At 42.1% G+C, this 144,179-nt stretch overlaps 1 protein-coding gene across 4 annotated transcripts; it reads right to left on the reverse strand.

The window, feature by feature from the left end:
• Positions 1-12,017: 12,017 nt before the first annotated feature.
• On the reverse strand, positions 12,018-111,290 carry RNF130 (ring finger protein 130). Of its 4 annotated transcripts, none has more exons than XM_058548135.1 (9): positions 110,694-111,288; positions 79,974-80,168; positions 60,736-60,986; positions 35,283-35,354; positions 33,037-33,119; positions 24,785-24,881; positions 22,139-22,343; positions 18,777-18,870; positions 12,018-12,202 (listed from the first exon to the last, which is right to left on the reverse strand). In XM_058548135.1, the coding sequence occupies exons 1-9, from the start codon at positions 110,935-110,937 to the stop codon at positions 12,187-12,189; spliced, it is 1,257 nt and encodes a 418-aa protein (XP_058404118.1). In that variant the 5' UTR covers positions 110,938-111,288; the 3' UTR covers positions 12,018-12,186. The 4 variants fall into 4 exon arrangements, with proteins under 4 accessions (XP_058404118.1, XP_058404144.1, XP_058404138.1 ...); XM_058548161.1 differs by lacking the exon at positions 110,694-111,288 and adding an exon at positions 110,349-110,549; XM_058548155.1 differs by lacking the exon at positions 79,974-80,168 and having other exon boundaries at positions 110,694-111,290.
• Between the last annotated feature and the right edge of the window lie 32,889 nt (positions 111,291-144,179).

The following is a 144,179-nucleotide window of genomic DNA, read 5'->3' on the forward strand; positions in this document are numbered from 1 at the left end:
TCTGGCCTACCTGCAGGCCCCATCTCCAGATCAGGCACATATGTTTATTTGCTCACAAGTGGCAAAGCTGTTTTATCACTGTGCCTTAGGCCCAATGGTGGCTGCACCTGTTGCAAGTGACAAATGCCTAGAATTTCCACATAAAGCTTTCCTCACATCAAACAGAAATCATCACTGGAGCTGAGACAGCCTTTCCAAGAGTCCTTCCAAAAGGCTGCACGAGTTCTTACCTGGACTTGGGACGCTGTTCCCTCACGAACATGAGCATGTGCTGGGAGAACGTGGTACCTGAGGGACCCAAGCATGGAACAGAAGACCAGTTGCAAAACCTCAGCGGTGTGGGGCCCTTCCTGGGCTGAAGGCCACCTGAGCAAGGCTTTCCCAACCTCAAAGCTAGGGACTTTTATAGGTCAGTTCATCTTTTTATACAAGGAAGGAAGAAATAAATATTACCGGGCAATACTATATGCCAGGCACTTTCACAAACATCATCATTCTAATGCTCACGGCTCTATGTGGCTGTTATTGCAACTTTCATTCCACTGGTGAGAAACCAAGGCTGGGTGAGACTAAGCAACCGGCCCAGTTAGGAAGGGGCTGGCCTGGGATTCACATCCAGTCGCCTGCTTGCACATTCAAATGTGTGGCTCACGCCAGTGTAAAGGGAAGCTGTGTGGCGGGTTTCAGTCAGTTCAGCTGGCTTTAGGGGTGAAGACTCAGACGGACAATGGAAATTCCATTTGTTTTGCCCAAAGCCTGGCAGCACTGGGCCTCCACAAGAACCTAAATACTACGTTCTGCTGCCGTGAACTTCTTCATCTGTCCCGGGCTGCTCATGCATACCTCCAACTGAAGAGGATTTCAGCCGGAAGCCCAGGTCAGAGCGTGGGAGCCTGAGTTCCAACATGCATTGGTACCCACTGAATGGCAAATGCCAGGAGGGGGCAGGAAGCGGAGGGAAGAGAGAACATTTAAACAGTGGGATGTTCTGCCTGTCGCTCCACGCCAGGAGTGTCTGCCCTGTCGTGAGAGTGACAGGAGGAGCGTTAAACTGGGATGTTCCTGCAGTCAGTCACAGTCCCCTGTACTTCTCATCAGCACTTCACAGGGATCTGAGGGACTCTTCAAATGTCATTTGCCCTTATAAACTACCCCAAACCCCTCAGATGTAACCTCCTGTACTATAGGTATGATAAGCATGTGACCAAAAGCTAGCTGCTGGAAACCCATTTCTCTGGGTCTGAAGAGCAATCATTTGTGCCGTTGAATTCTGAATGATTCTTCACTGTCCATGTGTCTAGCCCGTTCTTTTGGTCATGTGTGATGTGTGGCGGGGGTCATGAGAAAAGCAGCCTCTGGGAGGGAGGGGTCAGGTCAGGTCCACCTCCGGCCGAGCACCCCACTCCTGCCTCTGGACCCTGAGTTTGTGGGGCAGCCTGAGCAGGAGCAGGTGCCCCCTTGAGGCAGAAGGCAGCGATGCCTCAACTTCGTGACCCAGGGTGAAAAACCCTTTTTCCCCTTGGTTAGACAAGACCAACTGACGTTTTCCTCAAAACAAACTTTTATGAAAAACTTTAAGGTAAAGAAAACAAGAGTAAAGGAACTGTATAATTTTTACAGATTTACTAGATTCCTTCTCAGTTTCTTGAAGCCTCAACAGAGGCTGGCCAGGCTATTGCTGCCAATATAGCACACCTGTCCTGGGCAGCTTCTCATCACCCGGGTTTGCCAGTACCCTATCTTATCCTCAGGCCGAAAGTGGGTTCAGCTGCTGCCCTGGCGCCTGTTATGTCAACTCCTCATTGAAGAAAGTATTTTCCCAACACGACCTCAAAGCTTCTCTCTCTCCGAGCCGCACTGCTGAGAGGGCATACAGGCACCGATGCGCCTCTGCTGCACTGATGCTCTGCTGCACAGTGAATTCTTCCTGGAGGGCTCCTTACCTGTGGGTTTCTACAATCTTCCCCTTGTCACTGACACAACTGGTTTAATCCTATTTCTTGCCTGCCGGCTTGTTTGTTCAGGCAGCTTCTAAGCCATAATGTTCTAAACCAGCACCTCTACCTGCTTTCTTTAGTGGCTCCACTATTTTAATTTCAGGAGCCAGTCTGCATTTAATTCACATCTTCAAAAATGCACAAGCCTCCTCATGGCTCCCCACTGGAAAGGCCATGCTCTCTGACACAGCATTGCCATCCAGCCCTAGGACACCTCTCTCACTGGCTCGTGTCCTAAATCCAAGCCCATCACACCTCCCGGCCTTTCCTACTGTCATGCCCTGCACACACAGGTCCAGTGGTCAGCATGCCCCACAACCTGCCCTTCCACTTGGTGAGCTTCTCTAAGAGGCAAAATGGATTGGGGTTAGAACACAGACCCAAGCCAGGCCGCACCTACTTCCTAGCACTGTAACCCTGGCAGGCTACTGGATTTCTCTAAACCTGTTTCCTCAACTGTAAAATGTGGCTACTAACAGGGCTGTCGCAAGGATTAAATGAGTTAATATATGCAAAATGCTTACAAGAGTGCCTGTCACATAGTAAGCCCTGTATGTTAGCTATTATTACTGTGATTATGCATTAACTTTAAAAAAACATTGTGTGTGTGTGTTCATATAGAGAGAGCTCAGCTCTCAAACAGTTCCCTCTGTTCATTTTCCTGTTGGACAGATACACTACATATATAAAACATAAACACACACACTACACATGTATATATTTATATACATATAAAACGTGTATGTATATATAAAGCTCAGCCCTCAAACAGTTCCCTCTGTTCATTTTCCTGTGTTTCCCGGAGACTCTGAATTCATTAAGGGCGAGAGCTGTGCACAACTTAGCAGATGCTGGCCGCACCATCTCAGGGCTGGACGGCAGCCCGAGGTTAGGAACACTGACCTGGGCTGCCTGGGTCTTATTTCTGACTTTGCCACTTAAAAGGTGCATCATCTTGGACAAGTTACTTGACCTTCTCTAAATCTCAGTTTCTTCATTTGTAAAAGAGAAAAATAACTATACCTTCTCTCATTGGGATGCTGCCAAGATTAACATTATGATGTATGTAAACCACTCAGCATGGTGTCTGGCACACCCTATGTGATCTGAACTGCTAGCTATTAACACTTCTCTCCTGCCAGGCTTCACAGCAGAGATCTAGAATAGCAGTTTCTATTTCAACTGGATTCTTTGTTCTATTTGTTGCCATTAAGTTCTATTCTTAAACTGTCTTGATAAGGAATTTAGCATAACCAAATAATTTGGTAGATAAAAAGTCAAGGAACCTTCCAGATCTTTTCTCAACTATTTAAAAAGTCTAAAGTTATAACCTAGCTGGCCAAAGAGAAACCAGATTTAATTCCTTCAGGCCTGAAGCCACCAGGTAGGATCAGGTGAGCTGCATTCCTGTCAGAGGCTCTGTGGACTCAATTTTTAAACAATAATAAAATACTTTTTTTATTTTTAATTTTTTGTTTATTGCAGTAACATTGGTTTATAACATTGTATAAATTTCAGGTGTACATCATTATACTTCTATTTCTGCATAGATTACATCACGTTCACCACCCAAATACTAATTACAAACCATCACCACACACATGTGCCTAATTATCCCTTTCGCCCTCCTCCCTCCCCCCTTCCCCTCTGGTAACCACCAATACAATCTCTGTCTCTATGTGTTTGTTTGTTGTTGTTATTATCTACTACTTAATGAGGGAAATCATACAGTATTTGACCTTCTCCCTCTGACTTATTTCACTTTGCATAATACCCATAATGGCCATCCATGTTGTCACAAATGGCTGAATTTCATCGTTTCTTATGGCTGAGTAGTATTCCATTGTGTATATATACCACATCTTCTTCATCCATTCGTCCCTTGATGGGCACTTAGGTTGCTTTCAAGTCTTGGCTATTGTGAATAACGCTGCAATGAACACAGGGGTGCATGCATCTTTACGCATTGGTGTTTTCAAGTTCTTTGGATAAATACCCAGCAGTGGAATAGTTGGATCATATGGTAGTTCTATTCTTGATTTTTTGAGGAATCACCATACTGTTTTCCATAGTGGCTGCACCAGTTGGCACTCCCACCAGCAGTGCATGAGAGTTCCCTTCTCTCCACATCCTCTCCAATACGTGTTGTTTCCTGTCTTGTTAATTATACCCATTCTGACGGGTGTGAGGTGATATCTCATTGTAGTTTTGATTTGCATTTCCCTGATAGTTAATGATGTTGAACATCTTTTCATGTGCCTGTTAGCCATCTGTATATCTTCTTTGGAGAAATGTCTGTTCAGGTCTTTTGCCCATTTTTTAATTGGGTTGTTAGTTTTTTTGTTGTTGAGATGCATGCGTTCTTTATATATTTTGATTAACCCCTTATCAGATGTATGGTTTGCAAATATCTTCTCCCAATTGTTAGATTGTCTTTTCGTTTTGTTGATGGTTTCCTTTGCTGTGCAGAAGCTTTTTAGTTTGATGTAGTCCCATTTGTTTATTTTTTCTATTGTTTCTCTTGCCCAGTCAGACACGGTGCTTGAAAATATGTTGCTAAGACCAATGTTGAAGAGCGTACTGCCTATGTTTTTCTTCTAGAAGTTTCATGGTTTCAGATTTTACATTCAAGTCTTTAATCCATTTTGAGTTAATTTTTGTGTATGGTGTAAGGTAATGGTCTACTTTCATTTTTTTCATGTGGCTGCCCAGTTTTCCCAACACCATTTGTTGAAGAGACTTTCTTTTCTCCATTGTATGTTCTTGGCACCTTTGTTGAAGATTAGCTCTTCATAGATGTGTGGGTTTATTTCTGGGCTTTCGATTCTATTCCATTGATCTGTGTGTCTGTTTTTGTGCCAGTACCATGCTGTTTTGGTTACTATAGCTTTGTAGTATATTTTGAAATCAGGGAGTGTGACTTTTTATTCTTTTTTCTCAGGATTCCTTTAGCTATTTGGGGTCTTTTGTTGTTCCATATAAATTTTAGGATTCTTTGTTCTACTTCTGTGAAAAATGTTGTTGGAACTTGGATAGGGATTGCATTGAATCTGTAGACTGCTTTAGGAACTATGGACATCTTAACTATGTTAATTCTTCCAATCCAAGAGCACAGATTATCTTTCCATTTCTTTGTGTCTTCTTCAATTTCCTTCAGCAATGTTTTATAGTTTTCAGTGTACAGATCTTTGTTAACTTTATTCCTAGGTATTTTATTCTTTTTGTTGCAATTGTAAATGGGATGGTATTCTTAATTTCTCTTTCTGCTACTTCGTTGTTAGTGTATAGAAATGCAACCGATTTTTGAACGTTGATTTTGTATCCTGCAACTTTACCGTATTCGTTTATTACTTCTAAAAGTTTTTTGATGGATTCTTTGGCGTTTTCTATATACAAAATCATGTTATCTGCAAATAGTGACAGTTTCACTTCTTCCTTTCCAATTTGGATCCCTTTTATTTCTTTTTCTTGCCTATTTGCTCTGGCTAGGCCTTCAATACTGTATTAAATAGGAGTGGTGAGAGTGGGCATCCTTGTCTGGTTCCTGTTCTTAAAGGGATCCCTCTAGCTTTCAGTTTTTCACCATTGAGAATGATATTAGCTGTGGGTTTGTCATATATGGCCTTTATTATGTTGAGGTATTTTCCTTCTATACCCATTTTACTCAGAGTTTTTATCATAAATGGATGCTGTATCTTGCCAAATGCTTTCTCTGCATCTATTGAGATAATCATGTGATTTTTATTCTTCATTTTATTAATGTGGTGTATTACGTTGATTGATTTGTGAATGTTGAACCATCCCTGCATACCTGGAATAAATCCCACTTGATCATGGTGTATAATCTTTTTAACGTATTGCTGTATGCGATTTGCTAATATTTTGTTCTATTTGTTGCCATTAAGTTCTATTTCTAAACTGTCTTGATAAGGAATTTAGCATAACCAAATAACTTGGTAGATAAAAAGTCAAGGAACCTTCCGGATCTCTTCTGAACTATTTAAAAAGTCTAAAGTTATAACCTAGCTGGCCAAAGAGAAACCAGATTTAATTCCTTCAGGCCTGAAGCTGCCTGAAGCCACCAGGTAGGATCAGGTGAGCTGCATTCCTGTTAGAGGCTCTGTGGACTCAATTCTTAAACAATGAGGCTTCCTTGAAATAAAATACTCTTGAAAAATACTTTGCGTGTGTGTAAAAAAAAAAAAAAAAAAAAAGGCAAAGCAACCTATGCCTCATGCATGTTTGTCCAAGAAGGGTTTAAAACTCCGAAATACCACATCTGTTCCAGACTAACTTCTGATCACTCTGATCTTAAAAATAGTAAACAAGAAATTATTCAACCTCATACACTGCTTCTATTCATAAAGCTGACTTCTTGGTTGATAGCATCATGCCTATGAAGAAATAAGCAACTGCATTTTGATGCTAATTCCAACTCTGGTTCTAAGGAACAAAGCCCACCCTTTAAGGAGCACGTGTGCACCCACGTGCACACACATGATACACTACTTTCCTGGTTTCTGAGACCATGAGTAACTGAAACAAATCTCAAAGCCACAAAACAGCAGGTTCAAATTGCAGTGGATGATGACAAACCTTCTTTAAGATTGATGGGAAGCCCCATCCTACTAACTTACTCATTTCATTTCTTAGCTCTTGTAAGAATTCTCTTTGGGTTTGAACAGCACCAACTATTTAAGAAAAAAAGTCTTACTCTCTTCTGGGACTTGAAATGATGTGAAAAGGGTGAAAGTATACTAAGTTAATAGAAACGGAAACACTGTCATTAACAGTCGTACATCTCCAGACTGCTGATAAAGGAAAATAACAACTCACCATAAAAGAGTTGGAGAGGAGAGGAAAGGGAATAACTAATTTGATTTCCACTGGAATAGTGCTAGGTGGGGAGGAACTACACTATTAATTTATGAAAATACTGCTAGAAGAAAACAGTTTTGTAGGTATTGAGGAAAATGTCAAGGCAACAGAGCCCAGCCGAGAGAATAAGATCAAACGCACTCAGCTGAACTCACGAACATTCCAAGTTGGCCAGAAATACCAGGAGGGCCACTGAATCAGTGGATCTCCGTAGGTAAAGACATAATGAATAACTTCTGCAGCCTTTAAAAATCCTTTAACCTCATATGCACCTAACAACAGAACCCCAAAATACATGAAGCAAAAACTGACACAATCGAAGGGAGAAAAAGACAATTCAACAATAATCACTGGAGCCTTCAATACCTCACTTTCAATAATGAATAGAACTAGATAGAAGATAAACAAGAAACGAGAAGATCTGAACAACACTATTAACCAACCAGACCTAACAGACATCCTCAGAGCACTCCACTAAATAGCAGCAAAACCTACACACTCTCAAGTGCACATGGAACATTCTCCAGGACAGATCATATGTTAGGTCGGAAAACCAGCCTCAAGATATTTAAAATGATTGAAATCATACCAAGTATGTTCTCCAACCACAATGGAATGAAATTAGAAATCTGTAACAAGGAAATTTGGGAAATTCACAAATACGTGATATTTAAACAACAAATGCCTAAATAACCAATGGGACAAAAGAGAAATCATAGGGGAAACTAGAAAATACTTTAATAATATAAAAACTACAACATACCAAAAGTTATAGATGGGCAAAAGTGCACTTAGAAGGAAATTTATAGCTGTAAATGCTTATATTAAAAAAAGAGAAAAATCTGAAATCAATAACCTAATCTTCTACTTTAAGAAAAGAGAAAAAGAAGAAAAAACTAGACCCAAAGCAAGCAGAAGGAAGAAACTAAAGATCTGAGTGAAAATTAATGAAATAGAGAATAGAAAAACAGACAAACCAAAAGTTTGTTCTTTGAAAAGGTCAAAATTTACAAACCTTTAGCTAGATTGACCAGGCAAGAAAGAAAGATGCCTCAAATTACTAAAATCAGGAATGAAAGAGGGGACATTACTACCGACACTGCAGAAATAAAAAGGATTATAAATAAGGGAATCTTATGGAAAAATCATGTGCCAACAAATGAGATAACCTAGATGAAATGAACAAATTCCTAGAGAGAAACAAACTACCGAAATTGACGTAACTAGAAACAGAAAATCTGAATAGACCTATAACAAGAGAGTGAGTCAGTAATCAAAAAACTTCCCACAAAGAGAAGTCCAAGACCAGATGGCTTCACTGGTGAATTCTACCAATTACGAACACCAATCCTTCTCAAACTCTTTCAAAAAACAGAAGAGGAGGAAACACTTCATAACTCATTCTATGAGGCCAGCATTACACTGATTCCAAAGCCAGAGAAAGACATCACAAGAAAAGAAAATCACAGACGAATATCCCTTATGAATATAGATGCAAAAATCCTCCACAAAATACTAGCAAACCGAATCCTGCAACAAATAAAAACATCATCCCATTATGACCAATTGGGATTTATCCCAGGAATGTAAAGTTACCCAAATAAAGTATACGCAAATCAATGTAATATACTATACTAACAGAATCAAGGACAAAAACCACATGATCATCCTAACACATTTGTGTCAAACACAAAAAGCATTTGACAAAATCCAAAACTCTTTTTTTGAGGGAGATCAGCCCTGAGCTAACATCCGTGCTAATCCTCCTCTTTTTGCTGAGGAAGACAGGCTCTGAGCTAACATCTATTGCCAATCCTCCTCCTTTTTTCCCCCCAAAGCCCCAGTAGATAGTTGTATGTCATAGTTGCACATCCTTCTAGTTGCTGTATGTGGGACGTGGCCTCAGCATGGCCGGAGAAGCGGTGCGTCGTGCGCGCCCAGGATCTGAACCCCGGGCCACCAGTAGCGGAGCACGCGCACTTAACCGCTAAGCCACGGGGCCGGCCCCAAAACTCTTTCATGATAAAAACACTCAACAAGCTAGGAATAGAAGGGTACTTTTTCAAGCTGATAAAGGGCATCTATGAAAATCTCACAGCTAAGATCATACTCAATGGGATAAACTGAAAAGCTTTCCCCCGAACATCAGGAGGAAGAAGACATGGATGTCTGCTTGCACCACTTCTATTCAACATTCCATTAATGGAGGTTCTAGCCAAGGGCAATTAAGCAAGTAAATGAAATAAAAGACATCCAGATTGGAAAGGAAGAAGTAAAACTATCTCTATTTGCAGATGACACAATTTTGTATATAGAAAATACTATGGTATCCACTAAAAAACTATTCAAGCTAGTAAATGAGTTCAGCAAGCTTGCAAGGATAAAAGATCAATGTACAAAAATCAATCATATTTCTATAGAAATTAAATAAATAAATGGAAAGACATTCCTTGCTCTCGGATTGGAAGACTTAATATTGTCAAGATGACATTACTACCTAAAATGATCTGCAGATGCAACATAATCCCTACCAAAATACCAGCTAACTTTTTTACAAAGATTGAGAAACTGACCCTAAAATTCACGTGGAAATGAAAGGGACCCTGAATAGCCAAAACCATCTTGAAAAATAACAAAGTTGGAGGACTCACACTTCCCAATTTCAAAACTTACTACATGGGCCAGCCCCATGGCACAGTGGTTAAGTTTGTGTGTTCTGCTTTGGCAGCCCGGGGTTTGCTGGTTTGGATCCTGGGTGTGGACCTGCGCACCGCTCATAAAGCCATGCTAAGGCAGCATCCTCCATAAAAGAACTAGAAGGACCTACAACTAGGGTATATAACTATGTACTGGGGCTTTGGGGAGAAAAAAGAAAAAGAGGAAGATTGGCAACAGATGTTAGCTCAGAGCCAATCTTCCTCAAAACAACAACAACAAAAGAAATTTCTTCAAAACTTACTACAAAGCAACAATGATCAATATTATGTGATACTGGCACAAGGACAAAGAGATCAATGGAATAGAATTGAGAATCTAGAAATAAACTCACATATTGTGTTTAACTGACTTTTGACAAGGGTGCCAAGGCCACTCAATGGGGGAAAGAATAATCTCTTCAACAAATGTTACTGGGACAAATGGATACCCACATGCAAAAGAATGAAGTTGGACCCCTACCTCACACCATATACAATATTAACTCAAATTGATCAAAAACCTAAATATAAGAACTAAAACTATAAAACTCTTGCAAGTTTTTGTGATCTTCAGTTAAGCAATGGTTTCTTAGATACGACATCTAAAACACAAACCAAAGAAAAAAATAGACAAATTGGACTCCATCAAAATTAAAAACTTGTGCTTCGAAAGACAATATCAAGAAAGTGAACAGATAACTTTTAGAATGGGAGAAGATATTTGCAAATTATATATCTGATAAGGGCTTAGTATCTAGAATATATAAAGAACTCTTACAAATCAACAACAAAGACAAATAATCCAATTAAAAACTGGGAAAACAACTTGAACAGATGTTTCTCTAAAGAAGGTATACAAGCAGCCAACAAGCACATGAAAAGCTGCTCAACATCATTAGTCACTGGGGAAATGCGAATCAAAAAAAAACGAGGTGCCATTTCACACTCACTAGAAATGGCTATAAGTTTTTAAAAAGGGAAAATAATAAACACTGGTGAGGATGTAGAGAAACTGGAGCCTTTGTACATTGCTGGTAGGAATGTGATATTGTGCAGCTGCTTTGGAGAACAGTTTGGCAGTTTTTCAACAAGTTAAACAGAGTTATCATATGACCCAGCAATTCCATTCCTAGGGATAAACCCAAGAGAACTGGAAAAATATGTCCACACAAAAACTTGTACACAAATGTTCACAGCAGCATTATTCATAACAGCCGAAAGGTGGAAACAACCCAAACATCCAATAATGGATGAACAGGTGAACAAAACGTGGTATATTCATACAACAGAATATTATTCAGCCACAAAAATGAATGAAGTACTGATACATGCTACACCATGGATGAACCTTGAAACATTATATTAAGTGAAAGAAGCTAGTCACAAAAGGCCACATATTGTATGATTTCATTTATATGAAATGTCCAGAATAGGCAAATCTAAAGAGACAAGAAGTAGATTAGTGGTCTCCAGGCTGACAGGGGGACGGGAGGGGTGAGAGGTTACTGTTAATGGATGATGAAAATGTTCTTTTTTGGGTGATGAAAATGTTCTGGAATTCGTTGTGATGGTTGCACAACCTTGTGAATATACTAAAAATCACTAAAATGGCTTACCCTTTAAAAGGGTAAATTTTACAGCATGTGAATTATATCTCAATAAAAAAGAAAAAGAAAAAACCTCCACTCCCTACTGATTTGAGTCTGCTGTAGGGAACCCATTATTAATGGGAGCATGTTCTCATCCCTCAGGTATGCTGAGGTGGAAGGTGGAGAATTCACTGCTCAAAACTTTTACACATACTAATAACCCTTCGAGTATATGATTCAATATGATATAAAGTATTTCAACATTTTCCTCATCAATAAAGCAAAAATATTTCATTTACACATGTAAATTGCTCTCATCCAACTTCTTAGATTTTGCTGTTTTTAGGAGAATGCTGTATAAACTAGGTAAAACATCTGGGACAAATATAATTTACTACAAATCAGTATGTACTTTGGAAACATTTTCTTTCTTCCTACAAATACTTATTGAGCACTAACTATGTGCAAAGCACTCTAGGCACAGGGGTACATGGCAAGTGCACAGTTAAATGTCCCTGCTGCTGTGGAGCTGCTATTCTGCTGGAGGCAGCACAACCACAAACAAAGAAACAAGGAATTATCAGAGAGTGAATGGCGACCTGGAAGAAAATAAAATGAAATAACTCAACTAAGGGCCCAGGGGGGCACTACCACAAAGGATGTCCCCATGCTTGGTCCTATTTGGGCACAGCAGGAGCTAACGTGAAAACACTAACAGACACAGCATCACTATCTCTCCCAGTGGGAAGTCATGAGCATGTTCTGTCTCTGAAACACAGAGAAATGAAATTTGGGTGTGTGACCTCCAAATCAGCCTTCCAAACATAAGTGGGCGAATAATACTCAACAGCACAGTGTTTTTTATTTTATTATTTATTTTAATACAAAGCTTTGGCATTAGCAATTTTATGAAAAAATAAAATGTACTAAAAATAAACGCTTGTGTGGCATGATTGGTAAATGATGCACAAAAATAGGTTCTTTTTTCCTTCAAGGCAATCAGTCAGAAAGCAGTTTTTTTCTTCTTCAAAACCATTCTACCCTATGGAATAAAAGGAGAAAAGACAAGTCAAGAATTAGTTAAAGGGTAGTTGTCGAGGTTTTAAAATAACAGAGAAAATGATCCTACATGAAGGGTGGCCTGGGGCTGTCCCCAACCACCCCAGCCCTACCTGGTTAAAGCCATTAGCACTTTCCTGAACTCAGCAGCTTCAGACCTGTGGTCAAGTGGCTCAGTCACCTTTGAAGTGTGTTAGGACTTCCAAAAGGAATGCAGGGAAAAGTACAGGCTAACAGTATCTTGTTTAAAAAAGGAAGGACAATTATACAATTTACAACTTTTCCTGGTTTGAATACATGTTCTAAATGCTGAGTGTCCTGAAATCTGTAGCTGTTGTCTTTAAAATATGCTCCCCCTTCATACCTCACACAACAATGTCATTATTTACTCTGAAATAAGATTTGAAGAGTAGACACTTCCAGGGTTATATGGCTCTAAAGGAATTCCCCAGATTTTGTGTGTGTGTGTCCAAATCAGGTGCCTGAAGGTACTTGAAAGTCTTTCAAGGTTTCCTGCGCTGCCCCCAGGCTAACGCTACCCCCAGGCTAACGCTACCCCTCTGCAGCCTGGCCCCACGGGACACCCCGGTTTCCTGAACCCCTGTATAGTCTGGTTCACTTCCACAGTTTCCAAACCTTCACTCCTGCTCTCTTCTCTGTCACCTGCGTTCCAGACCCAGATGTCAGACCCTCTGCGGCGATCACAGGGCTCTCCAGCATCGTTTGATTTCCTCTCCTCCCCATCGCCTCGACTTCCTCTTGCACCTCTCTATTGCCACCTACCGTATCTACCTGAAAGCCTGAGACCTTACCCACTGTTTACAAGCATCAAGTCCAAATTCTGTAGTTGCCCACTGCCATCACTACCGACAGCAGACACATCAAACCACACCACTCCCTGAACCTGCTCTGCTTTTTCCTCACTTTACGCTCTAATTATGCCCAGCCTGGTGTCGAAGTCACTCCCTCCAGGAAGCCCTTCTCAACTCCCCCAAGGCAAAAGTGGCAGTTCCGGTGTCTGTGATACTGAGTGGCTGTGCTCTTTCACACTGTGCTTGGTCCACAGGCACCACCGCCTCGCTCTCCCATCCCTTCCACGTACATGCAGCGCACTGCACAGTGCAGCCCCTTCCTCCCCAGTGCTCCTGGCAGGCCAGGGCCTGGAGCCTAGAGAGCGTGGGGGAGATGAGACCTAAACGATGCCATTCACATAAAGCTCTACACTTTACTGTAGTTTATATTTAAGATAACACATTGTTTTCCTCAGAAAACTGGATATTAAATATAATTTCTGTATCTAATATACATCTAATATATATATTTACAATATATTGATGGGTGAAATAAGATTTTTAAAGTTACTTTATTTTGCTGCCTTTCTAAGCAATTATAAACAACTAATGCAGCCATAACATTAAAGGTACTTCCGAAAAATAAAAAAACGACCACTGCCAAAGACAGTACAGAAGTCCAATCAAAGGTCCCTGCAACCTCTAATCCTCTGTTCTCATGGTTTTAGGAAACCAAATTTTCCTTCTTTAGCCACAGTATTTGGAGGCCTGCAATGGCTCCCTGGAGAAGTCCAAGACAAGCAGTGTAAAGGAAAGAGCTGGAACCAGAAATCCTCGGCATGGATCCCATGCCTTTCTTCCTACGGCCTTTCTCGGGGGTCACTGAGAGCCTCTGTGCCCCAGGTGACCCTTCTGTGTACAAATGTCAGCTCAGAGTGGCTAAAAGGAGAAGTAAATACTAAGAGGATTCATTATCAAACTGGGAGCAAACTAAAATCTCTGCTGGCAGAGCTCCAAGAAAGGCTGTCTCAGGAAAATAAAACACAATCAAAGACAGGTGTTAGTGTGAGCAAAAGGTATTAGATTGAGAACCAGAAATTCAAAATTTTTTCGATCAGTGTTTCTCAAACCTTAGGCTGCGATCTATTAATGGATTGTGAACTCAATGCAGGAGCTCATGACCAGCATTAACAACAACAACAACAAAAGTATGGAGAAGAACAGATCAGTGAAGACCGCATGTAGCAAGGAAAACATGAAACTTCTGTTTCAGCTATACCTGTGAGAGCACTGGGTCACAATGCAAAATGTATTTCTTAGGGTGAGAGATGGTAAAATTTAAAAAACACTGCTTTTGATACTTAAGGTTCTAAAAAAGGCAGCCAGCAGAGAACCCAACTCCTCTCCTCGGGCTCTGATCTCTCCTAGGAAGGGACCACCTAGGACAGACAATTCAAGAAGGACTCAGAACTGGAAGAAGTCTTAGACTTCCACCTGACGCAGGATCTGCCTCTGAACAGCTCCAGCCTTGTAGCTTCTGCCTGAATAAGCAGGTCCTGGTAAGCTCACTAGCTTTCAAGACATCCTATGTCATGGACGGACAATTCTGACTGGCAGAACGTTCTTTCCTACCTTAAGTGGAAATATACCTCCCTATAGATGTCTCAGGAGCTCCAGAACTACACGGTCAGTATCACCCTCTGTATGCACTGGTTAGGCATCACGGGACTACTATGAGTATTAAATGCGGCAGTGTGGGTAGTGACACAGCCCAACACAGGAGTAAGTTCTTGGTAGGCACCCGATAAACAGTAGCCATTCTCATCTTTGGGAGTCCTTCAAATACCTGGAGACACCTCTCACATCACCTCAGTCTCCTCTTTTCTAAGCTAAGCATCCTCAAGACATCAAATGATTATGTTTCCAGACCCTTTTATATTGAGATACGTCAATGGTCCTCTTCAAGAGTCTGAGCAGAACAATTCAGAAATACTGAGTAGAGAGTAAATAGAAACATCAATTCCTTTGATATGGTCTATAAATTTCTACCACTACACCTCAGAGGAGGACAGCTCACGAGGAACACTGGTGGTCACAACTGAAGCCTCCTGACCTGCTGCAGAGCCAGGGCTTCTTGGTCTTGGGTTATGCCTCAGGATTTCACATTTGTTTCATTTATTTCATCATGTTAACCACATCAAATTCATTTCCTCCCACTGAGACTGTTCTGAATCTTGAACATTTGGGCTACTCTCCTCTGCAAATCTTAGGACATGATATCTATGAATTAGAATCTAGGAACTGAGACAGGGTTGTAGAGGACAGCTAGCTGAACCTGCCATGCCACTCAATGTCTCTCCTACATCACCCACGCATCTTATAACTTTTTCCTCAACTAAAGACAACAATGAAAATATATACTTTCCTTATGTTAAGGGAAAAACAGATTGACACAAACATAAGCTGGTAAGTGCTGGGATTTAACAAAGTTTATTTGTATAATAAAGTAGAGCAGAAAACCTCCTTTGGGAATTGAAGTTTAATAACTTTGCTTTAGGTACTAAGAAATAGAGGTATAAGAAGCTAATATGTATAAATATATTTACCTTGCACTTATTTGCGTCTTTGACTACTATCCTGTTTATATCTGCAGTCTCAAAATTCATTAGATTTGTTTGTGTTAAAAAAATTTAAGCACAATTAGTCATGGTTGAGTACTTCAATAGTATTTCATCACAATAGAAAGGGAGTGACTCCAGACACGTGGACTTCTGACTGGCTTCTGAGTTGAGCCGATGGCATCACGCCCGGGATGGAGGTGCAGAGCCGGGGGGGGGGGGGGGCAGAGGAGTGCTTTCACCCCTAGCGGGGCAGCAATCCACACACTGCGGGGAGGCCTGGGCCCACCTGAGTTCCACATGCTTGCTCTTACTCTGGCCTATACTGCTTCATCTTACCCAGAGGGTCTCACCAGCGGCTACAGTGGGTCAAGGTCTTGCTGAAATCACACTATACTAGTTCAGTGTTAACTGTCAGAAACGTAAACTATAATAGTAGGCAGTGTGCGCAGACGTGAAGTTTACTTTCTAGACAAATCACTAACATGTGAAAAGATGGAATCTATTTATATAGAAGACTATCTTACAAATGGATGAGGTTACCTAGAAAATTAAAACAGAGCAATTAAATTTAAAAGGCGATCTCATTTTGGCTGTAAGTTTTTGGTAAAGCCAAAAAGGGAAATAAGATGGATTTCAAAGAATTCATTAATGAAGAATAATTAAATTTTTTGCTAAAATAAACATTTCTCTGGAATTAAAATCACATAAGAATTTTTCATCAATGTTTTTGGGAAAGAGATCTTGAGTAAGAGTTGACTATTATCTTTCTTTCATTCCCTACAATTAAAACAGCCTTTAAAAAAATTAAGTAATTGAAGTTATAAAAAAAACTCAACGCACAAAAGCACAATAGGAAAAAAAAATCACCCAAAATTCTACAAAATTAAGATAATCACCATTAATATTTTGGTACCATCCTTTCATGCATCCATATGTGTGTACACACACACACACACACACACACACACACACACACACACACTTTCTCTCTCTCTAAATGGGATCATGAAAATCTTCCTTCAGAGTGGTTTCGACTGAAGGCACAGAAATAATATCAAATGAACAACTGCAGTATCAACCTTCCATGAAGGCCAATGGGAGAAGGGTTGGACTAAGACATGGATCTAAGATCTATGACTTAGATCTAAGTCATGCAGGCATTTATGCATGGAACTGAAATATTACTTTGATTTCTAACAGGTAACATGTCTACTGAGCATTCTCTAAAATATCTGATACATGAACTGAGCATCTGCAGATTCTGAGTGGCAGCAAGGTGACCACTAAATTACTTAATAGGTCTCTGAAAGTGCCAAGGGGGCTGCTACTCGTTGTGATTGGTTTTTGCTCATTTGTGGAGATTTTAAGAAGTGGGCTCACATGGTCATCTAGCCTGATGGGTCAGTATGGGAGTAAGCAAAAGAGGTGATTGTAGGCAAAATAAATTATTTCCCCCCGAATTGAGGTTTGAATCATAGGCACTCACAGAGCTCCTATGAATCTGTTTTCTATTTCATGGAAGAAAATTAAATTCATTTGCCAAATGATGAAGGCAGACGGCCATCTTACTCACAGGACTCTGAAGGGATCTCAGCAGACTTGTTGGCTGACATTTATTAAGCACTTACTATGTACCAGGCACCGTGCTAAGCACTTTATGCGCTAATTCTCACAACACCCCTACGACGTACTCCTACCATTATCCCTGTCTTGTGGATGACTAGAATGAGCTCAGATCAATAAAGCTGCCCAGGTCTCATAAGCAAACAATGGAGGAGCAGGGAGTTAAATCCAGGTACGTCTGACTCTAGAACCTGAGCAGTTAACACTGTGCTAGGTGAAGTAAAACTGCATCAGGTGGGCTCAACAGAAGCAGCTAGTTGTAGACGTGCTGGATGAGGGCTGAAGAATGCCAACTGACCATGACATCCTCCCAACAGGTAACAGGTCAGGGATGCCAAAGGGCACTTCTTAACAAGTATCTAGCCGACAGATCAGGTAAGAGGGAATAAAACCAAGTCATTAGAAGTGGAGGTTACTTGCCCATTGTTTCTACAGCTGGACAACAGGCATTCAATGAAACCAATTACATGAGCTTGGTTGGTTATTATTAATCAATTAAAACGCCAGGACATAACTGAATATGGAGAGCACAGGAATTCCACCTGTACCCATTTAGGTTCAAATTTGGGCAGTGTCCCAGGGTTGCTTTCATCTCAAATTAGTTTTCACAAATACTGGTAAAAGAAAGGACTGAATAATATCCTACAGTAAATGTCCCAAATTTAAAATACAACAAATAAAACCAAAAAATCTTTTCTATATCTTACTGCTGTGGAAAGCTACTCTTAGAAAATCACTGGATTAAAATGAACCTTAACAGTCATCTGGCCCAATTTTCCATCCTCTGAAAAACCTCCTACCTACAGCAGCCCTGACGGTAACATCCGGCTTCTGCCTGTCTTCCCAGCCCTGCTTACTCCCACTCCCACGGCAGACCCCCTCCCTGGTAAGCAGCCTCGCTACAGATGTTCTTCCTTTTACTGAGGTGAAACTTGTCTTCCTGTAACTTTCCCTTTTGCCCTCATTTTGCCCCATGGAAATATAGTTTTACACTGATTCTCTTTTCCCCCAACAATCTTCCTAATATGTGGAAACAGCAGGTCTTCCTGAATGCTTCTTTCTTGTGGGCTAAACATCCAAGTCACTGTCCCTTGACCACAGGCCCAAGTGCCTACATTCTGCCAAAAGCTAAGTGTCTAAGACTCCAGGTAAAGTGTGATGAGCACCCAGTGAAGGGGGACTCCTGTCAATGATCAGGACATGGACATTCTTCACATCCTAGAACTCTACTGGTTCCCTTGGCAGTTGCATTACATTGGTGATTCACTCTAAGCTTCTGGCTAAGGAAAGCCCCTAGATCTTTTCTCAAGTGACCTGTTGTTGCTGAGCAAGGTGAACTCCCAATCTGTGTTACTGATTAAAAATATATGTTGGTGAAATAAATTATTTTGCTAGGTATGATCCCATCAGGATCAGTATGAAACTGGTGGAAGCTAATTCTCACCGTCTTTATGAAAATTACTCTACACATTTTCTTGGGATCATCTGGCACATGCAATCCAAAAAATAATTTGTTACTTACTCATTAGCATTCAAGCTAGCTGTGGCTCTGATGATCATGTAGCAGAGCGTGAGGGCACTGAGGAGGCCAAAACTGGCAATAATAAACCACTCTTCTGTTGACAAAGGAAAGGGAGGAAATCACTCTGGGGAGAAGGCTTTAAGTCAAATCGATGTCAACACTTCCCTCAAATGACACGAAGCAGACGTCAGCGGAGGTGTAAGCCAAGACTGGCCCAAGGAAGTGAAGCAGGAGGTTTGCCACAGAGCTACTAACTGGAGAAGGTTAGTGGAAATAGTGGTGAAAGCTGCAAGGGAGAAAGGAAGGCTTGGCCCAAACGTTTCTTCCAGTCAAGGTCCTAAGGTTTGTGAGGAGTGTGGCCACCAAAAAGTGTGTAGTACAATATGTATGTAAAATTGCACATGGAGGTAGGTTTTTTAATTGTTAATTTAAATGACAGTAAAGTGGACTAGCCATACTTATAACCTTTCCCTCTTCAATCTGTCACTTCTGCATGGCTGTGTCACTCATTCTTAGAGAAAGGCTTAGAAATATGGAGTAGTGGTTCCCAAAGGTCTGTGGGTACTCCAAGCAGTCCACAGGCTGGCCTTCCATGGCACTCACATGTACATTCTTTTCTCTTATGCATGGGCTTACTTACAGTCTTTATTTTAAAAGGACATCTTATTGGTGTCTCCTGGAAAGGACCACCCTTCACAACCGCACTGCTGGGAAGCAGCACTGGCTGTTCCAGCTTTGTCAAGCAGAAGTAGGAAGGATGGGTGACTCACAAGGTACTTGGCCCATCAAAGAGTTGAAAAATCTCTGGTACATAGAATGCTAAGGGTTTTTATCTAGTCTCTTTCTAGATCTAGGAGGTCAGTTAGTATTTTCCCATAACTTTTCAAAGTCTGTATTGTCAAGGTAACATTCCAAAGACAATGTTTACTGAGAACCTCAAAAATACCCTGAGAACCCATCTGACTTTCTAAAAAGTCTTAACTATAAACCATTTCCTAGAGTATAGACTAACTAAGGCTGGTGTAACAAAGTGTTACACAATAAAATTCCCTATATATCTGCAATAAGGCAGAGAGAAAAAATTTATACTTCGAATGCCAAATGTTTATGTGCAAAACCTGAGTGTAACATGGGTGTTTCTCAGTCTGGTTTCCATGAATCCTACAACTATGCAAAACTGTGTGTGCCAAGGAATTTTTCTAGAAAAAGGTTATTATACTTTCATTGGACTTTAAAGGTGGAAATCTCCAAAAGGTTAAGAAGAGCTGTTCTTCAGGATTCCAGGATGCTGAGTTATTCTATGAGCACTTCTCTGCCCACCTTGGTTCATATTATTAAAATGCTTTGCAAACTCCTTCTTTTTGGGGTAAGAGTGCAGCCACTGCTTCTTGGATTACAAATTTCTCATTGGTAGAGTGAGTTTATAAGGTTTTTATTTAAGTCAAAATGAACATTCAAGAATCCATACAATATCCACCATTTTTACTCACATATATTTTAAGTTCAGAAAAACATATACTGGCATTTAAAAAAATTAATGAACTGGTCATCAATATCAAGAAGCTCAATACAGCATTCTTTCTTCTTTTTTTTTCAGACTTTTTATATATGATAAGCAGACTAACTTTTAGAACTTCAATTATATCTATGTTTCCAAATTTTGAATATACCATCCACATATTTGTGGCATTTCAGTTATAAAAACTAGTAACCAAAAAGAAGTAAACACCATCAAGTAAATACCCACTGGGCCCAGGGGTATTTTAGCAGCCATCCACTGCAGCCGGGGTCTGGTTGCCTCTGTCCTCCCTGCGTGTATTAGCACAGTGCCTGGCACACAGTGGATGCTGGCTGAATGCACTGTAGTTGCTATGGCACTACAGGGCTTTGAGGGAAAAGCAGAGGTAGCTTTGGTCTAATTCAACTACATGAATTTCATTTATTAACGTGTAAATTCTGCTAAAGGTGAGTAATTTGCTACATGAAGTAGTATTTTTTATCATTAAAACATAAGATTTTGAAAGGACATTTCCATATGAAATATAATAGGGTCACTACATAATGTAGTCATAGGTGCTCAATGAATGTCTATCAATGAAGGACCTACAAACACTCAGTAATACACAACCAACCTTGATCTCCTTTATTACTACTAGACCAACTCTAAAAATCTAGACCATAAAACCTAAATGCCAAAGCAGGAAAACATGAAATTCTTTTAAAACAAATCATTGGGAAAAGCTAAAAAATGAGTCAGACTATATCAAAGAATAGCTTTACTTATTTTATAACTGAATGACGTCTCCTTGAGTTTGGGCAAATGGTAGGCTAAAACCTGGGAAATCATTTTCTAATAATACTTTTTGGTTGGTTAAATACACAGATACTTCAACTGAACAGACCACACGAGTCTTTCTGTATGCTGGGAAACATCTTCTGTAACAGCGTTACCCCTTTGACGGATCCCTGAGTTAGGCGAGTCCCATGAGGCTTTGGGCTACAAGTTACAGGCAAGCAACAGCATGTACTGGAAGAGGCAGCACCAGAGTGGTGACAGGAAGATGGGGTGAAGGTTGTTAGACGAAAATAACACGTAAAGAATGGAACTGAAGAAAACAACTGGCTTGTTACGGGGTTATGCCCACAGGGCCCATACACATGCCTGTCAGCCCACTCACACCGTTCTGAGGGATGGCCATCAAAACACTCGGAGCGTTTCTTCTCTTCTCATCAACAGTTCAACAACCATGACATTCATAACTAGCCCAGAGCATTTTTTAAGGCAGACTACTCTTTGGCTTTTCTCCCACCTAGTGTACAATTATACCAAAGAGCTAAGTGCCAAGATACCAAATTTCATAAAAAGTGCAAAATAAAGTGAGCAGCAACAGGCCATCTCAACTGTTCCTAAAGTTGTGGGTTTTTAGGTTCAAATTCTGGATTACTTTTTCACTAGGTTGCCTGCAGCCTGGGAGCTAGAGCACACAGGTGCTCAGTTATACCACATACCCGAGATGCTGCCAATGCCCCGCGTCACACCTCAGCACAACCCTTTCACGCGCCCGTTCGCAGTGCAACCATTTCAAAACAGGTTTATAGACGGCTACTAAGACAACCCTCTGAACAACTACTCGTCAAATGGCAGCTATTCCTATTATAATTACACACAAATACACAAGCTCCTTATTGTAAAGAAAGTTTCATCACTCCAAATATCTGTTTTAACAAAAAAGTCCCCACTGCTCTCTCGGTTACAGACTAAGTCACTGTCCTGGTGACTGCCTCACCTCTCCCTGGAGCAGTCACCACACACCAAACACGAGCAGCAGATCTGCCTGCGCCCAGCCACAGGGCCCACTTACTTGTTACTGCAATGTTGATCTCCCCCGCTCTGGGCGTGAGCTCCCCATCCTGAGGAAGAGGCGAGATCCCCGAAGTTCGAAGTGGCTCAAGGCCAAGGGAGCTGTCGCTGCCAAGGTCACCCAGGGCTGATCTTCGGTTAACTGCTTGGGTTCTGGTGAGCCTTTCCATGTCAAATGCTACGTTATCAGTACATGGCAAATTTGGCTGCAAAACAGTTCGGATTGAAAGTACTTGTAAGAATAACAAATCCTTTTATAAAATTCTAAATGTTTGACACCCTGTTGAAGATTAAGTTTTTTCCATGTGAATTCCTCTCATTTCTTTCCCCATCTACCCTTACTACTCTCACCCAAGCTTTTCTTTACAAGAGATGATATCCTCCCAAAGGAAAACCAAACTCCACCGCAGAACTAAGAAAACTGGATACTTCATCTTTATACAGAAATGACAACCTTCTGTGGACCACGGCCCACAGGCAGAGGGATTTACTATCATTAGTGTAAAGCTGACAAACAGCAAAGTTTATCACTTTGGCTCTGACGTTAATGCTAGGTGATAGCAGATATCATAAAATACCCCTTTCCTCCTATCAACTGCTCTGTAATGCCCCATTTATCTAGTAGTCAGTTTTTAAATATCTTCTGCCTTTAAACACAAGTAGAACACCACTACCTTTAAACACAACCAAGAGCAGACCAATGTTGAAAAGACTTCAAAACTGTAAAAACCTATCTATTTCAAAACCTAAGCATCTACTCCTGAAGGAGAGGATTAGAGCTGCCTTGGGAACAAAGCCTACCAACCAGAGCGTGGATATGAAAGTATTCTGATTTAACAATATGGACATGTGGTTTCCCTAGCAACCTTCGGTTCTCTTAGCCGACAGCAGACAGCATAGTAGAAGCAGAGCTGCGATGGATGGCTGAGAGAAGCTCACGCACAGAGAAGTGAGAGCCTGCCAAACCCAGACAATGGCTTCCTGGACAAAAGAGTTCTGTTCTACAGCCCAGTTAAAAAAAATATAGCACCATGTACCGTGTAATAACTGATACTTATAATGACAACCATTAGAAGAGGTTTATTATGTTTTTTATATTCAAGGAACCATGGTAGCTTGTAATACATTTTAGAAGGATTTTCATTAAAAACAAAAAAAACCAAACAACAACCAAGAAGGCTGGAGGCAACAAAAGAGGCTAAGTTAATATGTTCCAAAGTGTCTACTACGTGCCAGACACTCTATGCGAAACCCCTCAAATGGGGGTGACTTTGCCCCCCAAGGGACATTTGACAACATCCGGAGACATTTTTGATTGTGTGACTGGGCCGTCATGCTGCTGGCACTTAGTAGCAGAGGCCAGGGATGCTGCTAGAAAGCCTGCAGTGCATGGGATGCCGCCACCAGGAGGAATGATCTAGCCCAAAGTGTCAGTGGAGCCGAGGTGGAGAAACCTGTGTTCAAGTACGACGTCCCTCATGTGAGCTCTGGAGATGGAGGGTACAGCGGGTGTTACTGCCCAACTGGACTGCACCTAAACCGCCATCTGATTGCATATTTCCTTTTTTTTTTTGTGAGGAAGATCAGCCCTGAGCTAACATCTATGCCAATCCTCCTCTTTTTGCTGAGGAAGACCAGCCCTGAGCTAACACCTATTGCCAATCCTCCTCCCCTTTTTCCCCTTTTTCCCCCCAAAGCCCCAGTAGATAGTTGTATGTCATAGTTACACATCCTTCTAGTTGCTGTATGTGGGACGCCGCCTTAGCATGGCCTGACAAGGAATGCGTTGGCACGCGCCCAGGATCTGAAACTGGGCTGCCAATAGCGGAGCACGTGCACTTAACCGCCAAGCCACAGGCCGGCCCCCTGATTCCATATTTCAAGCAGGACTACTTAGAGCTTCTTTGGGCTGCAAAGCTACAATGACCAATTCATCTGTTGGCTCAAACAAAACTTTTTGCTCTATAAGGAGATTATTCATTCACTCTTTTTTGAGACCAGAAAGTATTTTATTTTCCTCTAAAAAGCAGTAATCCTGGGTATCTACGTCTCTTAAGGAAGAAACTGCAGGAAGTCTCCAAGGTCCTTACTCAGCGTGGACTCGCCCGCGAGAGCTGCAGTACTCTACGAGGTGTGCAACCAAAGCCCTGCCAGGCTGTCAAAGGCTGGTCCAGGGCCGGCACCACCCGCCTTCACTGCCTGCAACTTACCAATGCCCAGGAGAGCAAAGCCAAATCCAAGAGGAAGGAACACAGGTGATAACACAGTTTTACACTGTGCTGAATGTAGAAAAATTTACTACTGGACCACAGCCAAGTCTATATTCTATTCATTTTTTTTTAAAAAACAGATACTGGAATAAAGGAAAATCACATTCTTCTCTCTACCTCAGTTCTTCATCACACACCCACAACCTAAAAGAAGCAGCTTTAAAGTGGACTAGGACAGTTCTTCTATCTTCTCTTCCAGGAGTTCCCTGAGATGGGCTGGACTTCAGGTGTTCTGGAAGAAAGGCACTGCTGGACTAACAGGCTGTATGGCAAAAGAAGCAGCGTTTTCTCATGAGACTTAACCATGTACTTGTGCTATGTTATGTTATACTTAGAGATGATACCACACAAAACTAGTAACAAAATAGGAAACATACCACAATTCCTAGGGCCTTCAAAATATTAAGTTTGCACATAGGACAGGTACAATGTTCACTAAGCCAGGGATCCACGCACGATTTGTGGAAAACATGCCTATAAAAAAATGGAGAATTGTATCACAAATTATATACTGAAAAACTGTTTCGCCAAAATCAAAGAAATGAAATTTTTAGTTAGTCCGTTTTCCCCTCTTTTAGGACATATTCACAAGGTCCAAGAGATAAATATCAGGGATGGATGTATTAAAAGACAGCTGGCAGAGAACTGAACCCAATCTTATAGTGACAGCACTGTATAATGAGATCGGAGAAGCAGTATTTGGCTGTTTGGTCTTTTTATTCCACCAAATTCCAAAAATGATTTGAGGAAATTTATTAAGAATGAAGATAATGAATCATACCCTAATAAATCAGTTATGTTTTCTATAATAGCTAAAGTAGAAAAGCAGAATTTCAAAAAGATATTAAACAAGGGTTAACTGGAAACAGCTCTCTGTATAATTATTCATTAGTTTCATGGACCTCTATTTAAATGTTATTTAAAACATTGTTTAAAAAGACTTCTAAGCTACCTATATTAAATGTTTGTAAAAGTTACAGGAGATTTGGGACTATTTTTAGGGATGACCTGTGCTTAAGAATCAGTTAACACTTAGCTGGCAGTTTTCAGCTAAATGTTAAACTGAGAGAGAGGATGGGTGATTTTCTCTCATTCAGGAGAGTAGAAAGTTGCATTGTCGGGACTAGAAATAAGTCAGTCATGGAGGGATTTGCATTCTTATAAAAGAAACCTGTGCCCTTTAGAAGTGAGAAAAGACTTTGAGGGAGCTGCAGAAATAATTTCTCAAGCACCCCCCCTAGCAGCCCTGAGAAGCTGAAATGAAGCCACAGGGAAGCCCCAGAGTCCTGGCCAAACAGGGCAAGGGGCAGGCGCCAGGATGGACATTCCAGCACCTCTGGAGGAACAATATAGTCTGAGTCTTGAGATAAGATCAAAGAAATTTTGAGAAAGATACCAAACTGAACCATGGTATGCCTTTAAAGCTTTGTTAATTTATAACATATATAGCTGGCTAAAAGTGCAGTTTTGATATAAAAAAGACGTCTAGAAAACTCATTGTTTTAATTGGGATTTGGAAGAAACATTTGTGCTTACAGTTTCAACCTGAACAATACATACCCACCCACCTGTCACCACTTAGTGGCCTGTACCCATTTCTTTGCGGTAAGAATAAAGATCTTGAAGACTGAACTAACAAACTAGTCTGAAGACTTGCAGATAATGCATGAACCAGAACCTCAATATCCTTGAAGGCTTTTATATAAGGGATGGAAGTCATCAAACCATCAGCGAGACTTAACTCATTTCATACACCTAAGGCACCGTCACGTCTGCTTCTTGTTCCTTGTATCCTCGTATGAGAGTGCTCCAGTAGGGAGATGAAGGCCTCCTTACTACAGGGCGCCACTGAGGGGGCATTCTCAGAGTGCAACTGGCAACTGTGCCAGCGTTGGCTGTAGTCTAACAAAGACCAGCACAAGGGTTTTAATTCCTTTTGGGGACACACACCCCTTTAGGGTCTGACATAATGACACATCTTCCCCTTGAGAGGGGCACCTGCCTCATGTCTGGCATGTTTTCAGAAGGCCCATGGACCGCTGAGGGTTGGGTCAGTGCTGGGGGGGGCAGGTGGCTGGGAAGCTGCTCTAGGCCAGTTCTACGTAGGGTAGACGATGGACTTTGGCCAGGTGACAGAAGAGATAAGGTTTTGTGATCCCTGAAGGGGCCGCTTTAGTGTGGGGGGGTGCTGACTCTCCCCAGCTGTCTGTGGAGACCGTGGTCTAAGCCAGCAGCAGAGCCTGGGGGGCAGTGGTGTGGCTCTGGCCCTGCCACTCTCACCAGCGTTCCTGCTTTCCCCTTTTCTTACTGTCCTGCCTTTCTTTTCCATTACTGGTTATTCAGAAAGAACAAAATGGTATAATCCCATATTTAATTTTTAAAGCTGCATGAGTTGAGTGTTCTCTGCTTATCTGTTCCTTTAACCTTAGTTATAAATGGATTTTTCTTATGTTGGGGTTCTTAACTACTTCCTTGTAGGCTTGTTGATCTAAAAGGACGTGTTGGCCCCTGCTGTGGGCACTGTAATGAGGGACCACAAAGACTAACTGGTCCTCAGGGACAAACTGACAAAGGCTCCCTTCCTCAGCTGACTCAAAATCCGAAAAAAATATTTCTTCCTTTAAAAAAACCTCTTCGGGACTGGCCCCGTGGCGTAGCAGTTAAGTGCGCATGCTCCGTTGCTGGAGGCCCGGGTTCGGATCCCGGGTGCGCACTGACGCACCGCTTGTCAAGCCATGCTGTGGCAATGTCCCATGTAAAGTAGAGCAAGGTGGGCACGGATGTTAGCCCAGGGCCAATCTTCCTCAGCAAAAAGAGGAGGACTGGCATCAGATGTTAGCTCAGGGCTGATCTTCCTCACACAAAAACAAACAAAAAAAACCTTTTCCTTTTGACTATCTGTCCACCCCACTGCTTTCTTACCCCAACCCCCAGCCCAGTCAGCTAACTGCCCTCCCTCCCACGCTAGCCCCTCTGACCGGACCATCTTTCCAGATTCCCCAACAGTCCAGCTGCTGCACCTCACCAGGAGACCATCAGTCTAATTGCTACAACACACCCCTCTCTTCTGAAAACAAAGCTGAACAACTTTTCTCTTGACCCACTGGCCCTCGTGACACAAGCCCACCGCTCTCCCTCGGGTCACTCCCTGCTGGAGTCGTGATAGGTAATCGGCCTTCCCTTGTTGCTTCTTTTCTTCATCACCATTCTCTTGACCCTCCTGCTTCTACCACCTCAGCTCTGTTTCAACAAGCTCGGTGGCCCTTCTCTTCCTCCTAGGCAAAGTCCTGCTACTACACTGTCTGAGCCTCGACCAACTGCCCTTCCCAGCTCCTTGCTGTCTCCTCTGAAAGCCACAGGGCAGGTAGGAGTGGGGAAGGCTCCCCGCGATCTACCTCGTGTGCTGTTTGGAGCAGTGAGTGAAAAACCGTACGCAGAATACTCAGAAAAGCACGCAGGACATGCGAATGAACGGGTATCATTAAAAACACACTCAACACATTTGTTCACATTTCCCACAATACCACAATAAATGGTCAGAACCCCTGAGCACACCTCAAGCCCCAGCACGCCCAGCACCAGAGGGCCTCCCACTACCCTGCAGGTGAATCACAAGCACCCAGGTGCCTCAGAGGGTGGCACAAGGGGCCAGCCAGACCTTCCCACTGTTACAAAAGACTCGAACAATAAAAATACACATAAAGCAGAAAAGGGCCCAACGTATTTCGGGCTCAGTAGTATACATGGATGGAAAGCAGGTGATGTGTTGAGGAACAGACAAAGGTAAAAAGGACCAGCATATCAGAGCTTCAACAAAGAAGTCCTTTATTCCTAGAAGAAATACTTTGGGATACAAAATGTGAAACGTATAGAACATAAAAGGAACAAACCAACAACAATGAAATACAGCGCCCTCCCCCCTTCCTACTTCCCACACGTGCCGTAGACTAGAGAGGGATCAGAACGGCGGCTGGGGGTGGGGTGAGGCATCTACACGGAAGGTGAGTTGCTTTCAAAGCTCTGCAGCCTCTGGGTGCCATGCAAGAACCTGGCAAACATAAAGGACCCAGGATTATTAAAGGTCAGAGACAAGCACTCCTTCCCCCTAGCTGGGACCGGCAGCAGATGCTGTGTAAACAGGCCCTCCCTCTGAGGTGGGGGCCTCACAGCAAAGCCTCAGCCCACAGCCAGATGACTGGCCCATTTGAGCCCCCAAAGTGGCTTCTTAGACACAACGTTTATCCAAGCTGCAGCATTCTACTTCTGAAAAGTATTTTCAACTACTAAAAAATTTTGTGGCTGACCTTTAAATAAGAGGTCTAAATAAGGTGACAGTTTTTCAGAGTCTAAGACGTGTTGGCTAACATCCAAAGGATGATCAACTGTAATCAACTGACAGAAGCAGGAGGTCCCAAAGCCATGCCAACTACCATCTGCACACAGTAAATGAACGTGACAGAAGAGGAGGGTAAAGGTCATGCAGCAAAAAGCCAGCAATCCACGAGAAGTTTGCCCTCTTTTTTTTTAATTTAATTAATTAATTTATTTTCCCCCCAAAGCCCCAGTAGATAGTTGTATGTCATAGCTGCACATCCTTCTAGTTGCTGTATGTGGGACGCGGCCTCAGCATGGCCAGACAAGCGGTGCGTCGGTGCGCGCCCGGGATCCAAACCCAGGCCGCCATCAGTGGAGCGCGCGCACTTAACCGCTAAGCCACGGGGCCAGCCCGAGGTTTGCCCTCTAAAGACAGAAAGTCTTAGTGCAGTCTCCAGAAAGGCTTGTTCAAATGACGGACAGAAAGACACAAAGTCACCTGGGCTTTTCTTCTTCCCTTACTCAGGTGAAGAAGGACCATGGGTGTGGATCCTTTCCAAGTCTGGCTGTGAAGGCGGAAGCTGGAAGGGAGTACTGGAGATGGGTTTGAAAGAGAACTGAAAACTGGAATTGGAAATGCTTGAGCATGACGAAATGAGCGGAGATGGAAAGAACAAAAACTGGAGGGAGCAGACAGTCAATAGCGCAAGGTCCCCGAGGAGGGGAGGACTGGCACAGAGGCCCACGTGGGAAGAGCACAGAATAAAGGACCCCTCGTCCTCCGTCCTGACAGGAAGGAAGGCGGGAAGGCTGCAAGGGTGGGTGTGGAGGCTTGGGGTCAGGAAGCTAAGAGAATTTCAACTATCTAATAGCTATTACTCTCTCTGTGAAGTTGATGGTGAAGTTATCTGCTGAGAGCGAGGAATAAACGGAAGAGTTAAGGTGTTTAAGGAGAACGAATACACCCAGAAGCACTGATGTGAGGGACAGGGCGTTCTGGCCAGGGAGAGAGAAGGGCCCTGGGCGGCGCTCCAGGCCCAACTGGGGTCCGTCAGAGCCCCACAGGAGGCAGGGAGGTAACAGACCTGCCAGGCAAGGAGAGCTAAAGGAAGACAGCAGAGTCACATCTTGGCTCAGTTTCAAAGACTCAGACACAAGACAAAGGGTAAGGTATCCCAGGCAGAGGGAACAGAGCCAGCAGCAGCAAGAGGCAAGAGTTAATCTCAAGGTGCTTCACAGGAATCCGCTGGGAAGAAGAGGCTTAGAGAAGGTTTGGAGTAAAGATGACCATGTGTGCGAAGCCATCCTCCAGGTCAGTGGTTCTCAAAGGGAGGCGTCTGTGTTTGTCACAGCTGTGTATGGGGTACTATTTGGCACCTACTGGTTGGAGCTAGGATACTGCTGAATATCCTGCAAGGCACAGGACAGCACACTCCCCCCAAAGAATTGTCTGCGCCCAAATGTCAACAATGCTAAGGCTGAGAAACCCTGCTCTAGGTCAAAAGTTGTCAACTTGGGTCCCACAGAGCATTGCTCAATGTGCAAAGTCAATTTTTACTATACCTGAGAATCATGCTGTTGCTACCACTTCAGTCAGGTGAGATGTTTTGCTGAGCAGGCTATGCAATATAGTTTAGAGAAAGCTACAACTTATTGAGACTCAAGATATTAAGAGTAAGAAACATCAAACTGCTCCAAAGCAAAAGGGGAAGCATGATACACAGTCAGGGCAGGAGTGAGCAGTGCCCCAACCACAGGTGCAAAGAAATGCTGTTCAGTTTGCCAAAATTCTGATATTCAAATGCAAACCACAAACACAAAGGCTGAGACCACTCTTCTGGTGGCAGGTACAACCACAGAAATGGCTAAGATCAACCAAAGCTCGGGACCTCAATGGAGGGTGTGGCCTTGCAGCATCAGAATCACCCAGGTACTTAATAAAAAGAAACATGCCTGGGTTCCACTTGGGATGTGTTTCTGAAAGTATTCCACTGATTCTGATGCACAGTCAGGTTTGGAAAGCACTGTACTAAATTAAGAAAAAAGAGAACTCAAAATGAAACTTTGGGGGCTGGCCTGGTGGCATAGTGGTTAAGTTTGCACGCTCCGCTTTGGCAGCCCAATGTTCACGGGTTTGGATCCTGGGTGCAACCTACACACTGCTCATCAAGCCATGCTGTGGCGGCGTCCCATATACACAAAAAAAATAGAGGAAGACTGGCACAGATGTTAGCTCAGGGACAATCTTCCTCACCAGAAAAAAAAAAAAAAAAAGAAACTTTGGAAAAGCCAATGCTTAGGAGACAGGATGGGGAGCGAGCTCCCACAACAACCTGTTTCCTGCTGAGGCTCCCTGGCAAGACACTCTCATTTAGTAATAACCAGGAACGGATTGGAAGCCTTTGTTCTTAGGTCTCAGACAGTTCTGGGGGACCCTGGACTGAAACAGGAAGACAGAATTTGGAAAGACTCGGCTTCTTCCTGGTTACTCCGGTGTCAAAAGAAATCTGTGCAGGTGAAAACATTTTTTAAAAGCAGGGAACAGCTGATGATGCTTTATAACGCATCCTACTGATTCTTTTCCTAAATGGTATGTGTATTTCCTTCAGCCTCATATGTTTTAGACTGTAAGTGACTACAGCTGAAGAAAAACTGATTACATAATTTAATTTTCTATAGAACAGCTTGCATTGAGTTTTATAGATTTTCCTTTGTATGTAAACTAGAATGACTAGACTTCCAGAAACTTGGTTTTCCATTTCAGTACACGGAATTATTCTTTTTTTTTTTTTTTTATAATTTTATTTATTTATCCTTTTCCCCCAAAGCCCCAGTAGATAGTTGTATGTCAGAGCTGCACATCCTTCCAGTTGCTGTACGTGGGATGCGGCCTCAGCATGGCCGGAGCAGCGGTGCGCCGGTGTGCGCCCGGGATCCAAACCCGGGTCGCCAGCAGCAGAGCGTGTGCACTTAACTGCTAAGCCACGGGGCTGGCCCTGGAATTATTCTTAAGTTCTATGATTTTTTAAAAAAACAGAACTTTCTAGGCTCAAAATAGATTACTTTGTGAATAAGTAAAATAATACCAGTAGACTCATGGAGACAACTACTACTAATTATTTTATTCATTCACATGTTCTGCGTTATTATAAGGCTAAAGTTGTGTGAATGTTTTTAAATGACAGGGGAGAAGGAAGAGGAAAATTCTTTGATTTTAGGCTTCTCAATAGGTGGTTTCATATTCTTCCCATCAACACTCAGAACTGTGTATCTTAATGTTTCACATCCCCTAGCTTGGGATAGCACCTTGGGAGAAATCAACATGCTTACAAAGAAAATCTGCTCTTGTAGGGCACCCAAGTTCAGGTGAACACCCTCCTTTTGGAAGGAGGTATGTGGCTCTATGTAAGAAGCGCCAACATTAAAGGCAGACCTTCATACTGGCTCTGCCATTTCTGAATTTTGTGACTCTAGCACCTACTGTTGGCTTCACTATCCTCCACTGAACAACAGGGAGAAGAACACTAACCCTTTGACAGGAGAGAGAAACACAAATTGTATGGAGCAGAGCCCCTGACCAGGAGCAGGCACACAGCACACATCAGTCCTCCCCACTACGTACAACCCCGGTTCAGAAAAAGACTTACTCCAAGTCCCAGAGTTCTGCTACCCAGCGCCAGGTGGACACTGCTGAGGCTTTACTGGAGGGCCTAGTGATGCACTCTGATTTAAGGAGAGGAACGGTGGATAGTTCTGAAACCCATGGAAGTCAGGGAATTAAAAATTTTGTGTGTGTGTGTGAAGAAGATTAGCCCTGAGCTAACATCTGTTGCCAATCCTCCTCTTTTTGCTGAGGAAGATTGGCCCTGGGCTAACATCTGTGCCCATCTCCCTCTACTTTATATGGGACGCCTGCCACAGCATGGCCTGACAAGCGGTGCGTATGTCCACACCCGGGATCCGAACCTGCAAACCCCAGGCTGCTGAAGTGGAGCATGTGAGCTTAACCACTACACCACTGGGCTGGCCCCCAAAGAATTAAAAAGTTTTGACATTAACGATCTCAGGCTATGGATGTGTGCAGAGGTTGTGCCCTGTGTTTCTCCTATAGAGAAAGGCTTGTGCAATCAGTTCTGGCTGAGGGAGCATGGCTCACTGCTAACTCTAACTCCACTACGTGCACTATGCAGCTGGGCCTCTGCCTGCCAGAAAACCATGGGGTAGCTCTCGAAAGCAAGTGGGATACCCACTCTGAAAGGGAGACATAAAAACTACGTTAGTATCATTCTTTTTTAAGCAAAGGAAGTTGACATACTTGCAGGGGAGAATCCGGACAACATCATTCTGCTTATAGCTCTCTATGCAGACTGCACAATGATCAAAGTCTGGGTCTGTTTCCTGAAATGAAAAGCACAGGAACAAAGTCACACGCTAAAGCTAAAAGCACATAAATGGAGGAGATACAATCTAGCTAAAAATTTTCCTGTGACAACTATGGTAAACAAGGGATTACAGGGCCGGCCCCGTGGCTTAGTGGTTAAGTGCATGCGCTCCACTGCTGGCGGCCCGGGTTCAGATCCCGGGCGCGCACCGACGCACCGCTTCTCCGGCCATGCTGAGGCCGTGTCCCACATACAGCAACTAGAAGGAAGTGCAGCTATGACATACAACTATCTACTGGGGTTTTGGGGGGAAAATAACTAAATAAATAAAATTATTAAAAAAAAAAAGTGATTATAAAGTGAAAGCTTAAAAAAAATTAATGTTTTCATGGGCTTAACAACTCAAATTATATCTAAGCCAGTCTATTTTGTTTTTAAACTATGTTGTGACAATTAATATTAATTCTGCTTGTGAAACTTCATGTCAGAATTCTAATTTTTTTCAAGGTTCAAATCAGCTATCACCTTGGACTATCCTCATGTCCTCTCCCCACTAAGGCTGCATCACCAATCAGGTCTAGTGGGTTTCACTGCACACCCTCCACAATGTGGGTACTCATTAGGAGGCTCATGTGACCACATAGCTAAGTACAGGCAGCAAAGATGATGAGCCCCCAAAAGACAGCTATCTAAAGATCTGCCCCCAGGATGGGAGCTGTGCACCTGGTCAGAGATTTGGGGTAGAGAACAGCCACTGGATCAACTCAATACTGAGTCTTTCTCAAGAGTCAGCCAGGTGTTTGGTAACACAGAGTAACTGATTTCCTTCCTTCTCTGGACCGGGGAGGGTTTCCCCTGAATGGTCATAAAACAGAGCACTACCAGGAATCTAAGCCAGGAAAGGTGAGACTATTTGCTATGTCATTGTCACTTGGATTGAAACTTAGTGGAACAACTCTTGGCAGGTGTAGGAGGTACAAACTAAGAAGAGGTGTTGGTTTTAATAAGGAAAGATGGGTTTGAGCTAGCCTGGGGGACAAAGTAGGATGGGTAGGTTAGACCAGCTCCAGGGAATTTCAAATCAGTGTGGCAGCTGAGGGCCCACCAGGCCAGGAAAGCGCTGACACAGTGACCACTGCCCTGCGGTTGAAGTGCAGTGGTTGTGATGTTGCTTACATTCTCTGCAAGAGTTTTTCCTTTCTTCTTTCCTTAGTGTACAGTGAAGTTCACTGAAAATGTCTCCACCTTCAGGAGCTGTGTCAAAGAAAACTAGGTGTGGTGGTGTCAAGGTAGTGGGAATAAAAATGAGTGAGTCAAGTCAAGAAAGCGGTAAAATTTAGGAGGATAGAGAATCATCTGAAATTATCCTTCTAGACTCTTTGTTGAAATATTAGAGCTGGGTGTGGGGCAGAAGACAGTTTTGGTTTTATGCCCTCAGAGACACAATATTTTCATTCTAGATAACCTTGCTTATATCAAATGAAGGGTCTAACCTTAAGTTACTCTTTTGTCCTTATAGAGCAGAAGTAGGGCCCTACCATAACTTGAGAACTGACTGGGGAATTCTGGTGAGCGGTTTCAGCCAAGCCTCTGTCACTGCCTCTCAGGTTCCGTGCCCTTAGCTGTCAGGCCCAATCCTGACAAACTGTGCCCTTCTTTCAGACTGCTTAGCCCACTGTACAGAAAGCACCTTGTTAACTGACGCTCCCTTGAAATGTGGGTCTCCAGTCCTCCATTGAATTGGTGAAGAAATAAAACACAAAGGAGACGTGGCCAAGTCTCAGGAAGCATAGGAACAGAACGCAAGTTCCTGGCTACTTAGTGCACAAACTGCCCCATTAGAGATCTTCCCAAAAGTATGCTAGGTTTTAGCAGAAGAAAACTCTGTTGACCACCACAGCCAGGGTAACTATAGGTAGCCCCGTGAAGCTAATAATGGCAAGAGCATTTAAAGTCCAGAAAAGTTAGAGAACTGTATGGAGGGCCTCCACATTACAGGCATACTAAGAATAAGATTTCAAAGAGACACTGGTTTATAATAAAGCATTAGCTAGAACACTTGAAGAAAAATAATATTCTCACAAAGGAGACACAGATGATGAGGGTATATTCCTCTCCCAACAAATCAAAAGCAAAACTATTTATTTTTATAGTGTTAAAAGCTATTTCATTACCCTACCTTATCACCCTTTTTTACCGTTCTGGTTGTCAATTTGCTGATGGCTTTCTTTGCTGCATCTCCAAGACGACGCTATAAAAATTGCAAAGAAAAACAGACATTAAGTCAAGATCTCTGGATGATGTTCTTTATTTTAAAATAATTAAATATATAAAGTCCCTATTATCCTACATCACTCTCCACATCATATCATGAGAGGATTCTAAAAAAGCAATCAAAAAATTAGAAAAACTGGCAGTTTTCCCATAGATTCAGCATTCTGGTTGAATAATTTAAAAGTGTATACAGTGAAAAAGCCAGGTGCCAAAATCACTACTGCATTTTGTATTTAATAAACATTTGAAATATTACAGGATTATCAAAATCTACGTCTTATACATGTCAGAGCTACCACCACTGTTCAACAGCTTTCCTATTCTGCTCCAAGGACAACCAGTATTAGATATATAACTCTGTCTTAGTAAAAGGACACCTCTAAAGCCCCTCGAAATTGCTTATCCTGTCACCAAGTGTGGGAACACGGGTTCGATCATGGCTGCACTTCTGTCTCTGCCACGACAAGGCTCTGTGATCTAGAGGTAGGTGTGCTGACCTTCAAGGGTTGAGTTCTTCTCATTTATCTGAGAGGGTTAAGTCAGAGAGTCTGTAAGGCTGGATTTAGCCAACATTTTACGAGCTACTGCGAGCACTGCCAGACACCAAGGACCCAAAGATGAAAAGACAGCGTACCCTTAACCCTGAAAAGCCAACTGAATTGGGGAACAGACTAGTAGACACATTTTAATGGAATGTTGTACAGCAGAGCATGCCCAAGTGGTGTGGCAGCACAGAGGATGCAACCCAATGCAGGTGAGGGGCTAGGGCAGAGGAGGAAGGTCAGAGAAGCCTTTGAGCGAAATGGTGCCTGAGCTAAGACTTGGACAACCGAGTAGGAAGAGTTAGATAAGGAAAAGCATAGAGATAGGAAGACAAAGAAAAGCACAAGTGTCCTTTCTGGACAAAGGAATAGTTAAGTAAAGACAAACAGGTGTGAAGCGCAGGCATGTGAAAGAAATTATAGTTTGATATAACTGGGGTGAGCACACATTTTATTGTTTAAATTAGAATGCTCCGAAGTCAGATAGCCCTGTTAATAATTACACTGGGACAATAGGTGCAAACAGGCACACTGGGACAGATGGTCACCCTACACATAACCAGACCCTGAACTGTGAGAAGAGGCAGACGCTGAGCCTGAAGGAGAAGGGTGGGGGCTAAAAGAAGGAGACCTTGAATTGTATATCCTGAGGATAAAAAAAAAAATCATAAAAACATAAAAATTTTAGGAGGAATTTAAAAATACACAAAAGAAAACAGAATAATTTAATGAACCTCTACGTATCCATCATCCAGCTTCGACTGTCAATGTTTTATCTGTATTTTCATCTGTAAGAGGGAAGCCCTCTTTATCGTGCTAGAGGATTTCGAAGCACATCACGAGCTCTGTATAATTTCAACCAGTCTTCACCACGTCTCTCTAAGAGATACGGGCTTTCATTTGGTGTCATTGTCTTATCTAACAAAACTAACAATAATCAATCAACATTATCAAATACTCAGACCATACTGCAATTTCCCCAGTTGTCTCCAGAATGTCTTTTTATAATTGGCTTATTTGAATCAGGATACAAATGATACACTGCATTTGGCTGCTATGCCTCTCAAGTCTCTTTAACCTGCAAGAGTCCCCTCTATCATATATATGTTACACATATATATAAAACAGCCTTATCGAGATATAATTGATTTAAAATAAACTGCATATATTCAAAGTATACTATCTGATGTTTTGACATGACCCACGAAACCATCATTATGATCAAGACAGTGTATCTTATCTATCATTCCCCCCAATTTCCTTGAGCCTCTTCCTAATCCCTTCTTCCCATCCCTCTTCCACCCTATCCACCCATGACCCACTTTCTGCTACTACAGTTTGCATTTTGAGTTTTACATAAATGAAGTGATACAGTAGTACTATTTTTATATGGTTTCTTTCACTTAGCATAATTATCTTTTTTTTTTTGAAGGGGAAGATTCACCCTAAGCTAATATCTGCTGCCAATCTTCCTCCCTTCTTTTTTTTTTCTCCCTTCTTTCCTCCTCCCAAAGACCCAAAACATAGTTGTGCACAGTTGTAAGTTCTTCTGGTTCTTCTATGTGAGCCACCGCCACAGCATGGCTACTGCCAGACAAGTGTGGGGTTCTGCACCTGGCAACTGAACCCGGGCTGCCGAAGCGGAGTATGCCGAACTTTAACCACTAAGCCATCAGGGCTGGCTCATCACTTAGCACTATTATCTTGAAATTAATCCATGTGGTTGCATGTATTGATATTTCATTTCTTTCTTATGCTATGTGGTATCCCATTGTATAGATATACCACAATTTATTTATCATTTTCCCTGTTGATGGGACATCTGTATTATTTTCCAGTTCGTGGCTGCAATGAATAAAGCTGAAAACATTTTTTACTTGTACAAGTCTTTGTTAAGGACATATGTTCTTTTTCCTCTGGTGTAAATACCTATGAGTAGGGAAGACTGGCTAACATGGTAGGCGTGTTTGGCTTTTTAAGAGACTGCCAAAGTGTTTTCCAAAGTGAGTGTACCATTTTACGTTTCCACTAGCAGCGTATGCAAGTCCCAGTTCCTCCACATCCTCAACAACACTTGATATGGCCAGTCTTTTCCACTTCATTGTCACCACCCTTAATAGGTTTGTAGTGGTATTTCACTGTGGTTTTAATTTGCATTTCCCTAATGACTAATGATGCTGAGCATCTTTTCACGTACTTATTTGTCATCCGTATATCTTCTCGAATGAAGTGTCTGTTCAAATCTTTCACCGATTTTTCTACTGAGTTGTTTGTCTTATTATTGACTTGAGAGTATTTTACATATTCTAGATACAACTCCTTTTGCATATATTTTCTCACTCTGTGGCATGTTTTTAATTTTGATGAAGTCAATTTATTAATTTTTCATTTATACATTGCACTCTGGTGTCCTATTTAAGTAATTTTTGCCTATCTCAACGTTATAAGATTTTCCCCTATCTTCTAGTTTTATTGTTGTAATCTTTATATATAGGTCTCTGATCCATTTTGAGTTAATTTTGTATGGTATGAGGTACTGTTCCAAGTTCTTCTTTTTTTGCACATGATATACAACTGTCCCAGCACCATTTGTTGAAAAGGCCGTCCTTTTTCCACTGAATTGCCTTTGTACATTTGGCAAAAATCAGATAGCCCATAAAGGTGTGGGTCTGTGTCTGAACACTATTTTGTACCATATATCTATTGTCTACCATTAAGCAAATATCACACTGTCATGATTTCTGTAGCTTTTTAACAAATTTGAAATCAGGTCGTGTTAACCCTCCAACTCTTTTCTGCTTTCCCAACATCCTTTCAGTTGTTCTTGATCTTTTGCATTCCCATAAGAATTTTAGGTTCAGCTTGTCAATTTCTATTAAAAAAGCCACCTGGGATTTACACTGGGATTGCACTGAAAGTAGAGAACAATTTAGGGAGAATCAACATCTTAACAACATTGCGTCTTCCCTGAACACTGTCTCTCTCCATCTATTTAGCTCTAGTTTAATTTCTTTCAGCAATATTTTACAGTGAATTTCACCGTACAGGTCTTGCACATCTTCTGTCAGATCTTTCTCTAATAATTTCCCGTTTGTGCTATTTCCTGTTTGATGTTAACGAAAACAGTATTTAAAAAAAAAAAAAAAAACCTCAATTCTCATTTATTGCTTGTACAGAAATAAAATTGATTTTTTTGTGTGTGTGTGAGGAAGATAGGCCCTGAGCTAACATCTGCCAATCCTCCTCTTTTTGCTGAGGAAGACTGGCCCTGGGCTAACATTCACGCCCATCTTCCTCCACTTTATATGGGACGCCGCCACAGCATGGCTTGACAAGCAGTGCATCGGTGCGCGCCCGAGATCCGAACCAGCGAACCCCGGGCCGCCGCAGCAGAGTGCGCGCACTTAACCGCCTGCGCCATCGGGCCAGTCCCAAAATAAAATTGATTTTTCTACACTGATCTTATATCTCTCAAAGTTGTTAAACTCATTTGTTAGCTCTAGCAGCTTTTTTATAGATCCCATCAAATTTTCTGCAGTCATCTGTGAAGGAAGACAGTTTTACTTCTTCATTTCTAACATGGGTACAATGGTAGCCGTCAAGTTTTTCGTAAATGCCCCTCATCAGTGTAAGGAAGTTACCTTTTATTCCTAGTTTGCTAAAAGTTTTAAAATCAGGAATACATGTTGGATTTTGGCAAATGTTTTTTTTTTCCATCTACTGAGATCATATGGTTTTCCTTTTTTTGTCTGTTAATATGAAAAATAACAATGATTAGTTTTTAATGTTAAATCAGTATTACATTCCTGGGATAAACACCATCTGGTCATAACAAATTAGCCTTTTTATATACTGTTGGAAATGATTTGCTAAAATTTTGTTTAGAATTTTTGCACCTAGGTTCAAGAAGGATCTGGTCCGTACTTTTCTGTTTTGAAATGTTTCTGTCTAGTTTTGGTATCAGGATGATGCTGGCTTCATAGAATGAAACATTAGGTATTGCTGCCATTCCAATTTCTATAGTTTGTGTAGAATTGTTATTATTTCTTCCTTAAATGTTTGGTAGACTTCACCAGAAATGATCTGCCTAGAGTTTTCTTTTTTTGGAAGATTTTAAACTACAAATGCAATTTCCTTGATGGATATAGGGCTATTTAATTTAGCTATCTATCTTGACTTTAGTTTTTCATGGAATTTGTCCACTTCCTTGAAGTTGTCCAATTTATTAGCAAAGTTGTTCCTAATATTCCGTTATTATCCTTATACTCTATAGTGATGTCATGGCTCTCATTTTTGATATTGCTAATTTGTGCTTTCTCTCTTTTTCTCCTGATCAGTTTGGCCAGAGGCTTATCAATTTTATCAGTCTTCTCTAAGAACCAGCTCTTGGAGTCATGGATTTTGTTCACCGACTGCTGCTCTATCTTCATTATTTCCTTTTTCTGCTTACTTTGGGTTTAATTTGCTCCTCTTTCCCCAGTTTCTTAAGGTGTAAGATGAGAGTATTAATTTCACACCTTTCATCTTTTCTAATACAGGCACTGCTTTGGCAGCATCATAAAAATTTTGATATACTGTGTTTTCATTTTCATTCAGTTCAAATGATTTTCTAATTTCCCTTTGACTTCTTTATCCTACGGGTTATTTAGAAGTTATTTAGGTTATTTAGGGTTATTTAGAATCTTTTTAAATGTATTGAGACTTGTTTTATGCCTCAGAGTATACTTCAAAAGAAGGGTATTCTGGGGCCGGCCCGGTGGCACAAGCAGTTAAGTGCGCGCGCTCTGCTGTGGCGGCCCTAGGTTCGCCGGTTCGGATCCCAGGTGCACACCGATGCACCGCTTGTCAAGCCATGCTGTGGTGGCGTCCCCTATAAAGTGGAGGAAGATGGGCATGGATGTTAGCCCAGGGCCAGTCTTCCTCAGCAAAAAGAGGAGGATTGGCAGATGTTAGCTCAGGGCCGATCTTCCTCACAAAAAAAGAAAAAAAAAAAGAATGGTATTCTGCTTTTGTTGACAGGAGTGTTTTATAAACGTCAATCAGATCAAGTTAATAATGTTGTTCAAATCTTTTCTATACTCACTGATTTTCTGTCTAGTTATTCTATCAATTATTGAGAGGGGGTACTGAAATCTCTGACTCTAATTGCAGGTCTATTTCTCACTGCAGTGCTATCAGTTCTCATTTCAGATTACTTTCAAGCTTTGTTATTAAGTGCATACATGTTTAGGTGCAATGTCCTCTTATAGAATTGTCCATTTTAGTATTCAGAAATGACTTTTACCCTGGCAACAGCTTTGCTCTACAATCTCCTGATAGTAATACAGACACCTCAACTTTATTTTGATTTGTGTTAATATGGTATATCTTTTTTCATCCTTTTGACTTATTTGTATTTTTTATATTTCATGTGGGTTACTTGTAGACATCATATTGTTGAGTCTTGCTTTTTTATCCAGTCTGTTAATCTCTGCTTTTAACTGGGGTGTTTAGACCATAAATTTAATGTGATTATTGATATGGTTATGTTTAAAGTTTATCATCATCTTGGTATTTGTTTTCTCTTTGCCCTATCTGTTCTTTATTCCCTTTTTCTTCTTTTTCTGTCTTCTTTTGGATTAATTTTTTAATTGTGTTAAAATATATATAACAAAATTTACCACCTTTCAAGCACAGTTTAGTGGTATTAAATACATTCACGTTGTTGTGCAGCCATAACCACCATCCATTCCCATAACTCTTGTAAATCTGAAATTCTATACCTACTAAACAATCACAACTCCTTCTCCACTTCCACCAGAGACTGGCAACCACCATTCTACTTTCTGTCTTTATGATTTTGACTACTCTAAGTACCTCATATAAATGGAATCATATAGTATTTGTCTTTTTGTGACTGGTTTATTTCATCTAGCATGTCTTCAAACTTCATCCATGCTGTAGCATACTGTAGAATTTTCTTTATTTTTAAGGCTAAATAATATTCCATTGTATGTATATACCACATTTTGCTTATCCATTCATCGGCTGATGGACACTCGGGTTGCTTCCATGTTTTAGCGATTGTGAATAATGCTGCTATGAACATGGGTGTACAAATATTTCAGAGACCCTGCTTTCATTTCTTTTGGGTATACACACAGAAGTAGAATTGCTAGATCATATGGTAATTCTGTTTTTAATTTTTTGAGTAACCTCCATACTGTTCTCTACAGTGGCTGTACTATTTTACATTCCCACCAACAGTGCACAAGGGTTTCAATTTCTCTTCACCCTCGCCAACGCTTATTGTTTTCTGTTTTTTCATAGTAGCCATGCTAATGGGTATAGTTTTGATTTACTTTTCCCTAATGATTAGTGATGTTGAGCATCTTTTCATATGTTTATTGGCCATTCGTATATCTCTGCAGAAATGTCTCTTCAAGTCCTTTGCCTATTTTTTTAAGTGGGTTGTTTTTTTGCTGAATTGTAGGAGTTCTTTATATATTCCGGCTATTAATTCCTTATCAGATATATGATTTACAAATATTTTCTCTCATTCAGTGGGTTATCTTTTCATTCTGTTGATTGTGTCCTTTGATGCAGAGAAGTTTTAAATTTTGATATAGTCCAATTTATCTTTTTATTACTTATATTGTTGGTATCATATCCACGAAATCACTGCCAAATCCAATGTTATGAAGCTTTCCTCCTATGTCGTATTCTAAGAGTTTTATAGTTTTAGCTCTTAGTTAAGGTCTTTGATCTACTTTGAGTTAATTTTTGTATACGGTGTAAGGTAAGGGTCCAATTTCATTCTTTTGCATATGGATATCCACTTTTCCCCGAAACATTTGTTGAAAAGACTGTTCTTTCCCCATTGAATGGTCTTGGTACCCTTGTTGAAAATCATTTGACCATATATGTGAGGGCTTATGGGCTCTCTATTCTATTCTGGGCTCCCTATTGTATTCCATTGGTTTATCTTTCTGTCTTTATGCCAGCAGCACATTGTTTCCATTACTGTAGCTTTGTAGTAAGTTATTAAATCAGGAAGTGTGAGACCTCCAACTTGGTTTTTCTTTTTCAAGATTGTTTTGGATATTCGGAATCCCTTGAGGTTCCATATGAATTTTAGGATCTACTTACATATTTTCGCAAAAAACGTTGGGATTTTTGATAGGGATTGCACTGAATCTGCGGATCACTTTGGGTAGTAGTGACATCTTAACAACATTAAATCTTCTAATCCACGAACATGGTATGTCTTCCCATTTATGTGTCGTCTTTAATTTTTTTCAGCAGTTGTTTTTTAGTTTTTGGTGTACAAGTCTTTCACCTCCATGGTTAAGTTTATTCCTAAGTACTTTATTCTTTTTGGTGCTATTGTAAATGGAGTTGTTTTCTTAATTTCCTTTTTGGATTTTTCAGTGTTAGTGTATAGGATATATTTTGAAGGCAGCTCTGAGAATTGATGGATTAGATGTGAGACATGGAAGAAAGAGAGGGGTTTACAAAAAGATGACGCTGTGGTTTTGGCCTGAGCAGCTTAGAGAAAAGAATCACCATCTAATGACACGGGGAAGATGCAAGAAGAGCAGGCCTGGAAGAATTTGGTTTTGGATGGATGAAATTTGAGGTCAAGAATAATGAGAACTGAGACCTGACTCCTGGAGATGACAAGGAGGTCATGGTGACCTGGACAAGAGTTGTTCAGTGGAAAGACAGGAAGAAAAGGCTGACTGGAGCCGCCTTCAACTGGGACAAGGTGGTGGTAGCAGGGTAATTTTAAAATCTTACCAGATTTCCTCATAAAGACACACACAGCAACTTCAAGACTAAAAGTAAAGCCCACAACATCTTCAACAAAACCAGGTGAAAGGGCATCTCGAAAACCCCAGCCTGCAAGTCGGCGGGCCAGACCACCAACTGCAGCATACTCCATGCAGACAGAGTCAGGAGCTGTGCGGAGCGGGTGAAGGGGAGAGGAGGAAGGGTCTGACGGTCCTAAGAGCCGGGGATTCCAGAATCACCAAAAACACCCTCCCCCAAGAGACGACTCACTGAACAGAAACCTCGGCAAGTGGATCTGAGAAACAACCAGAGAAACTGGGAGCAGATTTCTCAGGCTCCAGTTTACAGATAAGGGAACAAAACAAAATGTGGAAATCCACTAATGGGCTGAGGGAAGATCAGAGATTGCTAGGGCGGCCAAGCCCTCGAGGATCTGAAACACCCAACAAAAACTCCCTTCCAAGGGAAAGAGGCCTCCCTGAGGAAAAGAGAGCTGGGACCGAGCAGGGCAGGAGCCCTGTAGGGTAAAGGAGAGAGAAGCTTCCATCACTAGAGGTGACGGATCTCAGGAAGTCCTGGAGGGGAGCTACAGAGAGAAGGCAGCAGACGGGCCCTCACACTGTGCAGTGCGGAGAGCTGCCCTGACCCACATCTACCCCATGTGTCCAGTGTCCTCCCGAAGGTAGAGAAAAATTCACATCATGTAAACAAGAGCAACAGAGAAAGTTATGATCACACGCTATACAAAGGTATTATAGGGCAGAGAACGAGCCAAATAACCTTCCACACAATGAATGTTTTGTTGTTGAACTGCAGTTCTTTATATATTCTGACATCTATCCCTTATCAGATATGTGATTTGCAATAACTACCTTTTAAAGAAATTCGAATAAGAAAAATATCAGGTATTTACCCACAGAATAAATACATTTCTGGTGTTCTTCCTTCCTTTGTGTACTTCCACTATCCACTGATACCATTTTCCTACTGCCTAAAGGATCTCCTTTAATATTTCTTGGAGTGTAGGTCTGTTGAAGATTACAGTCACACACCACAACACAACATTTCGGTCCATGACTGACTGCATACACTACGGTGGTCCCCTAAGATTAGTACCATAGAGCCTAGGTGTGTGGTAGGCTGTACCACCCAGGTTTGTGTAAGTGCACTCTGTGATGTTCACATAACAGTGAAATTGCCTAACAGCACAGGCACATTTCTCAGAACACATCCCTCTCGTTAAGCCAAGCATGACTAATTTTTTCAGCTTTGTATATGTGAATTTCACCTTCATTTTTGAAAGATACTTGCAGTGCATATAAAATTAAAGATGTTTCTCCACTGTTTTCTCCTTTGTATTGCTTCCAATGAGACAAATGTTATTATGCTCATCTTTATTCCTTTGTTCTTTTTTGCCTGACACCCCCACCTCCCTCATTTTCTTTGAGGACTCCAAGTACATATACATTGGGCTGCTTGAAGTTGTCCCACAGCTCAATGATGGTCTGCTCATTTTTTTTTTTTTTTTTTTTTGGTAATTCTCGTTCTCTCTGCATTTCATTTTGGGTAGTTTCCAATTGCTATGTGTTTATGTTTACTAATCTTTTGTTCTACAATGTCTAATCTGCCATTAATTCCAGTCAGTTTATTTTTCATTTCAGACATTAAAGTTTTTATCTCTACAATTTTGATTTGGGTCTTTTTTTTTTTTTCAGTAATATCTTACATGTCCCTAGTTATCTGAATTTATGTGTGGTAGGCAGAGTAATGGGTCCCCCAAAGATGTCCAGATCCTAATACCTGGAACCTATGAATATGTTCTGTTACATGGCAAGGGGGAACTAAGGCTGCAGATGGAATTAAGATTGCTAAACAGGAGATTAGCCTGGATTATATGGGTGGGACTAATGTAATCACAATGGTCCTTAGAAATGGAAGAAAGAATAGGGAGAGGGAACCAGAGAGATGGCAGCCTGAGAAGGACTCTGCCTGATATTGCTGGCTTTGGAGAAAGAGGGCCATGAACCGAGGGATGTGGGTGGGTTGTAGAAGCTAGAAAGGGCAGGGGAAGATTCTCCCCTAGAGCCTACAGAAAGGACTGCAGCCCTGACACCACCTTCATTTTTAGCCCAGTGAGACCCATTATGAATACTCTACTCTATGAATCATGAGGTTTTCCAGTCTGGCAGTCTGGGAACAGGCATTGTCTGCTGGGTACTATTCCTTCGAATCGTTTTGGATGGTTTTCCCCAGCCTTGGAGTTTCCTCACAGGCAAGGGCTGATCAATACTCTGCTGAATACTCACGGTGGTTGTATCCTCTACAGACCCTAGGGCTTTGTTTTCTCTGTGCATTTCTCTCCTCTTCAGCACTGTGTTCTGAGTGCTAGCCACCTTGTTCTCCATGGACTCTCAGCTCTGTCTTCTCAAACAAGGCAGTCCACTGGGCTCTGCCTTGGTTTCCCCTCCACACACTGTGGCCTAGAAACTCTCTCAAAACATTAAGCTGGATAATCCTAGGGCTCATCTCTTTCGTTTCCCTGTTCTTAGGGATCACTGGCCTTTGTTGTCTGTTGTGCAGGGTCTTGAAAACAGTTTCATGTATTTGGGGTTTTTTCCTTCTTTTTGACTATTTCAGGCAGGAGGGTAAACCAAGTCTATTATTCCATCTTGCCCAAAGGCAGAAGTCTGCACCATACTTTTTTTTTAAATGCTATTTTTATAAGACAAAACTGGGTTATTTGTCCTACAGAATGTCCCACATCCTAAATTTAGCTGGTTGTTTCCTCCTGGTATCATTTTACTTGGCCCATTTCTTATGAAATGGTTTAGATTCAGGTTCCCTTGTGCTGGCATGGATACCTCCCAGGTTGTGCTGTGTACTTCCTAACACATCCCATCACAAGGGCATAATGTTAGATAGTCCAGCTCTCAGTGATATCAAGCATGATCAGTGGTTCAGGTCCTGTCCGCTTGATCCATCCATTATCAAGCTCCATCAGTCTTTCAAATGACTTTAGCATCCACTGATGCTCACTGTCTAAATCCATCATTTCATTAAGGGTTACAAAATGGTGATTTTCTAATTCTATATTTCATTTATTAGTTGGAATTCTTCTACAAAGAACTTTCCCTCATCAACTAGTTGGTTACTATGCAATACAATCTGTACAGAAAAAAACAGAAAGAACTGTTTTTCAAAACTTGGTTTTCAGAATAGTAAGTTGGTCTTCTAACAACCTCCAGTTTCAGTCAACTGCAGTATTTATTCCCTGGTGCTCTGTCTCATCTTTGGATATGGAGAGCTCCTTTAAGATGGCATTTAGGTCCTCTTGACACCACTTTAGCATTCTTCAATAGCATCCCTGCTTTCTGGCACAACATTCATCTTATACATTTGCTGCCCTAAGCCATTGGGTGAGCTGGCATAAGCCATTTCTCCAAGGATCCCTGGTTCCTTTGAGTGGGAAATGGCATTTAAAGATAACCCTAGAGCAGCCTGAGGGTGGAGTGAGGTGGGGCAGAGATTCATTATTTTATTAAGGATGTAAAATGGTAATTTTCTAACTCTGTCATTCCTTCTGCATTTATTAGTTGGAATTCTTCATTGCTACTGAGTTGTCATCGCCACAGACAGAGTAACTCTCTGCTTTTTAGAAAAAGGAAAATAAACCAGGAGTTCATACTGATATTTCCAATTCAAAAATAAGATTACAGCATTATTACTTAATTTGATTTTAATATTTTCTTTGACTCTCACATTTCTAATATCATTAACAAAATTATTTATTCACTTTATCCTACAATATACATATAATGGTTTCAAGTAACAATCAATACTACTAACAATAAGACTATTAAATGCAGCTTAGACTTTTTTTTAATCCTTAGAATATATCCCAATAGAAATGTACTGTCAAAAAAAGTCTCCTAAACCAATTTCTTTCTCCACGTTTTTATGCCACCATCTTGAAATATATTTAGGTTCATTTCTTTCCAGTCATTTTCAATTTTGATAATTTCTTTTCTTTTTTTTTGCAGAGGAAGAGTCACCCTGAGCTAAATCTGTTGCCAATCCTCCTCTTCTTTCTCAGGAAGGTTAGCCCTGAGCTAACATCTGTGCCCATCCTCCTCTACTTTGGATGTGGGTCACTGCACAGTATGGCTGCTGACGAATGGTGTAGGTCCGCGCCCGGAACCAGACCTGGGCCACCGAAGGAGAGCGCGCGGAACTTAACTACTAGGGCATGGGGCCGGCCCTTCTTCTTTTTTTTAAAAATTATCTAAAACATTTACATGATTCCAAAGTGAAACTATAAAACAGGGTACAGGGCAGTTTCACTTCCATCTCTATCTCCTCCACCCTGTTCCCTTTTCCCAAAAGTAGTAACTCCTTAGATTAATTTTTGCTTTATCCTTACACTGTTTCCTTTTGAAATAACAGTATATATATGTATGCGTGCATATATGTAGACATGTGATATGTATATCCGTATATATGAATGTATTTTCACGGCTCCCTTCTTGCTTACAATAAAACAGTATACTAAAACTGTTCTGCACTAAGAGGTCATTCCACAGCAGCACACAGAGATCTTCAGAATCCCATTCTCTTTTACAGCTATATACTACTCCATTGCATTCAGAGTATTTCACTGTGTAGAGTACTAGTTTATTCAAGCAGACTCCTATTGATGGACATCTGGGTGGTTCAGGTCTTTTGTTATTATAAATAATATCACCACGAATAGTCGTGCATACGTGTCATTTTTAACTTTTGTAAGTTTATCATCAGGCTACATTCCTACAAGTGAGGTTACTAAAACAAAGGATGAGTACACATGCAATTGTGCTAGATATTACAAATTCCCACCTCCACACCACAGGAACTGTACCATCTGCATTCCATCATCAACGTATGAGAATGCTTGTCTTCCCTACAACCTTGTCAAGAAAGCATGTTGTCAAACTTTAGAATTTTTTTTGTTGCCAAATTGATCAGTAAGAAATGGTATCTCAGTATGGTTTTAAGTCACATTTAATTTACGAGTGCGGCTGACCATCTTTTAACATTTTAAGTACCATTTGCATTTCTTTTTAGTGAACTGTCTATTCATTTTTTTGGCACATTTTTTCCTATCAGGTTTTCAGTCTTTTTTTCCCCCCAGTCTTCTTTATATATCAGGGACACTAGCTCTTTGTCTGTAATACAAGTTGCAAATGTCTTTTGCTAGTTTGTCATTCATTTATCTTTTGAATGTAGTCAAATTTATCAATCATTTTTCTGACTCTATTGGATTTTTAGCCATAATTCAGTTTTCCAAATTCTCCATCATAAAGGAAAATTTAGCCCATGTTTTCTTCTAATATTTGTAGTTTTGTTGTCTATAATTAGATCTCTGATTCATCTGAAATTTATCCCGGCGTATAATGTGAGGAATGGATCAAATTTTGTCTTTTTCCAGTTGTCCCACAACCTTTTATTAAAAAGTTGACCTTTCCCGACTGATCTGAGATGATGCTTTTTATTATATACTGTACTAAATTTCCATATGCAGTTGGTTTATTTTTGGATTTTGCATTTTGTTCTATTGCTCTGATTATTCATGGGCTAACTTTTAACACTTTTAAATATGAGGCTTTATTATGTATTACAAAAGCTGGTGTGGCTAACCACCCATCATTGCTCCTCTTTTACAGGCTATTCTTAATTACTTATTCTTCCATATGAATTTTATAATTACCTTATTTAACCCCAGAAAAATATCTGAAGGTACTTTTATTGAGATCAAGTTAAACTTATAAATGAACTTATGGAGAACTGACATCTTTATTGTATTGAATGTTTATATTCAATAGGAACAAAGTGTGTCTTTTTCCATTTCTTTAAGTACATTCCTGTGTCTTTCAGGAGTATTTTGTCGTTTTCCTCACATAGGTTTTAAAGTTTTTAAGTTCATACCTAGATTGATCCATCCATCCATCCATCCATCCAGTTGCAAGTGGTGCCTTCCCTCCTATTATATCTTGATTATTTCTGTATGTTAATTTTATATCCTATTCCTTTACTAAGTCTTTTTCCCTGTTTGTAATAGTTGTTCCATTGATTGTTTTGGGATTTTCAGATAGACATTCATATCAACTGAAAATAGAGATACTTTCCCAAGTCTTACGTATCCTACTGCTTTACCTTACTAACTGCTTGGGCCGATACCTCCAGCACAATATTAAATAGTAGAGCAGAACATGGGCAGCTATTTTGTTCTGACTTTAGTTGAAATGTATACCTATTTACCCATTACATAAGATGCTGGCTTTCAGGCTGTGTGTGCGCACTTGGGTGTGTTACTGGCTGCCTCAAGGGCTGAGGCTGCCCCACCACCCTCTGTGCTCCCTGAAGCTCCATAATGGGTTCCCAAGTCGTGTTTTTTTGTTTTTGTTTTTTTTGGTGAGGAAGATTAGCCCTGAGCTAAGATCCATCGCCAATCCTCCTCTTTTCGCTCAGGAAGACTGGCCCTGGGCTCACATCCGTGCCCATCTTCCTCTGCTTTACATGTGGGATGCCTGCCACAGCATGACTTGATGAGCGGTGCATAGGTCAATGCCTAGGATCCGAACCTGCGAACCCTGGGCCACCAACACAGGGCGTGCGAGCTTAACCACCATGCCACTGGGCACGCCACCCAAGGTCTTTTTTTCACTTGTTTACAAACTAGAGTCTGTGGTGCCATCTCTGTTTCACCAGTTGTTCTCAGATCTATTTGCTGAGGTTTCCCCTCAGAGCGAAGCCTCTCCTCCTGATTTCTAGGGTTTTGATTTTTAGAACCACCAGAACTACCCCTTTTCTTCCCTTGGCTACCTTCCTGGGAGCGGCAGGGCAGGTCTTGCTGTGGCAGGCAGTCTGGCCTGACCACTCCTTTCTCTGGAGTTCCTGGAGGGACGTGCTGCTTGGATCATTGAAGACGCTGTCTGTGGGCTTTCCTTTTGCTGTCCTAGTTGCTCTCTGTTTTATTTTTTAAAGAGATTTGGGAAGATTAATCAAAATACCCGACTGCTTCCACCTTGTTCAGATCAGAATTCTACTGAAGAATTTTAAGCGGAAGGGCTCCATGATGAGACCTGAGTTCTGGAGAACTCTGATCTGGCCTCCTGAGAAGAAGCTATGTGACACAGGAAAGACTGGAGGCAGCAAGACCAGGAAGGGCCTAGTGCTTCAGAGAGGTCAAAAGGGCCTGAATTGGGCAAGCAGTAGAAGGAAAGAGAGGACAGGACAAAGCCAAGACAGAGTTAGGAAGCAAAAATGACGGAACCTAATGGCTGCTGATCGATGTGGGGGCATGAGAATGGAGGGGAGTCAAGGACACTGTCCCGGCTTTCTGGCTAGGTGACCAGCTGTGTGGGAGTGGCATCACCCAGACGAGGGACCATCAGAAAGAGAGCAAGCGCTGCTGGGAGAAGGAGTTCAAGCTTCCGCAAGCTGACCTGGATGCACGCAGGGCATCTAATTAGAGGCCTCCGACACACACGTAGGTACATCACCTTCCGAACTGTCAAGACCTCCCGTGGCGAAAGTAAAAATCGTCTTTTCTCTGTGTTTGATATTAATGTCAGATATCTTCACTGTCATATTTTTCTTGACTTGGCTTCTGTGTTACTACCTCCTCCTGGGTCACCCCTGAGTTTTAAACCCTTCCCTCAACATTCCCATCACTTTGTGACAGGCATATCACAGCTACGATTTTGGTCTCTTACTTGAATCTGTCTAAAAGCCAATGGGTTTTTTTTTCTATTGGTTTTAATACTATTTGCATCCTGCTGACTCTCAAATATCTAAGATGAAGCACAAATTTCTTTCATGAAGATCATTTTTTATTAAGGTCCCTTACCTTCACCTGACCACCATGTCATTAAGTCACTGTTTTTCAGGTGTGGTCCATGGGGCAAAAGTTTTAAATCTACCTTGGGTGCTTAATAATAATAATATGAACTAATGATGATATTTACAGTAACTAAGATTTATTCAGTACATACCATGTGCTAGGTATTGTTCTAAGCCCTTCACGTGTACTGACTCATGTAATCCTCCCAATCATTTTATGAGAAAGGAACTACATTATTCTCATTTTACAGAAGAGGAGACAGGCTCAGAGAGATTAAGTAACTTGCTCAAATCGAAAGCTGGTAGGTTTTATCCAGACTTCCCGAATCAGACTGGAAGGTGGAAGTGTCTTGGGAATTCACAGTTTTAAAAAGTGTTCTCCCCACCAAAGAAAAAAAAAAGAAAGAAAAATGTGTCCCCACATGATTGTTCTGCATACTAAAGTTTGAGACTCACTAAACTAAGTATAAACTACCAACCCTAGTTTCCAAAGCACTTCCCATAACGCTCTACCCACTCTCTCACACTCTCTGTACCTCTAACTGCACCCTATTCATTAGGTAATAAAACTACTTAGGTTTCCTCCCCGCCACACAGAGAATGTTAGAATGGGACAAAATCACAGGGATGCATCACTTTACAAAGGAGGAAACCCAAACCCAGAGAGAGAGGAGGTCTGTCTGAAGTGAGTAAAAGTGCTGGGACTGGAACCTTAGGGCCCTTGACTTTGTAGTCCAGTTCTTTTTCCATTATAAATGCTCAAAAGACTTCCCATATTATAAAATAAGAAGGGATACTGATCGTCATGGGCCAGATGATCTGATTTCACTTGGTTAAAGACACCAATAATACCAATGTGAATACTATTATATATTGGATACAGAGTGACCAAAAGTTTTAAATTGGTAGAAAACAGTTTGAAACAACTCTTATTGCTTAATCTAACAGGAATAATTTGTTCAAAGCCAGATGGTTCACAGTATATCGAGGACACGTCACTTCAACGAAGTTCACGTCGAGTTTCTCTATTCAGTCATCAGAACTCTCCCACAGAAACAGAATTAGGTCTGTATCAGCATATAATAGGGTCGTCGTCTTTTAAACATTGGTTTAATTCACAAGTGCTGTGAATATAATTTTTTCCCTGATTGAAATTAGTCTGTAGTCTGCACCCTCCTTCATTCACTCTCTCATCATTACCACCTTTTTTCCTTGTTGTCTCAAAATAAGTATCCCCAATGCTTTTCCAAGGTAACCAGCTGCCTGTGCCCCTAGTCTATGCCCCCAGCATACAGACTTTCGCTTAATACTATTTTCCTTTGCTCTTTGATATTTCCCTCTTTAAGAGCTCCTTCCCGCTAAGCCTCTCCCATCAGAAAAAATCTTATATCAATCGCTCCACTGCTGAAAAACCTTTGATGACTCTTTACTGCTTCGAGAGTAAAGCCTAAAGTCTTCAGCATGAGATTCAAGTCCCTCATCTTCTAGTGTCAATGTACTCATCCAGAATCAGTTCATAGTCTCAGGTCTCCTCCCCACTATTCCCGATGCCATTCAACTCTCCTCTCTCTCCTTTCATCTCTCCATGAATGATCCCTTTGCCTGACCTTCCTCCCAGTCTCTGCCTGATGAAGTCTTATTCATCCTTTAAAATTCAGCTCGAATGTCACTACCTCCTCTGTAAAGTAGCCTGACTCACCTAGAGTAATAACACTCTGCCCCAAAAGAATAGCTCCTATACCACACAGTATTTTGATTATGCCTGTCTGCCTTCCCAGTAGAATGGAAGCTCATTCTTTAATTAAGCATTTACTGAGTCAATGTGACACGCCAGGTTCTGGCATGTTATAAAAAGCGTATTAAAAAAGTGGTAAAATAATACATTCTCAGCTCAAACATCTATTTTCCTTTTTTAGTTCTTCTGGAATTATTAATCTCTAATAAACATAAGCAAAATTCAATCTACCATCCAACAATGACAAAAGAAGTCTGTCTCTTTTGACTCCAGAATCTTTTCCTAGGGGAAAAATCTTAACAGTATGCACAATACTTTCCCCCCCAGTCTGGAAAGAAACTTTTGAACTCACTAGTTTTCAAAGATTAACTGTATACATGCAAATTATTAGCCTTCCTCTGAAGAACGTTCAGTATTTTTCCATACTCTCAAATGCAAGTGTATTCTCCAATTAGCTACTTTCCAAGATAAAAAATGGGCAACAAGGGTCTGGCCTAGTGGCGTAGGGAGTAAGTTCGTGCATTCCGCTTCTGCAGCCCAACAGACCTACGCACCACTTATCAAGCCATGCTGTGGCGGCGTCCCATATAAAGTAGAGGAAGATGGGCATGGATGTTAGCCCAGGGCCAATCTTCCTCAGCAAAAAGAAGAGGATTGGCAATGGATGTTAGCTCAGGGCTGATCTTCCTCACCAAAAAAAAGAAAGGGCAACAAAAGTATATTTTGTTTCAGTAACCTTGAGATATTTATCAAGTCTAAGAATATTGTAAACACCTTTTTGGCAGAAACTTTAACAAGTTTTACATGCCTTAAAGCTGTATGCATTTTCACAGGGAATTTTCATAAGAAAACATTCTAAAGTCAGGAGTCCATTAGGTAGTGGAATTGTTTCTATCTGCCTTATTCCTCAACAGTAAAATAAAAATTTTGTTGTTCTGTTTTGAGAACCAAACTTGACTACTTTGTTATTAAAACTGCAATACTAACCACGTAATTGTGAAAAAGTTTACATTTCTCAGAAAAATCTTAGGTACCCTTTCAATATAAGATACCAAACATCTATCCTCTTGTGTGAAATAACTATCACTGACTTATTAGAAGGCAACATTTAAGTTTACCGTCGGCCATCATCTGAGCTATCTGTGCCTAAACACTGCATTTAGACGCATTCTAACAGTTTCTCAGGAAGAGCAAACCACAGATACTTAGCAGTAAACTAAGAAACCAGAGCATGAAATTCTTATTTCACACGTAAAATGGTGGCAACTGTGTACATTATACTGTGCTTGGAGACTTATTTACAGTATACAGCTCTCTTTGGTAGCATATTCTGTAGAAAGAACTGCTTCGTGATGAGAGTTTGTGAGAGAAAATGAGTCTCTCCTAAAACTACCTGTTGTTCCTTTGTTATAGTTCTGGCTTCTCTCTTAAAATAGCCAAAGGTTTCAACCAGTTGAGTTGCTGCCACCTTCTTATTAAACTTTAATAAGCTAAGCTTTTTAAGCCACATAAAAATTTCATCAAGCGTTTCTCAATCTGAGGAAAAACAGGAGGAGGAGGAAAGGTCAGAACATCACCTTCTGCTCCAGCAGCGTCTGGAGAATGCTTTGGAAGCCTGAGCAAGTTGGCCGCAAACCGAACGCTAGGAAACAAGTTCCTGTTTGTGGCCTGCGCCAGATGGTGACTGTGCTGACTCCTCCGGCACACACAGGCCCCACGCCGGGTGCTAATTAAAGCACTACTGTCAAATAGCGGGCTCCAGGGACAAACCATTTGCTTTCTTTCAAAAGGCCCTGGGATCGCCACATTCAACCCACTATCATACTGTTTCCTTGTCAAGAACACCATTTCAGAACAACTCGATCATTTTACTTTTGTGTTTCATAACGGCAACATGTTAAAAAACCCAAATATTTAATTTAAAAAAAGGAGTATAGCATGCGATTTAGATATATGAAGCTAATAACAGAAGGAACAGATAAAAGAGTTGCCAGAGGTGACTTGTCTCTGGGAAACAAGAATTAGGAGTATTTGACGGTAGTGCTTTAATTAGCACCCGGCGTGGGGCCTGTGCGTGACGGAGGAGCCAGCACTGTCACCATCTGGCGCAGGCCACAAACAAGAAAAAGGACCGGGCAGGGAACCAAGCCTGGTGGTACTGTTTATTTTTAAAAATCATATTCATGTATTACATCGGTTAAAAATTTTAATTTAAAAATGAAGGCAACGTCACTGACTAAAGAGGGTTATTAAAGAAACACTTAAATGTTGTACTGCTATCCTGCAAGAAGCTGAAGAACTTTAGCTGACGTCTATTTTCTTCAAACATCATTAGACAGAATTCCTTGCCAGATGCTCTGATAATAAATATACAAACGCTGTCATTTTGTTAGTGCTGATCTGACTCTGCATTCCATTTCATCAGAACTTGATTTCACATCTACTCATTTTGTCAAAAATCTCATAAAACTGGTGCACTCTATCTGAAGGCTGTCAATGTGATTTTATACATGTATATCCAATAATCTTTTCTATGGAAGTGGCATGTTTTTACATCAGTTAGCACTCTCATCTAGTATTCCTTTATCCCATCAATCACCCATGTCCAAGTCAAAAATCATGTGAGACACTATGGGGACTCTCCGTTCTGCCATGATGGAGTAGCCCTACTCCTCCCAGGTCCTTCCGCTTACACTTAAAGAACAAACAAGTACAGGGAGTCTCTGAAAGGTAGAAAGAAAAGATTGGCTGCCCAAGGACCTTGAGACTTGAGGAACGCAGAGTGCTGAATTTCCTGGGTTTCCTTATAGCCTCTCATATATCCAAGACAATGTGCTACAGAAGCCTGCAAACTGGAACCGCCAACAGGAATAGACCATAAAAAGAAGCCTGCCTCCCCTTGCCAAAGTACCAGGAAGAGTGGCCTATACCCGTCTACTCTCTAACCAAGCACCAGTGGAAAAATCACACCCTCATCCGACCATGGTTTCAGCAGGGCCCAGTGAGAGGGTGATCTTCCCACCCCACCTCCTCTCAGAAGCAAGCTGAGTGCACTGATCTAACTGACATCTACAGAAAATTCCACCCAACAGCAGAATACACATTTTTTTTTCAAGCACCCATGGAACATTCACCAAGACAGACCATATCCTAGGTCATAAAACAAACCAACAAATCTGAAAGAACTGAAATTATACAGAGTATTTCTCTGATCATAGTGGAATCAAACTAGAAATCATTAACACTAAGATAATAGCAAAATCTCCAAACAACTGCAAATTAAACAATGCACTTCTAAATAATACATGGGTCAAAGAGGAAGTCTCAAAAGAAAAAACTACATAAAACTGAAGGAAAATGAAAATACAGGATATCAAAGTATGTGAGACACACACAGCTAAACCTGTGCTGAGAGAGAAATTTACAGTACTAAATGCTTAGAAGGTAGAAAGGTTTCAAATAAATAATCTAAGTTCCTATCTTTAAAAATGAAATTAAAAAAAAGCTAGTTCTTTGGGAAAAAATCAATAAAATTGAGAAATTTCTAGCAAGACTGACAAAAAGAGAAGACATAAATGATTAAAATCAGGAATGAACAGGGAATAGCACCACCGTGAAAATTAGATTAATAAAGGGAAACATTTAAAATGGAGTTGGGAAATCCTGTAGGGGAGCTCTCACACACACACAGTCTGCCGCTTACTTTACAATTTGGGGCAGGAAATGCAACTACTTGACTGCTCCAGCAGGAAGGAAAATATTCTCCTTGCCCAGCAACATCCCAGTTGAGAAGCTGCTGCCACCCTGAACTCCTTCTTTCCTCCAGCGAACTTTCATTTAGAACAGCCCTTCCCAACTCCTTCCCTTTCCTCTGTAAAAGCAAGCTCCCCTCCTCTGTTCTCCGGATTTGCCTATGGTCCACCATAGCCTGCAATTCCTGAAGTGCAACTCCTCTGGCTATTCCCAAATAAACTCATTTTCTTGGTAAGATAACTGGCTATTTTATTTAAAGTTGACAGTACAGTGCTGCAGCCATTAAAAGGAGAACAAGGGAATGCTATGAACAACACTATGAAACAAGAACAAGATCTGTATGCTGAAAACTATAAAAGGCCAATAAAAGAAATAAAAAAAGACCTAAATAAATGGAAAACCATACAAAGTTCATGGAATGGAAGATTCAACATAGTAAATATATCAATTCTCCCCAAACTGATCTATAGGTTTAATGCATTCGTATCAAAATCCCAGCAAGGTTTTTTTTTTTGGTACAGACACAGACAATTTATATAGAAAGGTTCTAGGACCTAGAATAGATAAAACAACTTGAAAAATCAGAATAAAGGGGGAGGAATCACTCCACCTAATACTAAGGCCTAATATACAGCTTCAGTAACCAAGACAATGTAGTATGGATAGAGGGAGAGACACACAGATCAGTGGAATAGAACAGAAAACCCAGAAAAATATCCACACAAACATGCCCAACTGAGTTTTGACAAAGGTGAAATACTGAACTATACATAAGCAAAAAAAATGAACCTCAACCTAAACCTCACTCTTTATAAAAAAAATTAATTCAAGGTGGATCATGGACTTAAATGTAAAATGTAAAACTATAAAACTTTCAGAAAAATAACAGAAAATCTTCAGGATCTAGGGCTAGGCAAAGAGTTTTTAGACTTGACAGCAAAAGCAAGATTCATAAAAGGAAAAACTGATAAATTAAACCTCATCAAAATTTAAAATTTTTGTTCTTCAAAAGACCCTGTTAAAGAAGTTGAAAAGACAAGATATGAGCTGGGTGAAAATATTTGCAAACCACAATTCTGACGAAGGACTTTTACCTAGAATGTATAAAGAACTCTCAAAACTCAACAGTAAAAAACGAATAGCCCAGGTAGAAAACAGGCAAAAGACATGAACGGACATTTCACTGAAGAGGATATACAAATGGCAAATAAGCACATGAAAAGACGTCCAACATCAGTAGCCATTAGAGAAATGCAAATCAAGACCATAAAAGAGACGTTACTACACACCTACCATAACAGCTAAAATAAAAAATAGTGACAACATCAAATGCTGTCAAGGATGCAGAAGAACTGGATCAGGGATATGTTTCTAGTGGGGATACAAAATAGTATAGCCGCTTGGGAAAAAAGAGTATGGCAGTGTCTTACAAAATTAAACATGTGCTTGCCATAATACTCAGCAATTGCACTCTTGAACATCTATCTCAGGCAAACGAAAATTCACGTTTACATAAAAGCCTGTACATGAATATTCGTAGCCAATTAATTTATAACAGCCAAAAACTGGAAACAATTTGGTTAACCAAATTGTGGTACATCCAAGCCATAGGACACTACTCAGCAATAAAAAGGAATAAGCTATTGATACACACAACTTGGAAGGATCTCTAGAGAATTATGTTAGGTGAAGAAATTCAAACTCTAGAGGTTAAGTACTATATGATTCCATTTATATAGCATTATTGAAATGACAAAACTATAGAGTGGGAATAGATTAGTGGTAGTCAGGGGCTAGGTAGGGGGGTAGGAGGAAGGTAGCTGTGGCTATAAAGAACAGCACAAGGGATCCTTGTGATGTGCTGTTCTGTACCTTCTGTGGTGGTGGGTCACCTGAAATTGCACAGAACTGAACACTCACACAAGCACAAGTTCAACTGGAGAAATCTGAGTAAGATCAGTGGATTGCATCAATGTCGATATTCTGGTTGTGTTATATACTTATAGTTATGCAAGATTTCACCGTTGGGGGGAAATGGGTGAAGGGTATATGGTATCTCTCTGTATTATTTCTTACAAATGCATGTGAATCTACAATTATCTCAAAACAAGAAGCTTAACAAATGTAAAGGACTGGTATTCCTGACAAAAATGCATATAACCTGGATCTAATCATGAAGAGACATCAGACAAACTCAAACGCAAAACAACTGGCCTGTACTCTTCAAAAAACACCAACGTCATGAAACAGGTTAAAAGAGACACGATAACTGAACGCAACATACCATCTGATCAGATCAATTTGGGGTTTTCTTTGCTATAAAGAACATTATTAAGACAATCTTACAAAACACTTAGAAAAGCTCTATAGATCAGATAATGGTATTGTATCATTGTTAACTTCCAGATTCTGATAATCATACTGTGGATGCGGAAGAGAATGTTCTTGCTTTTAGAAAATACACAATGAAGTATTTAAGGGTAAAGGGGCATCATATCTCAGACTTACTCTCAAATGGTTAAAAAAGTTTATACACAATCGAAAAGGAAGTATGGTAAAGTGTTAACAGTTGGAGAATCTGGGTAAGGGAATAGTTTATACTATTCTTGCAACTTTTCTGTAAGCCTGAAACTGTAAATATCAAAAATTATCATAATAAAACATTTTAAAGGCATACAGGATACTGCACAGAGCCTGGCACATAAATGTTCAATAAATTATAGTTTTCCGATTTTTATACCTATTTTCAGATGAGGAAACAAAATGAGAAGCTAAATAAACTGTCCAAGAGGGACCATGGCAAATCAGTGGTAAGGTCAGTCTATGAACTCAGATCTGTTCCATTACAAAGTCTGTGCTCCTTTCACTAAAATGGGGAAGGATAAAAATTGGCTTCAAATCACTCTCCAAGCAATTCACTTCTTAGTTTCCTACGAGAAAAGCCTAGGACTGGGACTGGGACCTAACACCTTGAACCCGGCTCCCAGGGTGGATATGTTGTCTACAGCACATCAAACAAATCAAGTAACAAACTGACAGAATCACCATCTGCAGGCCCTCCAGCAAAGGGCAGCATACTGTCTTGACTCACTCATCCAAACCACTGAGCACTTAGGCTGTGCTGCTCAACGGAATTTCTGAGATGACTATCTAGATATATCTCTTCCATTGGTCGTTCCCCACCTCACCATCATCCCATGGCTAAGCTTAGACAGGATAGATAATTCATTTTTAATTGATTTATTTTTCCTGAATAGATAATACATATTTCAAAATTCACATGGGAAAAAATTCACAGGGAACAAGAGTGTACAGTGAAAAGTCTCCTTCCCTTATCCTCCGAGCTCCCCTCACCACTGACGGCCAATGTTAGCAGTTTAAAAATGCAACTGTGTGATATTTCTTCAAATTACTAGAATTAGTTAGATCATATTATGATATTAAGCTAACCATCTACCTAGAATATTCCAAGTGATCACTATAAATTTAATAATTTCCCCATTTAGGCATTTAAAATACCCTTAAAATATTTGTATAGATGTTTTCAACATATTAAAATGAGTGAGGGCTACAACGTTTTTTTTAAATAAAGAAATATTTGTATTACGTCTCATCACAACAGAAGTCTATAAGTTACGGCCGGCAGGCATCAACCACTACAGAGCACCGCAGCTCACCTGGTTCCTGTCGCGTGCATTTGTGTACCTGATCTTCTGGATGAAGTAGAATATGAGCCATGCTGAAGAAATAATCATCAAAACAATAAAGGATATTGACACGAAGACTAGAGAGCCTCGGCTGAAGTTCTTTGGCGGCATTCGTGTTCCGACAGCTATTGTCATTTGTACAGAGATGTTTCTCTCCAGATAACTCAAAATATCCTTACCCCTCAACTCTGTAATCATGACAGCAATAATATCTCCAGTGCCTGGAATGTAAAATAAATATATACACTCAAGTGACATTTAAAATTTATAGAAACATTAAATATATAAAAATTCTACCTAGAAAAACCACTGCAATTTTTGCTAATGGCACAAGTCTGCAGCTTCAACTTTTCAAACGAAATGAAGCTGCGGTTGGGTATGCTGGCACCAGTGGGAACAGGAATTTGTTGTGTAGTACTTAAGATTTAAACAGACGTAAGGCGTAACGTGATTGCAGTGTTAACAGCCATCTTAACTTGTCTTACAATTATATTTAAAAAACAGATTATTAAATCAGCCAAATGTGACAACAGACAGTGCAAAACATTATATTATACAGCAACAGAAATGTAATAAAATCATAGCATGTTTTCATTGTAAAACTTTTTCCATCTTAAAACGCACTTTAGAAAGTCCCAACTCCTTAAGAAAAGGAGAAAAACACTGTTATTTCAAACCGGTTCTTTTTGCACTAATCATTCTTGGAAACATTTACAGAGCACCTACTGTGTGTAGAACTAGTACAAAGAACAGAAAGAAGTACAGGATACGCAGTTTTATAATATCACTGAGACTTAACGACACAAATCTGACAAGAGGTACAACAGCAAAATGCCAAGGGTGGTATCTTTTATTAATAACTCTTGAAACCAACTTCGGTCCTATGTCTAGACCTGACTGTAGGAAGGTTCCTTTCTAGTTCACCCCAGAGCTCTTCTGGAAATCAAACTCTTACTGAAACAAGTCCAGGCTTCAACATTCTGGACTAGTTTGGCATCAAAGTACGTCCAGCTTCTAACAGCTGTCCAGAAATTCAGTCACAGCCACAAACTATGCAAGCTAATTGTAAGGATGTTCTTAAGCTGCTCTTCCAGTCATCTAGTTCTTTCACTTACATAATTTCCAGAAGCAGTAACACAATAAGAGCATGTGACTTGCTCTCTCTTATGATAACATGAAATTGCTATCCCTTTTCTCCTCCACAAAGGGAACAATTTACCACTTTCTTTTAAGGAAAAAGAGAAGTCTTTCTACCATCAATCTAGCTGTCTGCGATTGTCCTTTCATAAGTGAAGCTGCCTGTGGCAACGTGCAACTGTTACAATCTGCCTTCTTCAAAGAGCCCCTAAGACTTGGGAGTCGGAGGAAGGAGAACGAACAGTTTATTTTGGGAGAGAAAATTGTAACTACTTATTCAAATTTTAATAAGGTTTGTGCATATAAATGTAAATCACCAAAACAAAATAAACACAACCCCCAAATGTGCCCTTTCAAAGGCTTCTTCAATGAACAATAACACTAAATATTTGGCTTCTATGTTTCATTCACCATATTTAACTAAAAGGACTATCCTTGTATCATGTGCAGTCAAAAGACCACATGGAACTGAAAAGAAATTCAGTAACTAAAAGGAGTTTTATGAAAAATTTAACCCAATGGAACACAAGGCTTTGTATTACCTTATTCAAAATTGTGCCAGCCACTTTATCAGAAAAGCAGTTTATCAACATACTGACTAAAAATCCAAAAACAAAAATTCAAAATTAAAGCAAGCAACAAAGTTAACATCTAATTATCTTTCTGAAATGATAGTTCTGATCAGTAAATTAGAGAAAATCATAAATTAACGCTAAACCATTTTAAATTTCCATTTAGAAACCTTAGGTTTGGGCTTCTAACATGTTGTTCAACAGGCAATGATCTGTGGTATAAGATACCAGGCACGGCTATAAAGTAACTGAGACGGATCCCACAAGCGACACATGACAATCAGTCTCATTGCTTTATAACCACACCAGGTACAAGCAGTTTAGATCAGTTCCGCGGCTCCCTGAAGACTCAAGCTGAAAGAGGGGCAGGGAGAGCTGCACAGGCAGCCAAGGGAACCAATCCACGTAATGCCACTCACTGAAAGAGGACTGAATGAGCACCACCTAATTTCACTGGGAAAGCTGTTTGGGAAAAGAAACGTTTAATTATTTCAATCACCCATTCAATAATATTTATTGAGCACATACTATGATCAAGGCTCCTTAATGTTCACTTTTCAAAGAGAGCAGAAAATTACCTGCTGTGAACTAATAGAAAATATACATACTGGTCTCTGCCCCTGGTTGCCGGCATAAAACTCCTAAAACTCTTGCAATTTTCTAAGTGATAAGAGCATCAGGAGCATCTTTTGTTCTAATATTTGGTCTTTGACACTGGTTCCTGACACACAACTCCTAAATCCCTTGGAATTTCCTGGGTGATGGGAGTGTCTTTTGTTCTACCAAGGAGACTTGGATGGATTCAGGATGGGGGCTGGTCACCAGAAAGACCAAGCCATGATGAGAAGCTTGGAACTTTTAGCCCCATCGCCCCATCCTATGGGGAGGAGAGAGGGACTGGAGACTGAATTAATCATCCATCATGCCTACACGATGAAGCCTCCATAAAAATCCCAAAAGTATGAGGTTTGGAGAGTTCCAGGTTGGTAAACACATGGAAATGCTGGGAGGGTGGCATGCCACACGGCCCCTTCCCACATACCTTGCTCTACGCATCTCTTCATCTGGCTTTTCATCTGTATCCTCATAATAAGCCAGTAGATGTAAGCTAAGTGTTTCCCTGAGTTCTGTGAGCCATTTTAACACATTTTTGAACCTAAAGAGGGAGTTGTGGGAACGCTGATATATAGCTGAAGTGCAGGTGACAACCTGGGACTTGAGATTGGCTTCTGAAGTAGGAGTGGAGGGGAGTCTTTTGGGACTGAGCCCTTAACTTCTGGGATCAGATGCTAACTTCAGGTATAGCATCCAAATCGAAATGAATTATAGGACATCTAGCTGGTAATGCTGAGACCTGCTTGATACAGGGAAAGCCCCACACACATTTGGTGACCAGAAGTGTCAGAGTGAAGTGTGCTGTGTGAGGAGTAAAGAAGACACACAGGAGTGTTTTTCCTTTACACCTGCTCTCTGTTACATGAAAACTGAATCTACGCTCAAAGGGCAAGTGAGAATCTTAAAGGGACTAGAGGGAGGAAAGCCAAACACAGGCAGTCTCATCATGCTAGTCCCAAAGAGGAGACGAGGCAGAATGACAGGAAAGGAGACCAAGACACTGCCAGTCAAGCAAGATGAAAAATAATGACAGCAGATCATCAGAACACTAGCAAAGGCACTAGGTTCTTAACCATTTTAGATCATAAATCCCTTAGAGAATCTGATGAGAGGAGACCCTTCCTACAAGAAAAGCTCCTCCGCAATTCTGTTAATTTCAGGAGAGGTTCATGGACCCCCTTCACGTCCACTCTTAAAGCTGATCTGGGCTCTCAGACCTTAATTCAAGGATGCTTCAGACTCTTGACTTACAGATTTGTGAAGCCTCGGCTCAGCTTCCAGGGAATATTAATGCCAGAGAAAATGTAAGCTCTGGGATAAAACTAGGGTTAGATCAGGTGCTGACTGACAAGAGTGAGGAACTGACCACACGTAATGACGCAGACACTACAGGAGAGATGGCGAATATTTGGAACATCCACCACCACGCCCATCCTAAGCCCTGGGCAAACACTGCTCATAACTCACGGCCATGGCCTCAGAACCCTATGCATTTCAACATGCCTGGCAGCCAGGATCAACTTAACAGAGATGAAAATGAAGTAAAAACTTAGCCGTGATCCCCGCTTTCATCTGTTTTCTTGAAAACTTTCTCCACTATTACTCTTTAATGTTAATCAAACTCACTGCTTGAGTTGGGCTATTTTATTTTTTTTGTGAGGAGATCAGCCCTGTGCTAGCATCTGCCAATCCTCCTCTTTTTTTGCCGAGAAAGACTGGCCCTGGGCTAACATCCGTGCCCATCTTCCTCCACTTTATATGGGACGCCACCACAGCATGGCTTGCCAAGCAGTGCATCGGTGCACGCCCGGGATCCGAACCAGCGAACCCTGGACCGCTGCAGCGGAGCGCCCGCGCTTAACCGCTTGCGCCACCAGGCCGGCCCCCAAGTTGGGCTATTTTAATAAACAATTCTATTCTTTCTCCTTTTATTTTGAGAATTTTCAAACCCCACAGAATAGTTTCAATACTAAATGAACACTTGTGCACTTTTTATTTAGATTTGTCAACTAGTAACATTTTACCTTTTCTATGTATATATTATATGTGTATTTTTGCTGAACCAACTGAGAGTAAGTCGCAACCATCATGACATTTCCTCCTTAAATACTTCAGCATTATCTCCTAAGAACCAGGACACAATTCATTCACCACACTTAAGAAACTGAACTCTGATACAACACTGTTCTGTTATCCACAGTCCAAACTCAAACATCTCTGCCTGGTTCTAAGATGACTCTCAGAATTGTTTAGTGTAGTACCCAGGGCCCAATCGGGCCTGGGGCACGGTGTTTAGTTGTCTTGTCTTGTTAGTCTCCTCTGATCTAAAGCAGACCCTCAGTTACTTCTGGTTGTTCACAACCTTTTTGATGAACCCAGGTTGTATCTTTAGAAAATGTTCCTCAACCCGGATTTGTCTGTTTCCTCGTGATCAGATGTGCAAGGTCAACATGTCTGCAGGAATGCGACACAGGCAATGCTGTGTCCTTCCAACGCACAGGAAGCACACTTGGGCTTTACCTTTATTGGTGATGGCGAATTTGATCGCCTGGCTAATCTGGTACCTGCCAGATTTCTCCACTGTAAACGAACGCTTTTCTCTTTCTAACTAGTAAGCAATCTGAGGGTGATGCTTTCAGAGTAACCAGCCCCCAATGACCCAGCACTGCTGAAGCTTGCCTGAAGTCAGTTACTACAACAGTGTCTGCAAATGGTGTCTTTCTTTCTTGTTTGTTTTTTGCTGAGGAAGACTGGCCCTGAGCTAACATCTGTTGCCAGTCTTCCTCCATTTTGTTTGTGGGTCGCTGCCTCAGCACAGCTGATGAGTGGTATCAGTCCACCCAGGATCTGAACCTGGGAACCCAGGCCACTGAAGCGGAGCGCACCGAACTTAACCACTAGGCCATGGGGCTGGCCCCCAATGGTGATTTTCTAACACTACAACTTCTGCCACATTTGCAAAGTTGTTCTGTAATCAGAAGCATTAACATATTTTTCTACTTATCTTTTTCCCCATTATAAAAACAGAACCAGAGGGGCCGCCCGGTGGCGCAGCAGTTAAGTGTGCGCGCTCCACTGCGGCGGCCGGGGGTTCACAGGTTCAGATCCCGGGCGCGTGCACACCGACGCACCGCTTGCTAAGCCATGCTGTGGCGGCATCCCATATAAAGTGGAGGAAGATGGGCAGATGTTAGCCCAGGGCCAATCTTCCTCAAGAAAAAAGGGGAGGATTGGCGTCAGATGTTAGCTCAGGGCTAGTCCTCCTTGCAAAAAACAAAAAAACACCACAGAACTAGACCCACTCCGTTGGCCTAGTGGTTGACGTTCGGTGCTCTTACTGCTTCAGTGGCCTAGGTTCGTTTCCTGGTCGTGGAACCAAACCACCCATCTGTTAGCAGCCATGCTGTGCGGCAGCTCACATAGAAGAACCAGAAGGACTTACAACTAGGACATACAACCACGTACTGGGGCTTTGGGGAGGGAAAAAAAAAAAGAAACATAACTGCTGGGTGGACAATTTTTCTGTAAAAAAAGAGCCTCCTACTCCTAGCAATTCTAATTTTTTATGGGAAAAAGAGATAAGTAGAAAAATACGGTAACGCTGTTATAATCCTGACTACAAAATCAATTTTCAGGGGCCAACAAAAGGAATCTCAGAAACAACCTCCTTTGGGCTCTGCAGTCAGAACGTCTAGATTCAAATCCCAGCATGATATTTAACCTCTCTGAACTTCAGTTTCTGCTTTCAAAAAATGAGACATCACCTGCAGGATTCCGGGCAGTTACTCAGCAGATGCTACAGCTCACTGAGCTAATCCTACTTGTATCATTACTAGTCATAGAAAGCACAGGAAGGTATTCTCGGGAGGAAACTAAAAAGCCCCTACCACCAAATTTTGGAACTCCTATTCCCTCTCTTTAATTCCTCCCTTCTACCTTGGGAAGCACTCAGGCACCTGCTTACCAACACAATACGCCTGGCTTCCCAGAGTACTTGTGCTTCAGCTCAGGGAATCCCCCAAGTTGAGAAGTATCAGAAATCTACCCCCACCACACACGCAGTCGCTCCCCCTACCCCCCTGCGAATTAATCGCAGGGCAAGCCCCAGTCAGCTGGGCACATACTTTAATCCTAGAAACGCAAATCCAGGAAGACAGCGAACGAGCTGTCTGAGGCACTAGGCAACAAGCAGAGACGTGCTTTTCCTCTAAGCTTACCTGTTTTTTAAGAAAACAACATCCCTGTGCAAGATCCCATTTAGCAGAGGTTTTATACCTTAACAGATGAACTTGTTTGTTAAGTTGAAATCAACTGCCAAAGTTTTCAGGAATTTTAAAGCTCTAGATAATGTTAGGAAATTTTCCATAAAAAACAGTTCAGGAGGATGCTGCATTCCTACATTGAGTGTCTGCAATGAGACTTTTATAAGTTCTGGTAGCTTATTATCAGTGGCATCAGAGTTATTGCTATAGAACTCAATGCCCTATTTACATATAAAGCAGAACACCATACACTTTAAGTGAAAGAGATTAAAATTGCTTTCAAGTTCTAGAATGGCTGCTGCTGAGGCCACAGTAGGTATAATTCAGGATTTTCTGTAACACTGTCTCAGTCAGGCTGCACAGATGGGCCGAGCCCTCCTGCCTGTGTCTCAGTGAGTCTGCTCACGCCCGGTCCGAGGCCTTCTCTTCACTCTCACATCCATTGACTTAATTTAAGTCCTTCTCAAATGTTTATCTACAATATTTTCACTTCTTCAAACCTAGTACTCATTCTGCTCTTCACTGACCCCTTAAAGAACTCAAGGGGGAAAAAAAGATGTGCTACATTCTTTTATGAAATGAATACAGTAATAATTCTGATAGATGTAGATGAGAGGTTATATCAGTTACAGATTTCCCGCTGAGATTTGTCAGTGATTTTTCTAAAACATGCACTTGTCATGCCACTCCTCTGTTCAAAGCCTTTGATGTGTCCCCTCTCTCAACTAAATAAAGTTCAAACTCCTTAACCTGACATTCAAGGCATTTTGGGAGCCACACAGGCCTAGACGTCACTGATAGTCATGTGACAGCAGACACTCCTTAGTGACCAAATGAAACTGTTGGTCAAAATGACTGAAACAGTGGCTCATGTGGTCTAACTAGTACAGGGGAGTGAAGCCCAAGGATAACTGGGAGAAAACGGAGAGAGGGCTCAAGGAACTGGAAGCTTCAACAAAACCAAGTGACAGGAGAAGAGGGAGAGAAAGGGAAGAAGCAATGGTTAGAGAATAGGACGCTGGAGTTGAGACTCAAGAGACATAACAGTTCTGGGAGATAAGGAGGCCCAGGGCAGCAGCTATGGGACCAGGTTCCTGGCAAAGAGAACAGTCGAAGGACCTGGGGAAGGGTTTTAGGTTAGGATGTTCACTTCCCACATGGATTCTGAAGTTGGCCAGGATGATGGCAGGACTATTTGTGGGTAAGTAATCCAGGAGTCAAGGCTTCTGGTGAAATGTGGAGAAGTGACAGGCAGGGAAGTGAATGACTGACAAGGAGGGACACAGGGTGTGGAGCCTGAGAATGAAAGGTCAAGTTTTGTCATTGTGAAGGTATATTGGCTTGAACGCAGCCGTACTGAATGAAGAAAGCACCAGCACCACGGTATCCAGTCGGGGCCCACCAAGGTTCACAATGCTACCTTGTAATTGTGCTGAAGCTTGAACCTGAATCTCCTGCCACGAGGCTGACACACAGGAGCTCAATGTGCGAGCCAGTGAGAAATGCCACAGTCACTTGATAATTTCTGATGATACCTGGCTGCAGACTGTACTCAAAAAGAACAAGGGTATAGTGACCCCTCGTTCCTTCATTCCTCAGGCAGCAGTTCTTCAGTCTTACACAAGGAGAGCAGGGCTCAGTGCTCAGCACTCAAGTCAGTTTCTTCTACTATCTCCTGACTGTGCACTCACCGTGGAATCTGTTTGTTTTTTCCACGTCATAAAAAAGAAAAGGTGGTCATGGGGCCGGCCCCGTGGCGTAGTGGTGAAGTGCACGTGCTCTGCTGCGGCAGCCCGGGTTCAGATCCTGGGTGTGTGCCGACGCACCACTTATCAGGCCATGCTGTGGCGGCCTCCCATATAAAGTGGAGGAAGATGGGCACGGATGTTAGCTCAGGGCCAGTCTTCCTCAGCAAAAAGAGGAGGACTAGCATGGATGTTAGCTCAGGGCTGATCCTCCTCACAAAAAATAAAATAAAATAAAGCGTTTTTTTGGGGGGGAAAAAAGAGTAATTAAAAAAAAAAAAAGAAAAGGTGGTCAGAACAAAGACCTGAATGCAAGAGAAAGCCACTTTCTTGCTTCATGTAGAGAGGCAGACAGGTGGCAGGGAGGGATGAGGAAGACAAATCACCAGCCACAGACTCTCTTAGTTAAGAGATTTTAGGGGTCATCTTCAACAGAACACAGGGCCCTCCTATAAATTACTGACTCTTTGTAGGTAGCTGGTTCCATCCACAGTTAGCTTTAAGGGTTACAAACGCCTTCCTCATACATGACTAAAATCTTGATTCCTCAACGCCCATCCATGGCTCTTGTTTCTCTTCTGTGGAAGCCCCACCAAATAAATTCTCTCTCACTCACTGATGGTATAAGAAACCACCACCTGTAAGGTGCACCACTACTGTGTGTATCATGACGGAAACAAACCCTGTCCATCAACTGTAAGATGCCACTGAATGTAAGAAACATTCCAACTTCAAGCTGTATGCCCCAGAATCAAAGAAAATTCCTCTTCCACACAACAGTCCTTCAGACAGTCAAATATATCTTCCCTGGGAATCCACCTCAATCTCTTCTCCATGCTAACTATTCATTAAAAAAAGTTTTTTAAAAGAATCTAACGCTAAGTATTGATAAAAATCTCTTTTCCCAAAACCATTCAAGAGTAAGTTACTGGCATAATGCCTCATCACCCCCAAATATTTAGTGTATATTCACCTATACACAAAAAACATTTATAAACAGAGTACAACCACCAAAATCAGTAAATTAACACTGATGCATTACTATTGCCTAATCTGAGAGTCCATTCAAGTCTCCCCGCTTCCCTCTCGCATCCTTCACAGCAGTCCAGATCAGAGCCACACGCTGCATTTAGCCATCACGTCTCATTAGTCTCCATCAGTCTGGAACAGCCTCTCACACTCTCCTCGATGGTCACGACCTTGACACTTTTGAAGACTACAGCCCAGTTATTGTGCAGAACGTCCGTGATTCTGGATTTATCCGGAGTTTCTCCAGCTGGATTCAGGTCATGCACCTCTGGCAGCAACATCAGAGAAGTGACATGGTGCTCTTCTCAGTGTCTACTACCAGGGGGTGCGGTGCTGGCATATCCCACTACCAGCGACGGTCACTTTGATCACCTGGTAAAAGTGAGGTCTTCCAGGCGTTTCCACTGTGAAGGCACCCTTCTTCCCTTCTGTAATTAGTAAGGATTCTGTGGGGAGGTACTTTGAGACTAGGTAAACACTCCGTTCCTCATCAAACTTTCAGTTTACTCTTACTTTGTAGATCAGTATGAACTCATAGACTCTATTTTATTTAATGGGCTAAAATAGTTACCATAATTATTCATTTTGTTGCTCAAATTCCAAATTATGTTTGATAAAGCACTGTTTTTTTTCGTTTGTTTTTTTGTGAGGAAGATCAGCTCTGAGCTAACATCCATGCCTATCTTCCTCTTTTTTGCCAAGGAAGACTGGCCCTGGGCTAACATCCGTGCCCATCTTCCTCTACTTTATATGGGACGCTGCCACAGCATGGCTTGGCAAGTGGTGCATCAGTGCAAGCCCGGGATCCGAACCCAGGCCGCCAGCAGCGGAGTGCGCGCACTTAACTGCTACACCATGGGGCTGGCCCTGATAAAACACTGTTTTCTGTCCCGTTCTTTTTTGGACATCAGTTTTTCAATGTCTTTATTAAAATAAAATGCTAAAATGAATACAATATTTCCAACATCAAGAGTAGCCTGAGGCTAAATCTCCCTACATCTGAATCTTTTTATGTTCACAGGGATACAGCCCAAGCTTTAAGTATATTTTTTATCAGCCAAGACACACATCCACATACACTGAGCTTCCGTGCTTGAAGGTTCCCAGCACTCCTCCACTTGAACTTTACTTAAGCCAGGTCTCCACAAACCCTTGTTACTAATTTTTTGAACCCAAGTGCAGATGGACTTAATGAATACTTGCTTTTTGTTATATGTGTTCCAAGATCTACCTAGCTTTATGTCATTTTTATGTTAAGATACTTATTTTTATGTTTTATTACAAGATAGGCATTTCATCCAGACAAGATTTACATTGAGAGGAGAGTAGCCTTCACACCAAGCACCAGAACTCTAAAAATCTGTTATTTTTGTTTAAGAATCTGTAAGTCTGGGGCGGCCCAGTGGCAGAGTGGTTAAGTGCACGCGCTCCACTGCGGCGGTCCGGGGTTCGCAGGTTCGGATCCCGGGTGCACACCGACACACCACTTGTCAAGCCATGCTGTGGCAGTGTCCCATGTAAAGTAGAGGAAGACGGGCACGGATATTAGCCCAAGGCTGATCTTCCTCATAAAAAAAAAGAAAGAAAAATAATCTGTAAGTCTGAGAATTCAGCAAGATGAACAATTAAGAAAATGAACAGTGGACGGTGGGAGCCAGGTCCCTCGCTTTTGGAGCGGGAGTTTACAGACAGGCGAGGGGATAAAGCTAGAATGGTCCATGTGGTCATGGATTAGAGTTGGAGACTGAGTATGAACTCATTCTTAGCTTAATATGATACACATGGTTATATACAGAAATATTTATAGATATGTGTATATACAGGTGTTGGTACACACACGTGTATTTCCTTGCTCTGTCAGCAAAGAAGGCCCACAGCAACAAAACCTCACTAGTAACAAGTACACCCAATGCCAAGATCTGGGCTCCTAATATCAGCTCCAATAAACAGAAACCAGGGTTCCTTAGAGAAACAGCTGATTCTAGGACTGGGACAGGAAATATAAACAAGATGAGCCTGGAGCATCTTAAAGCACCAGAAAGTGAGGAAGTAATCAAAAAGCAAAACAAACAAAAAACCAGAAATCAGGGCCAGCCCGGTGGCGTAGCGGTTAAGTTCACCCACTCCACTTCGGGGCCCAGGGTTTGTGGGTTTAGATCCTGGGCACAGACCTGCACACTGCTCATCAAGTCATACTGTGGCAGTGTTCCATATACAAGGTAGAGGAAGACTGGCACAGACGTGATCTCAGGGACAATCTTCCTCAAGCAAAAAGAGGAAGATTGGCAACGGATGTTAGCTCAGGGCCAATCTTCCTCACCAAAAAAAAAACAACCACAGAAATCAACACACATGGAAATGGGAGCATGTGAAAGGACCCAAAAGCCAACTGAAAGAGCTCCCAATGGCCAAAGCTGGAATAATTTGAGGAACGATATAAACAAAGTAGTAGTATATTATAGTGCAAAGTATAAAATAAATATTCATGAGTCCATTCTGATATAAATGACTGAATAAATTAATAATGGAGAAGAGACAAATCATCTACATAGAATAATTCCAAGTAAGCATGTAATACTCTGCCCTAAGGAAGGGGAGCCTAACTCCCCATTTCTTAAGTGAGGGCTGTGCACAGTGACCTCCTTCCAAAGAGCACTGTATGGAAAGAAGGGGCTTTACAGTGGAGAAGCCTGACACATACTCTCAGCCCGGTGGCCAGGGTCAACACCAACAGTGGTCATTCACAGTGACAGCAGGCACATGTGACGAGACATGTGATGAGACTGGCACTTTATATCTGTAGTCTTCCTCCCAAAAACCCATATCCTCAGTCTAATCAAGAGAATACATCAAACAAGTCCCAACTGAGAGACAGTCTACAAAATACCTGAAAAGTAGTCCTCTAAACTATCAAGGTTATCAAAAACAAGGAAAAGTCTGAGAAATTGTCACAGCCCAGAGGAGCCTAAGGAGACATGGCAACTGACTGTAACACGGGATCCTGGATGGGATCCTGGCACAGAAAGAGGACATTAGATAAAAACTAAGAAGTCTGAATAAAGTATGGGCTTTAATTAATAATAACGCATCAATACTGGTTCATTATAACAAACGTACTACACCAATGTAAGGTGTTAATACAGGGAATGGGCTGCAGGGTCTACGGGAACGTTCTGTAGCATCTCTGCAATTTTTCTGTAAATGTCAAACTGTTGTAAAAAATAAAGTTTAGGGGGCCGGCCCGGTGGCATAGTGGTTAAGTGCATGCGTTCCACTTCGGCAGCCTAGGGTTCGCAGGTTTGGATCCTGGGCACACACCTACGCACCGCTTATCAAGCCATGCTGTGGTGGCATCCCATATAAAGCAGAGGAAGATGGGCATGGACGTTAGCCCAGGGCCAATCTTCCTCAGCAAAAAGAAGAGGATTGCATCGGATGTTAGCTCAGAGCTAATCTTCCTCACACAAAAAAATAAAGTTTATTTAAAAAACACACTCATTATACAAAAGTGAACAACTTCTCACCAGAAAAAACACAGGCTAGAAAACAAAGAAACAATACTTCTAAAGTGCTGAAAGGAAAATACCATCAAACCAGAATTTTGTATTTATGTCCTTGAAAAATGACAGTAAAAAAAGATATTTTCAGATGAATGATGAGAAAATTCATCACCAGCAGATCTGCACTGCAAGAAACGATAAAAAAATTATCTGGGTTGACATTATCTAAAAAAATTATCTGACATGACACCAGATGGAACCTGGAACTGCAGAAAGGAATAAAGAACACCAGAAATGCTAATATGTGGGCAAACAGAAAATGTATCCCTTTTTCCTTAATCAGTTTTGCCGTTCCCATCCCCCTCATCAAAGAGGGACCCCTTCATTCCTCCCCTAAAAGCTCTTGGACTTCGAGTTGGACAGTGGGTCTCAATAGGGACAGAGAAGCCCTCCTCGGGAGTGTCTGTCTGGGATCTCTGGGAACGGCTTTATACTGAAACATGGATGCATGCCGCTGATATTTAGTAGGGCATGGGCCTGGGAGGCTACGTCCTGTAATGTGACAGCCCTGTTGAGCAAAGCATTATCCTGCCCCAAATTCCCCTGCCTCTACGCCCGCCAAAACCTTAACTGAGGCGCACTTGGGAGGCATCAGTCAAGGGGAGGGAACCTCACCAGACCTCTAACGCATGCAGCCAGGGGGCATCACCTTCTTTAGCAGCTGTGCTCAGTGGGGCTAACTCGGAGCTTGTAGCTCTAAGTCCAGGGTAATCATCATATGAACAGCTATCAAGTAAAAAATGTCTTCCAACCTATAACCTATGTAGCTGATTTCTAACCCAGGATTCCAAACCTATGTAGATCCCTTCTATTAGTTTAGCTTCCTGCTCTTCTGCTGCTGGAGAGTAAAGGGTAACAAGAGGAAAAATAAAAAGGCAAACCCTGTGACAAGTCAAACGACCTACCCAGGAGACGGAGCCTGCATCGTCAGTTAGACAGGAGGGCCCGGAGATAAACCACCTCAGGTGTCTAACAGAGGGAGGGCTCGTAACTTCCACTTAAGATTTAGAGGAAAAAAGGAAAAATTCAGAGCTTACCCAAAAGTTTTAAAACAGAATCAGCGGCAGTTATTTTTTACAAGCTATTTTTATTTTTTAAAAGCTACTGCTTAAGTGTTTCAGTTTTAGATTTTTTTTGATAATTGTGAATTTAAAAAAAAAATGTACGGATCACATGGAAGATATAGAAAAAAATACTTGCAAACTCAGGCAAAAAGATACATATAATTTATACTCTTGTTTCCTGCCATAGCAGTACATTTAAACTGCAGGTTCTATCTTTTTTGAGGTAATTAAACCCACATTCAATTAACTTAAAAACTTTAAACAGTAAAACAATAGTATGACTATTCATTTTCTTGATGAGCTTTTGGAATAAAGATAATAGATTTACATTAAGTGGCCCAAATTATTGATATTTAAAGGTATTTTGCACTGTGCTTGTGATTTATCTTTACTTGTTTTCATAAAGTGTATTTTTTATATCACAGAGTGAATAGTCTATATTTTACAAAGTGTGATATTTTTCTATTCATTGCTAGATAATAAATATAGAACTATATGTGTTTTTTTTAAGAGAACACAATGAAAAAAGGTGAAGAGCTATTAATTCTGTTCAATCAGTCAAAGGAACAATAAGAAGCACTTGATACTGCTGACTGATATACAAATAGAAAAGCAACATTATTATCTGGTTACGTTTATCTAAATTACCTCATCTTCCGTTTAACAACGGAAAAAACATCTATAGATTCTTAAAGACATACAAATAAAACTATAAGAGATGTCCAATTTGACAATAATTTAACACAACTTCAGACTGTTAAACAGTAACAGTAAAGTCTATATAAATTATTTAAAACCAGGAAAAAAAATCCTTAACTTTCAGACAAATGTGCATTATTTTAAACTATCCAAGAGCCGATAACTTCCCCTTTATTCTACCACACATCCGCTACCTACATTACAAAAGAACTCATTTTGCTAACTAGAGCTAACAAATAAAACCACAAATGGAGTAGTCTTTCCTGTCAATGATGTCATGGCCACTGCCCTGGGAAAGATGTCCTTCAGTCAACAGATGAAGGGCGTTCTTTAGTACAAACAGGAGCAAGCTCTTGAAACATCGTTGACAAGGCAAGAAAAAATATTTATACTTAGCAATGTGGAATTTTAAAATTAGCTATAAAATATACCCTTAAATGGAAAGAAAGCTTAACAAAACTAAAAGTCTTCATGAAATCATTTCAAAGCAGCACATACTTATTTTGTTCAAGGTATTTTGCTCACCACTGCAGAGAATGGAAAGCTAAGACACAAACTTGAACTTAAACTTGCAGTCCTTTCCCTACTGCCAATCAAATATGCAGATAATGACAACAGGAAAGGAAAAGGACAATACTGTCAAAGAGCCACAAAAAAGTGCTCTGAGGACTGCAGGGGCTTTGGACTGTAAACTCACTGAGGGCGTGACCCAGGGGTCTTGTTTTTCAACTCCTGTCAGTTCATATTATTTCGTATTATAATGCATAGCACAGCTTTCTTTACTCAAATGAAGGGTGGACAGAATTGACAAGGGAGGGCTAAAATATGGATCTCTGAGCCCACCCGTTGAGATCTGCAGTTACAGGTTGTGGGGGGGGGGGATCTAGTGACTCTGATGTCCACCTGAGGTCACTGAACCTCACGTGGACAGCACTGGGGATCTGCGCAGGCAGAGAGCAGCAGTGACACATTAACGAGCCAGGAAAGCAAGCAGTTCTGAGTGCATAAAGATGTTCTCTGCTGCTGTCCTCCACGACAGGGATTCACGGCCTTCCCCAGAATTTGATTCAGAGTCACAGGGGCCTTCCTACACAGGAGGCAACTGGACCCAAAGCACAGAGGAAGTCAGTGGAAAATCTGAGACTAAAACCTAGACTCCTTGTCTTTAGTTCTTTGTTTTTCAAAGCAAGATCCGTGGGCCAGGGGCGGTAGCGCCACCTGGAACCTTGTTAAAACTACAGGATCTCAGGCTGCACTCCAGACCTGATGAGTCACAATGTGTGTTTTAACAAGATTCCCAGGTGATCTGTATGCATATTCAAGTTTGAAAAGTACTCTAGAGCATGTCTCTAGGCGTGAAATTACTGGATCACAATGTATGAATTCTTCAATGATATCAGATAGTGCCAAATTTCTCGCCTAAGTATTGCATCAGTTTACCTTCCCACATTATCCTTTCTAATTTTCTGTGCGTCTACTTATAACCTAAAGTCATTTCCTATTGCTCTTTTGAATACTTTCAATCCATTTGCCTTACAAAGGTTCCATTTCCTAAGAAGGTATCCTCAAACTCTATCCCTAAATTTCCTTATTTGTATTGTTACCCACTAAACTGTGATAAAAGAGTTACATGGTCAAACAAATTTGGGAACCACAGGTTAATCAAAGTAAAATAAGTTCTTTAAGACTTCTCAGAGATCTCAATATTAGGAGCCTCTAAAAGCGGAATACATTTCAAGCATTTCCCAAAACTTATTCTATCATTTACCGTTTTTCCTCCATGGATCATCTTGGATGTTCTGAATAAACTATCTGATATCTGAATAAACTAACATTTCAAGGAACACAGATAGGAAATCCGTGTTAATTTATATAGACTTCCCTCCTTTTTTAAACAAAAATCATTTAAAAAATAAAAATAAATTTCAATTCCCTCTCTTAGAATCCCCAGATCATCTCATACTTAAAAGACTCTCATTTGAGCTACTTCTCAGTGGTTCTGTGTGTAAAATAACACCCCTGGAAAAGAAAAATACATTTTGCTCAGTTGAATTTCTCCATCTCCATTTTTCTTCATGTTTTCAGTAAGAAGAAGTCAGTATGGAATGATTACGTCCAAAATTCCAAACAGTTTTTCTTTCCTCTAAAATAGTTGAGGAGAGGGGCCGGCCCCATGGCTTAGCGGTTAAGTGCACGCGCTCCGCTGCTGGCGGCCTGGGTTCGGATCCCGGGCACGCACAGATGCACCGCTTGTCCGGCTATGCTGAGGCTGCGTCCCACATACAGCAACTAGAAGGATGTGCACCTATGACATACAACTATCTACTGGGGCTTTGGGGGGAAAATAAATAAATAAATAAAATCTTTAAAATAAAAAAAAAATAAAATAGTTGAGGAGAGCAAATTGGCACCTGCCCTGAGACCTCAGAAGAAAAACCACCATCTTGACTCCAGTGTCCACACAGATGTCCAGCTAAGGCAGATGGCCCCTCATCTCCCTTCAGGTTTCCCTGAAGAAAAGTTATGGGTCACCTCTGGATAGTGAAAATCACACATGCTCTCTATTTCATTCTTTGTGCTTTTCTTTAGTTTTCTCCATGAGCATGTATTACTTTTGCAATTAGAAAATATAATTTTAGTTCTAAAAGGCTTAATTTGAAAGGAAGAAAACAAGTCACAGAGCAAAAAAATTTAAATCCATCTGCATTATTCTATCAAAATACATACAAAAGTATCAATGACTCTCAATTAGGGTGAATAGGTCTTTGCAAGATAACTGTCTAAAAATCGATTATGTAAAAATTAACTATATGATTAAAAGTTAATTCTTTAAATAAGTCATTAAACTTTAAAATTTTTATGAATGCAGAACTAAACTTTGTGTAGGCTTCAGCTTTAAGAGAGAGATTGGTGAACTGAAAGAACCACACCTGGGTCTGAGCCCCTCTTCTGCTGGCCTCGCCTGCTGCAGTCTCCTGGTCTGTGAGACGGGAGAGTATCTACACCATAGACGGTAATAGTGAGGACTGTCTAAGAAAATATATATAAAAAGGCTCCTCCACATCATACGTCATCACGGAAACACAAATTAAAACAACTTACTAGAACGGCCAAAATACAGAACACTGCCAACACCAAATGCTGGCGAGGATGTGGAGCAACAGGGAACTCTCATTCATTGCTGGGGGGAATGCAAAATGGTACAGCCACTTTGGAAGACAGTTTGGCAGTTTCTTATAAAACTAAACATCCTCTTACTATACAACTCAGCAATCGTGCTCCTTGGCATTTACCCAAAGGAGGTGAAAACTTATGTCCACACAAAAACCTGTACACGGATGTTTACAGCAGCTTTATTCATATTGCCAAAACTTGGAAGCAATCAAGATGTCCTTCAGTAGGTGAGTGGATAAATAAACTGTGGTCCATCCAGACCATGGAATATCATTCAACGCTGAAAAGAAATGAGCTATCAAGCCACGAAAAGACATGGAGGAACTTAAATGCATATCACTAAGTGAGAGAAGCCAATCTGAAAAGGCTACACACTGTATGGTTCCAACTATATGACGTTCTGGAAAAGGCACAACCATGGAGACAGTAAAAAGTCCAGTGGTAGCCAGGGGTTAGGGGATAGGGAGGGATGAACAGACAGAGCACAGAGGATTTTTAGGGCAGTGAAAACAACACCATAATGATGGATACATGTCACTATGCATTTGTCCAAACCCACAGAATGTACACCACCAACAGGGAACCCTCATGTCAACTATGGACTCTGGGTGATGAGGACGAGTCACAGTAGGCCCACCCACTGTAACAAATGTACCACTGTGGCAGGGGTGTTGATAATGGTGGAGGCTATGCATGCGTGGGGTTAGGTGGTCTACGGGAAATCTCTGTACTTTCTGCTCAGTTTTCCTGGGAATCTAAAACTGCTCTACAAGAGAAAGTCTACTAAAAAATAAAAACCCAAAGCTCTTAACACAATGCCTGCTATATACATAGTAAGTGCTCAATAAATTGAAACTATTGTTATTAAAACAGTTACATTACAAATACCCTAAATGCTTCCACAAGAAATAAAGAACTATTGTTACTACTGTAATGATACTAATTACTAAGTCAGTTTCAACATTTATCCTGAAAAGATAAAAAGCTTCCTTCTCAAAGAGGTAACCCTTGAGAATCCATGACATGACCTGGACAAATGATTCTAAATCTAATACAGTATTTTTCAAAGTTTCACATGAAATACAGAAATGTGAAATGATTAAGGATTCAATCACAGCCAGTTACCTAATAAGTGCAAGTTTTACAGGCTCTTATGATCATTAAGAAAAAGAAAAAACTTCAACTAAGGGAAAAAGACACGCATCTCAACAAACAAATGGTAATACTAAAAATAAATACAATCATAGAATTATAATGTTGAAATGATACGGTCTTAGTGGAGGTAGAATGTCTACCTATAAAGCATTAATTTCTAGGAGGAAAAATAAAATCTATAACCTTTTTTGTTTACCTGGATGAGTCATGGTGACTGGCTCCTCTTTGGATTTATTATTGTAGATGACTACAGCAACTGCATTGTGGAAAGCAGCCCGTGATATTTTCTCTTTAAATGTGCAATTTCCCCTCTGCAGCAAAGCAATCCACTGTTTGATATTAGGAGGGACAGAGAACCGTGTTTGAGGATCACAGCCCAGATGATCAGCAACTAAACAGAAGAGAAAAGAAAAAACTAATTTTTTCTCAAGAGAAATGAAATCAAGCCTTAATCGAAGTGTTCCACTGTCCTCTGAACACTCCACAGCCCTGAAGCACTTCGAGCAGCTCTCTGCCAGCAGAGCTATGAATACACCTGCAACAGACAACACAATACCTCTGAATCTGTATCTGCACAGGGAGAGACGTGCCACTGAATTGTTACCTGTGATACAAATGAAAACACTGAAAAACTCTGTTTAACTTTACAGATTAACAAAAATAAAAAAGACTGATAATATCCAGTGTAGGTTAGTGAAGAGAGGAGGAAGAAAAGGCAAACACAGAACACCCCCAGAATTCCAGATGACTGATCTACTCCTGACTTCTGCTCATTCATCTGCACTTACTCATCTCTCCACCCCCCCACCCCCCCACCCCCCCCCACCCCCCAACCCCGCCATCACCACTACCACCACCACCAGGAAGAGATCGACTTTGCTTGGGGTAAATGAGGAAGCCAAACTAATCTTTGGTTCAGTTACCAAGTGGTCTTGTTGAAATTCAAGCATGCTTGAACAAATTTCTTAATAAGTATCTAAGGAAATTAGAAAAGTTCAGTTTTGGCCTATATTTGAAAGTTTAAATAGCTAAAATAACATGAAACTAGAATAAATAGATTATTCCTCTAATTTACATTTATTGGTAAAAATTACAATTCCGAATTAGGATACATGTATTAACTTAACTATATCCACCTGTTTAACAAGACACATGAAGACACCAAGACTATCCCTTGGGACTACAAATTACATGGTCATCATCCTAGATTTGGGGGGACAGTTTGTCTCAAATACTGTAAGTACATTTGAATCTGTCAGGGCAAGGTCCTCAACTTTTGATTCTGCAAATATGGTCATCATAGCTCTGGCACCCTTTGCAAAGGTTAAGAAGCCGCCCCTGCCTGGCGGCTCTTCCCATTCCCCACCCTCACATTTATAATCGGTTAAAATGAAAAGGAAGGGCAGTCCAGAGAAGGAAAGAAGTCAAAAAAGGTAAGTATGAAGACTATCAGTGTGTCCCAAGCCTCCTGGAGCCAGTCACTGCCAGGGCTGTGCGGGCTGGGCAGGGAGGGTGGGAGACGGGAACACAGTACACAAGGGTAACACTAGAAGCAAATAAATAAGAAGAATATTCAGTATTAATCAATTACAAAGGGTATAGAAAGACGACACCAGTGGGGAAATGTGTGCTTTACACACTCATGGAAGCACACTGCTTAGCAAAAGAAATGAAATGTTAACACTACTTAAAGGAACTATAAAATGTAGACATGCCACTGACTTCAGAGAAATGTTCCATCTATCATTCCCATTGAAATAACATCTTTCTCTGAATTCTCTTATTATCGTGGTGAAGGATTGCAATGAGAGCGTGTTTGCTACCAGCGGTCTCCTAACACATAGTAAGTGGGGTAAGTGATTTCACAATTCATCATGACTGATACTGTGTGCAACTACACTCACCCTCTTCCTTAAATAGTTTCGGTAATCTGAAACCTAGTCCTTTCTCAATCAGACTAAACAGAGAGAAAAGCCAACGACATGCTTTTAGCAGTCAACTACTGAAAGACAATCAGGCATTGCAGAACTCTGAAATCCTAAAGCAGACTGTTTATGTCTTCAGTGATATCTGTTTCAGAGATAATTATGCTGTTTTAAAACATAAGCATTTAAGTGATGGGTTATGATAACCTCATTGTCTTGGGAAAACTTCCAATACTGTATCTAAACAGGGAGCAATCAAAGAACTGGTTTTCAGTGTTCCGTTTGTTATTTTTCAAAACACACTGCTACACAAACCCTGAAAAAAATGCAGAATCAAGAATATCTAAAGAGACCTGTACGCTTGTCTCCTGCGAAACATTCATTTGCTTTTCTGGGACTTATCCCATCCCCTCTATGATCTCAGAGCATTCACAGGGTAGTAAAGAGGAAACAACACAGTTATGGAACCAGCAGGACCTGGGATCCAAATTGCAGATCAACCACTTACTAGCCGAACAACTGTCACAGGGTCAATTCTCTGATCTTCAATTTTTACTAATTTATAAAGACTGAAATACAATTCTTACCTCACAAGAGTTACATATATGAAAAAGTCTATAATAATTCCTCTACTCGAGTGCTTAAAAAATTAATTCCCCTTCCTTTAGTTTTATGAGTGTCATCCCGCCCTGTCCTAGTGATCTGGTTTGGGGCCATGGGGGTTCGCGGCGTGAAGTACAAACACCCACAGCTTGGCAGCACACTTCCACCCCACAGCCCAGCTCCTAACAGCTACTGCTCCCCAGTCTCATTCACTCGCTGTTGCTCGACAGTGTCACTGCCGACTTTGAAGAACAGCAGTTCAGTAACAGTCACAATGTCTAAGACTGAAAAGACACAGCAAGGGTGCAACCACAGAGCAAAATCTACCAAACACACTGAAGGAGAGCTTTAAAATTCTCTTAGAGGAATCCCCACCCACTAAGAACAGAGTCTATGAACAACCGATGATCAAAACAAATTCCAGCAACAGACTGTATCAGCAAAAGAATGTCCCTGTTCCCCAAATTCACCCCATCATGATCCATAAAAGGTCTCTGAAAACATTTATATCAGAATATGCAATAATAAGCAAGAAAAAGATATTCAAGTTCCTGTTCAAAGAAGTAGTTTTCATTATTCAGAAAAAGAAAATAAGGGATTTTCATAATCACTTAATACCGTAGTATGCTTATTTTATCTATTTATCCCTCCCTATAATTAAACAAATAACTTGAACAATGAAAACCATGTTAACAGCTCTAAAACAACTCCCGAAGAGGACCGATGGTTGTCTGTGATTAAGTGCCACTACTTCAACATTTAATACCAGTTGTTTATACTTGAAGCAACTTATTAAGTGCAGACACAGTATGACATAAAATATCTGTGTAATTATGAACCATTAAAATCTGTCAATAGCAATTTTGCTCAAATTCAAAATCATTTTACTTCCGATTTTTTTGACCTGGCAAATTCAGAAGACGGCATCACCTCTGACTCCTCTGCATTTATTAGCTATGGTGTCAGGAAGTTATTAGAACTTATCATGAAAATGTGAATTTATAGATGATATAAAATATTGTATTGCAATATCTTAGCTTTGTCAATTATACCTCAATAAAGCTGAAAAAGTATTATATTATGGAGAAACTTAACTTCAATTTTTTTTTCTGTATGGCCTTTTCTGTTGAGTCCAGAAATAGTAATGAGACTTTTATTTACTCCTTGATAAGAACCAAACAATTCTTGACAGGAACAATTATGGAATCCTCACCTCAATGAATATTAACTTAAACACTCAGAAACATACTAAGTACCAAAGAGAAACAATGGAACCAGACACCCTGGTCTTGAATCTTAAATAACCTGCAAATATATTGAGGAGGCACGCCTGTCACAGAAACGAAAGAGCCACAGAGTAGCATCAAGTACCAACATGAAGCATGCTGAGAAACTCAGAAAAGCAACATAACGGTACAGACTTAGGGGGAGCTGGAACCTAAATGGAACCCTGGAAAACTGCTCAAGCGGAAAGGAGAGGGGTGCAGAAGTGACCAGCGTAAGAACACAGAACAAAGATTAAGCCCTTCTCTTGAACTCTTGCGAAAATCAAATAAGATGATATATAACCAAAGCTACAACACTATACGAATTTAAGATAATCAAGTTCTGAAAAGAAGACCCCGTGTGTAATGGGAAAAGAGGAAGAATATTCTGGCACAAAGAATATGTAAATATTTAAATAGAGTTCTGGGAGTAAGTAAATAAATACAATCTGTCTTCCTCACTCCTGAAGCCTGAAATTCTCCACTTGGATTCATTTGACTTACAAGACCTCGTCTCTTAAAAACGCCAACACCACACCTAACAAGCAGAGGTCACCACGTTTCAGGGTGGGTAATGTTTCCTTCCAGGCCCTGAGACCCAACAATCTGCTGCTGCAGTGAGTCATTCGGTGCTGGGGACATGATGGAAGGTGGCTGACTTTTCCAGGCCGCACAGTGCAGTTGCCCAACGCGCCTCTCGCCCTCAGACCCTGGGTCTTGTTTCCTCTGCCTGAAAGGCCAATCCCATCACTCCTTTGCTGACCACCTCCTAAGCCTCAGGATTCTGCTAAGACGTCTTCTCCGGAACACCTTCTCAGCCTCCTCAGGCTGAGCTGGGTGCTTCATTCATGTCTCCAGGGCACCCTGAGCTCACACCCATCTGAGCACTTACCGTACTCAATTAGTAACTGGCTGTTTATTCTGAGTCTCTCCTGGAGTGTGATCCAGCATCTCCTCCAAGACGTCTGGCACACAGCAGACGCTTAACCTACTTGAGGAAGGGAGAAGGGAAGAACGGCAGAGGGAGATTAAGCAAGAACTGACAGAAAGAAAAAGCGTGTACCAACTCTGTTTCACTTGGTAACGTTCTGACTGAGGTAATGTTTTCTATTAGCTGTTTCCTACAAAAGAAGTAAAAATAAAAGTAAGCCCAACTAGTTACCCTAGATTTAGATGCTTCCGTTGGTAAGTATGTTCTAGTTATTTGCTCTCTTATTTCCACATTAGATTATAATCTCTTTACTCTTTAGATTTCCTGCTCCTACCTTGTCTTTCCTTACTTTCCTTCCTTATTTTCCTTTTGTTCAAAGGAAAAAATACAACTCTTTATTTTTGTTCTCAATTTCTTAATTTTAATGTTCATTACTGGACTTAAATGTCTAGCTTTCATTCTTTCATCCACTTCCATGGATATAACTTATTCTCTTACTATTCCCACACTTTCTTTTAAATCTAACACCTTATTTCTTTTCATTACTTATCTTCACTGTTTGTTTAGTCTTGTTGAAAATGTTTTATTTTACTCTTCTTCTTCTCTTAATTTTCTGTTAACTTATTTGTAAATTTCAATTTTTTCTCTTTACCTTGTATCTACTTTATTCCTCTAATTGTTTTATCCTCTCCCTTCTACCCCTCCACTTCTATTACATTTTTCCTTTCTGGTAGGATTTGTTACCATAATGGCCAGCAAAAACGACCTGGACCCTAGCCCTTCTTGACTTCTCAGAAACCTTATATTAATGATCATTCTCTCTTTTTCTTTCTCCTCTCATTTAAACCTGATGGTCTCTTCCATCTCAAAAATAAAGAAGAAAAAAATAGATATCTCAAGACTCCTTTTTACTGCCACTTCAAGAGCTGCCTGTATCTGCTGTTCCCATCTCCTCAGTCCACTCATTCCTCGTCACAATTTTAATCTCTGCATGCAGCCACTCCACTAAAAGTGCTCTAAAAGGCATCAATAACCTCAGTGTTGCTAAATCCCAGAATACTCTGTCCTCCTCGAAACTGACGGCTCAGCAACATCTGTCCCAGCTGAGCACTGTCCCCTCGCAGCTCCCAGGGCCTTCATCCTCTGGGCTTTCCTTCTCTTCCTCCTCCTCCTCCTCCAAGTGCTCCTTCCTAGTCTTCAATGACTCCTCTCCCTTCACTTGAACCTTCAATGTTAACATTCCTGAGCACTCAGACCACTGGGATGTAGGTGGAGGACTCTCTAGGGCTAGAATTCTATGTTGATGGTACACTTTTTTCTTACTGGAACAATGATGCTTACTAACACCTCATGCCAATCAGACCTTTTCTGAGAAACTATTTTTCATTTTTTACTTACATAAATCCAATTTGCAACATATACAACTAAATCAGGTCAACAAAATGCTAAGAATCAGGACAGGAATATGGAAAATTGCACACAGGGAAGGGATCCATTCCCTCCTATTCCAAGCAGAAGCTGGCCTCGACCCTGATGAGCTAAGAGGCATTCTTGAATGTCTACACTAGTGCACATGGATGCAGGCCTGGTAGGGAATCTCTATAGGTTGGTATATGGACAGTCACTCTCTAATTGGTCTGTTTCCAGGTTGCTTTGCCTCACTGCCAGGCAAGGCCATGTGATCACTTTGGGGTCTAAAGTGGACTCTGTTTGTTGCCAAAAAAGCAAAAACAAAAACAGAAAGTTTCTTTAATTCCGGCATCTACAGATCACCTCTACACAGCCATACCTTTAAATGACATTTACTTCGCCCCACCTCCAGGGGGGAGGGAGATAGACAACAATCTAAGATAAGCCACACAGAACTGAGAACTTATATTACATTTGAAGGAGAGGCGTCTTCTCTGTTTCCCACAGGATGTAAATAAGGAAACATATGACTCCCATTGCTGCTAGCAGCCATTTTATGATAAAGGGGGAACAATCTTAGGATGAAGTTAAAGCTAACTATGACGGCAAAGGGAAGAGATCGAAATGAACAGGATCCCTGGGAACACTGCTGAGTGCTGAATCCTTGAACCCTGACAGCAGCCCTACTTTTGAGCTTCCAGTTCTAAGACAGGGTAAACGTCCTTTGTATTTGTTTTTTTCTTTTTTTGTGTGTGACGAAGACTAGCCCTGAGCTAACATCCGATGCCAATCCTCCTCTTTTTGCTGAGGCAGATTGGCCCTGGGCTAACATCTGTGCCCATCTTCCTCCACTTTACGTGGGACGCCACCACAGCACGGCCTGACAAGCAGTGCGTCGGTGCGCGCCCGGGGTGCGAACCTGCGAACCCCGGGCTGCCGAAGCAGAGCACGTGCACTTAACCCCCGTGGCACCGGGCTGGCCCCTGTCCACAGTATTTGTAGGCAGTCTAAGCAGGGGCTTGTTACTTGGAGCACTCAGGCCTGTTCTGTGAGTCAAACAGCAATGGTCAAGGCTGGGGCTTTATCTCTTAACCCACCACGATCTACATTTGGCAACTCAAGCCCACCACGGAGTCAAACCTAAGGAGCAAGCTTCCTTGGAAAAGTTCTTTGACAAAGGGAGGCAGCCGAGATGCCAATTCTTTGCCTCCTTCCCTCACTCCAGGGAAGTGGTAACTATTCGAGAAAGAAGAGCTTTGCTTAAAGACTAACATCTAGAGCCCGTGTTCTTCACAAGGATCTGTGGGTAGAACGCAGGAGGTCAGTGAAACTTGGATGAGGGGAAATCATCTTTATTTTCACTAAACTCTAATTGAAATCTAGCATTTTCTTCATCTATAAACGTAGACAACAAAACATCTATAACTCTGAAACCAACAGCAATTATATTAGCTATTGCAGATATCGCAAAATACTGGTAATTAATCAGACACACTGCCACAGCTGGTGACCTAATGTGTTAAAACAACACATCTATTACTGTCACAAATATCTTAAATACTTGGAAATCGTGTTTCAGTGCACTTGGTCTCCTTTAATTCTACTTACTTCGGCACTTATGATTCCGAGAAGCACACTATAGCTTTCTTTTCCAGTAGGCTGCAAAAGCAGTCTCAACTGCCAGGTTTGGTCTATTTGTACTACTAATACGATATATTTGGATCTGTTTCTATTTCTTTACTTTGTTCTTATTTACCCTGTTATTCCTAAGCTTCTTTAGACTTTTCCCCCTCCTTCTCTGCTTCTAAATGCAGTGATGAAATTTTCTTTATTCCCCTCTTTTCCTCCATCTATATATTCAAGTTCTACTTTTTAGTGGTTACCCTTAAAATGTTAACATACACACCTGATAAGAAGTCTACATTTAATCAATATCTCTATTCTCTTCCTGAACAACACAAAGCTCTCAAAATATGTATAGTTTCACAGGGCTACCACAACAAAGTACTATAAACTTGGTGGCTTAAACAACAGACATTTATTCACTCACAGTTCTGAAGGCCACAAGTCAGAAATTAAGGTGTTCGCAGGGCCATGTTCCTGCCAAAGGCCCTAGTAGAGAACCCTTCCTGCCTCTTCCAGCTTCTGGTGGCTCCAGGTGACCTTGGCTTGTGGCTGCATCACTCCAATCTCTGCCTCTGTCTTACATGATCTTCTCCTCTGTGTCTGTCTTCTCCACTTCTGCCTCTTCTAAAGACACTTAATACTGGATTTAGGGCCCACCTGGGTAATCCAGGATTATCTCAAGATCCTTAATTTAATTACATCTGCAAAGACCTTTTTTCCAAATAGATTTCCACATTCACAGTTTTGGGGACTAGGACACGGACATCATTCTGGAGGCCACCCTTCAACTCACCACAGAATGCAACTTCAACCACCTCCTTCCATCTTATGTGTAACTGCCCAGTACTCAGTTCCACCTTTCTTTAATCATCCTCTCCCTAATATTTAATGTTTCATAGAGTCAACGCTTGTTAAACCTTACCTACAGATGCTCATCAGTCCTTGTATTAGTAAGGGTTTTCCAGAGAAACAGACCAATAAGGTGTGTGGGTGTGTGTGTGTGTGTGTGTGAAGAGATTTATCATAAGGAACTGGCTCATGTGATTAGGAAGGCTGACAAGTCTCCAGGTCTGCAGGGTAAGTCAGCAAGCTGGAGAGCTGATGTTCAGTTCCAGTCCAAAGGCTGGCAGGCTTGAGACCCACCAAGAGCCGATGTTTCAGTTTTGAGTCCGAAGGAAGGAAAAGGCCAGTGTCCCAGTTTGAAGGCAGTCAAGCAAGAGGAATTCTCTCTCACTTGGAGAAGAACCAGGCTTTTTGTTTTATTCAGGCCTTCAACTGGCTGGATGAGGTCCACCCACATTGGGGAGGGCAATCTGCTTTAATCTCCTTTATTCAGTCTACCAATTTAAATGTTAATCTGATCCCAAAGCACTCTCACAGAAACACCCAGAATAATGTTCGATCCAGCATCTGGACACCCTGTGGCCCAATCAAGGTGACACGTAAAATTAACATCACAGTCCCCCTCACACCTCACTTTCTCCTTCTGTTTCATTTCTTCTTCCTTTTCGTACATCCTTTAGAAGCTCTTTCAGTGAGGATCTGTTAAGGATAAAGTCACTTTTGAGGGTAAACTTGTCTTTTTACATCTCAAAACATCTTTCATGTGCCCTCATTCTTGAATGACAGCTTCATTAGGTAAAAAATTCCAGAATATTATTTTTCTCTCAGCACTTTGAAGATATTATATTTCATTGTCTTCTGCTGTTTATGTTGAGAAGAGGCTGAACAAAACATTTTAATTGTGTAGGCTCTCAAATGTTACTGTATCTACCTTTTACTTTTCAATCTAGTATTTTTAAAAAGTAAATATGTTTCTTATTTTTCTAATTGGAAATTTTTACTTCTTTGATTATATTCCAAAGAAACAAATTTTTACAATAAATTATTACTTTTTTGTATAGAATTTTTAAGAAGGCAACAATAAAATATCTTCTGCACACCTAAAGTGCTGGATATATCAATCAACATTGCAAGGAGGGTCATACATAGCTGAACTGTCAGCAAGTTTAATTGTCAATAGCTATCCATTATCGTTTGTCTTCTATATTTAGTTACTGTATGTCTCAAATAGATTCTCATTATTTTTCACATCCTTAGAACTTAAATACATCTGCTGGATGTTCTCCATGACATAATAAAAAGCATTTTAAATGACGGCTAATACAAATCACTTTACCCGAAAAGTCATGTTCAAAAATAATTTCTATTACAACTGATGCAACAAATACTTCATGCAAGAGAGATGCTATAAATCGAAATAACTAAAAATCACAGCTAGGTCCTCATACAAATATGGTATCATAGCACAAGATAAGTAAGTATCAATTATTTAATCCTCATTATTCTCCATTTCACAAAAGCATTACAATATTGAGTACGACTCTTTCTGAGGGTCTCTTTTCTGCTGGTTCCTATCCATCACATTTTCCTCCCACCTCTGACTATTCTTTCTCATTTTTCCATTGCTAGCCTCTTAGCTGGAGGTGTTCACCAAGGTTCTGCCCTAGGCCCTTTTTTCTCAGTGGGCAATCTCACCAATTCCCATGGCTTCAACTATCACCTACATATAGATAATGTCTCAACCTAAATCTCTCTCTTAAGCTTTAGTCTCTAATTTTCAATTGCTTGCTAGGTATTTCTCTACGAATACTGAGTATCTCAAACTCATTTTCTTCCCCCCTCAAACGTGATCTTCTGCGGCCGGCCCTGTGGGGTAGTGGTTGCGGCCGCCCCTGTGGGGTAGTGGTTAAGTCCGGCGTGCTCCGCTTTGGTGGCCCAGGTTCGCAGGTTCGGATCCCAGGTGTGGAGCTACACCATTAGTCAAGCCATGCTGTGAAGACTGGCACAGATGTCAGCTCAGGGCTAATCTTCCTCAAGCAAAAAAAAAAAAAAGAAGAAGACTGGCTAGAGATGTTAGCTTAGAGGAAATCTTCGTCACCAAAAAAAACCCCGTGATCTTCCCATGTGGAATTCCTGATGGACAGCATCATCATCTACCTAAACACACAAGACTGAAATCTCTGTTGAAAAATAAGGAAATGGCTATAAAGAGACCTAGCTCAGTCAATAGTGTTCAGTTTTCTTGGCTGCCACCAAGAGCCCACAAAGACAGGGCAAAGCCATTGACTGTAACTCAACTGTTGATGCACAGAAAAATGTATGAACACAAAGGGCCCAAAGGAGTATCTGAAGGCATTATTTCTGCCCTCAGCTTTACCGATGTATAATTAACAAATAAAAACTATAAAAACTACATATATTTAAGGTGTACAATGTGATATTTGATATACCTATACAGTGTGAAATGATTACCACAATCAATAGAATTAACATATTCATCACCTCATTTAGTTACTTTTATTATTTTTGTGGTGAGAACACTTAAGATCTACTCTCTTAGCAAATTTTAAGTATACAATACAGTTGTTATTATTAACTATAGTCACCATGCTATACATAAGATCCCCAGAACCTATTCATCTTATAACTGAAAGCTTGCAACATTAGAAGGCATTATTAATTCTTGGGCAGAAAAGTAAAGAATGTGAGAGCACTTCTATTTGGTTTTATTTATCACTTCTTTCTTCTAGTACTAATACTTCTAGTACTAATGACTCTGACACAAAGACAGTGTTGATCAAGACTGGGCCATCTGGAACATAATTTCAAATATAATTATGATGGATTTAACAATACATTAAAAGGATTATAACTATGATCAAGTGGGATTTATTTCAGGGATGCAAGGATGGTTCAACATCCACAAATCAATGTGATACACCACATTAACAAAACGAAAGATAAAAACCATATGATCATCTCAATAGATGCAGAAAAAGCATTTGACAAAATCCAACAACCATTTATGATAAAAACCCAACAAAGTGGGTATAGAGGAAACATACCTCAACATAATAAAGGCCATATATGACAAACCCACAGCTAACATCAGATTCAACAGTGAAAAGTTGATAGCTTTTCTTCTAAGACTAGGAACAAGACAAGGATGCCCACTCTCACTACTTTTATTCAATATAGTACTGGAAGGCCCAGCCAGAGCAATTAGGCAAGAAAAAGAAACAAAAGTCATCCAAATATGAAAGGAAGAAGTAAAACTGTCTCTGTAGAAGACATGATATTATATATATAAAATCCTACGCACTCCACCAAAAAAACTATTAGAACTAATAAACGAATTCAGTAAAATTGCAGGACACAAAATCAATACACAAAAATCTGTTGCATTTCTATACACTAATAACAAACTATCAGAAAGAGAAATTAAGAAAACAATCCTATTTACAATTGCTTCAAAAAGAATAAAATACCTAGGAATAAATTTAAACAAGGAGGTGAAAGATCTGAATACTGAAAACTATAAGACACTGATGAAAGAAACTGAAGACGACACAAATAAATGGAAAGATATTCCGTGCTCATAGACTGAAAGAATTAGTATTGTTCAATTGTCCATGCTACCCAAAGCAATCAACAGATTCAACACAATCCCTATAAAAATTCCAATGGTATTTTTCACAGAAATAGAATAAATAACCCCAAAATTTATATGGAACCACAAGACTCCAAATGACCAAAACAATCTGGAGAAAAACGCACATAGGTAGAGGCATCATGCGTCCTGATTTCAAACTATATTACAAAGTCACAGTAATCAAAACAGTATGGTACTGGCAAAAGACCAGACACACAGATCAATGGAACAGAATACAGAACCCAGAAATAGACCCATACATATATGCTCAATTAATTAATGACAAAGGGGCCAAGAATATACATGGGAAAAGGACAGTCTTCAATAAATGGTGTTGGGAAAACTGAACAACCACATGCAAAAGAATGAAACTGGACCACTATCTTATACCATACACAAAAATCAACTCAAAATGGATTAAAGACTTGAACATAAGACCTGAAACCATAAAACTCCTAGAAGAAAACACAAGCAGCAAGCTCCTTGACATTGGTCTCAGCGATGATTTTTCTGGATTTTGACACCAAAAGCAAAGGCAACAAAAGCAAAAATAAACAAGTGGGACTGCACCAAACTAAAGAGCTTTCTCACAGCAAAGTAAACCATCAACAAAATGAAAAGGCAACCTACAGAATGGGAGAAAATATTTGCAATTGGGGTTAATATGCAAAATACATAAAGGACTCATACAGCTCAACAGCAAAAACATTTCTTCATCTTAGGGTCCTTGTTTACACAAATTTCTATTCACACAGTTCCCCACCATTCCTTACATTTCACAGCTGCAAGCTAAGTGTGTGATATTGTTGTTATCCCTTGAATTAATGATATGTGAGTTAAAAGAAAAGACTCGTTCTCATGGGGAGAAAAAAAAAAGATGGGCTAGGAACAGTGTAACTCACTGTTCGGGAGAAGTATCTGTCCAGAGGTTGGCTGACCAGCGATCAAAGGACTTTAAGCTAAACTGCTGAGGAAGAAGGTAGGAGAACATGAAAAAAAAAAATCATGAAATCAGTCCCTACGGAAGACAATTAGAAAAAAAATAATACTGCAAGAGACTACTCACAAGAGAAAACAAATGAGGAGGCTTCAAACTCTCATAATCTGAGATGTCCATAAACCAATAAATATAAGTAACAAAAACCTTAAAAGTTTACCTTAAATATATAAATTAATCAATGAGACTTGTTGAAGCGGGTCTCAAGAGTAGCCTATAATGATGGGAAAGTATAGTTTACCTAACTACTATTCAGAAGCAAAAAAGCAGCAGCAGATATTTTCAAGATAATGTACGTCCTTCAAGGAAATCCAAGTGAACAGAACTCAAGAACGTGTCCAAGATATAGAAATGAGACTTTGATGGGGGTGATACACCAAGGTCAAGTAGCTAAGTGGAGTAATATGAAAGTTCTCAGCAGATCACAGAACTGGCAGACAAGACAGAGCACTCATAGGGGTTCCAACTATCTACAGAACTGCAGAAACCTCGTTTAGCTAAAAGCAGGATGTCTAACAAGTTCCTGATCCACTTCACTGTTCATTTCGCCTCCCAGAGGATGATGGCTAGGGATAACCAGGGGAAACTGCTACGCAAAATCAACATAGACCCAGAATGTGAAGAGACGAGTAACCCAGAAGAAAGCAACTTATCATTTCAGAGTTTGCAAAAACCAGGGCAAAGAAAGCTGGGCAATTACAAACCATCTTGATGAGAAAGAAAGTGGAGCAAGCAGCAAGAATGCACAAGGTAAGTTTAAGGAAGACTCATACAAAAGCTGTAAAGGCAAGTGTAGGATGACAGTACAGACAAAAAATTTTTTTCCAAAAATCAAAAAGAATCAATTTTTTCCAAAAATCTAGAAACAGCTGAAGGTTGCCAATAATGACAGGAACAAGTAAAGGGGCTTCTCTCAATCCCTTTACAAAAGATTTTTTTTCAAGTTTTTTCAGAGCAAGAAAAATAGGAAAGAAACAGGCCTACTGCTCAGGGCCAACAAAACAATGGGTGAAAACGTTCCTCAAAATCTTTTTTGCTTTTGCTTTCTCTATCAAGGAGAATAACCTGAGAAGTGAGAGCAAGGCTAACGGACACTGAAAATGGGTGCAGAGATTGTAATAAAGCAAATACCTTCTTAGGCTAGGTTTCTCTGTTACATACTTTCATTTCATCTCAGTAAAACTGCTGTTTATATCTTGTGCATTCATGCTGGTTTCTTCAAGTAATCTCTCATCTCATTAAGATAATTTGCAATTACCTAGCTTTCTTTGCTCTGGGATTTGCAAACTTAAAATTGATATAGTTGCTTTCTACCAAATTTCTAGTCACTCTGTTTTATATCACCAAATGCAAAGACGACTCTCCAGCCCTCAGCATACCATCCTCCTCAGCAGTGTCAGAAGCAGCTAACCACTGAACTTTTGAGACAATACACATTTCTTTGGCCTCCTCCCTCTCCCTCTCAGTTTTCTTGGCTATCCAGTCATCTTAGTACCCTTTGTTGAAAAGACTATTCTCTTCCACACTGAATTATCTTGGCACCTTTGTCAAAAAAATCAATTGACCATAAATGTAAGGGTTTATTTCTGGATCTCAGTTCTATTCCACTGATCTATATGTCTATGCCAGAACCACACTGTCTTATAGATAAGTTCTGAAATCAGGAAATGTGAGCCCTCTAAATTTGTTCTTCTTTTTCAAAATTGTTTGACTATTCTGGTTCAACGTGAATTTTAGGATCAGCTTGTCAATCTCTGCAAAAGGCCAGCTGGTATTTTCTTAGGGTATGTTGAACCTGTAGGTCAATTTGGGGAGTACTGTCATCTTAACAATATTAAGTTTTTGGACCCATGAACATGGGATATCTTTCCATTTATTTAGATCTTGAATTTCTCGTTACAATGCTTTGTAGTTTTCACTGCTAATGCCATTTTAAATTATATTTTTAAGAATTTATTTTCTAATTGTTTGTTCCTGGCATAGAGAAGTACAATTTATCTTTTTCTGCGTGTGTACTGATCTTGTATCTAATCACCTTGCTAAATTTATTTGAATTTTTAAAAAATCACTCTGTTACAGGTAATAAGAAATTAAGCTTTACTGATGTTTAATTATGAATTAATGCTGGTTGCTTTCCTAAATTCATGTCAGAAGGTTGTGTGTCCCATATGGTATCTGAGGTGTCCCAAATGAAGAGTGGTATTTCATAAATGTAAAGGGGATAGCAGCGACTCCCTCACACAAGTGTTTACTTTCAGTTCACTGCAAAAGAGCATATACTCAGTTACATGGATTTACAGATGAGACCATTTGCTTTAAACTGTCCCTCATTAAATGGACAAATGCCTTAAAAAAAAAAATCCCTGCAAAGTAAAGCAAACAGAAACTGGTAGAGTTGACATTTCTACTCTTGTATAAGCTGTTTTTAGCTATCATAAAAGACTTTTTAAAAAACTCAACTAATCGGATTTGGGAAAAAAAGCCAAAAAATTAGAAATTAACATGAAGACTATTAGAAATACAGATTTATTACAGCTGTTATTAACCATTAACCTAAGTGTTAGGCCTTAAGATACTATGTCAAAAAAACCAATAATGTGGTAGAACATTTATAAGTATAATGCATATATTGGGGATACACGTATATGCACAAACAAAAAAGTTTGCGTCCCAGTACTATGGGGAATGGGTCAGAGGGGGCAACAGTGGACAGAGGGAAGTCAGTTAGGAGGCCACAGTCTAGGCAAGAGATTAGAGAAGGCTACAATAGATGTGGAGAGAAATGTACGCGTTTTAGAGATATGTAGGAGTTTGAATAAAGAGGACTTGGTAATTAATTAGATATTGTGGTGGGGATCTGAAGAATAAGTCTCAGTTTCTGGCGTAACACACTGGGGAGAAGGTGGTGCTGCTGAATTAAACAGCAAACAATAGAGGAGGAACAGATTTTTGGAGGAAAGATGATGAATTGTCTTGGACATACTGGGCTTATAAGAAAATTGAGACGGACAGAACAATTCCACTCCTAAGCATATACCCATAAAATGTTATATATGTGTACAAAAGACATGTACACAATGTTAAGACAGCATTATCTCTAACAGCCAAAACGCAGGCAACCCACACGTCCCTCAACAGTAGAATGGACAGACTGTGATATATTCACGTACTGGATCACTGACAGAACTACTGCTACACGCAGGAACACAACTTCATCTTACTAATATGATGTGAGCAAAAGAAGCTAGTCACGAGAATACGACGTGTACCATGATGCTATGTATATAACGTTAACAGGCACAATCTGTGGTGTTCAAAGACAAGACAGTGTTTACTACTGGGGAGTGGGGGAGGAGGACTGACTGGAAGGGGAGTCTGGGGAGCTGGTAATGCTCCATTTCCTGACCAAGGTCAGGGTTACATCAGTGTGCTCACTGCGGTAATTCATCAAGCTACAGACTCATGATTGTGTGTTTTTCTGTGTATGTTACAGCTAGTAAAAACGTTAATTTTTAAAAATCTGGTTATCTCATTTCCCAGGTTAAAACCCTTCAACAGGATTCTGACACACGCTACAACGTGGATGAACCTTGAGGACACTATGTTGAATGAAATAAGCCAGTCACAAAAAGACAAATACTGCACAATTCCACTTATATGAGGTACCTGGAGTCGTCAAAACACAGAGACTGAAAGTAGAAGGGTGGCTGCCAGGGTCTGGGGGGTGGGAAATGAGGAGTTATTGTTTAATGGGCATGGAGTTTCGGTTTTGCAAGATGAAAAGAGTTCTGGAGATTGGTTATACAACAATTTGAATGTACTTAACACTACCTAAAAATAGTTAAGACGGTAAATTTTATGGTATATATATTTGACCATAATTAAAAATTAGACAAACTCTTCTATAGTTTTCTATTCCTCTTGGGATAAAGTCCAAAATCCTAACACAGCCTAGAAAGTACTGACCCATCTTTTTGCCTCCACTGCGTAAGACGCTATCCCTTACGCTCTCACACCCTTCAGTTCCTCAAGCACACCAAGGCTTTCTGTATCTTTTGGTCTTCACATATGTTCCCTTGGCCTAGAACGGTCTTCCTTTCTGCACCCCTCTTAATTTAATATCTGCTCATGCTTCTGTCTCAGCTTAAACGTCCCTTCTTCGGAGAACCCTTCCTAGACTGAATTAGCTTTCTCATTTATGCTATCTTAGTATCCTGATACTTCCCCTAAGAATTATGATTAATTACTTGTGTTATTGTCTGTTTAATGTCTGTTTTCACCACTAGACAATACATAGATGCTGACTCACCTTGCCTCCCCCATCAGACAGCACAGAACTTCCTATCCTGCCTGCCACACAGTAAATGCTTAAGAATGATGAGCTGAAAGAGTATCTGAAGCAGCTGTCCCACAGGAGGTTTAGGATTTCTGATCCAAATGAATTACAGTGTAGTGACAACATGCAAATAAGAAACTGCATCACTGACAATGATCTTTGAGGAATCACAGAAGAGCGATATTAGAAAAGTAACCTGTGTAAACAGCACTCCAATACTTAGATGAAGATGGATTATGTAAATTAGGGACCTGTTAGGGTACTACTAATCCTTAGCAAAATTTCAGAAATGATTATTAAAGGAATAATTAGTAGACACTGAGAAGAGAAAGCTGTAATTGTGAGGTGCTGGCATCGGTTCATTATGTGTGGGAGGCAGACTAACACTCCCACCCCAAGATATCCCCAACCCAATCCCTGGGACCTGTGAATATGTTAGGTTACATGGCAAGAGGGAATGAAGGCTGCTAATCAGTTGACTTTAAAATAAAGAGATTACCCTGGACTATGTGGGTAGGCCCAATGTAACCACAGGGTCTTTTAAACGTGGAAGAGAGAGGCAGAAGGTCAGAGCCAGAGAGGGAGCTTTGAAGATGCCTCACTGTTGGGTTTTTGGTTTTTTCTTTTTTTTTGCTGAGGAAGATTCACCCTGAGCTAACATCTGTAGCCAATCTTCCTCTATTTTTTTGTATGTGGGCTGCTGCCACAGCATGGCCGCTGACCAGTGATGCAGGTCTGCGCCCAGAAACCAACCCCAGGCCACCAAAGCGGAGTGCACTGAACTTAACCACTACGCCAGCCCCACTACTGGTTTTGAAGATACAGGAAGGGGCCATGAGCCAAGGAATGAAGGCAGCCTCTAGAAGCTAAAAAAGCAAGGAAATGGATTCTCCCTTAGAGCCTCCAGAAGGAATGCAATCTTGCCAAAGCCTTGATTTTAGCCCAGTGGGACCCATTTGGACTTCTCACTTCAACAACTGTTAGATAATAAATTTGTGTGGTTTTAAGCTACCTAGCTTGCGGTAATTGGTTACAGTGGCAAAAGGAAACTAATACACTACAGCTAAGCCAGGAAAGATTCGCTTCTTTTCCTTCCTTGCCACAGTTCCTGACTGGCAAATCAGGAACAGAGTAAATAAAACATCTTTATGTTTTTTCTATCAAAGCACTTGATTATGTCTTTTATGACATCATAAGATAAAGAAATATGCACCAAATACAAAGACAATAAAGTGAATTAGAAAACTCTGTGAAATACCCCCCCCCCAAAAGTGCCAATTAATGGAATAATGTCAACCACCTTAGAAGGTTTTTAATAATGCACTACAAGCATCTGTGCATTCACACTCTTCAGTACTTTTACCAATAACCTAGCACAGGGATTCTTAACTTTGGGTCCATGGGCCACTTGGGGCTTAAAGAGGTATCTGAACATACTAAACCTTATTGAAAATTTTGTGTATATCTACATAAATATGTCTTTTTCAGCAGAAAGGTCCACAGCTTTCATTCAAGTCTTAAAGGGGATCTGTAACCCCAGAAGGTTAAGAACCACTGACTTAGATGAAGATACAGAAAGTATGCTCATTATACTCACTGGTGACACAAAGCTGCTAGAAAGAGTGAAGACTGTGGATGACAAATGAGGATTTGAAAAATATCTTGAAAGGCTGAATGAACAGGCTGAATCCAGTAAAGATAAAATCGATGGCTTAGTGCAGCCTCTATGAAAAAGACTTAGAAAGTTAATCAACAGTAAGCTCAGTATGAGTCAGTAATTGGGGCTACCAAAATAATTTATATGACGCTAGGCAGGTGTCCAGAATGATGGAAAAAAGCAGTTCTACTCTCTTCTGCATTGGTGAAACCAAATTGCAATACTGTGTTCAATTTTGGGTTTCTCTTTGTGTTTGTTTCCTAGGGCTGCTGTAACAAAAGCCACAAACTTGGTAGCTTAAAACAAGAGAAATCTGTCTCACAGTTCTGGAGGCCAGAAGTCGAAATCAAGGTGTCGGCAGGGTTAGCTCCTTTCGGAGGCTCCAAGGGAGAAACGGTTCCATACCTCTCTGCTAGTTTCTGATGGCTGCCAGCAACCCGTGGTGTCCCCTGGCTACGGCAGCATAACTCCAACCTCTGCCTAGCTCTATCTGCCCGTGGCCTCTTTTTCTCTGTGCCTCTCTATCCTCTCCTCTCCTCTCCTTATAATGACACTAGTCATTGGATATCGGGCCCACCCTAAACTAGTATGATCTTATCTTGATCCTTAACTACTTACATCTGCAAAGATCCTAGTTCCAAATAAGGTCACATTCTGAGGTTCCAGGTGGGCATGAATTTTTGCGGGACACTATTCAACCCGCTGCATCTTTTCAGTGAAATATTGATAGACACATGCATTCTTTTGTTGTTGTTGTTGTTTTTGAGGAAGACTGGCCTTGAGCTAACATCTCTTGCCACTCTTCCTCTTTTTCTTTTTTCTTCCCAAAGCCCCAGAACATAGTTGTACATCCTAGTTGTAAGTCCTTCTAGTTCTTCTACATGGGATGCTGCCTCAGCATGGCTTGACGAGCCGTGAGTAGGTCTGCACCCAGGATCGGCACCTGTGAATCCCGGGCCGCCAAAGCAGAGCGCGAGAACTTAACCACTAAGCCACCGGGCCGGCCCCGACAAATGCATTCTGAGGTTTACGATATCATATTCTTAAGAAGGATCAAAGAAATAGGGACATGAAGCCTCAGGGTTAGAAGACTTGAGTCAGACAAGGAAATCAACTACTGTCTACAAATATTAAAACCAATTTATTTTTCCAGATGAAAGAAAGATTTTCTAACTTGGTTTTCCAGAGATGAATGTGGCAGATTTCTGTCACTCATTTTTCAAGCTTGAGCTGTACAATCATCGGATAGGAATGCTGAGGCCTCAGACGGGTGGTTAGACTTGATGACCACTGATGACCACTAAGTTCTGAGATTCCATAACTCCTCTCCCACGTCTCCGTCTGCCCCTTTAGTTGGCCATTATACAGAACCAAACAACCATAAAGTTCCATTAATACAGCAAACACCGTGTGGAGGAGTAGGGGGTGCAGGTGGGCGGACGCCAGCCAGAACGCACACATTGACAGTAAGAAAACTTAGAAGCCCTAGGAACTAAAGAACACCAAAACAGCTTCAACATGGTGAGCAAGGGTGAGATGAACGTCCTGAAGGAGGGAGAGGCTAGAGCCAGACCCAGCAGCGAGTGCCTTGCACAGCACAGTAAGAAGTTCAGACTGCTATTCTACGAACCGTGAGCAGCCACTGAAGAGGTGTAAGAAAGGAGTAACACAACTGGGTGAAGCTTCAAGATTATTCTAGCTACTGTAGGGAGAAAAGATTGATGGAAGTTAAGAGAAGAAGCAGAGAGATCAAGAAAGGGTAAGAGATGACAGCTGCCTGTACTAAGATGGCAGGAGTGAGAACGGCAAGCAACAGATAGATAGGATGCATCCTGAAGGTAAACTGTGGAGGACAGATTAGATAGGGAATGTGAGGAAAAGAAACAAGGATGACTCCTAAATTTAACTCACGAGTGGACAGTGATGTCATTTACTGAGATGGGGAAGATTGGGGGGTGGTAGCGGACTGCAAGGCAAAAAAAATATTTAAAGCTCCATTTGAGGCTTATCAGTGTGGAGACGTCTTTGAGCCATTTAAGTTAAAGGTGCCAAGTAGGCAGCTGAATGTGTGGGTCTAGAGCTCAGGGGAGAGGAGCAGGCTAAAAGGAAAGATACAGGAAGAGACAACAGGAGGCATGTGGAGAGAGGGAAAAACTGTTGTCTCAGAGAGCTGTCTTATTTCGTCACAAGAAAATATTTTTGAATTACCAGACATCATTAAGTGTTCATTTGTTTTTGTTTAAATTTTATGATCTCAAACCTCAGTCAGCGGGGTCCTAAGATTTTCTCCAGCAACATTTAGCTGTTTGGCGATAGGAAGCATGGAGAAGATGAATGGTACATGGTTTCATCCAGGACTGAGATTTTGCCAGGTGACTGTGATACAGGACACAGGAAGAGAGGAGTGGTTTTCATGACGAATCATGGCATCTACATCAAACAAGGAGAGGAGTGAGAAGCCAGGAGGGGCCTGAAAGAACTCGCTCCATCCAACGGGGCCAAAGGATGGGATCACACCATGCTCAGTTCAGTTAGTGCTGAGTGATGGCTTAGACAACGGACTGGGGAGGGAGGAAGCTGCCAGAGACCAGGGACACACTATGACCCAGGCAACGTAGCAGCTACTATAATAAATTATTTTAGGGTCCATGGACTTAAGACTTGTTTATGAAATAAAATCAGTTAATTCAATGGTAGCATTTCCTGATTTCACAGTCTATATCAGTGCTTACTAAGTAGATCTCCTGAGATAGTGCTCGGTTTATGCAGAATCCTACATTCCACAGCAAGCCACTGGAGCTGGAGAAGAGTTCAGATGTTGGGAAAATAGGGAGCTTCTTCAAAGGAAAAAAAATGGCAGAATTCATTTGCAGTGTGCAAAGGGGAAAGAGTGGGATTCTTACTGTACAAACGGATAAAAAAAGACAAATTCATTCAATGGCATACAACGAAATGCACCTGCCCCATTCACCCCATCACTCCCAGGTCCCAGAGTCAGTCATTTTTATCTGTTTTTAGTTCTTCTGGTGGTCACCCTCCATCAGTTCTAAAAAGGCGTATAGCCATCAATTCTTGGTTTGTCAACTTCATATATTATCTGTGGATTTATGATGTCACAAATTAGGAATTTGCTCACTTAGGCGTCTCCATCTTTCCTCTCTCCTGATTTTATTATTTCATTATTTTCCTCTGTCGTTAAACCTTTCTCGTTTCCGCAACTACAAACTATCTCCTGAATCCTCACCCCATGAGATGAGATGAAGATACTGGCTCCCTCATCCAGCCCTGACATCTCTCTCCCTTCCATTTCTCCATCTAAGTCATCTACTAATAGTTTTAAGGTTGATAACATTTACTTTCTGTTCTGCAACTATAAGTCAGTCTTCCATGACTAACTGTAGATTGATTTTAAACAATGAAAACCAGCAAAACCAATAAAAACATTAATATTATCATCATAAAAACTACAGAAAAGCTGAGTCCGGTGCTAGGATTCCATTTCCCTCTGTAGGATCCACTAACTGCTCAAAATCATAACACATTTTAGCTTGTTTCACATTTGGACCAAGTATTCTTGGTCTCCGAGTTCCTCTTTTTCTTACTAGAGAAAAACACGTCCTTTTCAACATATTCCTAGTATCTTGCAGTTTCCTACTCATTTTAACCACTGCTTGGAATTCACTCTGTTGTTCTTGAAGCTAGAAAACAAATTAAAAAAACAAACAAACAAACCTGTAGACACTTACCTGTTCCCTTCAGAGAGTATGACTTTTCCCCTAGGAATAAGGTTTTGTATTGAAAATTAACAATTTCCAAAAAAAGAGAGAAAATGAGAAATGTCACTGATGATCCAATCACTATAACACAACCATTTTTATTTTTGCACATTACTTTGTGAGTCCTTGTCCACTGGAAACAAATTTAACAGTCACAGTTCAATGACTATATATTTACTTTTGTGGGATATACACAGCTTTCACGATGATCCCCTTTAATAGCTGTGTAACACTGCACTGAGTGGACATATCGTAATTTATTAAACCCACTGGGATGCAGTACAAAGAAGTGGTTCAAGTATGAGCCTGCAGTCAGACAGACCTACATCGAGTCCCAGCTGCACTGAGTCCTCACCGCCACACAGCTGCTGGGTCACCTCACGGGCTCTGCTTCATCCAACACGAATCATTAGGGCCACCCTAAGTACCACACTAAGCACTGAGTAGACAAGAGTGGACATAGAGACAGGACCCCTGCCCTCAGCAACAAACAAAATAGATATATAGTTTCCAATCATGTTAAGTGCTATAAAGAAAAAACACCAAGTGAGAGACTGGAGCACCTTGAATTCCCATCCACAAAACAAGGATACAGTACCAGCTAGGGCTGTCACGAGGCTTAAACGACAATCCATGTAAAATACTTGACAGCACTCTTGGTACATAGTATGTACCCAATACGTGTGAACTAATCACTGCCTGGGATGAACCGAGAGCACCACACCAGGAAACACCATCCTCTCTGTATCCTCGTTCCTCTTCGTTCCTCTGTCAATATAAACAAATACTACTGTTTATCAGGTTTGAGTGCACTGCTACAAGTTTGATGTGGCTCTTTTTTATACCCTTTTCTCTCCTCATGTTCATGTTTTCTTTTATCTCCTTGAACAAACTGAGTAAATTTATAATAGCTGTTTTAACATCCTTCTCTACAATTCCATCATTTGTTCCATTTCCGGGCCTGTTTGCACTGGTTGTTTTTTGGCTGGTTATGGGTCACATTTTCCTGTTTCTTAGCATGCCTGGTAATTTCTGATTGGATGTTAGTCTTGGATTTTATGTTTTTGGGAGCCGGATTTTGTTGTATTCCTTTAAATATTGCTGGACTTTGTTCTAGGCCAATTAAGCTACTTGGAATCAGTCTGATCCTTTTAAGGTTTGCTTCTAAGCTTTGCTAGGTGGGTCCAGAACTGGCTTTCTCTAGAGCTAACGTGCCTCACTCCATGCCCTGTGCATTAGGAAGTCTTCGTACTCTGATTAGTGAGAATATGAACTGTTCCCAGACCTGTGTGAACGCCAAGAACTCTTCCACCCGCTAATTCCTGACAGTCCTTCAGAGAACGTGCAGATCAATACTCAACCAAAGGCCGGAGGGGCCCCTGCAGCTCTCCAGGGCTCCCCCTCTGAGCAGCTCCCTCCTCTCCGGGTCTTTCCCTCCTGGCACACTCAAGCCCATTCGAGCCACACTGGCCTCCTTAAGCTCTGGACTCGGACTCATCAATTCAGGGAGACCACCAGATTCTTCTTGGAATCTGTGCTGCAGCTCGGAAACTGTGCAGGCGGTAGGCCGGGGCAGTCAGAGAACTCTGTCGTTTACTTCTCTTCTCTCAGGGATCCCTGTCCTGTGCTGTTTGTTGACCTATTTCTAAAACTGCTGTTTCATAACTTTGTCAGGTTTTCCAGTCACTTAAGGTGGGAAGGTAAACCTGGTGCCTGCTACTCCAATTTGGCTGGAAGCAGAACCAATCAAGTTTGACTTCAAATTCCACATTTGCAATGAAACCTTTCTAGGCTACAAGTCCAAATCATTTTTAGTTTCTCTGGTCTTTGCGCCATTTATGATCTAGTACAATAACAGAGGCCCTACAGTATACTCTGTCCATCAACACCCCCCACACACCTTCCTACAACGCCTGCCATCAGTTTCACTACCAGATCAAGCCCCACGGGATGAAACGCAATCACACAGTCCAGGGGCTTGCTAGCGCCAGGCACAGTCCTGGGTGCTTGGCTGAAACAAAGACGACACTGCCCCTAACGTCTAGGAGCTCACCATTTGGGACAATTTAGGAATCAAATTCTCATCCATAAATCGATAACATAGTTTCTAACGGGAAAAACTAAAGCATAAATGAACCTTTAGAAAAGGGACTGTCAGATGTTTTCTTAAAGAGACCAAGAGTAAACAGAGTAGGCTTGCAGGCCACACAGGCTCCTGTCACAAACACTCAGCTCTGCCAGTGTAGCTGGAAAGCAGCACAGACACGTGAATGAATGGGTATAGTGTGTGCCAACAAACTCTGTTTACAATAACAGGTGGCTGGCCCCTAGCTGTAGTCTGCAGATCCCTGCTTTAAAACAAAATCCATCTGTAAGCCAAAGACAGCCCGCATCATCTTCTACAATTGCATGCCTCAGTTGAGCCATCCAGACAAGGCTATCCCATCAAAACAATTGAGTTCTCCCAGACAGGAATTACAGACCACATCTTTTGCACACACCACAGGACCTGCATAACATGAGCACAGAGTGGGTGCTTATTAAGACTTCATTTCATTTGACATTTGAAGAGTTTCCTTTGTTTCATTCAAAATCGCCTCTACCGGTAAAGAAAGCTACACTTACTTTATGAAATAATGAATGTCTAGTGCATAAAATACTCTAAGAATGAGAAACCAAACAAATGTTGATGGTCCTGAAAAACCTTGAGTCATTTTGTAAATAAGTCAAGATGGCTATACAAAAGAACCAGCTCTGAGGACCATCCATTCATCCCACTGATGTGGACACGGCCCAACACACTACTGGACTTCCTTTCAGCATTATCCAAAGAGAGAGTTCACAAGCACATAAAAAATAACTGCCTCCGGCCGGCCCGTGGCTTAGCGGTTAAGTGCGCGCGCTCCGCTGCTGGCGGCCCAGGTTCGGATCCCGGGCGCACTCCAACGCGCCGCTTCTCCGGCCATGCTGAGGCCGCGGCCCACATACAGCAACTAGAAGGATGTGCAGGTATGACATACAACTATCTACTGGGGCTTTGGGGGAAAAAAATAAATAAATAAAATTAAAAAAAAAAAAACTGCCTCAAAATAACTTTCAATTGTTGTCATAATTCAAATCTATCTACAAAAGACAAAGATTTGATGCACTGCACATATTTTTTAAATTGTTCAATCAAAAAGATAACCTCACAAAACGAATTCTAAATGTTCAAATTTACGTTTTCATTGCTGTACAATATGTGCGTATATATATGTACAAACCCACAGAACCCCACGTGACTGGTTTGAAAAGAACTACACTCCCCTTAATGGGTATATTCTGGCAGGTTTGTGTAAAAGCATCTGTCTTACTACTTTACAGTCACTTCTTGTTCAAGGTGGAGAGATCTCGGAAGCCGCCTAATCTAACCGTCCTTCAAATGAAGGAGTTCCCTTTTATAATACTCAAAACACTGCCCTGTAGTTTGTTCATCTCTTAAAGCTCCTTCACAACTAAACATAAACGTGTGTTTAGCCTATACGAGGTGGGACCAGTGCTGCCCAGGAGCCAGGCGCCCAAACGCATGGAAGATTAGACTGGGCCAGGCAGGGAGAGCTCACAGGCTGTCCCGTGACACGCAGCCAAGCCCTCTCTCCTCAATTCCCTTCAATGCAGGTGAATTTTTAACCCAAATTCAGGCCTATATATTCATTCCTATTAACTTTTTTCTTAGCTTCAGCCCACAATTCCACACCCTGAGGTCCTAGGGATCCTGCAGTCCAATATATCAGTTAAACATGCCACGTCTTGACCAAAATCACTGGCACAGCAATCAAAAACCTTCACAATGTGACGAACAGCGGGAGGAAAAACTGAAGGCAGCAAGTAAAGACAACACTTACGAGAAGCTTTGCCATCAAGAGAAACAGAAACAGGATGGTAGCAGGAGGCATATTTGGTGGGGAGGTCAAATGTTTTTTAAAAACATTTGAATATTTATATGCTAATGGACTATTCAAAAGTGAAGGAAAAATACAGCATGTGAAAACACTTTCTAAATTGTAAAATTCAATACAAATATAATTTATTGTATATATCTCCTTTATGCTCTTGCTTGGTTATTTAATTCAAGGCAAAATTTGGTTTTTAGAGCCTAACAGCTCCTTCTGAATTCTCCTTCCTTTCAGAGGCTCTGCTTCCAAGATCGTACCTACTTTTTCTCTGATTATTCTGAAATCTCTAACTATAACCAGTAGACCCCCTTTGCCATTATGAATTCTAATATTACATGACCCCTTTCATCCAAGATCTTGTTTCCAGCTTAATCTTCTTCACTCTTTATCAGAATTTTAAAAACCAAATTCAGGTTTAATGGATTCATCAAACAGAATCACTTTTTTAAACACAAAACCCTAAGATTATTTTTAAAAACTTTATTGCACCCCTACAGTCAGCAAGACAGCAAAAAAAAAAAAAATTTATCGCTCTGTAAAATTGTTCTCTAAGACTGTAACAACCAATCTTGAAAATTTCTATGCAAAGAAAAAAGTGGCTGATACCAAATTCTTCCCATGAGCACATCTGCATACATAACGACATCATCAACACAGGGCCTTCTCCTCCCCCCACCCCCACCGCAGGCTCAAACAAAAGTCAGTGTGCACACACATAAACTGCGTGCTTGAGGTCTGCTCCACAGAAGGCACTAGCTAGTTTACATTCTGTTTCTAGTTCTAAGCTCACCCTTTGAGTAAGTTAGTAATAAGAAAGCAACTGTGATCTGCAATTGCAAGACATGTTCCTTCAAAAATCCGTTTCTAGCTGAGCAGCATTGGTGGTATAATGGTGATTATATCTGTCTTCCAAACGTCCGTTTCTAAAAATGAATTCTTCATCAGCTAAAATACAAAATTTGTTAGCACCAAATGAATCTCCATTTACGAATGCACTCTATTTAATGACAAAGAATATGTTTTCAAAGTACAATTGTTTATGAAATAGTTTATAAAAAACCTTAATCCTTTCCAAAATGTACTTTTAAAATACCAAAGCATCTAAAGAGAAAACTGCCAATTTGCCCTTTAAAGGTACAGGACAAACACATCTGCTCAGTAATTCATACATGCCTAATTGACAGGAGCACTGCAAAATAACTAGAAAGGTTTCTAACTTTACAAACCAAGTCACAGATTTAAAATGAGTCATCATGTTAAGCTCTATGAACACCGTCAAGTTACTTTGTCTTTATGTTCATTTCTACCACTTATCCTCAAAACACATTTTCATTAATTTCACATCTATTGACCATAACTGTTTTTTGCCAGGAATTCTGTCTCATAACTTTTTTTTTGTACTTTGAACATTACTTTGTTCAGCCTCAACACACAGTAAGTTCTCAGTAAACATGTTAAGAATTCTCTTCAATTCAAAATTATAAGAGCATAAACATCATAAGGAATGCAATATTTTTCCTAAAAATATAAAATTTTGAAATTCACTAAATCAATATCATAATGTGAAATACCCTAACATTTTCCCAATTTTAAGCCATTTTCTTTTTTATATAACTGACATTAGCCATTTTCTTAAACATGAATAATTTTAACAGATTTCTATTGTCATTCTTGTTTTAAAATGTATTCCTAAATTCCTGCAGCAAAAGCAGAAAAATGTCCTGGATTCTACGTAAACTCATAGGTTTAGAAACAATTCACAGGTAAACTGACTAATAAAGACCCCCCCCGGAATGTGAGCTTCAGGAAGAGGTCAGATGTCTATCTGTTTTGTTCACCACTGTTGCCCCTCTTCTCCTCCTCAAAGCCTTGAAAGACGCTTGGTATACAGCAGAACTGCTGGACTGAAAGAACTTATGGGTGCAGACTCCTTAGCACAAAGCCACCCAAACCACCTGTAGGATCCCACCACCAACACCATGAGAACACCTGGAGCAATCTCATGTTGTGCAAATACAAAATGAACCCTTACAGAATCGAGGAAAGGAACAGAAGACAGACACTCAGGAGAACTGATCCCAGACTTGGTCTTCACACACTGCCCCGATGTGTTCATTTTGATGCTGTGTCTCAAACCCCACCAATTTAGAGATTCATTTAGGTTAACAAGCCTCCTCTTTTAAGAAAGCAGGAACCACTTAAGTCTCTCAACAACCTTACAAGGTAAGTATTTCATCATTCCATTTTGCAGATGAAACCGAGGCTAAGCGGCTGAATTACTTTCCTAGTGTCACATGGTTTGCGTACAGGACAACTCAGAAGCTTTAATCAACCACAATGCTCTCCCCCCAGTGAAAGGGGAAGAGGACTAATCTCCATGTACGCATCAGTGCACATTAGTTCCCAATACCCTTCTATCCAAACACCTAAAACAAGCTTTCTCAAAGATGGGGCTTTCGTTTGGGGTGACAGGCAAGCAACAAGTCGTTTTAGCACATGAACACTTGAGAGGCAGGAATCTAAAGTGAGGGTCACGGATTTGGGATGCCTGGGGGAACCAAGCACCAAAGACAAACCACAGATTTCAAAACACTGCACAGGACCAGCTCTTGCTCCAGAACAGCCGGCCTCTCTCTCTTCCTCTTCCTCCCGTTCCACGTGACCCTCACAGTTCTCAGCACCAGAAAACAGGCTACCATTGTTAGTGCCATCGTTTGGCAACATTATGTGTCCCAACCACAGTGACTGGCACAGAATAGACACACAAATATTTACTGAATGAACCAAAGACTAAAGTCGTTTCCATGGGGAAGCTCGGACCCTGACTACGTTTTTAACAAAGTGGAGGTGAGAAAGGCACCTTAAGCATCTGATCATTGGTGTAAAAATGAACTTTTAAAGGGCCAGTCTAAATTGGGGACAGGCTACAGTGAGAGCCCTACAGGATTCTTCTTCCTCAGCCAGACTGCCTCAAAGAAGAAAAGAGCTCAGCACTTTAGCATACAAAGACAGATCTCAGAGGGGATATGATGTCTCAATATTCTAAAGAATAAAAACAAATACCATTACCTTATTGAGGCTGCTTAGTTTAGGTCATCTTAACACGAATAGCAGCTTTAAAAAAAAATCCCCTCTCAGCATTCTCAGGGTGAGAGCGGGGGTGGAGAAGACAGCAGACATTTTCCAAAAAGTTCGCAGTGGGCCAAAAAACAAAAAAATCATACTCTACAGTGTGGAAAAACTTTCCTTTAAGACATGACCAGTAATTTATACAAATACATATTTTACCAAATAACCACACCAAGCCCATGTTTATAGGAAGACATGAGGATAAGCCAAATGGCTTCACAGACAATTCTTGAAAATTATACCTGTTTCCCCTTTGGTTGGCATCTGTGACCTACTAGTTCCAATTGGTATCAGATTCTTCAGAAAGAGAGACTTGCACACGTCAAATTACAGACAAGAGCCAAAAGCGACAGGGAAGACGCCCATTTTCGTCTTCCACCCCCCTTCCATTCGCCACTTAAGAAAAGCGGCAGGCTTTTACGTTAGAAAAGGGCCTGATCCTTGGAGAGCCAGTGCGGCGTTAAGTCTGTGATTTCGGGAACCAACCTGACTCCGAAACACAGGCTGAGACCGCATCCACCATGAATGAGTTCCGCGCTCCTCCAGCACCTCCTTTGTCTCAGCCGGCCCTGAGAGCTCGCGCTGCAATGTCCTCCAGTAAACAAGCTCCCTCGACGTTCTCTGAGTCTCCAAAAAGGAGAGAAACACCCCATAACGCGTCTGGAGCCTCGTCCCCAGGCCGAGCAGGCCGGGCTGCACACGACGGACACCCCGACCCTGAGGCCGCCGCCGAGCCGCGAGCGGGAGAGCCGGGCGGCCTGGGGGCCGCGCCCGCCGCCCGCTCCCCCGGGGCCGGGCCCGCACCCCGGCCCTCCCCCAGCCCCCACGCACCTCCGTGGATGGGCAGCGGCGCCAGCACCTGGCCGCGGACCTCGGCCTTGGGCGAGTCGAGCCCGTAGCGCCCGCGGTCGATGCGGAACGTGAGCGGGGCGCCGCGGCCGGGCTCCTGCACCGTCACGTTAATGAGCGCCGTGTAGTACTCCTGGCTCGCGTTGTCCGCCCGCGCCGGCCACAGGCTGCAGGTCAGCAGCGCGAGCGCAGCGAGCCGGGCCGGGCCCGCCCGCGCCGTGCTCATCGTCCCTACGGCCGCAGCCGCCGCTCGCGGACCGGGCTGCGGGGCCGGCGCCGAGGGACGGGGCGGGCGGGGACGGCCGGCGCTGCGGCGGGAGCGCGCGTGCGCAGCCTGCGCGGGGCCGGGCACGAGCACGGCCCTCCTCGGCGCCGGCGCCAGCCCCGCCACCCGCCGCCCTCACGTGCGCGGGCACGCGCCCACGGGCCCCTCGCCAAGCGCCGCGGCTCGGGCGGCGCGCGGCCGTCTCCTCGGGGCTACTCTAGGGCTTCGAGGGCGGGCCCCCTTCATCCCCCGGGGCCGGTCCCGCGGAGTAGGGGCCGCCTCGAGAGGACACGCCCAAAGAAGGGTCTGTGGGCAGAGTCTCGCTACCCCACCGCCGCCTCCCGCCCCGCGCCTGCCGAGCCGCAACGCGCAGGCGTAGGGCGCAGCCCCGCCCCCGCGCGCATGCGTCGAGGCCCTGCCGGCTCCCGCCCGCCTGCACGAGGGCTGGAGCAGACCGGGTCGCCCACGCCGGGCCTTCTTTGTCCGGCCGGCGTAATGGGCCCAGGGCTTGGAGCGTGGGAGCTTTCCAAGGGCCTATGGAAAAGTTTGAGATGAGAATTTAAAAAGAAAATGCTAAACGTTTACAATTAATTTTAAAAATTAAGTGTCTATGAGATTGCGTATTTTAACTGGTCAACTGCAAGTCTTATAATTGATATGGGGTGGGGTTCTCTGTAAACAGGAGTGTCGGGGGCCACTACACTCGGAACGTAAGGACACCTTAGTGGTTAGGAAGGATCATTACAGACTAGATGAACCTTCCAGGAGCCCTGGACAAAGAGATTGTGGTGCGAGCCCCCCTAAACACACACACTCCCCCATCCACACACACAGCATATCAGTTAAAGCTATGCACCCTTCTAAAGCATAAGATACAGGGAAGGATGGGTCTAGCTTCAGGTACAGCTGAATTCAGGAGCTTATAGGATATTGGGCTGTGTACTTGTCATTGTCATTGTCATTGTGGGGAGGTGGGGAAGGAGGAAAGGATGGCCTCTTCTGACCAGCCAGGTCTGGATCTCCTGCCTCCTATAGTGGGAAGAGGGCAGAGTCAGCTTTGCCTAAGCAAATGTACCGAGAATCCTGGAGAGAGGCTGCTTCCCAAAGGAAAACTGAGGTGCTGTTTCCAGGGAAAGGATATGGATGCAGTGCAGGCTAAAACATCACATGTCCACGGGTGCTTTCTTAGAGACATCCTTCACAACTTCTCCCTCCAGTTCCTTCCCTTGCACCCCCACTGCCATCATCTCTGTAGTCCCTGTCCTGGCTTATTGAGACTGGCTTGTACTTATTTACTTGCCTCCAGGAAGTACCGCCTACCTATGCCAAAGCAACGGGGCCCCTCCCTGGGCCCAGCACTTACAGAGGGCTCTGCTCTGACCCTCCTCCAGCTGGACTTCCTTGCAGGGCAGAGTCCTTGGGACCAAGGTACCCATGCTCAGGAGGCTCCCTTTAAAGTCTCTTTCAGCCTTTCTGAATTTGTCAAGGAGAAAGATGGTTCTGAAATGCTTTTCACACTTCTCTGGCACTTACTGTTCTCCCTTTTAAAGAAAGTGGGGTGATGTGTCTGTGCACAGCCTCAGCAGGCACCAGCATCTGGAGCAATGCCAACACCACCTTGCATTTGGGGATGTAATTGTCTTTAATTTTATGGAGACGTTTCCTTTAGGGCAAGAGGTTTTTCATTTATAGTACTGATACCTTTTAAAAATTGTGGCAAATACACGAAACATAAAATTATCCATCTTAACTATTTTGTGTGTGTGTGAGGAAGACGAGCCACGAGCTAACATCTGTTGCCAATCCTCCTCTTTTTGCTGAGGAAGACTAGCCCTGGGCTAACATCCGTGCCCATCTTCCTCTCCTTTCTATGTGGGACGCCACCACAGCATGGCTTGACGAGCGGTGTATATGTCTGCGCCCGGGATCTGAACCTGTGAACACAGGGCTGCCAGAAGTGGAGCATGCAAATTTAACTGCTACGCCACTGGGCCAACACCCCCAAATTTTTAATCCTTCTTAGCAGAAAACTTCAAGTATGAGAAGTTGAAAGACTGGCACAGTGAAGCATTTATACCTCACCACTTGGGTTCAACCATGGTTAACGTTAGGTCATAAATACTTTACCTGTCTAGTGCTTTTATTTAAAAATTTTTTCTTGGACCATTTTATGACCCTGTGGTTCTCCTATAGTACCACAACCAAGACAATGAATAGTATTTCCGTAAAATAATCCTATATCCCACCCTATTCAAATCTTCCCAAACATCTAAAAATGTACCCCCCCCCCACCTTACTGCTTTCTTTGAATGGGACCCAGTGAAGGCTCTGCATTGGGTTTGGTTGTGTCTTTTTCCAGAAATTCGGGCTTGGAGGGTGCGCCTGCAGCTCCAGCAGATTACAAGTAGATGGCCACACTGTGGCTTTGCACTTGCGTCCTGCCTGGACTGTGCTGCTCAGAGTTCGCCAGAAAATGTATTCAGTTCTGCAATTATCTGTCAATAACATGAATATATTGAATCAGACTATTTGTGTAGACACTTAAATTATACTACAATTACTGCAACTTTCCTCATTTTTAATATACCAGGAACTTCAAAAACCAGAAGTGGCCCAGGATCCTGTCATCTCCAAGAGGTCCACTAGAGGAAGGAACAGCCACCCCTCCCTTTCCTGGTGGCTTAGGGCGGTCATGGCGGGGCGGGGTGGCCTGCAGCGCAGGCCGTCCTCCGAGCCCAGGGCTCAGAGGCCACCTCGGTGAGAGTGGGCTTGGGGTTGTGTGGGGTGACACTGTGAAGACCCTTGTAGACAGAGACAAAATGGCTCAGATGTGGACTCTGTCGTGGTCCAGGGCCCGGAATTTAATTTTCCGGAGAACCCCCCGACACAGTGGTTATCACACCCGTTTTGCAGATGAGGAAACTGAACTCAGCGATGTGAGCTCCATGCCCGGTGAACTCACCACAGCTAGTGAGGAGTGAGTGGTGGCATAGGGAAACCAGTCCCACCGGCTCCAAGACCCCCTCATTTCACTCCTGTGGGTTGGTGCCAGGCTCAGGATGCAGCTGACGCCTGGACTTCCTGGTACTTGGCCCAGCCCAGGAAGCCAGAGGCTCTGTCCAGGAATTCAGGTGCGGCCTGGGGCCAATGCTGAGTGGGCACAGGCTGCCGGGGTGGCTGCCTTTAGCAGGATTGAAGACATCACCTCGTCCTTTGTCAAGATTTGTCTGGTCAGAGTGATGAATGACTGAGCCAGAAAATGCTGACAGAGGAGACGCCAGCTGGGCTGAGCCGGCTTGAGCAGGCCAGCCCTTAGGTCTGACTGCTAGTCCTCAGGCTGATCTCAGGTGGTCCCTGGGGTCCCCAGGGCTCCTCTGCCAGAGGGCCTTGCTATATCGGGAGGGCCCTCTGTTCACAGGTGGCAGAGATGTGAACAGAAAGAGGCTCTTTTGGAAGGCTACAGGGCAGCTCATCCAAGAGAAGGCAAGGTGGCAGGCCTCAGAAAGGACAGCCCCCAGGCGGCTCTGGGGATCTGGGTAGCTGGAACAGAGGGGTGGCTTCATCAGGGCACTGCTGTTAGGCTGAGTCAGTGTTGCATCCCTCTGGGAAGAAGGCATCTGACCTGTCTAGTTTGAGTCAGGTGCCTGCACCTTTATCCTAGAAATGCAGGACACCTTGACAGTCAGCCTGCCAAAGGAGCATCTGGTGGAGGAGGAGCAGTCCCCAAGAGCCGACATACCCCAGTGGGCACAGGAGACGAGGGCAGCTCTGTCTGCGGCGGGGAAACCAGACAGGCTCCCGATCCTACTTCCTGCCAGGTGAATGCCAATGATTTTTTCCAGAAGTGGAGGTGGGGTTCCGAGCCTCTCTCTTCGGACGTGTCATCCAGCTGGGGGACTATGCTGCTTCCCATTCGTTTGTGGTCCGCTGAGAGACCAATATTAGAGGCCCAGCGGCTTTCCTCTGACCGGCAGCCTGGGTATTCAAGTGGAGCAAGGCAATGCAAGCTGCCAGCCCAGAGCTGACAGCAGCCTCCATGCTGCTGTTAAACCAACATTCGACACAAGAAAAATAAAACTATGAGCACAAGGATGTTTATTGCAGCATTAGCTACAGGGGCAAAATGTTGGAAATAAACTCATTTATTTGTTAAGCAAATTATGATACAACAAATTTGAGATTGATTATGCAACTATTAATGTATCAAACAAACTGTAGCAACGCGACGAATGCTTATGATGTACTGTTGAGTGCAGATGCAGAATACAAAATAAACCTCTGGTTGTCACTGTAAAATAAGTCCACACGTGTGGACAAGCCCCAGAGGGAACCAGCAAAGTGAAAATAGTTTGCTTTATTTGGGAGGATTATGGGTGACTGTTTTTACTTTCCTTTTTTTTTTCTATTTTCAAAATGTCATCTTTTTGCAGTTACGTATAAAAAAGATATCTTGATGATCTGTCAAGACGCCACTGAGGAACCTAATAGAAGTAGTGGATTGTGGCGGGTGGAGCCAAGGGTAGGGAGGTTGGGGTATTCTTGGGGTCAGGCTGGCAGAGTTGAGGGTGTGGCTCCAGGTGACCCTCAGTCAAATTTTCCTTCACAGGCCTAATACTCTCCACACATTTAATGATTCTATTCCCATTCCTTGGGGGAAAAAATAGACATAAATTTGGTCTATTGACTGTGTGTACCTTTGCTAAAGATAAATCTCACATTATTGCAGCACATTGGATATGAATACTGGCAACGTTCCTGTAAGAAGTCCTTGTTCAAAAGCTGTGCCAGCTTGGTTTTTACTGAAGGCGGTTGGGGACAGCCATTACCTCTGCCGAAGTCACAGTTGGATCTCACTCCTGCCAATCATTTTTGCCCCAGGGGAAGTTACAAAAAAATGGAGAACACATCTCCCCAGAGAAGCATATGCCCCATGGTGGCTAAGAATCCCCTAAGAAAGTTTGGGGTGGGGGTCTCTAGATCTGCTCAGATATATAAAAAAAGAAATCTCCCAAAAGATTTCACTCGTGGAGGATGAAGACCCATGGCGAATGCCAGAAGACTGCGTGACAATAAGGGGAATGGGTGGCAGATGCTCTGAGGGGTCACTTGGTGCCATCTCAGCAACTTCTCCCTTGCCTGACTCCACTGTAGGGGCTATAGGAGGTAAGAACTCAATTTTCCTGTATGGGCATCCATCCATCAGTCCACCCATCCACCCATGCACCCATCCATCCATGCACCCATCCACCCACCCATGCGCCCACCCATCCACCCATGCACCCACGCACTCACTCATTCATTCAGCACATGTTTATTGAGTAGCAGTTCTAGGTACTTGGAATACAGAAGCAAACATTAAAGATCCCCACCCTCAGGGCACATTTCAGCCAAGATGCATTTCTGGCCAATGTGCTGGGAGGGAAGATCTGCTGTGTCACAACTTCCCCTTCCTCCTGCCCACGTAGGATCATGAAGATAGAAGCCACACACCAAGGGTGTAACCATGGGCCCACTAGGACCAGTTGACCTCATCTTATCAACAGAGTAATTAAGAGTTGTTTTTCAGGAAGTGAGAGAGGATCTCTTGTCCAGTTCAGGCTGGTTGAGACCACTAACCCAACAACTGGGCCTGCACAAATGCCCAATAAGTGGCCCTTTGATGTCAAGGGGCTGAAAACTCCACCCTCAGATCCTGCTAACACACCATTTTGTGAACATGTGTCCTATGAAGAGCCTTGGAGCTTGACTACGCTTGTGCAGATCAATTACCTCACTTCTCCTTACTTCCAATCATCTCTCTCCACACTTCAGACTGCCCTGCCCTTAATCCTGTAAATTTTGCCCCACGCCCTGGATTGGGGAGACAGATTTGAGAGTGTTACCTCCTGTCTCCTTGCTGGTTGATCTCACAATAAAAGCCTTTTCTTTTCTCAAAAACTGATGTCATAATAATTGGGTTTTATTTATGCACGTCAGGCAGAACACTCCCACTTTGTGTGTTAACAAGGGTGGTAGAGGAGCAAGGGCGAAGGAGCCTGGGTCCATGACCTCTGCATTCTCCTGCACTTCTTTGTTTAAACCACTGTGTGAAAGATTTCCCATTATTTGCATCTGAATGCAGCCCTAACTCGTAAATAAATTTATCTATTTAACTGAGATAAATGGTGGAGGGTGGCGGAGGGAGGGGCACAGAAAAACTCTGTGCCTGGGCTCTAGGTGTCTTGGCATCCTGAAATCCTCCCCATACTGCTCATTTTATTTTTTTTATTTTTTGCGAGAAAGATCAACCCTGAGCAAACATCCATGCTAATCCTCCTCTTTTTGCTGAAGAAGACTGGCTCTGAGCTAACATCTATTGCCAATCCTCCTCCTTTTTTTTTTTTTCCCCAAAGCCCCAGTAGATAGTTGTATGTCATAGTTGCACAGCCTTCTAGTTGCTGTATGTGGGACGCGGCCTCAGCATGGCTGGAGAAGCGGTGCATTGGTGCGCGCCCGGGATCTGAACCCCGGCCGCCAGTAGTGGAGCGTGCGCACTGATGGTGCTCAGGGCAAGCTGCCCCAGGAAGCACCACTCTGGTATGCAGATTATTTCGAGCTGAAGACAATAAGGATATTTGACCTCCCCCACTAACTGCCTAGAGAATCTGGCATGGTGGCTCATTCCTGGAACAGATCTTCTATCATGATGGCTATAAAGATAATGTAAAATAGATGTTGCAATGGGAGGGGCACCAAGCCCCTTTTATCAAAAAACTCTATCTCTCCCTGACCAAATTATCAATAGATGACCCTGAAAAGAATTGTCCTTCTGCCCTCTGAAGTCCCAGGCCACTACCCACCCCCAACACGTTCCTTCGCCTTTAGCTGCAATACTTAAGCAAGCAGCTTAGACAGAGGGACGAGTTGCTCATTTCTGAGTTTGTCCCATGTATACATGTTATTAAACTTGGTATTATTTTCTCCTGCTAACCTGTCTTGTTAATTATTTGGCCAGCCAGAAGAACCTTAAGGGAAAGGGCAGAGGGAGATTCTCCCTCTTCCCCCGACAGCACTTAACCGCTAAGCCACGGAGCCGGCCCCATACTGCTCATTTTAAAAGACTCCCAAATTAGGCCTCACCTAGCGAAGGGAGCTCCTCCTGACTGAGGGAACCCAACTATAGGAATGAAGAAGCAGTTGGGATTCTTGGGTATGAGTGAAGAACGCAGGTGGGGAAAGCCCTGCAGGCACAGGGTGGTATGTGCTAATTGGGGCCATTGTAGTTTCAAGTATCAGAAATTCAACTCAATGTGGAGGAGAATTTACTTGGTCACTTACGAAAAGTCTGGGGGTTGGTCTAACCTCAGGCATGAGTGAATCTAGGAGGTCAAATGATATTGTCAGAGTTGGGCTTCCTCTGGCCCCCTCTCAACCTTGCTCTCTTCTCTGTTGCCTTCTTTCATTCTCAGGTGGTCTCTCCTCATCTGGGTGCCTGATGACCCCCAGCAGGTCCAGGGGGTACATTCTCTTCTCTCAGAATCCCAGAAGGGGACAGCAGGAAAGAAAGTCCTTCTCTTTCTCAGTAGACTTTTCATTCCATATTCTGAGTCTTCTGGTTTGTCTCATGTCATGAGTTCACCACTGAGCCAACTGCTGTGACCAAGTGGATAAAATGCTCTAACAGGCCAGACCTTACCACATGCTCACCCCTGGAGGTGGACATGGAGTCCCCTTGACTCAACCCCATGGACTGAGAATAGAGGGCATGGTATAATAATAAATATTTGGTTTTCGTCCCTGCTTCCTGGCACACCATTGGCATCTACAGAGTGATGGAGTGTCTTTTGTATGCTAAGGAGATGAGGTGGCTAGGGGCACCTAGATAGGGGATGGGGACTGGTTGCCAGAAGGGCATGATTAGAGGGTTGTAACTTTCAGCTTTACGTGCCAACCTCTGGGGAGGGGAGAGGGGCTAGAGATTGAGTTAATCGCCAATGGCCAATGATTTTATCAATCATGCCTGTGTATTGGAACCTCTGTAAAACCTCTAAACAACAGGATTTGGAGAGCTCCCAGGTTGATGAATACATCAAGGTGCTGAACGGGTGGCACACCTGGAGAGGGCATGGAAACTCCACACACCTCCCCCATACCTTGCCTATGCACCTCTTCCATTTGGCTATTCCTGAGTTGTATCCTTTATAATCAATGGGTAATAGTAAGTAAAGTGTTTTCCTGAGTCCTATGAATCGTTCCAGCAAATTATCAAACTTGAAGCGGGAGGCAGGTTGTGGGAACCCCCGACTTCGAGCCAAGTCAGACAGAAGTGCAGGTAACCTGGGGATCTGATACCTGTGATCTGAAGTGGGGACAGTCTGTGGGACTGAGCCCTTAACCTGCAGAGTCTGATGCTAACTCTGGGTAGTTAGTGTCAGAATTGAATTGGATTGTAAGACACCCAGGTGGTGTCAGGATTGGTTGGTGTTGAGGGAATTCAAGAATTGGTTATTGGTGTGGGAAAATAAAAACAAAAACAAAAACCGTAAAAGAGGGGTTTCCCAAGGATGCGCTTACAAGCATACGGGATGTAGATCTGGTAGGGACAATAACAGAGGCACTTGGGGTCTCTGCCTATGACCAGAAGCAGGCTTGCTTTTATCCTGGCTCAGAGTCAGGTGATTCTCCAGCACCGGTCTGGGGACAGGTGGCTCCTGGAACACATCCAAGAGTGGCTTAGGCTTGGAATCAATCAGGATGCTTTGACTGCAAGTAACAAAAGCCCTGACTTAAACTGGCTCACTTGAGAAGGAAATCCAGAGGAAAAGGAGGTTCCAGGCAGGCTATCCTGCATGGGCGTTGTCCCCAGGCTGTCCACTCTCATAGCTGCAGGTGGATGCCAGCAGTAACTGGAACAACATATTTTCTTGTTCCTGTTGGGTATGAAAGGGAAAGTGTTCCTTCAACTGTAGAGTGAAAGTCCTCATCTTCAGCCAATTGAGGTGACCGGCCCAGCAGCCCCTGGACAAGTAGGGTCAACAAGGAAATGCCAAGACTGACTGCATTCAGCCCGGGCCCTGACGCGAAAGGGGGATAAGATTACATTGTCACTTAGACTGGCCGGTTTGCTCACACTAACTTCACGGAGGAGGGGTGTCTGTAAAGGAGTGAGCTCTGGACGGGTAGTCAGCGCAGGGCTGCTGTTGCCTAATGCTACCCTGGCCCGTGGGGAAGGGACCTCCCCTCTTCCCTACTCTCTCCTTCCTGCCTCTTCTTCCCTTTCTCTCCCATTTCACACTCTCGCTCCCCTCCGCTCTGTTCTTCACTTCCTGTCTCCTTTTTGCCCTCTCCTCCTTTCCGACTCCACTCCACACACCTGTTCCATGGGCTAATTTGTATGGTATGTGTATTTTCACCTTAGCACCGTGGGTTTGGGCAGGTGACTATACCTCTTTAAGTCTCAAGTTTTTTATTTTTAAAATAGGGGAATTAATATTAATCTCACATGATAATTGGGAAGATTAAAAGTTAAATTTATGGGTTCTGATGCTGGCCAAGATGAAGTAAGACCGCTACAACCTGTCTGTCCCACTGATTACAGCAGAAAACTCTGGACAAAGTAAACAAGTAAGTAGCTGAGGACTCTGACACGTTCACAATGGCAGGCAGATTGGAGAGAAGAGCCAAAACCTGAAGAATGACTCATGATGGGGTGGGAGTCCCAGTGTCTCTTTTCCTCTCTTGTCTCCTGGTGTTGAATCAAGGTCAGCTCCAGTATAGAGCTGTGCACAGAAACCATCTCTCTAGCCAGAGGCCGGGGAAAGAGGCCTCTGAAAGATGAAGCATGCGGGGGAAAATCCTTGAGTTCACTTTATTTTTCCTCTATTTTTCTCCTGCCCCTGCCCTGAGAACAGCCCCAATTGCAAAGCTGCACTATGGTACCAGCAGCATTAACACCTAAAACTTGGAGAGGAAACCCACGTGAGCTAGAGTGTGTGAGGCAAATCCCAGAGAGGAGAGAGCTGGAAGAGGGATCCCTCATTCAGTGGATGAGCCGATACCCATCCCAGGCTCACCACCAAGCTGCACAGAACAGACCCAAGCAGAGGCCGGCCCCGTGGCGTAGTGGTTAAGTGGGTGCACTCCGCTGCTGGTGGCCCAGGTTTGGATCCCGGGCGCGCACCAACGCACCACTTGTCAGGCCATGCTGTGGCGGCGTCCCACATAAAGTGAAGGAAAACGGGCACGGATGTTAGCTCAGGGCCAGTCTTCCTCAGTGAAAAGGAGGATTGGCATGGATGTTAGCTCAGGGCTGATCTTCCTCTCACACACACACACACACACACACACACACACACACACACACACACAAAAGAACAGACCCAAGCAGCATGGCAAAGCTTTTTTTAAAAAACTTTTATTTTGAAGTAATTATAGGTTCATAGGAGGTTGGAACTCCTGTGTGCCCTTTACCCAGCTCCCCCAGTGGTGACATCTTATGTAAGTGTCGTGCAATATCAAAACCAGGAAACTGACATTGCTGCAATACTATTAACTGGACAACAGACCTTATTCAGATTTCACCAGCTTTTATATGCATGTGTGTGTGTGTTTCTATGCAATTTTACCCCATGTATTGTGTAACCACCATCACAGTCAAGACACAGAACTGCTCCATCCCCACAAATAGACCACCTCCAGCTTTCCCTTTACAGTTGTACCCACCCCCACCCCCTTCCCTGTCTCCTGGCAACTGCTAACCTGGTCTCCATTTCTGTTGTTTTGTCATTTTGAGAATGTCGTATAATGGAATCATACAGTATATTACCTTCCAAGACTGGCTTTTTCCACTAAGTGTAATTATTACAGCATCCATCCAAGTTGTGACATGTATCAAAGACTGTTCCTCTTTTATTATTGAGTAATAGTCCGTTGTATGGTTGTACCAGTGTTCATTTAACCATTCACCCAATGGAGGGCTTTTGGGTTATTTCTAGTTTTTGGCTACTATAAATAAAGCTGCTATGAACATTCACGTACAGGTTTTTGTGTGAACATAAGTTTTCATTTCTCTGAGATAAATGTCCAAGAGTGCAATTGCTGGGTCATATAGTAAGTGCATGTTTAGTTTTATAAGAAATTGTCAAACTATTTTCCAGAGTAGCTGTGCCATTTTACATTCCCCCCAAGCAGATACTTTGAAAACTAAGGTGACATTGTATCTTCCACGTGCAGAAGGTAAGACAGAACTGTGGACTGAACCTAACCAGGTTTGATTGACTGCTAAAACCACCACACAAAAAAAATCATTCTCTAGGGGACTTTAATGGTACGCAGAATCTCACATCTCACAACATAATATTCAAAATGTCCAGGGTACAATCCAAAATTACTTGAAGTACCAATAACAAGGAAAATGTGACCAGTTCTCAAGGGAAAAGACAATCAACAAAAGATGCCAACCCCCCAGATAATGTAGATGTTGAAACAGCTATTGTAACTATGCTCCAGGAGGTAAAAGTAAGCACTCTTGGAAAAACATAGAAAGACAGATATTCTCAGCAGAGACATGGAAACAACCAAATGGAAATTTTAGAATCAAAAAATACAATATCTAAAATTTAGAATTCACTGGATGGGCTATATAGCAAAATGGAGACAACAGAGAAAACAGTGGTTTTGATGATAGAGCACTAGAAATTATCCAATTTGAAAAAATACAGACAGACAAAAGGTTAAAAATAAAAAAAGGGCCTCAGAGATCAGAGGACAATATCACAAGATTTATGATGCATGTTACTGGAGTCTCAGAAAGAGAAGAGAAAGTGATCAGTACAGAGAAAAAAATTGAAGAAATAATGGCTGAAAATTTCCCAAATTTGGTGAGAGACAAATGTTTATAGATTCAAGAAGCTCGGCAAATCTCAAATAGGATAAACTCAAAGAAAACAACACTCAAACGCATCATAATCAAGCTGATGAAAACTAAAGATAATGAATAAATCTTGAATCTTGAGTGTTCATGGATGGGAAGAATTAATATTGTCAAAATGTCCGCACTACCCAAAGCCATCTGTAGATTCAATGCAATCCCTATCAAAATTTCAATGGCATTTTTCACAGAAGTAGAAAAAACAATCCTAAAATTTGTATGGAACCACAAAAGAACCCAAATAGCTAAAGCAATCCTGAGAAAGACACAAAACTGGAGGCAACACACTTACTGATGTAAAGCTTTATTACAAAGCTATAGTAATCAAAACAATGTGGTACTGGCTTAAAAACAGACAGATAGACCAATGGAACAGAATCGAGAGCCCAGAAATAAACCTATGCATATACAGTCAACTAGCATTTGATAAGGAGCCAAGAATACTCAGTGGGGAAAGGATTGTCTCTCCAATAAATGATGTTGGGCAAACTGGATGTTCACATGCAAAAGAATGAAATTGGACACTGTCCTACACCACTCATAAAAATTAACTCAAGACGTATTAAAGACTTAAACATCTGAAACTATGAAACTCCTGGAAGAAAACACAGGTAAAAAGCTTCTTGACACCGGTCTTGGCAACAATATTTTGGATATGACACCAAAAACACAGGCAACCAAAGCAGAAATCAAGACTGGGACTACATTAAACTAAAAGCTTTTGCACATCAAAAGAAATGATTGACAAAATGAAAAGGCAACCTATGGAATGAGAGAAAGTATTTGCAAACCATCTATCTAATAAGGGGTTAATATCCAAAATATTTAAGGAACTCATACAACTGAATAGCAAAAAAAACAAATGATTCTATTAAAAGATGGGCAGAGGATCTGAATAGACATTTTTCCAAAGAACATACAAATGGGCAACAGGTACATGAAAAGATGCTCAACAACACTAATTATCAGGGAAATGCAAATCAAAACCACAATGAGGTATCACCTCATGCTTGTAGAATAACTATCATCAAAAAGATGAGAGATAACAAGTGTTGGTGAGGATGTGGAGAAAAGGGAACCCTTATATACTGTTGGTGGGAAGATAAATTGGTACAGCCATAATGGAAAACAGTATGGAGGTTCTCCCAAAAATTCAATCAAAATTAAGATTAGAGCTACCAAATGGTCCAGAAAACCCACTTGTGGGTACATATCTGAAGGAAATGAAATCACTTTCTTGAAGAGATACCAGTACCACCGTATTCATTGCAGCATAATTCTCCATAGCCAAGACATGGCGACAACCTAACTGTTCATCGACGAATGGATAAAGAAAATGTGGTATATATATGTATATACAAAGGAATATTATTAAGCCATTAAAAAGTATGAAATCCTGCCTTTTGTGACAACATAGATGGACCTCGAAGGTATTATGCTAAGTGAAATAAGTCAGATAGAGAAAGATAAAAAGTGTAAGATCTCACTTATGTGTGAAATCTAAAAAAGCCAAACTCATAGAAACAGCGAGTATAATGGTGGTTACCATTGGTTGGGGGGATGGGGAAAATGGGGAGATGCAAAAGGGGACAAACTTTCAGTTGTAAGATGAATAAGTTCTGGGGATCTAAAGTACAGCGTGGTGACTCTAGTTAACAATACTATATTATATACTTGAAAGTTAAGAAAGTAAATCTTAAATGTTCTCACTACACATAAAAAGGTAATTATGTGAGGTGATGGATGTGTTAACTAACCTTAATGTGGTAATCATTTCACAATATATTAGTGTATCAAATCATCACATTGTACACCTTAAACTTACACAATGTTTATGTCAATTACAGTTCAATAAAGATGGAAAAAAGAAAAAATCTTGAAATCGCCCAGAGAAAAGTGACACATTGTATATGAGGGAATAACAATTGAAAAAACTGTGGACTGTGGATTGTTCATCAGAAGCCACAGAGGCCAGAAGACAGTGGAGCAACATCTTCAACAGGCTGAAGGAAAATAAGTGTCAATCTGGAATTCTAAACCCAGAGAAAATATCCTTTAGGAATGATGGTGAAATAAAGACATTCTCAGATGAAGGAAAACTAAGAGATTCGTCACCAGCAGACCTGCTATAAAAGAAATGCTAAAAGAAGTTCTTCAGGTAGAAGAGAAATGATACCAGAGGGAGACTTGAGACTTGGGAATGAAAGAACAAGAGAAACGCTGCCTATGTGGGTAAATATACTAGAATATTTTTCTCCTCTTAAATTGTTTAACATTATAAATGACTGTTAAAAGAGAAAATCATAATATTATTTGATAGGTTTTGGAATGTATACAGAAATAATACGTAGCACGGCTTTTCTGTAAAGAGGAGAGGTAAGGGATGCATGTAGTGGTAAGGCAACTAATTCAAAGCCGAAGGCAACAGTAAACACACTGAAGCGTGCTGTGCCTTTCCCCTCCTGTGGCAAGGCACCACGGGGCCCGCAGGCCCTATTTGTGCCTCCTGTTTAAACTGAAGGTTTTCACATTCCACCAAAGTTGACTGAAAGAATGAATGAATTCAGCCCCAGGTCTGCTGTCCACCCAGCATTTTCAGAAAGGGCCTTTGGGTTTTACTCTCAGGCAGATAGGTCTCCAGGGAAAGAGGTCCTTCCTGTGAACTCCTCCAGGTCGCAGCTCACTCTGCCTTTTCCTCCATATCTTCACCCTCATTCCTGTTTCCCTCACCCCCATGCCAGCTCAGACTCAGGCCCGACACAGGAAGTGTGGATCTGAGAGGAGGCGCAAGGTCCTCTGCTGTGCCTGGCCTGGGGTCATCTGTGGTTTGCCTGCACGGGACCTCTTTACCTGCTGCCTTCTTTGGTGAAAGACCCTTGAGTTTTCTTTGTGGAACTCATGTGGTTTGGGTGGACCCCACATTCCTAGATGCAAGGTGGGCATGTGGCCCCAGCCTGGACAAGCAAGTCAACCCCAGGCAGGGTTGACTTTTCCTTTAGGCCCTGAAAGCACAGTGCTGAGGGCCCATGCTACTTCTAGGGGCTCACAGAAATGTTTTCATTTTTCTTAAAATCAGAAGGAAAAAATGACCTTTCAGGGGTCCGAGATCATTTTTGTTTTCACACTAATGCAGTTATAAAATAGGTTTTAAAACATGTATTATGGAGGAAGAGGCCCACAAAGGCAGATGTGCCACAGGCCCACAGAAGTCACGATCCATCTTTGCCCAGGCCGGCAAGGAGCGCAGAGTGCGCACTGCAAGGGGGTGTTCCAAGATCCTTGCTGGAATTTCTGGGGAGGAAGATTGCCAAACTCGTGGAGGGTCAGCCTTGAGCTACAGTGGGGAGGCGGACTGTGCTGTCTCCCTGCCTGGAGAGGGCCTGCCTGAGAGGGGACCAGGTAAGGAGAAAAGAGCAGGTTTCCATAAGACCGCAGGTGCAGGCGGGCCTCAGGCCATGCTGAGCTCTACTTTCCAGTTTATTGAGCCAAGGACTCCGAAATTTTGCTGGGGCCAGTTTGTGCTGGATTCCTATTATTCACCACTAAAAGAGTCCTGGCAGATGTAGCCTCTGAGGAAATGCCTTTTTCCTTAATAAAACGGCCTGCAGAGCTCCTCAAATCCTTTAAGATTACTGGCCTATTCAGATATTTCTATTTCTTCTTGTCAGTTTTGATAACTTGTATTTTTCTAGGAAACTACCATTTTTATCAAGTTGTCGTTTTTTTTTTTTTTAAAGCATGAAGTTCATATAACATTTTCTTATTCTTTCAAGTTCTGTTTACCTCTTACCAGCCAACCCCTTGTTACTCCAGTCCCTGGAGTGGTTAAGAATTTGTTGTGTTCAACTTTTCCTGTTCACATTACTCAGTGGTTTCTTTCTCTGACTATATTCAGACTGATACACGTGTTTTTATTTTTAATTCAGATTTTGTTTTTTCTTCTGTATAGGTAAGTGTATCAGTTAGGAGGGGTAGGTTGTGCTGCACTAAGAAACAATGCCCGAGTCCCATTGGCTTTTGAACCTTGCTCATGCTCCATGTCCATCTCGAGTTGTGGGCAGCTTCGCTCTGTGTAATTCTTGCTCAAAGACCCCAGCTAACGGCTTCCACTGCTTGAACACTACTGGTCTCGGGGGCAAGAGGAAGAGCATGGCACCATCGCTTCTGCTCACATTTCATTGATGAAAGCAAGTCCCGTGACCGCATCTAACTGCAAGGGGATGCATAGTGCAGTGTGACCCTGGGCCTTGGAAGAGGAAATCCAGAAATATCAGTGAGCAGCACTCATGACCACCGGAGTAATGCATTCATGTGGGATACAGACGCATGGGATACATTCACATGCAACACACTCACACGGCACACACTCCCACGGCACACACTCACCTGGGATGCATTCACATGGCGTATATTCACATGGTTCAGAGATCAATCAATCCTCCCCACCAAACAAGTAAGCAGTTTTATTGGTTTCTGTGTAAACTTTCATTTTTCATATTTTGTTATGCAAACACAAATAAATGCTCAATATCTTATCCCCTCTCCTCTCTTTTAGTACGTGTAAAAAGAAAGTATAGTATAAACCCTGTTCTGCAGTTTGTTTTCTAAACTTAATATTGTATACTTATTAGTCCCTCGAGTTTCCCCAGTCCTTGACCCAGCTGCATAGTGTTCTCCCCTGGATGGATCACAGCTTGCTTCATCCGCACCCTCTAGAGGAGCGCTTGCAGTGTTACCAGTTTTTTTCCTCATACACAACCTTCAATGGGTAAACTAGTACATGTGGCATTGTGCACGTGTGGTGCTGTATTCTACTGCTCAGCCTGCCATAACAAACACCACAGATGGGGTGACTTCAGCAACAGAACTTTATTTTCTTACAATCCAGAAGTCCAAGATCAAGCTGTCAGCAGGGTTGGTTTAATGCTGAGGCCTCCCTCCTTGGCTTGTAGATGGCATTCTTCTCCGTATGTTTTCACGTGATCTTCCCTCTGTGCGTGTCTGTGTCCTAATCTCAGCTTCTTATAAGGACACCAGTCAGATTGGATTAGTGTCCACTCATATTACCTCATTTACCTTAATTGCTTCTTTAAAGGCCCCATCTCCAAATACAGCCACTTTCTAAGCTACTGACGGTTAGGACTTCAACACATGTATTTGGGGGGTAGGGGACAAAATTTAATTCATAACAACTGCTATGTCAGTGGGCAGTGGGATAGCTGGGTCAAAGGGTAAATGCAGTGTAAATGTGATAGATGCTACTAAATTGTCCTTCATGGGGTGCTATAATGGACTGAATGTGTCCCCCACAAATTGTCACACATTAAAGCCCTAACCCCCAATGTGATGGTATTTGGGGATGGGGCTTTGGAGACGTAACCAGGATTAGATAAGGTCATAAGGGAAGGGCCCTGGTCTGATGGGACTAGTGCCTTTAAAAGGACACCAGGGAGCTCGCTGTCTATCTTTCCACACCTGCACAAAAAGGAGGTCATGTGAGCACACAGCATGATGCTGGGTATCTTCCTGCAAGCCGAGAATAGAGCTGTCATCAGAAGGGATAACACCTTTGGAGCAAAATCTAAAGAGGCACTCATCTAAGGCTTGGGTAAGGGCGATTTCTCTTACTTTCTTGCCAGCTTATGTATGTATTTATCAACTATCGAGTGAGGTATGTTAACGTCTCCCTCTGTAACTTCGGATTCCTCTGTTTGGTTCTTTCAGGTTTTGCTTCGTATATTTTGAAGCTATGATATTGGGTTCATACAGACTTAGAATTGTGATACCGTACTGTTGAATTAAGTTCTTTACCATTATATGCTATGGTTTGAATGTTTGTGTCCCCTCAAAATTCATATGTTGAAATCCTAACCCCCAAAGATGGTGGTATTAAGAGGTAGGGCCTTTGGGAGGTGCTTATGTCATGAGGGTGGAGCCCTCATGAACAGGATTAGTGCCTTACAAAAGAGACTTCAAAGGGATCGCCTGCCCCTTCCGCCATGTAGGGGCACAGTGAGAAAGCACTGGCTATAAACAGGGAAGAGGGCTCTAGCTAGAAGGGGACCACGCTGGTGCCTTGGTATTGGGCTTTCCAGCCTCCAGAACTATGAGCAATAAATTTCTGTTGTTTACAGGCCACCCAGTCTGTGGTATTTTGTTATGGCAGCCCGGATGGACTAAGACATGATACAATGTCTCTTTTTACCTTTACTAATGCTTCTTGCCTTAAATTCTCCTATGTCTGATATTACTATGGCTAGACTATTTCTTTTGGTTAATATTTGCCTAATATATATTTTCCCCATGATTTTAATTCCAATCTTTTTGGTGTCCTTCAATTTAAGATTTATTTTGTTTAAGCAGTATACGATTGATTTTTAAAAATCTAGTCTGACAATTGTGATCTTTTACCTGGGAATATTTAGCTTATCCATATTTACTGTATAATTGTGTTGATATCCACCACCTTATTAATTTTTTTCTCTTTGACCCACCTCTTTTATGTTCCTTTTTCTCTTTTCTATTGATTTCTTCTGGACTAATCAAATATTTTTGATTACTTTCTTTTATAGTTAGCTATACTTCTTTTGTCATTCTTTTAATAGTTAACCTAGAGACTGCAACAAAGATTCTTGTTACAAATGCAACAAATTATTAAAAATTACTTTTTGCCATTTCTTAATACAAATTATTACTTTTTACCATTTCTCTATTAATTATAGATGCTTAAAACATTTCAATTCCATAGATTCTTCCTGGATTTTGCATGACTGTTGGTATGCGTTTTGTTTCTACATGTATTTTAGCCCTCATATAACATTACTACTATTGTTTTGTATAGTCGCTACTCAGTCAATATTCATTTATTTAAGCCATATATTTACCCTTTCTGTGCTTTTCATTCCTTTCTTCAATTCTGTAATTCTCTCTGGGATCACTTTTCTTCTGTCTTAAGAACTTTTCTGAGGTTTTAGGTTTTATGATAAATTTGCTGACAATAAATTCTCTCAGTTTTTGTGTATTTGAAAAGTCTTTATTTCCCTCCATTTTTTAAGGATGTTTTCTTTGGTTATAAAATGCTAGGTTGGTAATTATTTTGTTTCAGTGTTTTAGAGATGTTGTTTCATTTTGCATCATTTCTGCTGAGAAGTCAGCTGTCAATCTTATTTGTTGCTTCTTTGAAGGTAATGTATCTTTTCTCTGTGGGTGCTTTTAAGATTTACTCTTTTTTTCCCTTTAGTTTTCAGCATTCTTACATGGTTTTTCTTTGTATTTACCTTGCTGGTGTTTGCAGTGCTACTTGACTTTGTGCTTTGTTGTCTTTGATTAATTCCAGAATATTCTCAGCCATTATCTCTTCAAATATTGCTGCTGCTCCATTTCTGTCTCCTCTCTTATGGGACTCCAGTTCTCATGTTTTAGCTCTTATTCCTGTGTTCCACATGTCTCTAACACTCTTTTCTGTATTTTATTTTTTAAAATCTCTGCTTCAATTTGGATATTTTCTTTCTTTCTTTCTTTCTTTCTTTTTTTGTGAGGAAGATTAGTTCTGAGCTAACATCCATTGCCAATCCTCCTTTTTTGCTGAACAAGATTGCCCTGGGCTAACATACATGCCCATCTTCCTCTACTTTATATGGGACGCCGCCACAGCATGGCTTGACAAGCAGTGCGTCAGTCCGTGCCTGGGATCCAAACCTGCGAACCCCAGGCTGCCACAGTGGAACACGTGAACTTAACCGCTACACCACCAGGCTGGCCCCTAATTTGGATATTTTCTATTTGTGGTAACTTGTCACCATGATGTCCATCACCAATTACTTCCCACCCTGAACACAGGCAATTTCCCCATGAAGAAGTAAAATCTGTTCCTCTACTTTCCTTGCATCTGGGCCAGGCTTAGAACCCACTTGAGCAACAGAATGCAGTGGAAGTAATGTTCTGGGACTTTTGAGGCTAGGTCATAAGAAATCATGTACTTTCCACTTATCCTATTGGAATACTCACTCTGGAGCAATCTAGGCACCATGCAAGAAGCCTGATTACCCCCAAGACTGCCATGCTGTGAGGCATCCTAAGCTAATCATACAGAAAGGACAATCGTATGCGCTCCAGTGGATAGTCTCAGCTGAGCCCAACCTTACAGTCATCCCCCCAATATACCAGTCATATGAGTAGTGTGAGATGATAGAAAATATATATTGGTTTCTGCCCTCAGTTCCTGGCACAGAGCTCCTGAAGCCCTTGTAATTTCCTAAATGATAAGAATACTAGGAGCATCTCTTGTTCTAATATTTGTCTTTGACCTGTCTCTGACACAGGGCTCCTAAAACCTTTGCAAATTCCCAAGTGATAAGAGCACTAGGAGCATCTTTTGTTCTAAGGAGGTGACTGGTTGGGCTCCAGGATGGCTCCTGGATGGGGGCTGGTCACCAGAAAGACCAAGCCATGATTAGAAGCTTGGAATTTTCCAGAGAGGGGAGAGGGGCTGGAAATGGAGTTAATAATTGATCATGCCTATGTAAGGAAGCCTCTATAAAATCCCAGTAGTAGGAGGTTTGAAGAGCTTCCAGGTGGGCGAACACATCCACACTGGGAGGGCGACACACCCCAACTCCACGGGAACAGAAGCTCCTGCACTCAGGACCCTCCCAGACCTGGCCCTGTGTATCTCTTCATCTGGCTGCTCCTCTTTATTGTTTATCATATCCTTCAACAAACTGGTAAATGTAAGTAAATGTTTCCCTGAGTTCTGTGAGCAGCTCTAGCAAATTAATCAAACCCAAGGAGGGGGTTGTTGAAACCTTCAATTTATAGCTGGTGGGTCAGAAGCACAGGTGATAACCTGGGCTCGCGACTGGCATCTGAAGGTGGGGGCGGTCTTGTGGGACTGAGCCATTCACCTGTGGGATCTGACGCTATCTCTAGGTAGGTAGTGTCAGAATTGAGTTAAATAGTAAGACCCCCAGCTGGTGTCACAGAGAGTTGATTGTTGTGGGGAAAAACCTCCATACATTTGGTGACTGGAAGTGTCAGATGTGAAGTGTTCTGTGTCAGTAGTAAAGGAGACTCACAGGGAAGAAACTCATAATAGGGAAGAACTGGGTTTTTCCCTACATAGGAAGGAAAAATCTGGATTTTTCTTTTACGGTGAGGTTCTCTTAGACCAACCCATCTGTTAGTTGAATACCACTAAGTGACCTCAGTTGATGTTACATGGAGCAGAAGAAACTGCAACTGAGCCCTCCTTGAATTTATGACAACCAAAATTATGAAATAAAGTAAAATGATTGTTTTTATGAAGCCACTAAGTTTTGGGGTAATTTCTTATGCAGCAATAGCTAATTGAAACAAATTTCAGTACCTAGAAGTGGGAAAATTATTTTGTTTTGGAGTATCTTAGTCCATGTGGGCTGCTATAACAAAAATACCATAGATTGGGTAACTTATAAATAACAGAAATTTATTTTATTTTATTTTATTTTTGTGAGGAAGATCAGCCCTGAGCTAACATCCATGCTAATCCTCCTCTTTTTGCTGAGGAAGACCGGCTCTGAGCTAACATCTATTGCCAATCCTCCTCCTCTTTCCCCCCAAAGCCCCAGTAGACAGTTGTATGTCATAGCTGCACATCCTTCCAGTTGCTGTACGTGGGACGTGGCCTCAGCATGGCTGGAGAAGCCGTGCGTCGGTGCGCGCCCGGGATCTGAACCCGGGCCGCCAGTAGCGGAGCGCGTGCACTTAACCGCTAAGCCACGGGGCCGGCCCCAGAAATTTATTTCTCACAGTTCTGGAGGCTGGAAGTCCAAGACAAGGTGCCAGCAGATTCAGAGTCTGGTGAGAGCCGGCTTCCTGGTGGCTGTCTTTTTGCTGTAACCTCACATGGTGGGAGGAGCAAGGGAGATTTCTTGAGTCACCTTTATGAGGACACTTATCCTATTCATGAGGGCTTCAACATATGAATTTTGGAGGGACACAAACATTCAATCTTTAGCATGGAGGAGAGAAAGGAAGGGAGGGAGGGAGGAAGGAAGAAGGAGGGAGGGGTGGAGGGTTGCCTCTGAGCCCAAGCTTCCCTGGGGGGAGGCGCAGCAGTGAGGGAGCATCCAGCCCTGAGCCCAGTTCCACAGCACAGGAACAGCTTCTCCTCTTCCTCCAGGGGCCACACAGATGCCCCGGGTTCTAGTTCCTGAAATCAAAGGTAAAGCCTGACACGCTGTGGCCTCGCCTCCCCCCTGGAAGCCGAGGGGCAGCTGTTGCCGTCCTGCCCCCAAGATCCGGAGGGTGGGCACACAGCCTGGGGGCTGCCCTCCTGGAGGCCTGGGATTGGCAGAGACTCTTCACGGGACAGCGGTGCCATGGAGCGGCTCAGGGCACAATGGCCAGTGTGTACTGCAGAGGTTGGCAGCCTGAGGGGAGCCAGGCCCCTCAGTTCTAGGGACTCCTGTGCTTGGGGCCCCTGGGCCCACAACCTTACCACCCTGCTCTTCCTTCTGAACTTCTGCTCAGGACAAGGCACAAATGTCACCTCTTCAGCAAAGCCTCCCCGCACCTGTCCTGGCCAAGAGGTTTAGGACATTCTGTTGCCAGAGGCCTCAAGTCGTCATCCCCAGGTAGAGCAGGCTGGGGTGGGCTGAAGATGTGACTCCCAGATGGGCCCTCAGGGCCCCCCGGGAGCCACGTCCTGTTCCCCTGCTCCCCTCCCTCCTCTCATCCTCTGTAGTCCCCAGTGGCCCCCTCTTTCCTCCCTCCCTGCCCAGTGTCAGCCCCTTCCCCAGGATGGCAGGACATGACTGCGGCTGGGGTGAAGCCAGCCCATCCACCTCATCCCAGCTGCTGCTGCCGACACCAAGGGGGTGGGCTTTGCTTTCTGGCCAGTGGGGGTGTGGGGGGGGGCTGGGACTGTCAGTTTCAGGGTCTTGTACCAGCAAAGCTATGGTAGTTTTTTTCTCAGGGCCCCTAGAGTCAAACACACTCACCTCGTGACCACTCAGCTTTCTCTGCAGACCACTGAGGCCTCTCCACACGTTCTTCCTGCTGACAGGCTCGGACCCCACTAGCGGGAGGGAGAAGCACATGCTAGCTTCCTGGGGCTGCGGTACAAATCCCCACAAACTTGGTGGTTTAAAACTACACACATTTATCTTCTCACAGTTCTGGAGGTCAGAAGTCAGTCTCACTGGGTTAAAGTCAAGGTGTCGGCAGGGCTGCTTCCTTCTGGAGGCTCAGGGAAAATCCGTTCCCCGGACCTTTTCAGCTTCTAGTGCCTGCCTGTATTCCTGGGCTTGCGGCCCCTTCCTCCATCTTCACGCCTCATCACTCCAACCTTTCCTTCCGCCATCGCATCACAACTCCCTTTCCCTCTTATAAACACACTTGTGATTGCATTTAGGGCCCATCTGGATAATTCGGGATAATCTCCCATCTCAAGATCCTTAACTTAATCACACCTGCAAAGTCCGTTTTGCCATCTAAGGTAACAGGCACAGCTACCCAGGATTAGGACACGGATGTCTCTGGGATCCGTTGTTCAGACTATGCAGTCACCCTGGCATTATTACACTTATGGTGCATGGACTTCCTTCTGGTCCAACTTTTTCCCCATAGATGGTCCCTGTAGTAACTGGAAACGTCTCCTTCTGAGTGTTTTTATGAACGATGCTATGCTTGTGTGACTTCTCTGAGCCCCAGTGCGCTCCTCAGTGGCCAGGGGGAAAGGTTCAGTTCATCCCACCATGCATTCCTGTCTCCCCAGCTGCGAGTAGAGGCCATTGCTCCCCTCCCTTGCCTGTCTCAGCACTGACATCATGCTTGGCCTGGGGCAGGCCTCCACAGCACCAGCTGACCACAGGGCAAGAGGCCAATTCCCCTCTGGCCTGGGCCCATGACACAGCCCTCTGTCCTCGCGGAGGTCTAGATAAGAGCCTCTGCCCTCCTTCCTGACCCTTCACAGCCCAGGCCCTCCTCTAGGATGCCCTTGCCGCCCAGTGGTCCTCCTTCCCTGCCCAGCCGTTCCTGTGGGATATGTGGGCACATTCCATTCCGGGGACAGACAGGAGGTCTGCCTTACCTGGGAGCCAGCCTGACATTCTGTCCAGCTTTGCCAGCAAAAGTCCTGATTCCGTCACTCAGAATCCACCTATAAGAAAGGGCCTCCAGACAGACCTGACAGGCTCTGGAATATTGTCTTCTTGGTGTAAAAAAAAAAAAAAAAAGAGAAAAGAAGAGTAGTATAATTTTTGAGTGGATGGGAAATTGAGCCCAGACCAGATCACAGAAGGCTGTGGATGGATTTCATTAGAAAACACGTGAATGCCATCCTCGGGGTCCCCTCAGAGTCCCAAACCCAACCCACCCCAGCCCACGCGGGCCATGGGAATGGGCAAGGAGGCTACTGCGGACTGTGTACAACTGCAGTCTGGAGATGGGGCCCAGTGCTGGCAGATGGTGCAGCTTCTCAGGAAAAGCCCGAGACCCATATTCATGTGTGTGATCTCTGATTCTAAATGTGTGCTGGCAATTAACTAAACTGTAACCACTGCACAGGCCAGGCTGACGGGGCCTGGGATGGGGTGTCCCTGTGCCTCTGTGTGCTCAGTGGTTTTTTTTTTTTTAATTGATGTTTTAATAGTTTTTAACATTGTGAAATTTTGGGTTGTACATTTTTGTTTGTCCATCACCATATATATGTCTCCCTTCACCCCTTGTGCCCATCCCCCACCCCCACTGCCCCTGGTAACCACAGTACAGTTTTCTCTGTCCATGTGTTGGTTTATATTCCACATATGAGTGAGATCATACAGTATTTGTCTTTCTCTTTCTGGCTTACTTCACTTAACATAATACCCTCCAGGCCCATCCATGTTGTTGCAAATGGGACGATTTTGTCTTTTTTTATGGCTGATTAGTATTCCATTGTATATATATACCACATTTTCTTGATCCAATCGTCAGTTGAGGGACACTTAGGTTGCTTCCACTTCTTGGCTATGGTGAATGATGCTGCAATGAACATAGGGGTGCATAAGCCTCTTTGGATTGTTGATTTCAGGTTCACTGGATAGATTCCCAGTAGTGGGATAGCTGGATCATAGGGCATCTCTATTTTTAATTCTTTGAGGAATCTCCATACCATTTTCCATAGAGGCTGCACCAGTTTGCATTCCCACCAGCTGTGTATGAGGGTTCCTTTTTCTCCACATCCTCTCCAACATTTGTTGTTTTATGTCTTGGTGATTATAGCCATTCTAATGGGCGTGAGGTGATACCTTAGTGTGGTTTTGATTTGCATTTCCCTGATGATTAGTGATGTTGAACATCTTTTTGTGTGCCTATTGGCCATCTGTATATCTTCTTTGAAGAAGTGTCTGTTCATTTCCTCTGCCCATTTTTTGATCGGGTTGTTTGTTTTTTTGTTGTTCAGTTGTGTCAGTTCTTTATATATTGTGGAGATCAACCCTTTGTCAGGTGTATGTTTTGCAAATATTCTCTCCCAGCCTGTGGGTTGTCTGTTCATCTTGATTCTGGTTATGTTTGTCTTGTAGAAGCTTTTTAATCTGATAAAGTCCCACTTGTTTATTTTTTCTTTAGTTTCCCTAGTCTGGGTAGGCATGTCATCTGAAAAGATTCCTTTATGACCAAATAAAGGAATCAAATAGTGTGTTGCCTATATTTTCTTCTATGAGTTTTATAGTTTCAGGTCTCACCTTCAGGTCTTTGATCCATTTTGAGTTAATTTTTGTGAATGGCGATAGCAGATGGTCCACTTTCATTCTTTTGCATGTGGCTGTCCAGTTTTCCCAACACCATTTATTGAAGAGACTTTCCTTTCTCCAGTGTATGTTCTTAGCTCCTTTGTCGAAAATTAGCTGTCCGTACATGTGTGGTTTTATTTCTGGGCTTCCAATTCTGTTCCATTGATCCGTGTGTCTGTTTTTGTACCAGTACCCTGTTGTTTTCATTACTATTGTTTTGTAGTGTGTTTTGAAGTCAGGGATTGTGATGCCTCCAGCTTTGTTCTTTTTTCTTAGGATTGCTTTAGCTATTCAGGGTCTTTTGTTGCCCCATATGAATTTTTTTTTTTCTATTTCTGTGAAGAATGTCATTGGGATTCTGATTGGGATTGCATTGAATCTGTAGATTGCTTTAGGTAATACAGACATTTTAACTATGTTTATTCTTCTAATCCATGTGCATGGGATGTCTTTCCATTTCTTTATGTCATCATCAATTTCTTTCAATAATGTCTTGTAGTTTTCATTGTATAGGTCTTTCACCTCCTTGGTTAGATTTATTCCTAGATATTTTATTCTTTTTGAGGCAATTGTAAATGGTATTATCTTTTTGAGCTCTCTTTCTGTTAGTTCATTATTAGCATACAGAAATGGAACTGATTTTTGTAGACTGATTTTGTACCATGCGACTTTGCTGTAGTTGTTGATTATTTCTAATAGTTTTCCAATGGATTCTTTAGGGTTTTCTATATATAAAATCATGTCATCTGCAAATAGTGAGAGTTTCACTTCTTCATTACCTATTTGGATTCCTTTTATTCCTTTTTCTTGCCTAATTGCTCTGGTCAAAACCTCCAGTACTACGTTGAATAGGAGGGGTGAGAGTGGGCAGCCCTGCCTCATTCCTGTTCTCAGAGGAGTGCCTGTCAGTCTTTCCCCGTTGAGTATGATGTTGGCTGTGGGTTTTTCATAAATATCCTTTATTATGTTGAGGTACTTTCCTTCTATACCCATTTTGTTGAGAGTTTTTATCATAAATGGATGTTGTATCTTGTCAAATGCCTTCTCTGCGTCTATTGAGATGACCATGTGGTTTTTATTCTTTGTTTTGTTGATGTGGTGTATCACGTTGATTGATTTGCAGATGTTGAACCATCCCTGTGTCCCTGGTATAAATCCCACTTGATCATGGTGTATGATCTTTTTAATGTATTGCTGTATTCGGTTTGCCAATATTTTGTTGAGGATTTTTGCATCTATGTTCATCAGAGATATTGGCTTGTAATTTTCCTCCTTTGCATTGTCTTTGTCTGGCTTTGGTATCAGGGTGATGTTGGCCTTGTAGAATGATTTAGGAAGTGTTCCATCTTCCTCTATTTTTTGGAATAGTTTGAGAAGGAAGGGTATTAAATCCTCTTTGAATGTTTGGTGAAATTCACTGGAGAAGCCACCTGGTCCTGGACTTTTATTTTTTGGGAGGTTTTTGATTACTATTTCCATCTCTTTACTTGTGATTGGTTTATTCCGATTCTCCACTTCTTCTTGGTTCAGTTTTGGGAGGTTGTATGAATCTAAGAATTTATCCATTTCTTCTAGATTGTGCAATTTGTTGGCATATAATTTCTTATAGTATTCTCTTATAATCCTCTGTATTTCTGTGGTATCCATTGTAATTTCTCTTCTTTCATTTCTAATTTTATTTACTTGAGCCTTTTCTCTTTTTTTCTCAGTAAGCCTGGCTAAAGGTTTGTCAATTTTGTTTATTTTCTCAAAGAACCAACTCTTTGTTTCATTAATCCTTTCTACTGTTTTTTTGGTCTCAATTTCATTTATTTCTGCTCTGATTATTATTATTTCTGTCCTTCTGCTGACTTTGGGCTTTGTTCTTCTTTTTCTAGTTCTGTTAGGTGTAATTTGAGGTTGCTTGTTTGGGCTTTTTCTTTTCTTTTTTTATTTTCTTAAAGATATTCTATTTGACTTTTTTAAAAAATAATTTTATTTATTAATTGTTTTAGCCCCAAAGCCACAGTAGATAGTTGTATGTCATAGCTGCACATCCTTCTAGTTGCTGTATGTGGGACGCCGCCTCAGTATGGCCAGAGAAGCGGTGTGTCAGTCACACCCGGGATCCGAACCCGGCCCGCCAGCAGCAGAGCGTGCGCACCTAACTGCCAAGCCACGGGGCCAGCCCTTGGGCTTTTTCTTGTTTGTTAAGGTGGACTTGTATCGCTATGAGTTTCCCTCTCAGGACCGCTTTTGCTGCATCCCATATAGTTTGGTATGGCGTATTTTCATTTTCGTTTGTTTCCAGATAGTTTTTGATTTCTCCTTTAATTTCATCAATGATCCATTGGTTGTTCAGTAGCATGTTGTTTAATCTCCACATTTTTGTCCCTTTCCCAGTTTTTTTTTTCATGGTTGATTCCCAGTTTCATAGCATTATGGTCTGAAAAGATGCTTGTTATGATGTCAATCTTCTTAAATTTATTGAGGCTTGCTTTGTTTCCCAACATATGGTCTATCCTTGAGAATGTTCCATGTGTGCTTGAGAAGAATGTGTAGTCAGCTGTTTTTGGACTGAGTGCTCTGTATATGTCTACTAGGTCCATCTTGTCCAGTTTTTCATTTAAGTCTACTGTTTCTTTATTGACTTTTTGTCTGGATGATCTATCTACTGATGTAAGTGGGGTATTAAGATCCCCTACTATTATTGTGTTGTTGTTAATGTCTCCTTTTAGGTTTGTTAATAGTTGCTTTAGGTACATTGGTGCTCCTATGTTGAGTGCATATATATTTATAAGTGATATGTCTTCTTGGTGGAGTGTTCCTTTTATCATTATATATTTCCCTTCTTTGTCTCTCTTACCCTGTTTTATCTTGAAGTCTACTTTGTCTGATATGAGTATGGCAACACCTGCTTTCTTTTGTTTGCCATTAACTTGGAGTATTGTCTTCCATCCTTTCACTCTGAGCCTGTGCTTGGCTTTAGTGCTGAGATGTGTTTCCTGGAGGCAGCATATTGTTGGGTCTTACTTTTTAATCCATCCTGCCACTCTGTATCTTTTGATTGAAGAGTTGAATCCATTTATATTTAGGGTAATTATTGATATATGAGGGCTTAATGTTGCTGTTTTGTCACTTATTTTCTGGTTCTTTTGTGTTTCCTTTGTTTCTTGTCCCATTTGTTTCAGACTGCCAATTCAGTTTGGTTGTTCTGTCTTATGACTCTTCTAGTTTTCTCTTTGTTTATCATATGTGATTTTGTTTTGATTATTTGTTTAGTGGTTACCTTGAGGTTTGTGTAAAAAATCTTGTGTATGAGATAATCCGTTATCTGATGGCCTCCTATTTCCTTATACTAAGTCAATTCAATCACTTTACTCTTCCCCTTCTAAGTCGTTCTTATTATACCTTATTCTATCTTGTGTTGTGGGTGTGGGTTTACAGTGATGAGGTTAAATTTATTTTTGGTGAATTCCTTCCTTTGATCTTTGATTTTGATATTCAAGTGGTTGCTAACCTATTCGGGTAAAGATCTACTATTTTTCTGAGTTTGTCTACCTATTTTTCTCCTTGCTCCAAGCTTTGTATTCCCTTTCTCTTCTTTTTTTCAGGCCTGAGGGCCTTCTTGAATATTTCTTGTAGTGGGGGTCTTGTGGCCATGAACTTCCTTAGCTTTTGTTTATCTGGGAAAGTTACTATTTCTACATCATATTTGAAGGATATTTTTGCTGGATAGAGTATTTTTGGCTGAAAGTTTTTGTCTTTCAGTATTTTGAATATATCATTCCATTCTCTCCTAGCCTGTAAAGTTTCTGTTGAGAAATCTGCTGAGAGCCTGATGGGAGTTCCTTTGTACGTTATTTTTTGTTTTTGTCTAGCTGCCCTTAATATTGTTTCTTTGTCATTGACTTTGGCCAGCCTTACCACTAGATGTTGTGGAGTGGGCCTTTGCCTGTTGACGTATTTAGGTGATCTGTTGGCTTCGCTTACTGACATTTCCTGCTCCTTCCCCAGATTTGGGAAGTTCTCAGCTATTATTTCCTTGAATAGGCTCTCTGTTCCTCTTTCCCTCTCTTCTCCCTCTGGAATACCTATAATTCTTATGTTACATTTCCTAATAGAGTCAGATATTTCTCGGAGACTTTCTTCATTTCTTTTTAGTCTTAGTTCTCTCTCCTCTTCCATCTGGAGCATATCTTTATTCCTATCTTCTATAATGCTAATTCTTTCCTCCATATTGTCAGCTCTGTTCTTTAAAGATTCCAGATTCTCCTTTATCTCCTCTGTTGTGTTCTTCATCTCCATCAGGACTGATTGGTTTTTCTTTATGATTTCAATATCTTTTGTGAAGAAACTCCTAATCTCATTGAATTCTTTGTGTTGTCTCATATTTTGTTGAGGTTTTTTATGATAGCTATTTTGAAATCTCTGTCATTTAGGTTATGGATTTCTGTGTCTTCAGGGTTGATTTCTGGGTGCTTGTCATTTTCCTTCTGGTCTGGTGATTTCATGTACCTTTGCATTGTGGTTCCTGTATTGGCTTTTTTTCCTCATCCTGGAAATATCTGGTTGCAATTTCCACCCATGCCACCATGTGGGGGTTCAGGGCTGTGTAATCTGAGCCCCCTGTGCTCTGCCCTGGCTGTTTGCTGCGATCTGCTGGTCTCTTGGTCTGGTCTGATCAGCTGAGCTGCAGGGTCCGGCCTGCTGGGTCCCTGGCGTGGGGGGCTTCTCGTTCACCCCTCATTATCCGCTCTCCTGGGGTGCTCAGATGTTGATGGTACCCCATAGCAGTTCTGAGTGCTCTGTGTGGGAGTTTCCCACTGGCTGAGAGAGCCCAAAGAGCTACGGTTTCCCCGCAGAGGGCCGCCCCTCCCCCCTCCCTGGGAGCCACTCGGACGGGATCACCGATCTGATTGGGAGGGAGAGGAGTTCTCCTTACCTCTCCCCACTTCCTCTGGGGGCCCAGCACGTTCCACTCTCAGATGTGCGGTAGTGTGGATCTTTCCAATCTTGCTTTTCGCTGTCTAGGATTCCATTGTTGGTCTGTGACTGTTCCTTTTGTTGTATCTTATTGGGGGAAGAGTTTACGGGAAATCTCACTCCACCATGACACTGACGTCACTCCTGTGTGCTCAGTGTTTTTGACGCCACGCTCTGCAGAGCCGAGGCTGCTGTCTTCCCACTGTGGGGACTGCGGAGCACTTGTGTCAGTAGCACCTGGGGACACAGGTGACCAACTTGACTCCTGGCCCGTTTTGGATCCCTGGGTCTGAGACCTCAGGGTGGGGCCCGGGACAATGCCTCTGCCATAAGTGCCACAGCAACGGTTCCTTTAAAACGGCTGGATTTGAGAGCCCAGCCAAGGTCCACTGTGGACCTGAGGACTCCAGAGATCCAGAGCTGTTCAGCCCCAATCAGTGTCATATTTGGGACTTATGTGACATAAGAGTTCCTTTAGAAAACAACCCCACCTGCAAAATACAGTTTGCTGTCAGCTCTGCTGATGCGGGGCGGAGCACAGCAGCCGTGCAGCCAGAGCAATCTCAAGCTTTTGAAAATGCATCCAGCCATGCCACTTGTCTGCTCACACCCCCAGTGGCTCCCTGCCACTCACAGTCCAGTCCTCAGTCCTCCCTCGGCCTCAGGCCCTCGCTATCTGGAGCTGCCACCTCTCTGCTTTCATTCTCCACCTTTCCATTTGCCCCATTGCTCAAATGTCACTTTCTCAGTAAGGCCTTCCCTGACCACCCTATATAACACAGCCCTTCCTGTCCCACACTCTCTCCCCTCCCTCTTTATTTTCCTTCCTATCACGGAACTGCTTTCACATTCTGACATCATATTACAGGATGTTTGTTCCCTGCTATATCCCCAGGGAACAGTGCCTAGCACAGAGCAACTGCTGAATAACTATTTGTTGAGTGAGTGAAAGACTACACCGTTGTTTCTGCCTCAGGCCTTTGCATGGCTTGGTGCCTTTGCCTAGAGGGCTTTTCTTCCTAGTTAAACCTGCTTTTGGCTCCTTCTTGTCACTCAGGTCCCATCAAGTGTCCTCATCTCAGAGAGGCCTTCCCGGTCTCCCTAACACCCCACCTCTCAGGCTTTCTTTATCACTCTGCTTTATTTCTCTTTTCTTTAACTTGAGATATAATTCACATGACATAAAATTTCACATAACACAAAATTTACCATTTTGAAGTGTACAATTGGTGCTTTTGAGTATATTTACAAAATTGTGCAACCATCACCCCTATCCAATTCCATAACATGTCCATCACTCTAAAAAGAAACCCCATGCTCATCAGCATTCACTCCTCATCCTCCCTCCCCCAGCCCTCGGCACCCACTAATCTACCTTCTGTCTCTGTGAATTTGCCTATGCTGGACACTTCATATAAATGGAATCATACAACATGTGGCCTTTTGTGTCTGACTTCTTTCACTTTCAATATTTTCAAGGTTCATTCATGTTGTAGCATGTGACAATGCTTCAGTCTTTTTTTTATGGCTGAATAATATTTCATTGTATGAATATACCACATTGGGCTGGTCAGAGCATCAGCTGACGGACATTTGAGTTGCTTTCACTCTTTGGCTGACACGAAGGACGCTGCTCTGAACCTTCATGCATGTGTTCTTGTCTGGGCGACTCTTTTCATTTCTCTTGGGGTTACACCTAGGAGCAGACTTGCTGGGTCACATGGTAATGTTTTATTTTCCTTAGAGCTCTTAGCACTTTCTGAAATTATTACTGGGATTACTTGTTTTTTGACTGTATCTCCCAGGGTGAAGTGAGTGAAGCCCTTACCTCAGGTACGACATTTAAGATGGGTGCCCCAAACCCCAGTCATCAGCATAAATAACATTTTTATGGAATATTTTAAAAAATCAAATGCAGGATCAGTCAAAGTGCTGGAGCCTGAGGCAAAAGGGAAAATCTAATCCTGTCTCTGTTTAAATGTTGATATTTTGTTCATCATGGATTTTTTGCATTAGTTTTCATTTTTAAAAATATTGCATTAAACTAGCATTAATCTTGACGGATTTTGGGGCGCTGCCTCACGTTCATGCGGGAGGTGAGTGCCGCCCTCACCCTCCTCCCCTCCGGGGTGCAGGCCGCACGGGGCTCTAGATCCAGCACACACAGCGGCCTCTCAGGAAGCTCACGTCCGGCTGAGGGAAAGGCTGTGAGCAGAGAGCACGCGGTCAGCTTCGATTTTAGGGCAGGCTCGCAAGCTGTGAGGCCACAGCCCCCTGACGCCCCTCAGAACCCCGGCTGAGAGGGGGTGAGGCTGGACCTCAGGGAGGGCTGTTCAGTGGAGAGAAGGGAAGAGCTCCCAAGGCATCCTGGGGAGAAAGGGGCACGGATCAGTGAGCACCTGGCGGTCGGCGGAGGGACTTCACCTCCCAGGTAGACGTCTGGCCCTGGTGCTCCCGGCGCAGGAGGCCCTGCACAGCCCTGGGGTCGAAGAGGCCTGGACTGAGGGAGCCGGGGCCGCTCCCCAGATGCATGCCTGAGCCGAGTCGGGGCCAGAGGGAGGGCGGCTCCCTGGCAG

The sequence above is a fragment of the Diceros bicornis genome, chromosome 1 (assembly GCF_020826845.1).
Source record: "Diceros bicornis minor isolate mBicDic1 chromosome 1, mDicBic1.mat.cur, whole genome shotgun sequence".
Classification (NCBI taxonomy): Eukaryota; Metazoa; Chordata; class Mammalia; order Perissodactyla; family Rhinocerotidae; genus Diceros; species Diceros bicornis.

Excerpts from the sequence above, each read along its gene's own strand:
- RNF130 (XM_058548135.1), bottom strand. The coding sequence starts at position 110,937 with ATGAGCACGGCGCGGGCGGGCCCGGCCCGGCTCGCTGCGCTCGCGCTG. Across the intron at positions 24,882-33,036 it reads GTCCGGATTCTCCCCTGCAA|GCATGTTTTCCACAAATCGT; the intron begins GTATGTCAACTT and ends ATTTTTTTATAG. Across the intron at positions 22,344-24,784 it reads TGAAGGCCCTAGGAATTGTG|CCAAATTTGCCATGTACTGA; the intron begins GTATGTTTCCTA and ends ACTGTTTTGCAG.